The sequence below is a fragment of the Castor canadensis genome, chromosome 10, assembly GCF_047511655.1.
Source record: "Castor canadensis chromosome 10, mCasCan1.hap1v2, whole genome shotgun sequence".
Classification (NCBI taxonomy): Eukaryota; Metazoa; Chordata; class Mammalia; order Rodentia; family Castoridae; genus Castor; species Castor canadensis.
This window is the reverse complement of record NC_133395.1, coordinates 63,746,009-63,870,142: the sequence shown is the minus strand read 5'-3', so window position 1 is coordinate 63,870,142 and position 124,134 is coordinate 63,746,009. Positions and strand designations below refer to the sequence as shown.

The following is a 124,134-nucleotide window of genomic DNA, read 5'->3' as shown; positions in this document are numbered from 1 at the left end:
ACACACACACACACACACAAATCTGTCTCCATTACATATGAGCTCCATGAAAGTGAGAGCTTAGTCTGTCCCCGCTGTGTCCCAAGTGCTTAGAACCACATCAATGACAATTTGTTGACAATTGACTGACAGATTACAAAAATGAATGAAATGAAAATGCACTGAGCTCTGTAGGAGAACACAAGGCATCCAAATGTGAAGGGTTCAAGGGTGCAGGAGGGAATTCAGGCTGAGGGCATATCACGAACAAAGGGTCTGGGGGGAGAGGACTACATTAGAGGGAGTACAGAGTCATCATTAATCCTTCTTCTTTTTTTTTTTTATGGTGCTGGGGTTGGAACTCAGGGCTTTGCAGTTGCAAAGCAGGAACTCTACCACTTGAGCTACACTTCCAGTCCATTTTACTCTGGTTATTTTGGAGATGGAGGTCTCGAACTATCTGCCCTGGCTAGCTTTGAGCTCTGATTCCCCAGATCTCAGCTTCTAAATGTTAGAATTGACTCAGGATTCAGTCAGCAAAGCAAACTTTTACTTCTGCATAAGGGTGTGCTACCAACATAGGTCTGATAAGCAAGAACAGTGAAAGGGAAGTCACTCAGGTTTTTAACCCTGACATAAAACTGCCCCCTCCTCCTGTTGATAGGAGTCAGGGTTCACAGTCTTTCATGACTGACTATAGATGAGGTCTGTTTTAAAGTGGATTTACCAAGAAAAAGGGCAAGGTTAACATTTAATGTTCCAAGAAGCCACGAGTTAAGCAAGCTTGGCCACAAGTTAAGCAAGCATAATGAGCTGCTACTTTAAAGTGGATTTACCTCCGTTGAGTATATAATTCTATTTCTTTGAAGGAAAGGACAAGTTATCTCCCACAATTTCACTTTTCTTTTTGTACTATTCACTCTTTTCCTCAAATTTGGTTAACATTAGCTGACTTTCTTATTCAAGGGTATCCAGGAGGAGGAGATCATTGTGTTGGTAAGATGCTGTGGCCTGTTTGGTTTGGCCTGTTTGAATTACCCTTTAGACTAGGCCCCAGACACAAGGGATTATACAGCATCCAGCAGCAGTTAGGACCCCTAACACAATAACTAATGAAGTGAGGACTGAGGTCATAACTCCTTTCCATTTCCCAAACCATTTTTCCATCCTTCCTGTCAGCAGGTCATTAACTCCTAAATTCTCAGCCAGCTCATTGGCTAGAGCAGTCTGTCCTTGTACTCTACCTTTTTATGCTGCTAGTAGCATTGAACTGCTCTGCAATTCCCTTCCTGTCATCAAAGGACCCAACTGGTGTCTCTCTTTTAGATTGGGGCATTTGTTGACTGCCCAAGTGGGTGGAGTTATGAAATGCTGGTTATGAGCTTTCAAGTTCCACTCCTGTTACTCATGAGGGTTGCCAGTAATGTTCCCTCTCCACAATACCTCCAGACCTTGGCTAGGCTTAATACAGAGTGATTAGTTTCCACAGACATACGGCCTTGTATACATCCAGACAGATTTCCCACAAAGTTAGTGTTCTGCCCCTGCAATCATGAGAGACAAGAGGTGTAGTTGACACAAGAACTTGAGAATCTGATGTTTTTAGGGGGTCTTTGTCTTTGGAAAGACTCTGGCAAGTTTGATTCCCCCAGGCCATCATCTGGGAACAGAGTGATCATGTATCGCACCACCTTCCCCTGCCCCAGCTTGTCTAAGTTCTGTCCTAGTGGAAAAGGGATCACTTAGGCCTACAGTCCCTTCAGTGCAAGGGTAACAGTTGCTCTTGTTTAATGTGCATACAGAATATTACCCAGGTGTTAGTTCATGTCCTGTACCAACTTTTAGTATTTGTCCTAAATCTGTAATTTTAACTACCTGAACCTTTGTTGGTTCATTAGCCAGATTTGAGGCTTGAGCTCAGAGTAGCATCTTGGCTGGGTCATTAGCTAAATTTGTGGCTTGAGCTCTGAGTAGAGTTCATGGGTAGCCACCCATGCTCCCTTCCCAGGGTTTTGGTCTACAGTCCACCCATTGGCTTCTGTGGTCTACCATACATCATCCTAGGTGCCATAACCATCCTTGTTTTTATATCCCCAACCAGGTTCAGGACAAAGTAATAACATCTTTCCCAAGTTAGACTCCACAGTACATTACATGACAAGAAGCAGCTGCCATGGCTCAGCAACAATATTTGCAGGCAGAAGTAGAAGGGGCAGGAGTTGCCGTAGTAGCAGGCTCATGCCATCTCAAGGTGACTTTTAGGGGATTGTCTGGGTCGGTGATGTCCAATAGTCTTTGATAGGCTCTTAATCCCGGGGTAGTGAGTCCAATCTTTCTTAACTGTGAGTACTGCAGTCTCCGTTGAAGCTTCTCCTCCTTCCAGGTTTTGATTAGGATGTAATCTCCTGGCCTTTAGAATGGACGTTAAACTCAAGAGCAGGAGAGTAGAGTTGCTGAAATAGCCAGTATATAGTTTTTAAGAAATTGATCTTTAGTTTCCTAAATCAGGGAGCCCATAAAGCATCTCGTAAGGGTATAGGAAACACTCATAAGTTCTCAAGGCAATATCACACACGGCTTACAGTCCCCAGTGACTCCCCTTATGAATGAGGGTCACAATTTCTCTCATTGCTTCTGGGTTTCATTTTTAGGTATATTATAGGATCTGGGAGGAAATGGGCATGAGTGGTTTTTTGGTATGAAGCAACAATATGAAAATAATTTAATTTGAACCAGCAAAAGTTTTAGTGAAAAAAATTTAATTATTACCACATGGAAGAATAGTGGAAACATTTAGACTGGGCATTCAGAAATAAGTTACAATATAGCTAATATTCCATAGGATTATACTTTAGGATTCCAAAAAATAACAATATCACAGGAACACACTAAATTAAACTGGAAATGGACTGTTTTCATCATCTGTTTTAGATACACACACATGCTTATGTACAAATGAATGCACACACACACATCTTGGCAGTAATATTATCTTTAAAAATGTCATATCCATGGTAGCCAGTCTGGTGGTTTCCATGTTTTATGTAAGGTTTAACTCATCTACTATTAAAGACCCACCTGCAGCTCAGTAGAGCAGAATCTTTGTTGTGTTGAGAGGTGGTGTAATTAAAACACATGAAATTTTGACTACAGTCAAAATTATTAGAGTATATCTAGATGATACTTCTTGGAAAAAAGTTATTTGGAAATAATTCTAGTAAAAAGAGAAAACATTTTATATGGCAGAGAAAGAGTCATATATTCTCTTTGGCTCTATTTACATCAGAGGCAACAAAAGGCAATGCAAAGAACATGACACTAGTTTTCAGGCCACTAAGTATCTTGTTTGAAATCTCTGCCATCTTACCTCACCAGGCAAGAGACCAATGTCCTTAAGCAATGTCGTTTGTGGCTTTATAGTTTTGATCTTTGGCTTCCTTGCCTGTCTTTAGAGGGTTGGTGTCAAGGGCTTTGTGTCCCTCAGGGCTCCAGCAGTCCAGGCAAGCATGTAGTTAAGTTGTAATCCCAGCAGCCTGGCTCAACTTCCCTTTGCCTATAAATGTTACTGTACCATATGTTATGATTATCTAAATTTCTCAAAAACCCAAGCCCTGAATATCTTCTTCTTTGAAACTTAAAGTTCTGATTTTGCTGACTGGAAAAAGCTGATTTCTCTCAGGCTGTCCTCTTACTCTCCTTAGACATATCTCACCTCAATTCTATACAAATGCAGCCAGTCCCAACCTCCAGTGTCAATGACCTCTGCTCAAAAGTCATATGTGAAAATGGTGGCATCTGCACTGTTTAAAATGACAAAGCTGACTGCAGGTATTTTATTGTTCTAATCTAGGATTAAAAGATAATTGTTCATATGGATGAAATTAGTTGTCATCTTATAGCCACTCATCGAATATTTATTTTTTGCACTCCATTTGGGACTTTGGATGGCTTATAAAGACAATAGAATTATTTATGAAATATAACTCACTACATTCTAATAGCCTGAAATAGTCCTCACAAGTTACCTATCTTATTAAATTTTCACAATAGCCCTGTCCTTTTGAGTACAGCTGTCCCCTTTTTCTATACCAAGATGCTGAAATTGTGAGAAGACCTTAGTCAAAGAATAAAGTTGGTGGTGGAGATCTAAATTTTCTCTTGTTACTTTATCTTGGAGCTTCTGTTTTAATATCAGATTAGGAATACTAGTTTCCTTTTTCTTTTGCATTGCCCCTGCCTGATCCCTGGTGTCACTCTGACATCTCCCTCCAGTCCAGAGTAAGTGAAATTGTTCCATATGTCAATGACTTATTGGTGATCAGAAACACCAGTGGTGATCACCTATGATGGAAAAGATATGCAGAGTTAAATGCCAATGCATAACTCCAGTGCATTTCCCAGGTATAGGCATCCCACAGGGAAAGACTGGTGGTACATGGGAGAAAGGTGTGAGAAGAGAGGCTCAACCTAAGACGCCATTGTCATTGCTGCTTCTTCCACTGCCATGGTGTTTGGCCTGATGCTAGAAGAAATATTGTAAAAAAGACAAGTTCAAATATAGCAAATATGACTATGGAAAACCTAAGTTGAGTCTGCTATCTGGTTACTCAAAACTTATTGATGAGACCATATGGAGAAGAATTAGGATATTTTATATACTTTTTTTAATCTTGTTTTGTTTCCTATGTGAGGACAACTGATTTGAGACTGAGTCCCTATTACCCTCACTATAAATTAATGGTTCTGAAATTTGGAGTCCAAAGTTTCTTGGGGAAGCTCATTATGAGCCTGGAATTTTATCTAAATTATATTTGTTTGTGCATTTTGGTGGGATGTGGGTGGTCTGTGACCCTCCTGATAGGCACAACTGGCTTTGCCTACACATTCTCACCTTCCTGGTAAAGAGGAGAGGTGGCTTGCAAATGTTTTCTTTCGGAAAGCCTTGTAGTAGTGACTAAGCTCAAGCCTGTAGGGTGTGCTTGAGGAATCTTCTCCATGAAAGAAGGTTCTGGCCAATTCTGGTTTCATATGAAGTAACTAGCTCTAAGGCAAGATTTTTAGGTAGAGGGTTTAAAGTTTGCTTCAGGAAATCTCTAAATGGCAATAGGCTCTTAAAACCACCCAATGTCAGGTCAGGTTCCTTAGGTGCATATTTGGGGGTAGGCAGTTTATTGGGAGGTACTCTTTGGAGCACAGCTAGGTCTCAGCCCATCCTCTAGGAGCCAGGGAAGCTCCTTAGTCACATTCTGACTTGAGGGAAGGGAACCAGGCCTTTGTACTCACCAAAGCTATTGCACTGGGATGCCTCCAAATAAGGGGCATAAAACTTGGCAAGATGGGGGTCCTTTGCTTTGAAGATAGGACTGAGCAATGCAGTCTAGGATCCAGTAGATACCCCACAGTAGAGAGCAGGGTGCCAAAGTCAGAGTCATACTGACAGAAGAGCACAAAGAAAATGGCATCCTACCTAAATAGGTAGGATAAGTTTAAAATTTCTGTTTCATTCAAATTATAGTTCCTAAAAATTGTTGGAAAAGTAAATGAAAAAAAGTATGTCTTATTAGAATATCTCTGAAAATAAAAATACTGCAGTTAGCTCAAGCAAGAGTTCATTTTTTAAAGAAAAACTATCCTTCAAGGCTATTATATATTTTGAATTTAGGATTTTTTTAAGTGGACAACAAGCTGGTATTAAGACACTAATTTTTTAAATCAGTCCAAAGATGACCAAGGATACTGAGCAGAAAGCAAATAATACATTCTCATTTACTATTGTCCTATTTCTTCAACATCAGGAAGATATTTAAAGCTAACCATCAGGCAATAGACTGAATACTTTACAAATTTAGAAAAGTACACATTGGAAGGAATTAAAGAAAAACAATCAAAAACAAAGAGGAGAGCGAGAAAGGAGAAGTAGGCTAAGTCAGTAGAGTAGGGAAACTATCAGGAACACAGTAGAGATATTAAGTGAAAACACATACACACACACTCCAGAAACTTAAAAAAGGAGGGGGGAAGAGGGAAGGCAGTTAAAGAACATTATCATAAAGGGATGAATTTTATCAAAGTACGTTATACACCTATTATAAATATAATGAAATGCCTTTGCACAATTAATTTGTGCTAATAAAATTTTTAAATAAAAAAATGACTGTGGACAACAAGCTTTGTCTGTCCTAGGAAAACCTGTAAGTGTGATCACCCTAATAAAAGGAAGTTACAAGTCATCTTAGCAATATAAGAAAAAAATGTTTCCCACAAGTCACTGTTTAAGAGCACAGACTCTGGAGTCATATAACCTGGGTTCGAATCCCAACATACTCTTACTAGTTGTGTGAATTTGGATGTTACTTAATCTCTTTCTGCCTTAATTTTCTCATCTCCATAATGAGAAGCAAAAATATTTACCTTGTAATGTTGTTGCCAGAATTAAATTTCCCAGTATGTGTAAGGTGCCTGGAACAGTAAACTGCTGGTGCTAGAAGAGAAAATATAAAGAATGAGCCATGGAGAGGGTAAGAAAGCAGAAGGAGGATTGTAGATGAATACATGATTCTCAGTGAACTGGGGGAAGGGGAGAGGGGTGAATTAAAAGTAGTTTATAAATAAGAGTCAGTTAGCAAAAGCAATTGCATATGTGCTTTTCCTTACAATACATGGTATTGGCAGCTTACAATAAAAATCTTGTTAAGAAAATTCAGCCCTGTGGAGGCTGATCTCACATTGTTTTCTGCTCAGAGTCAGGAGCATTTGTGCCACTGCCCTAGGGATATACCTAAAGGAATGCAACACAGGTTACTCCAGAGACACCTGCACACCCATGTTTATTGCAGCACTATTCACAATAGCCAAGTTATGGAAACAAAACAAAAAAAAGGAAAAGCCCTCCAATTTCTTGTATGTGAATGTAATCATGTTAAGAATGTATCACAAGGACAAAGGAATGAGCATATGTAAACACACACTGTAGCAAAATGACATTCATTAATATCATGTAGCCACGTTGGGTCTACATTTTTATCATCTGTTAGTTTCAGACTTTAAGCTTTTCTTTTTGGTTTATTTATTCATTTATTCATATGTGCATACATTATTTGGGCCATCTCTCCCCCTTGCCCTCCCTTTCCCCTCCCCTCCCCACTACCTCCCTCACTTCCAGGCAGAACCTATTCTGCACTCTTCTCCAATTTTGTTGAAGAGAAAACATTAGCAATAATAAGCAAGGCAATGTGTTTTTGCTAGTTGAGATAAGGATAGCTATACAGAGAGATTCCTAGATTTGCTTCTATGCAAATGTGTATTGCAACTGAATTGATTCATCTCTACCAAACCTCTTCACTACTTCCCATTCACCTTCCCATACTGGCCTCTGTCAGTTTAAGATTACGTTATTAGCTCCCCTACAGTGGGCACATCAAAACTTTCAAGTTTTGGGTTTTCTACTTTTCCCTATTCCTTCTGTATGTGTTCTCCCTTTAGCATGTGACCCATGTACAATAATATTACTACATTTGTTTTTGGTCTAAAGTCTGCATTTGAGGGAGAACATAGGATATTTGGCCTTCTGAGCCTGGCTAACTTTGCTTAAGATGATGTTCTTCAGTTCTATCCACTTACTTCCGAATGACAAGATTTCATTCTTCTTCACGGCTGAGTAAAATTCCATTGTGTATAAATACCACATTTTCTTAATCCTTTCATCAGTAGTGGTGCATCTTGGTTGTTTCCATAACTTAGCTATTGTGAATAGTGCTGCAATAAACATGGGTGTGCAGGTGGCTCTGGAATAACCTGTGTTGCATTCCTTTGGGTATATCCCTAGGAGTGGGATTGCTGGATCATATGGCAGATATATGTTTAGTTTTTTAAGAAGCCTCCATATTGTTTTCCAAAGTGGTTGCACTAGCTTACATTCCCACAAGCAGTATATGAGGTTTCCTTTTTCCCCACATCCTCACCAACACCTGTTGGTAGTGGTGTTTTTGATTATGGCTATTCTAACTGGGGTGAGGTGGAATCTTAGTGTGGTTTTGATTTGCATTTTCTTTATGACCAGAGATGGTGAACATGTTTTCATGTGTTTTTTGGCCATTTGAATTTCTTCCTTTGAAAAAGTTCAGTTTAGTTCAATTGCCCATTTCTTTATTGGCTCATTGATTTGGGGGGAGTTTAGTTTTTTGAGCTCCCTGTATATTCTGGTTATTAGTCCTTTGTCTGATGTATAACCAATGAATACTTTCTTCCACTCTGTGGGTGGTCTGTTCAGTTTAGAGACAATTTCTATTGTTGCGCAGAAGCTTTTTTAATTTCATGTCGTCCATTTGTCCATCCTTTCTCTTAGTTGCTGGGCTGCTGGGGTTCTATTGAGGAAGTCCTTGCCTATACCTATTGTTTCCAGAGTATTCCCTGCATTTTTCTGTACTAGCTTCAGAGTTTAGGGTCTGATACTAATGTCCTTGATCCATTTTGAGTTGATACCAGTACAGGGTGATAGACATGAGTCAAGTTTCAGTTTTCAGCAGGCCAATAACCACTTTTCCCAGCAACATTTGTTGAAGAGACTGTTTATTTTCTATCGTATGTTTTTGGTGCCTTTGTCAAAAACAAGTTGGGTATAGCTGTGTGGATTCATGTCCGGGTCCTCTATTCTGTTCCACTGGTCTTCATGTCTGTTTTTGTGCCAGTACCATGCTGTTTTTATTGCTATTGCTTTGTAATATAGTTTGAAGTTGGGTATTGTGATACCTCCAGCATTGCTCTTTTTGCTGAGTATTGCCTTGGCTATTTGTGATCACTTGTGTTTCCAAATAAACTTTAGGGTAGATTTTTCAATCTCTGTCATGAATGTCATTGGGATTTTGATGGGAATTGCATTGAACATGTAGATTACTTTTGGTAATATAGCCATTTTTACTATGTTGAGTCTACCAATCCATGAGCATGGGAGATCTTTCCATCTCTTATAGTCTTCCTCAATCTCTTTCTTCAGAGGTTTGTAGTTCTCCTTGTAGAGGTCATTCACATCCTTTGATAAGTTTACTTCTAGGTATTTGATTTTTTTTTTTGAGGCTGTTGTGAATGGAATTGTTTGCATATATTCTTTCTCAATTTGTTCGTTGTTGGTGTATAGAAAAGCTAACGATTTTTGTAAGTTGATTTTGTATCCTGCCACCTTGCTATGGCTGTTTATGGTGACTAGGAGTTTTTGGGTAGAGTTTTTTGGGTCTTTGAGTTATAAGATCATGTCATCTGCAAATAGGGATATTTTGACAGATTTGTTACCAATTTGTATTCCTTTATATTTCTTTTTCTCACCTTATTGCTCTGGCTAGGAATTCCAGGACTATGTTGAATAGGAGTAGGAAGAGTAGGTGTCCTTGTCTAGTTCCTGATTTTAGGAGAAGTGGTTTCAGTTTTTCACTGTTAATTATGATGTTGGTTGTAGGTTTGTCATATATAGCCTTTAAAATGTTGAGGTACATTCATTCTATTCCCAGTTTTCTTAGAGCTTTTATCATGAAGTGGTGTTGGATCTCATCAAAGGCTTTTTCTGCATCTATTGAGATGATCAAGTGGTTTTTGCCATTGCTTCTATTAATGTGCTGTATTACATTTATAGATTTGCATATGTTGAACCATCCCTGCATCCATGGGATGAAGCTGACTTGGTCATGGTGTATGATCTTTTTGATATGTTGTTGGATTCAGTTTGCTATTATTTTATTGAGGATTTTTGCATCGATGTTCATTAAGGAGATTGGCCTATTGTTCTCATCTTTGTTTGGTTTGGGGATGAGTGTAATACTGACTTCTTAGAATGAGTTAGGCAGTATTCCTTCCTTTTCTAATTTGTGGATAAGTTTAAGGAGAGTTGGTATTAGTTCTTCTTTGATGATCTGATAGAATTCACCAGAGAATCTGTGAGGTCCTGGACTTTTCTTTTTTGGGAGATTCTTTATTGCTGCTTCAATTTCATTTCATATTATAGATCTATTTAGGTGGTTGATATCCTCTTGGTTCAGTTTTGGATGGTCATAAGTATCTAGAAATTTGTCCATTTCTTCAAGATTTTCCAATTTATTAGAATATAGCTTCTCAAAGTAGTCTCTGATGATTCCCTGAATTTCCATGGTGTTTGTTGTTATCTCCCCTTTTGCATTTCTGATTTTACTGAGTTGGATTTTTTCCCTCCTCATTTTAGTCAGGTTTGCCAGGGGGCTCTCAATCTTGTTTATTTTTTCAAACAAACAGCTTTTTGTTTCATTGATTATTTGAATGGTTTTTTTTTTTTGGTCTCTATTTCATTAATTTTGGCCCTTATTTTTATTATTTCTTTCCTTCTGCTTGTTTTGGGTTTTGCTTGTTCTTGTTTTTCTAGGAATTTGAGATGTAGCATTAGGTCATTGATTTGAGTTTTTTCTGTCCTTTTAATATATGCACTCATGGCTATAAACTTTCCTCTTAGGGACTGCCTTTGCTGTCCCATAGGTTCTGGTAGGTCTTGTTTTCATTTTCATTAACTTCCAGTAAACTTATAGTTTCCTCTTTTATTTCATCGATGACCCACTGATCATTGAGCACTGTGTTGTTCAGCTTCCAATTGTTTGTGTATTTTTTGCTGTTGTTTTTGTTGTTGAGTTCTAGTTTTAATGCCTTGTGATCAGATAGAACGCAGGGGATTATTTCTATTTTCTTATATTTGCTGAGGCTTGCTTTGTGCCCTAAGGTATGATCAATTTTGGAGAAAGTTCCATGGGCTCCTGAGAAGAAAGTATATTGTGCAGATGTTGGATGAAATATTCTGTAGACATCAGCTAGGTCCATTTGATCTATGATGTGATTTATTTCTAGAATTTCTTTATTGATTTTTTGTTTGGATGACCTATCTGTTGGTGATGGGGGATACTAAAGCCTCCAACTACCACTGTATTGGAGTCTATATGTGCTTTTAAGTTCTTTAAAGTATGTTTGATGAAATTAGGTACACTGAGATTGGGTGCATATAGGTTGATAATTGTTATTTCCTTTTGATGTGTTTCCCCTTTTATTAGTATGAAGTGTCCTTCTTTATCTTGTTTGATCAATGTAGGTTTGAAGTCTACTTTGTCTAAAATAAGTATTGCTACTCCTGCCTGTTTTCAGGGGCCATTGGCTTGGTAAATCTTCTTCCAGCCTTTCACTTTAAGCCAGTGCTTGTTTCTGTCAATGAAATGGGTCTCCTGTAAACAACAGATTGTTGGATCTTCCTTTTTAATCCAGTTTGCCAAATGGTGTCTTTTGATGAGGGAGTTGAATCCATTGACATTCAGTGTTAATACTGATAAGTATGTGGTGATTCCTTTCATTTAGTTGTTTTTGTTGTTTAAGGGTTTGATTGTGTGCAGTTGAATCAATGTTACTCTTCAATTCCTTAACTTTTCCTCTCCTGTGGTTTGATACTGCCTGTCCTCTTGTGGTTTTGTTTGCTTTCATTTTCTGTGTGCAGAACTCATTGAAGAATCTTTTGTAGTGGTGACTTGTGGTCATATATTATTTTAATTTCTGCTTATCGTGGAAGATTTTTATTGTTCATCTATTTTGAATGATAGTGTTGCTGGGTAGAATATCCTAGGGTTGAAGTTATTTTCATTCTTTGCCCAGAGTACTTCACTCAATGCCCTTCTTGCTTTTAAGGTTTCTGTTGAGAAATCTGCTGTGATTTTGATGGGTTTAGCTTTGTATGTTATTTGTTTTTTCTCTCTTACTGGCTTCAGTATTCTTTCTCTAGTCTCTGTGCTTGTTGTTTTAATGATAATATGTTGTGGGGAAGTTCTATTTTGGTGAAGTCTGTTTGGTTCCCTGGAGGCTTCCTGTACCTGAATTGGCATAAGTTTCTCTAGATTTGGGAAATTTTCTGTTATTATTTTATTGAATATATTATAGATCCCTTTTGCTTGGATCTCTTCTCTTTCTTCAATGCCCATGATTCTCAGGTTTGGTCTTTTGATGGAGTCAGTGAGTTCTTGCATATTCCTTTCGCAGGTCTTGAGTTGTTTGACCAACAGTTCTCCAAGTTTTTCCTTTAATCTCTATTTCATCTTTGAGTTCTGAGATTCTCTCTTCCACTTGTTCTAGTCTGCTAGAGTGGCCTTCCACTCTGTTTTGTGTTTTTGTTTGATTCTTTTTTCTGAGGTTTCCCATATCATAGGTCATAGGTCACTTCCTCTTTAATATTTTCTATTTTCATCTTTAATTTTCTCTCTATTTATAGTGTTCTCTGTTTCACTTTGGTGTTTATTTAGGGCTCTTATGAGTTCATTTATTTGTTTCTGTGTCTTCTCCTATTCTCTATTTTTGGTGCCTTGAAATTTCTTGAGTGCTTCTTGTACATTTTGGTTAACCATATCTAGTATCATCTCCATGAAATTCTCAGTGATTACTTAAAGGATTTCTTCTTTGAGGGTGCTTTCATGGGCAACACTGGGTTCCTTGGTGTCATTTGTCTTTGTTTTGTTGCAGTCAGGAAGTGGGTATCCATTTTCTTCATTTCCCTCTGAATCCTGAATTAAATGATTTTTTGGGGGAGAGTGGTTTTCATCCCTTTTTATTCTTCCCATCACTCCACTTGGTACTGTGCAACTATGCTCTTGATAGGCTAGTTGGTGGTTTTAGTCACCTGTTTTCTTTTCCTTGATTTAATTTTTGTTTTGTGAGTATCTTGAGTTTTTAGCTACGTTGGTGTGCTATTTCTGTCCCTGGTCTGGGTGTAATTTAGTAATAACTAATTCACAGATTTAATACCCAATCAGTAGTTTATATGTTATATAGAAGACCCCTTGGTAGTAATATCTATAAGCAGTGGGAGTTGGGAGAGTTGCTGTTTGTAAGGCTAGCTATAGAAATTTGGAGAGTTGGATAGGGTGGCACTAAAGGCGGAGGCGGGAAGTGGGGTGGGTGAGGGGAAGCATTGTGGAGGTTGCTGGTTTTTGTGGTCCTTGTGTGTATTTGAGTGTATTTCTGTTGTTGCAGTGGAGGGTTCTTGTGTTGGGAATTGCAGGGGTTTGGGGTTGTGTAAAGTTGGTATAGTAGGTTGGTCAGCAGGTGATGAGTGTGTAGGAGGGAGGGGTAGTCTGGTGATAGGTTGGGGGAGAATGGGAGGGGGAGGTGAAGACAGGGGGAGAGAGTGGGTGAGAAGGGGCAGAACAAGTTGTTGGGGAGGAGAGCAATGGATTTTAGCACAGGAGAAGGAGGGAGAATGAAGGGGGTGAGAGTAGGGATGAGAAGATTGTGATGGTAAAGTTGATAGTATAGAAAGAAAAAAGATAATGGGAATAGAAATAGAAATAGGAAACCCACAATAACAAAGCAAACAAAAAAAATAGGAAAAAATGAACAAACAAAAAACCAAAGCCAAACAAACAAACAAAAAAAGGAAAACCCACCAGGTTCAGGAACAATAGAATTTCAGTCTTAGTTTAAGTTCTGGAATTACTCCTCTGGCATCCAGTCCTGGTATTGTCATATAAGCAGAAGCTCAGATCTGGTCTCACCAGGTGATTGGCTTGTGAGTAGTGTTTTGTTCTTCTGTCTACCAGTTAAATTGAAATTGTGAGGTGAGGTAGATTTGCCAGATCATGCAGGGTGGTCAGAGCTATTGAGTTCCCCAGCTGATAGCTGTGTTACAGTTCAGCTGCAGCTGTTTGGTCAGCTCCTCCCCCAGCAAGGTGGGGGCAGTTCAAGTTTGAATGCTGCCCTCAGGTTCAGGAGATCAGCTATGCAGTCCACTACCTGCCCTGCTTTGGAGGTGGCTTTTTGCTGTGCTTGTTTACTGGGATTTCTGCACTGGGGGGTTCTTTCTTTGCCCCACCCCCTTTCTCTGGGCCAGGTTCAGTGTTCCATTGGCCCCCTCTGCTGTCAGTATGTTATGATGGTTCACTGTTTGTTTTTCAGTTTTGCAGGGCAATTTGGCTTTGGGTGTTGCTCACTGGCTCAGGAGATGATCTCTGTGCTCTGCTACCTGCCCTGCTTTGGGGAGTGGCTTATTGCCCACCTGCTCTCTGCCTTTCTGCCTTTCCAGTTTTTGTTAACTAATAGTTCATGCTGAGATTAGCTCCTTGCTCCTCCCCCTTTCTCTGGTGCACTTTCAGCATTCCCACCCCCTCTGTTGTTGTGCTAGATTACAGTTTGCTGTTTGTTATTCAGTTTCTTTTTGTGGAGTGTCAGTCTGCCCAAGGACTGTGCTAGTTTATCCTTGGGGTGGCTTGGAGAATTCCACATGATGTATGGTGCTCAGCTGTTTGTTCTGTCAAATGTCTTGCAGGCAGTGGTGGTGGTAGCAGCCCCACCTTGCTGGCTGTGCAGCAGGTCGTAGTTGTTAGGTGCAATTAAAGGCTGATTTTTGGGTCAGTCTTTGAATTTTTTCCTGCACCTAGTGTGATGGCGGTTATTTTTTTTTTTTTTTTTGGTTAGAGGCAGTCAGAGTTACCCAGGCATGACTCCAACTTCTCAGGGAGGTTTTGGAGTCACGGAGGTTAGGCTTTCTGCTTCTGCCATCTTGGATTTCCTCCAACTTTAAGCTCTTTTGTTTTTGGTGGAACTGGGATTTGAACTCAGGGTTTCACACTTGCAAATAGGTGCTCTTTCACTTGAGCCACACTTCCAGCCCATTTTGCTCTGATTATTATTATTGTTTTGGAGAGAGGGTCTCACGAACTATTGCATCAGGCAGGCCTCAAACCTTGATCCTCCCCATTTTAGCCTCCCAAATAGCTGGGATTACAGGTGTGAGCCACTTATGTCAAGCTTAGACTTTAAGCTTTTGAATAGTGTATGGGAATTTTGTTTTGTAGTTATTTTGAAGGTTATGACTTGAGCATATAACAGTTTACTTAGCATTATAATATTCTTAGCAAATGATTTCTCTTTTTCCATTACAGAAGAACTCCAATCCCATATCATCACTCTTAAAGTGAGAGAGGAAGGGGACCCATCTCAGCTTGTCATGACCCAGTGCCTGCTGTGCTACCTGCACCAGGAGCCTTCCTTTGGTTCTTTTTCCATGGTCCTGTGATTATTTAAGACACATGTCCCAGGCAGTAATTAACTGGTGTGTGGAATTCAAGAGTTGTCAGTGTCCTTTCATAGAGAGACAAGGTTCCTTCAGTGGGATGTCTTGACCCCAGTGAATGAGGGGCCTGGCAGGGTCTTCCCATACCAGCTGTGGTTCCATGCCCCCCAAGGCAGTGAGGTGTCAAGCTAAACTTGTGAGGCCTATCGTGGTAACTTTGTGTTGCTGTATGTTTCTTCCAGTTTTGACTGACAAGGAACAAAGGGTATTCCTGGAATCCAGCTAAAGTGGTACCAGATTACGGTTACAGTAGAACCACAGTTTTCAATTCATATGGATGAATGGCTTCAAAATGATGAGATTGTTGAAGAACTTTAAATGTTAGATTTTCACAGCATTTAAGACATTTTACATTCAGACTTCATTAATGTATTTAATACTGTGTGGTTTCAAAGTTAAAATTTCACATTTTACATAGGATTTAATGATACCACATTTCATAGGCAAAATCATTCCCAAATACTTAGGTACCCATGGAAGCACATGTACACTTCCATTCCCTCTTTTGAGTCAATTGTTATCTGTGGAAATTGAGTTAATATGCTTTCTTGAGTATTAGGGAGAGATTGATGATTATTTAACCTAAGGGCTCAAAATGACCATAAGTTCCTGCATTTCTTCTAATGACATAATGACCCTGCAGGCCCTGGAAAGAATAGGGCTACATTTAGATTGTCCTGCGTGTCACTAATCATATTTAAATAAGAACATGGACCAAAAGAAAGACGCCTATCCTTTAGCATCTGGAATCTTATCATAAAATCAAATTTTACCACTAAAGTCAAGTCTGACTGCTAAAGTCATTAGACTGGACCCTTTCTATGACATATTTTCTATGACATGAACCCTAGTGTGGAAAGAGGGTGGGGGTGGGGGTGGGAAGAGGACACAGTACTCAAGTTGAGGCTTTATGTAAGGTAGTTTTCATGTGTCTTACTTAATCCCCTTTATCATTTTGAGGTAAGTGGTATTGTTTGCTCTTTCTCTTCTACCACATGTATGTGGTGTCCCAGGAGGGGTGGGTGAGCTCACTGAGGGCCAGTCATGTCTCAGGAGTGGGAAATGGGACCACTTACCTACTCTTTGGGTAGAACTTGTACAGAGTCTATATGGAGATCTTTACAGTGGTAAATGATCAAGCAGAACCAAATCAAACCTGTATTTTTAGAATGAACAGAAAGGAAATGATGCTGGTAGATATGGGAACAGTGGTGAATGTCTGGCTGTTTGAGCCTACAAAAGAGTTCCCCACACTGAACAATTTGCTTGGTTATGGGACTTATTCATTCTGTCAATCTCAGGACTAGTCTGTGGACCTGGGGTCCTCCTCAGCTCTAGTTCTAATTGTCTTTGACCTCCCTAAGACCTAAGGCCAGGACTCAGGCTCCAAAATCCTGTAAGCCTTTGTCCCACAGCTAATGGCCACAGAAATTTCCAAAAGAATATCTTTAGGTCCTTTCTGTTACTTGTCCACAAACACATGTGTACACACAGAATCCCAGGGGGCTTAGGAAAGTCATGGACAGGAGAAAGAGAAAGGAGGAGGAGGGACAATGTTTTCCTTTTAAATTTTTTAAGTGACTGTGGTTTAAAACATATTTTCCAAAAACTACAATTAGGTTATCTAATCCTTGAGGGGAATTTTTTTTGGTAGGACTCAGGGCTTCTCAGTTGCAAAGAAGGTGCTCTGTTGCTTGAGCCAAATCTCCAGTCCATTTTGCTCTGGTTATTTTTGAGATGGGGTCTTGTGAACTATTTGCCTGGACTGGCCTCAAGCCTCGACCCTCCTGATCTCAGCCTCCCAAGTGGCTAGGATTATAGGCATGAGCACCTGATTCTATGAGGTAAATTTGTTTGAAAGGGGTCTCAAACAAAAATCATCCCAGGACCTTAACAAATAACCTTTACTTAAGCCCAAGGTGTCTCCTATCTGAGAAATGACTCAGGTATCATAAACCTTAATGACAGTGATTTGGTAAGTCCTGGTACAGCTATGATTGTGAAACATTTCATCTTAGATGCAGCTCTGGAAAACTCATGTGTAAAAAACACACAGCATTGTCAGGGACCATCCTGACACTATGTCCTGACAAGGCAGCCCCTCGCTCCCAGCCACTGACAGCCTTCCCTTATCCGTAAACCTTACCATGGTACCACTCAGCTCACCAGGGAGTTCTTGGTTTCCACAGTTTGGCAGAATGGCATGAGTTAATTATCATCATCTCCTCTGAAGGCTCCTAGGCCAATTTTAGGGTAAACATAAATAGGAACTTAATTACCAGAAAAGAATAGAACACATTTCTCTCCTTGAAAGCTTTAAGAGTCTGGAGAAACATTCATTTTCTACTCAATCCCTCTCCAAGTTGTCTTCTTTTGGCTGATGGCTGCTTCTGTGTTATTCTACCTTTGGGTTTTAGGTTCTTGAATTATTTTGTAATGGAACAGGGAAGGAAGAAAATGCTGAAGAATTATGGCCCTGACACAGTGGAAATATTTTCTTGAGCTAATGTTCTGTCAGTCCTGACTAGTGACATTTATAAACTGCATGATATGCCAACCTAAAAGCAGCCCTACTCCATAGGATCCATTTATACAGGCCACTCTCTCCAGGTGTCACACTAGGGTTTTATCTTCCAGCTACAGTGCTCAGGCTGGGATTTGACAGAGGCCTTCTGACTCCAGTGTCTATTCATTTAGCCACTGATACCCAGCAAGTCTATGAGAAATGAGAAATTGTAGCTGACAGGGACAGTGCAATCACCACTGATTAGTTAGAGCTAATCCAATGCAATCCAGAAAGGTGAGAAAGAATGTAGAAACTGTTGAGTTAAAACTTGACTCTTGGGAGGGGGTAGGGGCAGGGGGGAGAAATAACCCACGCATTGTATGCACATATGAATAATAAAACAATAAAAATTAAAAAAAAGCTTGACTCTTGGTTATAAATTCCGGACTCTTCGGACTATAGGGAGAGAATTTACAAGTTTGCTTAGGCAGATGGAGACTTTACTGGCTGTAAATCTGAACTTTGGCAAGGCTGGGGCTCAAATTGGCTCCAGGAATGACAGGAATCAAATTCATGCACATCACCAGGACTTCCTCTTGTCCTTTGCTCTCCCATCCCACCTTCTCTGTGTGTGGCTTTGTTCTATCTAACCAACTCCCTCTGTGGCAGGGCATGTGGCTGCTGGTGGGGCCAGACTGAGGTCCTAACAGCTCTGCCACAGATAGGATGTGGTTCTTCAGATAGGATGTGGTGCTCCATTTTGAAGCATGGTAGGGAAAGATTTTGATTGTCCAAGCTTAGGTTATGCACGTGTTTCCTGTGGCCAAGGTGAAGTGTTGTGATTGGTCCAGTTTGGCTCAGGTGTGCACCTCTGTGGCCAAGAAGGGAGATGGAAACAAGGCCCTCAGAAACCTTGTGAATTTAGTGGATGCTCAGTTTGTGTCTGCTGCAAAGAACTGATGCTGGACTTTTTATTTTTTTGGCAGGCTTTGGGGTTTGACCTCAGGGCCTTCTGCTTGTTAGACAAGCACTCTATCACTTGAACCATGTTCTCAGCCCTTTTTGATTTAGTTTGTTTTCAGATAAGTTCTACTATTTTGCTCCAGGTGGGCCTCTGACTGAAATCCTTGTCCCTCCACCTCCCATGTTGCTGAGATTACAAGCATGCACCCCCACTCCTGGCCCTGGAATTTTTTGAATGATTTTTTATAAATAATGATTTTTAAAAAGATGTGATGGTGTTTTTCAAGCAGTTATGCTACAAGCCAGATTCCGTTTCTTAACCAGCTGACCATGGAACTGTGAAAAACTCACAGGCACTGGAGTTGGAGTTGGGAAGGTGACAAATCAGCCATGACCATATACTCCCTCCCCTCCCCTCCCCTGACTTCCCCCCAACCTATCACTCAGAGGCTGCATTTTTCTTAAAGACTTTAGTAAAGAGAAAGCAAGTATGGCCCCCAAAAGTTGGAACCTGAGTGTTCCCCTTTCTTCTTTAGAGATGTTTTTGTAATTCATTAAAAGGAATGAAGGACTAGTCTATTTAGCTTTTGAATTTCTTTTATTTATGCTAAATCCATTTATTGCAAAAGCAAAAGAAAATAAACAGAAGTTGTATCACTAGGGTGCTACATCCTCCTCCCTGCCTCCTCCTTCTGTCTTATGCTACCAGTAAGTTTCTCAGCCCCAAATTATTATATTTCCCCACTACTTTCCAGCCTCAACCTCCACTATAATCAAGGTCATCCCTGGCTAGAATATGCAAAATGTTACACAGGTGCAATATGTCCCTGCACCCTGTCCCTGCCATTCCTGTCCCTGCCACCCTGTCCTCAACTCCCTGTCCCTGCAAGGGATAGGGATGGCAGGGACAGGGGTGGGGCAGGGCTCCAGTCCCCCCTTATGTCTTTTTAGGTAACTGTGATCTCCATCTCACCATTTTGTGGGTCCCATAGAAGAAGGGGAAGCAAGGGTTGTTGCCTGCATATTTCTGAGTATCACACAATGCTGCATAACGAGGTTCTTCGGGACAAATTTGCCCCATCCTCTTCTGCATGCAGACTCATCTCTCGAAGACCATCCTGCTCGTTGGTAACTTCAAGTTCCTGGGAGTCTGAGGGATATGAGGTAGACTAAGTGGCTGCCAGGAGTGTTCCTTCTCCCTCATTACAGTCACCCTCAAGCTGGATGAAGCTCCTGTGGCTCCACTAGCTTCACTTTCATGTCTTCCCTGTCTTGGGCCAGCTGGCTGAGGTACTCCTCCTTCTCTTGGCAGTACCTTCCAGCACTGTGCTCTGGGTTTGATAAAGGGCAGTGTCATCTCCAATAGTGTCTGTCTCCCTGGAACATTGAACACATGATGTTCTAATTCTTGAGCAAGCTTCTTTAGCTCCACTTTTTCCCGAATGACTTCCAGGAAGTGGTTCTGCAGCTTCTCCAAGGCCATCAGTATGGTCCGGTAGCTTTCCATAGAAAAACAGTTATCCCCTGCTCCTGGGGGCTAAGGGTCTAGCTAGGTCCTGTGAGATGGTTAGATGGGACCTAGGAGCTTCCTTATCATTTTCCTCCTCCTTTGCTTCATTTTCTTTTCCAGATGGAGCCAGGAGGCTCAGCTGGGCCTCAAGCTGCTGATTTTGCTGGTTGGTGACTTCCAGTCATTCCTGGGTTCCTTCAACTCTTGGTGGGCCATCTAGCTTTGCACTGCCTTGTACTGGAGATGCTCCAGGAGCTGGTCTGTTCCAGAAGCTGCAGGTGCAGTGCCTCTTTGTCTGATGTCAGGTGTTGGTAGGCAGCAAGGTGCTGCTGATATGTGGCCATATACAGCTGCAGGTGGGCCAGGCACTGGTCTCACTGCTTTTCGTGACTGTGAGCCTTTTGGCTCTTCCTCTCCATGGTATCTCAGATCTCCAAGCATCTCCTGCAGCTGGCCCACCTTCTTAGCCAGCTAGATCTTCATACATTGCTCCTAGTGCAGGACACTGGTGAGCTCAGTGTTGTTGGCAGTGAGTCTGATGAATCTGTTCTGCAACTTGACCAGCTGCTCCTTAAGCTAGTGGTTCTGCAGGAGTGTGCGACTAATGGTGATCCTCCGGTCACTGTCTATGGTTTCAAGAATCTTTCGCTCTTCAGCCTGTTTGTTCCAAATCTCAGTCGTCCACTCCAGCGCCAGCAGCCACTCCCCTTGTTCCTGATTCAGGTGACTTAGGCACTTGTTACTGACACCTGGGCCTGCAGCTGTGCTGCTAGGTCCTTCAGCTCTTTCTGCAACTGCTGGGCCTCTGCCTGCAGCAGCTGTTCAGCCTCCGATGGTCCTGCTGGGGGCTGTGGAGGTAGTGACTTCCCCAATTGGTTCTTCATTTCTGCCAGGTTGGTCTCCAACACTTGCACTTGATTGACATTGTTCTTTTCTTCTTTCACAGTGAGCATCTGGTCCAATACTTGTTCCATCTTCTGCTTCCATCTTGCATTATCTTCTTTAGATTTTTCCTGTTCTGGGTTTCTCTATTTCCAGTTTTTTCAGTAATTCCATCAGTTGTCCATCATCTCTCAAGCTCTGCCCATTTCTTCAGGGCTTGTTGCAACTGCTTATTAGCATCAGGGGGTTCAGAGTGGTTAGAAAACGGTAGCTGCAGCAGTTCAAATATTTCCAATTTTCTCTGCAGCTCCTCTAGTCCCAGCTGCATTGCTGCCTTCTCATTTAGTAGAACTTGAACCCTTTCTTTTAGTTCTGTGTTTAGCTCTTCCATTCTTCATAGAGCTTATTGGACTTCCATAGCTCCAATTTAAGAGCATCTCTCTTCTTGGTTAGTTCTTTACTATACTTCTCTGCCTCCTCCTATACAGTGCATATTGCACAGTGATGGTAGATAGGGTCCACTCCAGTTCTGCATGCACTGTCCAGAAAATCACAGGCAACGGGTAAGACATTCAGACTCACTTCTTTCTTCTGCACCAACTGCTGCACATGGTTCAGGGCTGTTTGCAAATCAGCCTTTGCAGATACTAGGATTTCTGTGGTCCAAACATGGACCTGCAGCTGTTCCTTTAGAGTTCTTCATTCTTCCTCCAGTGCCTGCTGGCATTCCTTCTTCTCCTTCTCTAGGTGATTCAGAGTATCTTGATGTTGCGGTTTCAATTCCTCTAGCTCTTTCCTGAGTTGGTCATTTGTTAAGTAGCTGGAGTTCAGGGCGACTACTAGCTGTTGATATCGGCTTTCCAGATTCTTCACATCAAAGGCAGATGTGAGGCTCTCCCTGTTGGTCGAGGACATAGATGCTGACCTGCAACCTTTGAGTTGTTGAGAAAGATGTTGTAGGTTCTCAGTTGTTGAAGTCTTTGTTTCATCTACAATGTCAGGGCCATTGTTATCATGGTTCTGAGATGTCATGCTAGCCATGATATAGCATCAGGTGACAGGACACTGGTAGGTGACACAGTGTCATCTGCAGATGGTGGTACAGAAGTCACATGGTCTTTGGGCATCTTCCACTTGTTCAATGGGGAAAGCGCTGCCTCATTGGTATGAGTAAGGTCACGGGCCTTGTTGATTGGTGTTTCTTTCTTGGATCACAGTTTGAATTTCAAGGAAGTGGGAACATTTTGTGTTGCTTGGACATTATTTCCTCATTCCAGCATTTCAGACCTGGCTTCCTCATCCCACTGGGCTGCTGTATGTCATTCCCACCACACTCCTTAAGGAACAGGAGGGTTTTCCTCTGCATTCTCCCCTGACAGAACAACAAAATCAATCCTAGTTTTAGTGGGGTGAATATCTCATCTTCTTGACTGCTTCTTCAACTGGGCAGGGTCATAGAGATAAAGAAATAAGTATTTTACTTTTTGCTGGTTTTATGAGCCTATCACTGGAAAATTCAAAGACTATATCAAAAATTACAAGAGGAACTGGAGGTTCCTATCTACTTGGATTGGGAGGATCACTTTTAGACCAGCCCAGGCAAAAAGTTAGTGAGACCCCCCATCTCAACCAATAAAGCTGGGCATGGTGGTGAGGCTGGCTAGAACTAGGGAAAGTTAGGGACTCATATGTAGGTTGCCTAGGGACAGCCCAGACGGCCCTTGCCTGGCCAGGAACTGCCCAGGCCGCTCCCCACTCATTAGTTATTGGATGGAATTCACCTGTTCCTCCCTTCACATAGATTAGCATAAGTTTTAAAAGTACCTAACATGAGAAGCTCTCTCTGCTGGCAGACTCCACATGGGCCCCACCATGCTCCCTTTTGTATTTCCCTTTCCCTAACATTTAATAAAACCTATTTACACCCACGTGTTCTGCTTGGATTCTTCCACACCAGAACACAAGATCTTCTGGAAACACCTTTTGCCCTTAACATCTGGCTAGTCAGCCAGGAGTTAAGGGGGAGGCCTCCCGATGTTATTTCTACTACTTTCTTTTAAGTCTAACCCACTCATTTCTGTCCTCTCATCCTGTGCCTCTCCACCTGATATTTCAGAACCAAACACCACCCATGGCTTGGATCATGTGGGACCCCCACTCTGAGACATCCACAGATGTGCGGGACTTGCCCCGAGCCCCTTGAGTGGCATGCTGGGGTAGCGCCTTGGCAGCCGAGATGCAGCACTGTCAGTCAGTGTGACTCATGAGCTTCCACAATCACCCCAAGGCACACGGTTTGCATTGCCTGGTCCCACCCTAGGAAACTGAGGTGCCCTTTCACAGTCACGTGCATGGCCTGAGGACAACCACCCACTGCCCTGGTATTGGGGAACTCAAACTGTATTCCTACCCCCCCTCCCATCTTTTTCTCCCCTAACCGTCTGGCAAGGTTCTAGAGTGTGAATGGGAGACACTTACACCTCAGCGCAACTGCCCGGGCTGCGGGAGGAGGGTACGGGACAAAGGAGCATCTCCACTGCCACCAGTGGGCCTAGGGGACTGAGGCACCAAGGAAAGCCCTCCAACCTTGCCCCTCTGGCTAACATGCGGAGTGGGCCGAGGCCCGTCCTCTCAGCACGAGCTGTCAGCACAGTCACCTCTCAGTGTCAGTCGGAAGCCTTGTGTAGCCAGTCACACAGCAATGGTGCGTGGTGCTGCGTGTTTCCTGGTGGGTGCAGCATGACAGTGAGCCGCAGCTCTGGCTGGAAAGCTTGCAATGCCCATCCAGCTGGACCAGGGAGCAGTGCAAAAGCTCCACCACTCCACCTCCACTGTCAGTGGGAAGACCAGGGAGGCTTGGGCACTGGAGGCAAGAGGGGCGATGGCCTGGGAGCCCACTGCAGCATGTGCGCTCTCCCCAGCCAGCCCTGTGCAGCTCCCCAGCTCCAAGGCAGCAGCCGGGAACTGCAGGACCCAAGACCCAGTTGCTGTCTTTAAATGTTAAAGGTACTTAAATTCTCTTAGTATGTTTTCTAAAATTAAAAGCAGTGCCATTTAATTAAGGATTTGACATTGGTCACCCATAAAGTATATCTGTATTAAGAAACATATTAACTTATTTAAAAGTCATTTACTATAAAGGCAAAATTAAGAAGAGGAATTGATTCTATTAATAAGATGTCATTTTTTGCACTAGAATACGAGTTTTAAATTTGTACTTGAGATAAGGAGAATTTAATGGTACTAACTAATGCTGGACATCATAAGTTTTATCCTAAAATGCCATATACAATAAAAATTGTTTTGTCCAATTGCTAAACATTTAAGACAAAACATTCTAACAATAACTGTTCTAAGTTTTTGTCAGCTGCACTCTGGATCCTTCTCTAAGACTTTTATAATCAAGCTCCTAGAAAACACTTCTAACAAATATCTCTTTCTCAAAGAGTTGTCTTTTTAAATTATTTGCTACCCTTGGTTTTGTTTTGTATATTCTTATAAAACTTTAACTGATATCTGTTGATAAAATTAGGCTTACTTATAGCCAAAAGGTTAAAAAGAATGGATCCTTATGTTTGGGAATTTTGAATAGGCAATTTAATTAGAGGTTCTATTCTTGGCAATTAAATCTATTCCATCATGATATCTCAATTATTAATTATTATTATTTTTTGTTGTATTTTTTGTGAGGGATAACACTAACTCTAATGCTGGAAATTAATGAAACTTTGTTCTCTATAGCTCAGTGTAGTATGTCAGATTCTGAACTTGTGTAAGGTCCTTTCCAAACTGTGGATCTGTAAGTGACTGGGTTGTATATGATTTTGGTTCTTGGCTTTCTAGGTAATAACAAAGCCCCATTTTGAAGCAACCCAGGATCTAATTATAAATACCTCGAGTAAACTGGACAACAAAAAACCGTCTCAAAGCTTAAAGGTTTACTGCCATTTGACCGAGCCCTAGTAGTCCTAAATTTAGATAAGCTTTTAAAACTACAAACCAGGACATTATATTCAAAGAGGAAAAAGTTCTACAACCTATGGCTAATCTCCAAAACTATCAAGTGATGTCACAACCAAGGAGACTAACAAAACTTTTAAATCTCACCTTAGTTTGTTTCAATTATTTGGCCTTTTCATTAGGATGACTAACTCATATGGACACCTGTCTCTCAGGTGGAAATGTCTTTTATTCCTATAACAGATTGCTATTTTGAGCCTGTATGTTGTATGTAACATCTCTTTGTGCTCCATTTGAGAGACCCTTTGGAGAGATCATGTGGTCACAGGAAATGTTGCCACCATGATGTGCAATGTTATCTTGCCACTCCCTAGGGATAGGAAGCCATCTTGCCGTCCTCTAGGAAAATTATAACTAATTTGTGATTAAAACTCTCTAAGTTACTATAGTTTCTATATATGTTGTTTTTAATACATTAATCTGTTAAGGATTGGACAAAGAATAGAGTATTTGTGTTAAAGATCTGTTAAAAACAACTTAGAAATTTAGCTGACTTCTCTACTAAAGATAATAACAAAAATTAATTTGTTTAAGAGTGCAATCTGAATTGATGTGACTGTTTTGTGTGTCATTGTGTGCTTTCCGTGTATGTCTTTGTTTGTCTCCTACCTATGTATTTGTGGCCACTAAATTTTTGAGTTTATATGTGTGCTTATATTTGATATTTTTCGGCATGCCTAGATCAAAACATCTGTCTGTTCGCGCATGTGTGTAGATGTCTTTAGGAAAGTTTTTAAGCTACTTTTATAAAGTTAATAGGTAAAACTGTTATTTAAAAAGTTATCTAAAATTCTAGTATCAACCAGGCCTAATAATCCTCTGCTTTAGGATTAAAGAAAATTTATGGACAATAATCTCAATCTGTTTCATGTATCATGAGTGTAATTTACATTTAACTCTTTTATAATTAGGTTTATTAACCCATGTGTTCTTGTGGATTACTATTATGAATTTAATTTTCTTCCCAAGTCTTTTAAGATATAAGATTGCTAAGAGTTTTATCAAAAACAGTATTATCTGAATTTGGGTTTTTACAAAGGTTATGCCAAAGATAAGGTGTTAGAGCTTATAAGTTTATATATATGTGTGATTGGGTTGACTATAATTTAAAGTTTTCCTAAAAGATTTTTCTAGGGTCAAAATTTAAGGTCTTAATATGTATTTAAAAATGGGTTTCTATTTTTATCAAAATAAGCAGTAGGGACTGTTAGTGCTATAGGCTATGCAAAATTTTACCAAAACCAAACAAAAGTTCACCCTCCAGATGAGACGATGAAACTAAGTTTTTAGGAGTCTATGAAAACTTAATTAATCCTAAAATACTAAATTATGCATGTCATTAATTCTCAATGACTGAGCCTGTTAATTTTGGGCTACAGAGGCTACATGCAGGTCAACAACAACCCTGCTGTGTGTCCCAAGTCATTCTGTTAATTAACATCACAGTGTAGGATGTAATTTTTTAACAATATCCAATGGCTGTCAGGAATTGGGTTTTCTAACTTTATGCTTACTCCCTTATCTCTGTTTCTGTATCTAATCATTTGAGACATTAATCTTACTGGTTTGTTATTAAAAATTATCCTTGTTCCCCCATTATTCTCGAGTTTACAAGCTGACTACGACTCCATGACCTGATGTGAAAACTGACCACGAGTGATGGGTTTCTATCAGCCAAGCTTACCTCAGTGCCATCTGGATTTGATTCAGATGTTTCTTTGTGACACTCAACAAATTGTCTTCCTTTATATTTCTATCTCTTCATTTTACTTGTTGTTTTTGGTATCAGTCTCTTTTCCCAGTGTATCCTTTAACCATTGGGTCAACATTCAGGATCAGTATGCCATTTAGGAGTCCTCATGCAGGGGTGGGAAGATGGATAACTTTGGGAGGATGGACGATGTGAAGTCAGTGCACCCTTCCACTTGATTGCTCCAGAGACGTCTGACAGAAGCAGGTCGAATGGACTTGTGTTGGAGGCTTCCTTGATACAAGCCGGATAACTCACAGACCTTGGAAGCTCTTGTTTTCTCCCAAAGGGCAAAGACCCCACTTTACCTTTTTCTCTCTCTCTCCACTAGCATAGGAGAAGCTGAAATATTCACCACTTGGCCATATCCTTAAGTACTGGGCATGATTTGATCCTGCTAACCAAAAAAAAAAAAAAAGCAAAAAACAACAGAAAGAGACTAGTTCTCTTCACAGCCCATTTAAAATTATTTACTATTCTTTTTTGCATCCTACCTAAAATAGTCTCTTACCAGACACAAAAACCCTAAGGTATTTTTCTGGTAACACTAAGAAAACTAAGTTTAAACTAAGTAAAAATTCTTTTAAATGGTTCTAATACCACTAGTGCTTTATATGTGTATCTGAATATTATAAATCATTTATAGAGTTAAAAATGTATACATGTAAGCAGCTATAGTTCTTTTATCTAAGATACATTCTATCTAATAAGGTCTTTGATGTTTCTGATATTTATGACAAATACTAAAAGTTCTGCAATTTAGGCCTGACATCGGTCTATCAGAAAACATGGTTTTATATATATGATATGCAACAGAGCATTAAAACAGGGGCTATTGGAATTACTAACATTGCCTTCTCCTAACCATTGGAAAATTTAGGATTTTTAATTGTTAGTACTGTATTGATAGTTTGGACAACCACTAACTTGTTACTTTACCTAACCAAAATTCAAGGTTTAAACTGTGATGCTGCTACTGGCTCCTTTATATGTTAAATGTCTTTGTCTTCTACAAGTTTATAAGCCTTCTAAAATAGTGATAAAAAGGCACTATACCAAGCTTGTGTCTTAATGCCTTTTTTGTGTATGTGTTCAAAAAGTTTGTGCATATGCTCCCAATTGTAATAAGAGAGGTTTAGTAATACTATACTATGCTAATTGCTAAACTATTAACCACAGTCACTTTAAGTTTAGTCATCGAAGTTCTAATCCTACTAGGACATTTACAGACAAACCCATGAAAAATGTCTCTGACAAGTACTTATCTGTCAATCAGGACATTCTTAAGTATTGGGGTTGTTTTACATTTTCCTTGTAAAGCTTTGTAATTGTTGTCTGTTGACACTTTACAACATTTTAAAGGTGTTGGTACATCCCCTATGGGACTGACAATTAGCTTAATTAAGCCCACCCTAAGAGCCATTTTTAAATAAATTTCTTTGTTTTATTAATTTGAACAGAAATGTTGCATTGATACTGACTTCTGATCTGTTTTGTGTGTTACTCCCCCTCCTCTGTGGGACAAGATCTGGCTTTCTAGAAGAAGCTATGACTTTCTGGGAGAAGCTACTCCTGCTCCAAGGAACAAAACTGCCAAATTGGCAGAATCTTCAGAGATGACTATTCAGAGAAACAGTTTAAGAGGATGTGATCCCTGAGTGGTTGGTGACCCCAACTTCTTAGAGGAACAAGTGGCATTCAGCCACCCAAGACAGTTCAAAAGGACAACACAAATGAGTGGATTTCACCAGATCCAGATGAAGTCAACTATGCCAGATCTCTAAAAGTAGCCAAAGCCAAGAGATTTTAAAAGGGGACTCTTATGCACATGCTCTAATATTTAAGCCTTCTAGGTGTCTGGCAACAGACAGACTCATGTCTTTGGCCAAGGCCTTCTGTTTAAACAAAGCTATATAGCTTTCCATTGTATGTAAATTCTGCTTAGGGACACTGTGAGTCTCCTTTCTGTGCAGAACCGACTCATTGATGTTCACCCTTTGATTGGACTTTCACCTGCCTCCTGGTACACCTGGCCCCTCATGTGGCTCCTTCCCCAAACAATCAGTCCTTAACTGTCCATTACAGTTGCAGCCCAAAACAGAGGGCCATCCAAAGGTTAAAAATAGCTACAGGTATAAACACCTATAAAAAGTAATAGCCATAAGACTCTCTGTCACTTTTCAAAATAAAAAGTTAGAGTCCCTGTCCTTCCTGCTACACCTGGCAGTGTCCCTTCTGATGCTCCTATCACTGTTAATGTTCAGGTCATGTTTCTAAACCAGATTTATCTCTTCCAGGATAAAAGCCTTTAGGACCCAAATCATGAGACAACTGGGCTATTGATCTCCACAAACAAACAAGATCTCCACAAGCAACCCAGATCTCTATGAAAAAACCTTAATTGTAATGGACAATAATTTAGACACCATGTATCCAGTTGAGCCCCAAATGAAAGAATAGGAGAGACAACTGCCCTTGTAAGCAGTGTCTGCTGCCCCTTGTCAGCTCGAAGCAGATACTAAAGATGGACCACCCCCCTTCAGCAATCCCCCCCCAAAATTTTTTTTGAATATCGTCTCTCAGGGAATTTAAGGTGCTAAGTGTGCTTGGGTGCTAAGTGTACTCAGGACCTGCCAAGTCTCCTTCTTTTCTGTACAAACATCTAAATGTGCAGGTCCTTGTGTTGCTGTGTGTTGCATCTGGTCAGAGAATGGTGTTATCGGAGGACTTGGGTGCAGGTTTTTGGTCACATAGGGGCTGCAGAAATAAACTGACAATAGGTCAACAGGAGAAAAAGCATACAGATTATTAATGTGGGGTTTCAAGGGATCTACATAAAATATTAAATGCAAAGGGTCAGGTGGTTGAGGCTTTGATACTGTCTGCATAGGGAAGATGGAAGTAAGGACTGTGGATACTTTTAGAATGGTAGTTAATGATTTTTAGGGTAAATACATGAGCTCAAAGACCATACAAAAGCCTCTGGGCTACAGGTGTGGTATTTGAGGTTCAGTCCCTTCTCAGATGGTTAATCCTTTCTGTTAATGACATTTCACAGCATTTGCCTTCCTTCTGGGAAGAAAATTTGTGTAGTAAGATGAGGGGTCTTCAGGAGAGAAAGAATCAAAGGTGACACAGACTAGGGATGGGGGAAAGTCCCAGAGATGCTGGTTCCCACACTGTTTCTCCAGCTCAGCATGTCAAAGCACCACACTTCGGGGGTATTGTCTTCTGAACACCCACAGTGGGAAGGCCCCAGATGCACGCTTCATCACAGGGCTACACATGGATTACTGTGCTCTACCTCAGTTCTATCAGTGGTATTTTCTAATTTGTTTTTTCTTGTAGCAAAGTTCTTGGTAGTCTCAGGCAGAAGGTGTGGATGGATATGGTTCACAGATTTTGATTCAAAAATTTGTGTTTTCTTACAATAAAGGACTCATATATCAAGTCAATACTTTTTCTTTTTTTGAGGTATTAAGGTTTGAACTTAATGCCTTACACTTGTTAGGCAGCCCTTTTTGTTTTCATTATTTTTGAGATAGGGTCTCATGTTTTTACCCAGGTCAGCATGGACTGCAATATCTTCCTTTTTTAAGTGGGACTGAGGTGCAAACTTAGGGCTTCACACCACTCCACCAGCCCTTTTCTGGGTTATGTATTTTTGACATAGGGTCTTGTGGACTATTTTTCTGGGATGCCTTTGACCCATGATCCTCCTGAGTAGCTAGGACTATAAGCATTAGCCACCAGTGCCCAGCCACAATCCTCATTCTTATGCCTTCTGCATAGCTGGGATTACAGCTGAGTGCCACCAGATCCCTGGGTTATTTTGTTGGCATGGGCTCCTGCTAACTTTTTGCCCAGGGTAGCCTTGAGCTGTGATTCTCTTGATCTCTGCTTCACAAGTAGCTGGAATTGCAGGCATGAGTCATCATACCATACCTGGCCCTAGATTTATATTTACTCTATGTACTGCAATGAGTTTGACACTGTTCAGAGAGTTAAACATGTAAAGCTATGTGAAGAACTAGAGGCAAACAGTCACATATGAAACATGTTTCCTTGATAGTAACAATATTTTTATTATTCAGAGTAATAAAATAATATTTTTCAGTCCCTTGGCTCTATTGGTGGGACTTTCCACCACTCACAAGGCCTCCACAAAAGTTTCTGGGAGTTTCCAGGGGTTTTCCTCATAGGGCTCAAAACTGTGTCCTTGCAGTTAAATGTAGTGTCTCTCATTCCTCCTCCCCCTGCCCCAGCTCCCACAAGTCTCTTTCCTCTCTCATGAGTTGAACTGTGGGGGGTAGCAGAGTCTGCCACCCAAAATGTGCCACTTTGTCAAGAGGATCATTTTGAGCTGAAGGCACTGAGGAGAAGCAGGTACATGGCAAGCTCTCTGCCTGTCCCATATTTGCCTAAAAGCAGGACATAAATGTATGAAGGTAGTTGTCCTACTTCCCTTCTCCACCTGGAAGGACAAAGATTAGTTACTGGAGACAACTTTATTTATTATTTATTTTTTAAAAGACATTTTATTAGTATATGATAGGTATTCAGGGGATTTCATTGTGACATTTTCATATATATATATATTATACCCTGGTTTTTTCCCTCTTCTCCATTATTTTTTATTTATTTTTTGTTTTTGTGGTACTGGGTTTGAACTCAGGACACTGACTTTGCTAGGCAAGCACTTTACCACTTGAACCATACCTCCATTTTTTAGCATTTTTATTAATATATGATGGTTATACAGAAGGTCTCATTGTGACATTTCCTTAATACATATATTATACCCCAGTCTGGCTCACTCCCTCTATTATTCTCCCTCCTCCCCCATTCCCCTTGTTAAAATGACTTTGACAGGGTTCAGTGTGCCGTATTCATACATATGTAGAAAATACATCAACCATATTCACCCTCCTTTACTTTCTTCACTCACCTTCCTGCTCCCACTCTGTCCCTTCCCTTAACATGACCTGTTTTACTTTCCTATCTTCATTGTTTACATGTCTGTTCATTGTTCAGTGTTGTTTTGCCTTGGTATTTTACCTATAAATATATCGTACTTTAATCTGTCTAACCCCCTCTATTACTCTTCTTCTCCTTTCCCACTACCCTGTATTGTTCAATACTTTTCAGTGCATTTTGGTGTGTCTTATTCCTACAAAAATGTGATGTATTTCAATATATTATTCACTCTCTATCATTCTTTTCTTCTTTTTCTCCTCCCGTAGTCTCCTCTAACAGTTCCACTTTTGGAACTATGTTATACAAATTTATATGTATAATATATATGGTTATACATAGACCATATATATTATATATGATTATATATATCTTATATATAAGATATGTTTAATATATATGGCTGTATCATATATATATGTGTATATATATTCATATTTTTGCCTTCCCACCTGTCCTTAGAGATTCAAAACCTTTATTCTTTGTTGAAGATGGTATACAAGCTGGGGCTTTAAGTCACCTTTTATAGGGATTTTTTTTTCTTTTTTTTGATGGTACTGGGGTTTGAACTCAGGGCCTCACACTTGCTAGGCAGGCACTTTACCACTTGAGCCACTCCACCAGCCCCCTAAGTCACCTTCTGGAGAGTTATTCATTTCCCTGAGTTTTTCCCATGTAAGTAAGACATATATAGTTGATGAACTGATAGTTTTTCTCTTGTTAAGAGGTTGTTTTTCTCTTGTCTTTCATTACAGGGGTCCTGGTTGGGAACTCAGGAAGGTAGAATTATTTTCTCCCCTTCCATTCAGATTCTGAAATCTTAATCCCCAGTTCCTCAGAATGTTACCTTATTTGTGTAGGACCATTGTAAATGCAGTTAGTACTGGGGTCACACAGGGTGAGGGTGGGCCCAATCCAACTTGACTGTGTCCTTATAAGAAGGGGGAATTTGGGCACAGATAGGAGAACACGGGGAACACCATGTAAAGATGAAGGCAGTGATCAGTGGTGCTTCCATATGTCACAGAATGACAAAGACTGCAGCAAACCCTGTGTGTGAGGATCTTCCACCCCTTAGGCAGTGCTCTCTCAGCAGGCTCCTCAGTGCCCCCACCACTGGATGACTCCTGATTGGCTGATCCCACCCACCCTTTAGAATTGCTATTATTTCCAATTCCCCAGGTGAAGACAGACACCCTAAGTGAGGGTGTGGTCTCAACTCACATGTAAGCCCCAGGGCTTCCTCGTATGACCTCATTGCTGTGAAACTTATGTTTACCATGTCATTAGGAGATTACTTTCAGCATCCACTGCTAAATGGAAATGCACAATCCATTTCATTCATTCTACAAACAGTTTCATTCATATGCTCATTCAAGAAATAGTTTCAATTTATATTCATTCAGTACATAGTTTCATTTGTACATTCATTCAGCAAATAGCTTCAAAATGAAAAGTTTCAGTATTTCAAATGGTATGACTCATCTCCTTGATAGTTCTTTTCCAAATGTCAGGGAATGAATACTTCTCTCTCTTTTTTAATGTCAACATACTTGATGTAGGTTGTTAATTGACTACTTTCGATGGTCTGTATTTGGGTTTAGAATCTTACATCATGTCTACATATGTAATGCAACATATGAAACAAGGCAATAATTTCTGAAATATAGGGACAACACCTGGCATTCTCACCCAGGTGGTTCTCATCTATATCATGTACCAGTAGCTCTAGCCTTTCTTTTTTCAATAGGAAACTAAAAGAGGACTTAGAAATCTTTCAAAATGAAGAGTGTATCTGTAAAAATATAGTTTATTGCTGTCTTTTTAAAAAAGTAATCTAAAAACTCCATTTTCCTCCTTCAGTTTCAATTCAATTGTCCATGTGGTTTGCATCCCCTGGCATTCCTGTGACTTCCTTCACACCTTTTCCTGGGCTTGTCATTCAGTCATCTGTCCTTCCAAATCATCGGCATTGCTGTCTAATTTAACAGCTAAATGACTGGCTGTTCCTCTAGTTTCATGTGGCTAATGTGAGCAGTATGCAGCCCTCTGGTTAGTTGATTTTAATTTCCAGCTTTCTGTGGACCTTATCTCCTACAGCAGCATAGCACATTTTTGGGAGCTCAGTGCAACAGATTCTCTGCTCATTTTCCCATGGACAACCAAACTCGCAAACTCCAACTACAGAAGTTTTGGAGCCTGGGGGTACCTATGCCAGATGGTAGGGGCCAACACTGGGGACCAGTGCTTCTGCTACTGTAATGAAGCTTCTCTGACTTCATTCATACTTTGAATATTGGGAAACACACAGTGAAGACAGGCGTGGTCCTTCTAAATGAAGGAGAGGACTGCGGGTGTGGTTTAGTGGTGAGCACTTGCCTCCTAGAGAAAGTACTAAGTTTTAGTTATCTTGAGGTTCTTATTGATCATTACATCCCTAACTCCTTCTAACCCCAGGTGCCTCCTCTTGCCTGCCCTTGCCAGCTACCCCAATGCCTGGGAACACAGTAAATATGTATCGAATTGAATTGACTAATTATCATAAAGTCATGGTAAAAAAGAAAAACACATTTCAATGAATTATTTTTTTAAAGAATCTTTAAATCACAGACAATATCTCATTTGTGTTATTAATTATTATTAGTCAGACCTAAACAATATTCAGAGGACTCTGTTTACTTGCCTAACAGATTTAATTGTACCATTTTCCTTCTTCTTAGAATGGTAGTTGTCTGCTTGACATAAAATGTTGGGAAATGAGTCAAATACACCACTCCATCTTCAAAATTCTTATGAAAATTGCAACAATTCCAGCAATAAGACAACACTTCTAAAATCCAGAACTCATTTTCTTGTACAGCTTATGTTAGATAGGTGGGGAGATGGCTCAAACTCTAGCACAAGGTTTATTCTGGAGGAGAAGCCCTGAGAAGGGGTTCCCCAGCAAGAGAGATGGAGCTCACAGTTGCTTACAGACTTGGAATAGATATAGGAGGTGGGTGGAGAAGTCCCAGGAAGGTCACTGGTTGGGAAAATCCTCAATGGCCCTCTAACCCTCCCGAGATAATGGCTTAAGAGCAGGTCATTTCTTCTAGGCCAAGTGGGGAGTTTCTAGTAAATGGCTAAAGGTAGATGTTTATTCTTCTTTAGGGGTGGATGGAGAGGGTCCAGTAAGTCACCTTCAAGGGAAAGGGGGTCCAGTTCTAACATGGCTTCCTTTTGTTCACCCCAACATGATTTGAGCAGACTTAGGTTGAGTTTTGTTAGAACTAAGACTCAGGGGTTACTCAGTAATGCAAAAAGTTTTACTTCTGCAGAAGGGTGTGCCACCAACATAGGTCTGATAAGCAAGCACTGCCCCCTTCTCCAATTGGTAGGAGTCAGGGTTCACAGTCTTCCTTGATTGACTATAGATGAGGTCTGTTTTAAAGTGGATTTATTTGGGAAAAGGCAAGGTTAACATTTAACATTCAGGAAGCTGAGATTTAAGCAACATAACAAGCTGCTACTTTTAAGTGGATGTACCTCAGTTGAGTATATAATTATTTCTTTGAAGGAAAAGAAAGTTACTTAAAGGGGGAATGGGCTGGTGGCAGCTGCAGGAACCAAGCCCAAGCAGAGGCAGCTGTGGAGTGCTGACCTGGCCGCGCCCTTAGGCAGGTCCTGGGGGTGGGGAACCACATGGAGGAACTGGAAACTTTTCCAGCAGGTAACTCCGCTAACCAGACCTCCGTGCATTCTGAAGCAGGGCCAGCTGTTGGGGTGCAGAATTGGAGGACAGAGTCCCAGTGAAAGGGGAACTGCTGGAGCCACTAGAGGAATTGTCTTCTTCCAGAAGACACTGAGAGGATGAGAGGACACAGGTGTTCCTCCCTCACAGACCTCTTCACCACTTCCATGTTGGTGGTCAATAAGTGAAATCAATCAACAGGAGACAGCCTCTCAAACTCCTAAGGTGTGGGGGACCAATCCAGACACTACACGCCCTGAGTGGATGAAATGGAATCCAATCAGAAATGAAGAAGAGGCGGGACTAGTGGGGAATAAAAAAGAAAGCGCCCACGTTTTCCAGGTCCCCTTCTCCCTACCAGAAATCTGTACTTTTGCGTTCAATACACCATGCTTTGCATGTTATTTCTTTGTTTCCTGCCTTTTAATTTTTTTAATTGGTACAGAAAAAGAACCCTCCTCAGCCTTGAGATGGTATCATCTTCTCCCACAATTTCCCCGCTTTCTTTTGGTACTATTTGCTCTTTTCCTCAAATTTGATTAACATTAGCTGACTTTCTTGTTCAGTGGTATCCAGGAGAAGGAGGGAATTCTGTTGGTAAGATGCTGTGGCCTGTTTGGTTTGGCCTGTTTCAATTAACCTTTAGATTAGGCCCTAAACACAAGGGATTATACAGCATCCAGCAGCAGTTAGGACCCCTAACACAATAACTAATGAAGTGAGGACTAAGGTCTTAACTCCTTTCCATTTCCCAAACCATTTTTCCATCCTTCCTGTCAGCAGGTCATTAAACCCTGAATTCTCAGCCAGCTCATTGGCTAGAGCAGTCTGTCCTTGTACTCCACCTTTTTATGCTGCTAGTAGCATTGAACTGCTCTGCAATTCCCTTCCTGTCATCAAAGGACCCAGCTGGTGTCTCTCTTTTAGATTGGGGCAAGTGGGTGGAGTTATGAAATGCAAGGATAAAAGGGATTACCAATTGCATGAGTGTACAAGTTCCCTCCAGTTACTCAGCAGGGTTGCCAGTAATAGTTCTTCTCTGCAATACCACCAGACCTTGGCTAGGGGTAGGCTTGATGTTTTCACAGACATGGACTTAATACATCCAGAGATTTCCCAAAAAGTTATTGAACTGCTCCACCCATTGTGAGAGATAGGAGGTGTAGTTGACACCAAAACTTGGGAATCTGATGTTTTTAGGAGGACCTTTTCCATTGGAAAGACTCTGGCAAGTTTGATTTCACCAGGCCATCATCTGGGGACAGAATGATCATGCATTATACCCCCAGCTATCTCAGTTTTGTCCTAGTGGAAGAGGGATCACTTGGGCCTCGGGTTGTCCTGCAGCACGAGGGTAACAGTTGCTTTTGTTTAATGCGCATGCAGAATATTTTATCCATTCTACCCAGGCATTAGTTTCTCCATATCCTGTCTCAACTTCTAGGGTTTGTCTTAAATCTGTAATTTTAATTACTGAATCTTGGCTGGGTCATTAGATAAATTTGTGGCTTGAGCTCTGAGTAGAGTTCATGGGTAGCCACCCATGCTCCCTTCCCAGGGTTTTGGTCTACAGTCCACCCATTGGCTTCTGTGGTCTACCATACATCATCCTAGGTGCCATAACCATCCTTGTTTTTATATCCCCAACCAGGTTCAGGACAGAGTAATAACATCTTTCCCAAGTTAGACTCCACAGTACATTACATGACAAGAAGCAGCTGCCATGGCTCAGCAACAGTATTTGCAGGCAGAAGTAGAAGGGGCAGGAGTTGTAGCAGTAGCAGGCTCATGCCATCTCAAGGTGACTTTTAGGGAACTGTCCAGATCAGTGGTGGTCCAGTAGTCCTTTAGTAGGCTCTTAACCCTGGTGTAGTGAGTTCAACCTTTCTCAGCTGTGCATACTACAGCCTTGGAGGTTGTGGGGCACTTGGCAAATTCCTTCCTAGGTCAGCTGCCTGGCTTGTAGGGATGGATGTTCACTAAGAAGTAGAATATCTTCCACCCAATTTGTTAAATGATAATGGTTCAAGTACTGGAGATCTTCTGCCTAACAGTTATTTTTTAAGGACTTGTTTGCTAACCTTTTTACAAATAATACAGTTTTCACAGACTTTTTAGCAACATATTATACCTATACATCCATAAATTCTCAAGACGACATCACAAATGGCTTGTGGTTCCCAGTGACTCCCCTTATGAAGGAGGGCCATCTGTCTCATCGGCCATTCAGTTGCTGCAAATTTCTAGGTTCCCCCCCTTTTGGTGTCCAGACACCTACATAGTTGCAATCTCTTCTCCGTGTTCTTGAGTTAAGACTCCTAAGGTTGTTCCCTGATCCTCAGTGAGAAATAAGTCGAAGGGTTTTTCCAAGGAGGGGAAAGACAACACAGGAGCAGTGATGAGGTCTTGTTTTAAAGTATCATTCTACTTCTTTTTATTTCCAAAGGAGGGGATCAGGTCTTCCTCCAGGAGCTTAGAGTATATATATCCTTTTTTTTTTTTTTGAGGAATATGACCCAATCCATAACTTAGAATATCCAATTAGTCCTGGAAATTTTCTAAGACCCTGCTTAGTTTTGGTAATGGCATGTTTATTGTGACAGATAACCCCTTTGCGTTAAGTCTTCTTTTTCCCTCGTTGATTACAGGTAACCTCAGCGACCTCATCTTTCTATGTTCCTGATAATAGCAAGTCATCTACATATTAGAGTAATTTAACCTGGGTGGTACCTCAAACTTTTCTAAGATCTGTTCAAGGACTTTTCCAAATAAGTTGGGTGATTTCATAAATCCCCGTGGGAGCACTGTTCTGGGTTCTCCCATCCAAAGGCTGCTACTTTTAATCCAGGGGCAGGCCCAAAAAGCATCCTTTAGGTCTACTATGCTAAACCACCAGTGTTCATGAGGTATTTTGCTTAATAAGGTATATGGGTTGGGGACAACTGGATGCCTACTCTGGACAATTTGGTTAATTATTTGGAGGTCTTGTACTAATCTGCAACACCATCTGGTTTCTTAATAGGGTGTATAGGGGAATTGTAAGGGGACGACATGGAGGCGTCAAGTAGGCCATCCGTAATTAATCCCTCAATTACTGGTTGTAGTCCCTGTCTGCCTTCTTTAGGAATAGGGTACCCCTCCTACTGACTATGTCACTTTTATTTTTAAGTTCAATATGAATTAGGGAAATTCTTAGTCTTTCTCTTAGTTTCCCTCTTTGACCCATATTTTTGGAATAATTTGTTTTTCTTCCTTTTCAAAGAGAAAATTTATTGTGACTTGTAACCCTTTTTGATTAAACTTCAACCCAATTTTTAATTTGATCATAAGATCTCATCCCAGCAAGTTTGTTCCTGCCTCAGGTACAAAGAAAAAGATGGTCTCCATATTTTTTTCTTTGTATTTAACCAATGTTTTCTTCAACACAGGAGTAGTGAATCCTTCTTCCTTTATTACTGAAACTAGTAACTTTGAATCAGATAGCTGAGTGCCAGTGGGGACATCGCTCAAAGATGAACAATTTGCACCTGAATCTACCAAAAAGGTTATTTTGGTTTTGGTTGGGTTCCACCTCCAAAGTTATCAAGGGCTCCTGATAGGACTCACAGAAGACCCCCTGACTCCACTGGTCTTCATCAAAAGACATAAGTGGAATAACCTTTTCTTGCCTTTTGCAGTTAGGACATTCTTTCTTCAAGTGTCCTGTGTTACCACATTTATAGCACTCTCTTCTAGTTTCAGGCTGGATTTGAGGGCTCAGAGCCTTAAATTTACATTGGTATGCTTGTCACTTGCTGTGAGAGTGGAGGCCTACCTTTTTATCCACTATCCTCTATACTGTAGTCACCATTAATTTCATCTTTGTTTTTGCTTTTCTTTGTCTCTTTTTACATAAGCCTTCTGAGCTTCCCTTAATAGTTCCTCCAAACACCTCTGGTTCCAATTTTCTGGTTTTTATAATTTCTTTGAAATATTGAGCCGGCTGCTGGTGATAAAATGTACTTTCAAGAGTCCCTGGCCCAGGGTGTTCTTAGGGTCCAACTCTGAATACTTTCTCATTTGCTCCTTCAACCTGGTTAGGAATTCTGAATGACCTTCCTATTTTCCTTGGTGGATATTAAGCATCTTATTTAGGTTCTGAGATTGAGGGACTGCTTTCCTCATTCCTTTGATTATTAATTCCCTAAGTTTTCTCACAATAATAATAATAATAATAAGCTGCATTATTATTGTCTCAATTTGGTTCCTGATTAGGAAACTTTATATCAGCTGGGGGAACTCTGGGTCCAACAGGGTGTTCTCTTTCCCATATAGTCATAGTGGTCCTACTAATCATTCCCCTTTCTTCCCCAGAGAATAGGACACCTAAAATAGATGTTAAATTGGTCCATGTATACAATTGAGGTCCTAAGAATTGATCTAGTTGATCTGCCAGACCCTGGGGATCATCCAGAAATTATTTTAACCCTCTTTTAAAATCTCGACTTCTGAACTTCTGAGCAGCTCAGCTCACAAGTGACTTGTAACCCTTTTTATAAACCTTATTCTGCCTCCTCCTAAGGGGACTTCCCATGAAGGATATAATCCCTCAGGGGAAAGTTTCATAGGAGGAAAGGGGAAATTACAGACATCCTTTTTACATTGTTCTAATTCCTTCCTGAGCGTTGGTAAGGTTGGAGACAAGGGTTCTTGCAGGTCTGTGGCTCTTGCTCTTGTATCTGTCCCAAGATCATCCTAGGGTTAGTTTCTTCCTGAGGGACCATTGCCTGAGGGTCTTCCCCATGGGGTGGGTTCTCAGCACCAGGTGCATATGGAGGGGAAGGCAGACAGTAAAAGGGGTCCCATTTTTCTTTTTCTTTTGATGTCACTTTTCTTTTACCCTTTACTTTCAACAGGTAGATGGTGACTGGTCCCTGTCTCCAACAGAGGGCACAATCAATTTCCTCCTGAGTGACTAGACTCTTATCATTTACGTATACTAATAGTAACCGACAGACCTGTTCTTCATTGGGCCCATACTTTGGCCAAAATACTGCTGGCCATTGGGTCCAGATAAAACAGCAGTATTTTGTCATCGTTTATTTCTTCATGCCCTTGGTCTGGGGGTTTTCTTCCCAGAACATTAACGTGATTCCCATGGGCTGTCTGAGGGAATTTCATCTTTGCCCAACTTTCCCTTATTCTAAGGTTTCTCAGTAATTGATTTTACTTCCAATTCTTAGATATGCCTGTGTACCTTTTTATCCCTTTGTATGCTCAACCTTCCTTTTTTTGAGATTTGTCACATATAATCTGAGATGGCTTTCTCAGCTGGGTCCCTCACGGGAAACTGAAACCTCACATAGGGGGTCCACACCTTGCTTCACATCTTGAAAAGCATTTCAGACAAATACATAACCAACCTTCAAGACTATCCCAACCACCAAGGAAGTACTAAACTTTTTTCCTGCCTTGGTGTGTGCAGTTTCATAGTCACCGTGGTGATTGCTAGCACCCTTTCCTGTGTTGCTGTAAACTCCTCCCTTAACATCTTGGGTCTTTAAACGATTAGCCCAATCCTGGGGCTGCCACTAACCAGAGGCAGAATGTCTCTCTCCCAAGATTGGGCTTGAACCTCTTGTGGTAATGAACATACCCCGATGAGTCCCCAGGTTGTTAGAAATAAGATTTAGGAGTCAGTCAGCAAGGCAAAAAGTTTTATTTCTGCAGAAGGGTGTACCACTGACAGGTCTGATAAGCAAGCACAACAAGCAGAAGTCTGCTGGGTTTTTATCCCTTGTGTAACACTGTCCCCTTTTCCTATTTGTAGGAGTCAGGGTTCAGTCTTCTCAATTGACTATAGATGAGGTCTATTTTAAAGTAGATTTACCTGGGGAAGGACAGCTTAACATTTAACATGCTGGGAAGCTGTGAATTAAGCAAGCATAATGAGCTGCTGCTTTAAAGTGGATTTACTTGGGTTGCTATTTCTTTGAATGAAAAGACAAGTTATCCCCCACACCATATGCTAGGATTATAGGGGTGACCACTTACACCTGACATTAATTCATTCTTAAGATGTATTGAGCATTTACATCTGCCAAGCATTGTTTCAGGCCCTGAGGGCAGAACAGTAAGACAAGATTTCTACTTCTGAGTTTTTAAATATGAGGAGAAGGACATATGGTTACAAGCAGGCAGCCTCAGGGGCACCCTAAGGATGAAGAAAGAAATGTGATTTATTTCATTTAGATAGATGATTTTGACTGTTTGGGTGGGAATTTAACTTTGGGGGCAGAAAGGAAGGTTGGAAGACCAGCTGGGCAGCTCTACAATGGTCCAGACAAGAAATGGTAGTGCCTGTGGCCAGGGAAGGAGAAATAAAGTAACTAAAGCTGGTTGAATTTGGGATCCACTTGGAGTAGAACTTACTGGTATTTGGGTTGGCTGTGAATTAGAGGTGGAGATATGGGGTTTGGGCCTGAGAAACTAGTGACAGAGATTCCATTTATTGAGCTAGGTAAGGGAGGGGCTGATTAGCCAGGGGTGTGTGTTAGGGTCATGTGTGTTACTCAGCATTCCATCACTATTCCAAAATGTCTGAGACAATTAACTTATAAAGAGGAAAAAAGTTGATGTTGGCTTACAGTTTGGAAGGTCCCAGTGCAAGATGAGTGAACCCATTGCTTTGGACTTCTGGTGGGCTTGATGGATGATGATAACAGGTGGTGTGTCGGGAAGCAGAAGAGGGAGAAGAAGGATTGGGGGTCCAGTAGTCCCCTTTGGGAGCATACCTTAAAGACCTTAGGCTTTCCATAAGCCTCTTCTAAATGTCTACAGCACCTTCCAATAGCACCACCCTGGGACTAAGCCTTTAGCATATAGACTTGTTTGTTTTTAGAGTTTAAACTTAGGGCCTTGCATTTTTTAGGCAAAAATTCTATTTCTTGAGTGATATGTCCAGTTCTAACACATGGACTTTCGGGGGAAGATTTGACTTCCAAACTATAGTAGATAGGTGGAGAGGGAGGGGAGTGGAGTTCTGTAGACTTCCAAGTAGAGTTATCAAATGGGAAACTGCACACCTACACGTGGAACGTGGGGAGTGGCTGCTCTGGAGGAATTGTCCTGGAGCCATCAGCATGGAGATGTCATCTGAAGCCACAGGGAGACGAGGTCACCAAGATACTGAGTGAGAACTAAGGGGGAATGGTGGATGGCTGAGGCGGAGGGCACCTGACATTTAGAGGCTAGGCAGAGAAGGAGCAGGAGCAGGTGAGGGGCAAGAAGTCAGCCAAGGAGGTGGAGAAAGTCTCTAAGGTTGGGAGGACAGAGCACAAAGGGAGGTTGTGCAGGGACCTGCAGGGCTGGTGGGGCACACTCCCAGCCAGGTGAAGAAAGAAGTCTCAATTTTGACTCAAAAATAGAATCTTCCTCACTCATGAGACCCAGGTCCAGAAGATTTGGCTGTTTCTTTCCTTTTTGTTTGTTTATTTATTTATTTATTTGCAGTACAGGGAATTAGACCCAGGGTGTCATGTATGGTAAGCAAGTGTTCTCCAGTTGAGCCATGTATCCAGCCCTTTTGTTTCACATTTTGTCTTTGAGATTGGGTCTGGCTACCCTTGCCCTGGCTGGCCTCAAAGCTGACTTCCTCCTGAGGAAAAGGTTTTGAAGAAGACAGCACTGTATCAACTCGTGATGAAGAGCCCAGCCTATCATCACAGGTCTGCCTGTCATCCCACTTATTTTGGCCTATTGTCAGATGGCTTTGGATATGCTGCTCAACTGCTCCAGCCCCTTGCACCCTAACTGTAAAATGGACATAATATGAATGTCCTCTTCACAGACTTCTACTATAGACCTGAGTCCTCAAGGGATAATACCTGTAAAACTCTCGGTTCAGTGGCTGACACACAGGCAGCACCATCAGTATTGTAGTTAATATTACCAGGGCTCTCAAAAAGCATCAATATATGAGTTCCAGGCAGTGATCACAATGTGACAATCCTGTGTACCTCCTTCCATGTGGTATCCAGATTACCTGATTGATTTATTTGTGGCTTTCTTTTGATCAAACAGAAGCATAGAGTAGGTTGGATTTGAAGGTGGCTGGATTTCTTCCTCAGTGTGCTGACTTCTCACCTCTGGTCCTGCCTGAGTTCTGTATGCAATGCCTACATGTGTATTCTCATTGCCATCACAGGTGGTCATGCCTGGGGAAGATCAAGTGCCATCTTACGTCGAGGGGAACTGCCATGCAGGACCGTGTTCCTGACTAACCCAGACCTGAGTGCTCTGAACCTGGTCTTCTACCTGGTCAGCACCTGCAAGCCTTCAAAGCCAGCCAAGAGAAATTAACCACACTGCAGCCTGTTGTTATGTGGGGCTTTGGCCACACGGTGGCGCTTCACACCCAACAATCCCACTGGTCCTCTGCATCTCATTGAAAATTTTAAATCCAAACTGAAAGGGAAAGGGCCAGGACCTCTTCTACTTAGAGTAAGTAGATGTCACTGTCAGTGAGCTGTTAGCCGCCAGGAGGCGAGCTGAGTTCACAAGCAGGTTACCACACTGTGGAAAAACCTTAGATGTCATTTGGGTTCTTGAGTTCTAGGGGGAAGGCTCGGATTATTTTCACAGCTGGTGTGATAAGAGTACCAAAACCAGTTACTATGAACATTTAGGAAACTAAACCACCCAGTCTTCTGGAATTTTTTTTCCCTGAAGATTCTTACTGATATGTCATTCCTTGTTTCTGCACACTAAAATTCCAAATATGAAAATATGTCTGAGAGAAATCTGACGTCTTTTTTTTTTCTTTTTTGAGATGATCTGTCTGTGTGTTGCCCAGGCTGGTCTGGAACTCCTGGGTTCAAGCAATCCTCCTGCCTCAACTTCCCAAGAAACGGACCACAGGTGTGCCATGTGCCCACCTCAAAGATCTGGCTCATTACCACAAGCTCTACCTTTAGCCAAATCACCCCATTGAGACCACCTTTCCATGGGGTGTTAGTCCCACCAGGGGAGGAAATCAAGGCTAACATTTGCACATGAGGAAAGCCAGACTTTTTCATCCTTGTCCCTCACTGCCCCTGGGCAATGGAGGCCTTCTTCCCCCTACTGAATGTGCCTCTCAGGGCTCTCTATGCCTTCGCCTGATATGGAAATTTATCTTTCTGTCTGTCTGATGCACAAAGTATATCTTAGGCGACCACTAGCTAGTCTGATTAGTTAAAGGAAGAGATAACATGAGCTCAAAGTTAAGAAGACAACACAGTAGAGAGCATACTGTAAGATTCAGAGTTCAAGAGTAATCAGAGCAGAGGTAGCTGGCTGGGGAGGGCTCAAGGGAACTTTCTGTGATGATGTTGATGCCCTATATTGTTATTGGGGTGTGAGTTGAACGGATATATACGTTTGTCAGAGCTCATGGAACTGTTCACTTGAGACTTAAAAATGTCCTTCAAAACACTGATTACAGCACGGGCAGGAAGGCCCATGATGTCATGCAAGAGACAAGGACATTTCCATGTAGCGGTAGTTCTTCCCTGGCTGTTTGGGCAATTGAAAAAAAACGTATGAGACATCTGCCAATTTTCCAGACAGCTTCAAAACCCAGTGCTGTTTTTTTTATACACACCCCCTGTCTATGTCTTTTCAAATGTTTACAGAGTATTTACAAAAAGTAGTCCTTTGGGTAGCAGATGTAATTAGGGAAACTGGCAGTGAAAATTAACACATAGCATAGAAGAGGGATAATTGTTCCACTGCCATATACAATATTATTATCAAATGGTATTCACCCAGGAATCCAATTGGTTCATACACACTAGACCTCGTTGTTGCAGGAGAGACCTCCTTCCTCCTTAACCTGAGCACGAAGCTGCGGCGTTCCACTGCTGATGGGGCATATGGTACTTAACATCAGAATCAGAATGAGCTTGTGCCTTTTGTGTGAGATGCTGAAATTTATTAGAAGATCAGAAAGCCTAATTTCCACCAAGTTCCTGAGACCTGCCATCTGCTGCATGAAAAAGAAAATGGAGAGTTTTTTAAAAGACCATTTACTTATTGTGAAATGTGAGCAAGCTAGTGTATTTGTTTGAAAAAGCAGGGTGGGGGTGGGGGACTGTAAGAGAGAGCCAGAGCGAGCCCACTTGGCAGGGCAGAAAGAACTGGCAGCTGAATGGTGGCGAAGGCTTGGGAAGCAATAATTATGGAAATTATGTATTTCGGAGACTTTTTTCTCTCCTCCGGACCACATGGTCTTTCCACATGTGATCAGCACACAGAGTTTATCTTTTGCAAGGAAGCCACATTTCCTGTTTCAGAAAGAAGCACTTAACCAAATCCTTGTCTCTCCGCAGTGGTGTGAATTAAGTCAGTAGCTTGACCAACAAGACTCAATGGCAGAGGTGCCTAGAACTCCTTCTTCATGGAGCTTCAGGAAAAGGGGGGCAGGAGGGTGCTGGTTGGGAGAGGGATCTGAACAGGGGAGAGCTTTCACCAGGCTGGGGATGCTGGGATAAAGATGCTGACTGGCTTTCAGGAGGGCACCCAATGTCTTTCTTTCCTTTTGGGACAGTTTCAGTATTGGGTATTGTCAAGTTCATGAGATGTGCACATGCAAATAGCAATCCTGTTCCTATGTACTACAGACTGGAGGGCTTGAGTTTATTGTGTTTGTTTATTTTTACTCCTGTTTTTATATCAAAGCTGGAAGGTCTGTTGGAACTACTTGCCACTGGCCCCATGGCTGGGTTTCTCACCTCTGACCACAAGTAGTTTTCGTGAAATAGACCTCTGGTATCAGCCTACCTGAGCCTGAAATGCAACAGTGGTGGGGCTGGGGTCTTAGGGTCAAGTGCTGGCTGAGGCAGGCCTTTCTTAAATGATATCCAAAGTGGGTTAAGTACAGGCTCCTCAATAGACATTTCATGTATGAGACAGCCTTCTGAAGGAGCCTAGAGGTATTTCCAAGATCAAGTTCAGGGTTCTGGGAATGCTTTTATGAGAGTGACCATTTGGGAGCATAGGCAAACCCTCAGTCCCTACCATCCTCAGATGCTCATGAGGGCGACATCACACAGATAGGCAACCAACAATGATCTGTTGAATGCAACCATAAGTGACTTTGCAAAACTCCCCTCTCAAAGTCAATCTCAGAAAGAATCAGACACCAGCCCACCCCTCTGTGGAGGAATCCAGAGGGAGAGCGGATAAAGTGAGTTTCTGAATTTGCAAATGGATTTAGTGGGAAGAGAGGATAAGCCCAAGGGTCTAGCAGAATGAGGATGTGCTCCTCCTCCAAACATCCTCCTGCACAGGTGGCAAATACAGGGCCCACCTCCCCATGCCCTGTGGTCTCTGCAGTGCCAGGCTCAGATCTGTGCTGGCAGGAGTGACGCTGCTATTGTGTTGGCACCTAGGGGAGGCACTTCAGGTCTCAGGCTGAACTTCTGAGAGTTTAACATCAAAGGTGTGCCCCTTGGGGGTACCAGGCAGCAGGTCCCACTTGCTCATGGCAGGGGCCACCTGACTTTTTATTCCCTAGGCAACTGCGGGATCAGTAGTTTGTTCCTTGCCAGGAGGCCAGTGAGAAGTTCCTAATTTCCCTGTGGATCGCCCAGACCACTTCAAGATCAGCCTCTGGAAGTACTGCGGATCTAACCGAACCACGAGGTCAGGGGAGCTTGGGGATCCACCGCATTCTTGGGGTTGAAGACAAGCCACTGGCACCATGGTAAGCAGCTCTCATACTCTGTGTCCTGACTCCCCCAATCCCACCTACTGGTGAAAATGTATATTCTGTAAGAAGCGTGGCTATGATCTTTCCAGCACTTACAGGTGCTACGTATTTACACCTTTATGTCATTTAGCCCTAGGAGGAAGATACCATTTCAACCCATTTTCCAGATGAAGTAACTGAAGGTGGGTGAGATTTGGTGAAGGACCAGTGTGAAACAGCAAGTAAGACTTGAGATCAGCAATCAACCCTCTTGGTCTGACCCTAGAACCATTATTCTATAACCCCATAACAGTTTTCCAACAGTCGTTAGAACAATTATTTCCAGTTTAGCTCATGAGTAGACTGCGTTCAAAGAGGTTGAACGCTTTAAGGCACAGAGACAGAAACCATTTGGCCCAAATCCAAGCCCTTTCCTCTCAGCTGCACCCCTCCCTGGGTTCGCGGAGGTGATGTTACAACATAGAGCCCCCCTGACCCCCAGCCAGCAGATGGAGTGTGGAAAGTCATCTTTCCAGGAGAAAGATTTAGCTAATCCTTAACATTTTCAGACGATTTCATATTTCTTTGGGCCACTGACATTTCTCAGGTATGCCATAAGGAGGACCCAGGTAGCTCCAGAAAGATTCAGGTGCCACCAGCTAATGAGAGTCCCAGCCAGCTTGCTGATCTAGCTTGTTAACAGTGATAGTTCCAGAATGTGAGAGAATGTCAGCCCTGCTTGTGATCCTTACCCATGTCAACCAGGCCTTCAGCTGCATGAGGCAGGTTGGCTTCCTGAGAATTCCATGCCAGCTGGGCACTAAAGTCTCTGGAAAAGCCTCAGCACATTAGTTATGTGGGACCAGTCTGTCATTTGCTTCATTTTGCAACTGACAAAGTGCTCTGATTTCAGTGGGCAGGAGAACCTCACTTTTATAATTACATTATAATATGTATAATATTTATGCTACTTATGAATGGGCTTCTTCATGACCTATAAGCTTGAGACCTTCAATGTTTAGCTCTGCCACCGACTTCAGGGAACACTGAATACCAAAGACAAGCAGATTACATGTCTCACTGACCCCAAATTCATCAAACCGAGGTATGCCATCTGAAGCAGTTATGACCCAGAAGCAGATGATAGGGTTACAACCCAGTAGCAGACTGCTTGACTACCCTGTGCCTCAGTTTCCTTTGCTGTACACCAGGAGGGTGTCCTGCTCTCTGGGGACTTAGACGGTGGGCATGGTGTTTTCATTTGATATGACACTCTTGCAAAAGTTACTGGGATAAACAATTACAATCCCTATTAGTGTTGAATTGAAATATCTGGAGATATTTAAAGATTTTCATGTGTTCAGACTTCAATTGAGTACTTAATTATTCAGTAAGTATTTATTAAATACCTACTATGTACCAAGCATTGTCTTGAACCTTTATTTAAAATGTAGATAAATGGAAATTACTTCCTGACCCTAAGGAGTTTGTATTTCAGCAAAGAAAAGAGGAGAGAACCTTGTCCATTGCAAAAGTGCTACCTGAGTTTGGGGAGAGTGGCAGGGGGGTAAGGTCTGGGCAGCGGGAGTAGGTGCTCAACTGAAGCATAAATGAAGACAGCTCTAGAGTAGGTATTGAATGCCAGGCTAGAGTGGGGCCCATCTGGAGCAGGGAGAGATAGAAAAACAAGGAGTAAGGGCTGAAGATGACATTGTGGTGGAAAATTGGCAATACAGCCAAGCCACACACTCCTGGTTCTAGAATAGAGCTGGCATGCTTAGTACCCCTCTGTTCTACTGACATCAGGTTCTTTCTCTTTAAATCCCTATCCATGAAAACCCAAATGTATGTCTGATATTTGTGGGACAAAAGTATTCTTTACTTTAGGAAGAACTCTTTAGAAAGAAACTGGACTTGCTTGGCTTTCACATATAATTTAGTGGAGGGTTAAGAGCTGAGGTTAGGAGCTGGGATTCGAGGGACTCCCTGCCTCTCCCTAAGCAGAGGCACTTATGGGCCTCCATCTTGTTCTGATGGAGAAATAGGAACAAGCACAGATGAATGAGAGAACCCAGAGAAAGTTTATTTGGTTAAATCTGTATTATTTGGTGGGTGGGTGGTAGGGATGAAATCCAGGACCTCACACATGCTAGTGAATCATTCTACATCCATAGCCCTATCCTTCTTCAATGCTGCTTCCCCACTATTTTCTCCCACTCTACTTCCTGCATGTACACATCAGAGTAGATTCATTTTTATAAAGAAAAACATTGTCCTTTCACTGCTATTTTGGAACTGACACCAACTGTGTTCCCTGGTCTCCTCCATGTCTAAACGCCCCCTCCCCTTTGCCATGGTGCCTTTGAATTCTTGGTTCTAACCAACCAGTTCTGTATTCTAGAGTGATTATAATGGGCAACAAACACCTTCTTTAATCTCCTCTGAAAATAATTCTGGTTGGAAATTTAGCCATATGTTTTTTCTATGGAAACACCACCAGTGGTGGGCTGTGAGGGTCTCCCTACCTAGGGAATGAGCACAGATATTAAGCAAACAAAGTCAAGAGAACCAAGGAAGGTATAATTCACTTTCTGGAGGAAGCCATTGTACATTTCCTAAAAGACACCATTATGAGGCCTGTGAAGAGTTCACACTTCATAATATGTATTTTTCCTCATGTTTTGTATTCTAGTATGGATTCATCAACACCTGTCTACAATCTCTTGTGGTAGAAAAATTTGGTGAAGAGACATGGGAAAAATTGAAGTAAGTGTGTTAAAGGAACGATGGAGCAACCTGGAAGCCTCCAGGTTTTCTGATGGTTACAGCATTTTACTGACCTATTAAGGCAGCTAGCTGAAGAGACTCATTGTAATACTATAATTACAGTTCCTAAAGAGATTCAGTTACTAGGAAGATTAACTTAAGCATCTTATATACCAACTAGATCCAGAAAAAACCTTATTAAACCATATTTGTCTTTAAGGAAATTATCAGTCTCCATTCCTAAAACCACCCTTAAAACATGGTTCCAATTAAATAATCCTTATGAATGTCACTGAAAGAACTATTTGCTGTTTTTTTTTTGTTTCTGTTTTTGCTTTGTAGCACCAGGGTTTGAACTCAGGGCCTTGTGCACTCTACCACTTGAGTCTTGCTTCCCTGTCCTTTTTGCTTTAGGTATTTTTCAGATAGGGTCTCCTGCTTCTGCCCAGGGTTGGCCTCAGGTTGTGGTCCTACCTCTGCTTCCCTTGTAGCTGGGATAACAGACATGCATAACATGTCTGGCTTGGTTTTTAAGATAGTGTTTTGCTAACTTTTTTGCTCTGACTGGCTGTGACTCTTGTTCCTCGCATCTCTGCCTCCATTAAATAACTGAGATTACAGATGTGAGTCACTGTGCCTGGCCCCCATTTGTTCTTTTTTAATTGGAGAAGAGAAAGCAACTACGTTATTTTCATTACACCTAAATGGAGCTTCTGGTCAGAGGTGACAACCCTTCTAAATTTGGCCAGAATCGGTCCTTAGAAATTCCCCAGTTAATTCTTAGTTTTCTCTCCCTGCTTTCATCCAGTAACCCATCTCTAATGATGCTCCTGTCTCCTATAATCTTGTGCTATCCAGCTGCTTTCTTGAAGACTCCCAGCCTTTAAACGTTACTGGTTGGGGCTCAAAGGGACTCATAAATCAGCTGGTCCTATGAAGAGAGAGGATACAAAAATATGGAAAAATGATTGGCTTCTTCAGTAATCAATGACATGCAAATTAAAGCAATTAGGTTCTGCTTTGCATATTATATCTCCAAAAAATTTAAATGATAATAACCAATTCTGGTTAAGTTGCAGCAAAATGGGTAATTGCTGACGCATTGTAAATCAGGGCAGTTCCTTGGAAAGGCATTTGACAGCATGTACCAGAAACTGAAAATGATCAAATTCTTTGAAGTTGTGAGTCTATTCTTGAGAATCTGAGAATCTATTCTGTTACACACATGTGTGCATTTATGTATAAAAAGATAAAATGTAGCCTTATATTTATATATAAAAAAGAAAAATTAAGTCTTCAGTGGTCAAAAACAAACAGACAAACAACAAATGGAATGACTGAAGAAACACCATCATTGTCTGTGAGGACTACAAAGACCATTAAGTGACCTGTCAAATTTCATGACACTATTATGTTATGAAGCCTAAAGAAACAAATAGCAAACAAACATGTACATAGCTACTAGGTAAATCACACAAATGAAAAATGACTAAGAGAAAGACCAAAATAACAATAGTACTTGAATTTCATTTTTGCCAAGTCTCTGGGTGAAATACAGGGGTTCTCTCTCTAAACATTCATTTTTTGAGCTCCTATAGTATGCCTGGTGCTGTGGAAAGCATTGGAGGATATAGAATCACGTAAGTCATGTACACAGGTGGTTTTAAATCTGCAGAAATGTAGATATACCTGGAATGCAAGGACCAGGGTGCTGAAGGTGCGTGTCCCATGGGACACTGGGACCATTTTCTCTGCCATAAACTGGACAGGGGCAGGTGAGCTAGAGCCTTACGCCTCCTGTCTGCCACAGGATCAGTTGTCCCTGCCGCTGGGGTGGTCAGTCCTAGGAGGATGAGTAAGATGGACTGTGGGGTAGACACTGCAGGGGAGGGTGAAGAGCCACCTTGGGGAACAGGATCTGCGTTTTTAGAAACCACTGGACATGGTTGCAAGTCCCTAGGAAGCCATAGTTGGATTTAGCAGGGGCTCTGAGGCTAAAGTGGTGGGGGTCAAAGCCTAGAAGCATAGCCTACAGTCTGTATGACCCAGAACTCACTATTTAACCACTCTGTGACCCAGGTAGTTCATCATAAAAGAATGATAACCCCTCATAGGGGTTGTTGCAAGTGTTAAATGAGAAAGTACAAACCATGCGCTTGGAACAAATGCCTGACCTCATCTGAGTACTCAGTAAATTTCAGCTGCTGTTGTAGAAATTAGCTTATCTTCAAGATGTGGGTTCTCAGTGAGTTGGATGAGATGTGGAGGGACCACAGAGTGTGCATCCTGCTGGACCAGATTTGAGCCTAGGCTCTGATGCTCAAAACTGTGCTCTTGGGCAGGTTCTTCACCTCTCTAAATCTTGGGATAAAGAGGGGAATAGTGTACCTATCTTCTAGGGTTGAGTGGAACAATTTGCCCCCAAGGACCTAATAAGAACACAGCGGGCACCAGTCTCTCCCTCCTCCAATATACAGGAACACCACGAGGAGCAGACTGTACTTGACATAAATAGAAACCATTTTTCTGCTGATCAGATAGCTGTGACTTGCCCCTCAGAAAGCAGATGTGCTCCAAAGGCCCCCTCCACGCCCAGAGACCTGGCTTCCCAAGGTTAGTGTGATTTGACAGATGGCGTTATCTTTGCTCCTGTTTTTAGACTGGTCTCCCTGACTCCCCAGTGCCAGACACCATTTAGCCCTTTCTTGAGGGACTAGTGATCAGCCTATGAGGGGAGGGACTGATTTTGGACTCATAAATTTTGTTCCATCTGATTTCCTGGTTAGGAGCTTTACCCAAAGTTCAGCTGCTGCTCATCAGAGTCAGTCCTGCCTAGGAAAAAGGCTAGGGCTCTGGAAGTAGTTGGAAATAACCGGAAATAGCCAGAGCACAGAGTTAAAACAGAAGTGGACTCATCTTTGCCTATAACCAGCAACTGAGATGTGCTAGCTATTTAAAGAAAGCCTCTTGCCCTCTTCTGTATCACTGAACAGTTGTGTTATGACCAGCTACTAGAACTCCATCCAATTTTAAGAAAAAAAACCAAAATCACATTTCCATGTGTAAATCTATGGAAGAGACTTTTTCCTTCTTGGATCCTTGGTGTGACCTCACTGATAGGATGACGCCATCTTCCCATCTTAGAGGAAACTGAACAAGCAGGAAGCCTTGGACTCCTCATGAACTCCAGGGGATCCAAGCGTGGAGGGAACCAGGGGAACACAACAGGGAGCAGAGAACCCAGCAGAGTGTCATCCTGAGTGAGTCTATGTCCCTAGGTTTTATCTCTTCTGTTTCAAAGTATTTGCTTAATTGAGTCTCAGAGGATATGTTCGCAATTTGAGCATGAGGTACTTAACAATTGCATTGGAAATGCATCTTTAAGCCAAAAGTCAAGCCTAGCTAACAGATCCAATCAACTATGAAAATTGCACCATATTAGAGCTTGTTATTTTAAAAAACCCTGTAGTACAGAAAACTCAACTATAAAACACAAATTAAGGCAAGATTATTTGCTGTGCAAAAGGATTTGCTTCAGGCTACATTTAAATAACAAATTCCCTAGTGCTTTTAAAATAGATTTTTTTGCTGAAAAAGGAAAAACCCATCAATTCCTATGCAAATTTTAAGAAGAAATGATTGGGTAAAATGAACTATGTCTCCAGACCTTATGACATAGATTTTATTTTATATGAAATAATCAGAAGCAGATGTTTCTTCCCCTTTGCCTGCCTTGTTGATTTCCCTCTCATATAGTCTAGATTTGTAGATTTCTAATTATGAACCACTCTTTTATAACCTCTTGGCTAAAACCTCTAACAAAACTTAACAACAAGAGGCAACTAATAGACTGGGAAGGGCTTTTGGAATCAGATTGGTTTTACATTTTGCCTGGATCACTTACTTGCTATTTGACTTGGGCAAGTGTGTTCACTAAACAAGTGCTTAGCTCCTACCATGGGCAGAGCAGAGTTCCTGGCGCTGGGAATTGTGGTATGTGAACAGGTAAGGGCTTGCCTCTGGGAATGGATTCCAATGTGGAGACAGAAAGTGAACAAGTAAGTGAACAAATAAACAAAAACCCTTCAAATTGTGCAAAGTGCTATAAAACTAGAGTTTGGTAGCGATTAAGAAGAGGTCAGTTTCCGAAGGTGGTCAGAAAAGGTCTCTCTGCAAAGGAAATGCCTGAACTGAGAGGAAGGAATGGGTCCAGGAAGTATGTGTGTTCCAAGCACAGAATGGCAAGTGCAAAGGTCTTGAAGTGGGGCTGAACTTGGTGAATCTGAAATAATCCAATGTGACTAGAATATCATGCATGAAGTGTCTGATAGGAGATGAAAATGGAGATTGTGTTGGGGAGCTGAGTATCTACATGTGTAGATGAAGGGAAGGGGTTGGATTCATTCTATTTGCCATAGGTTACTGAAGTCTCTGGATGTCTCACTTGTAAATGGAGATAGGAATGGTGCTCACTCTACTCACTTGTCAAGAGTTGAGGTGGCTAACAGGTGAGGTGATTAACATCTTGGCACTTTGGTTAGGGAACTGAGTCCAGGTATCAGCATCACACTATGTAAGCTACAGTCGAAGGGAGTTAGTGTAAGGATTCTGAGGACCCTCATGGAGCTCAGCTCCAGGAAATGCAGAAAAACCTCAGAGGAAATGGAAGGCAGCAAGCTCTCTTCTCTCTCACTCCTCTCTTCTTTCTCACTCCTCATGTTTATTCTGTCTTTCCGGCTCTCTCTGCAAGTCTCCTAATTTCTGTTGCTTCCAAACTTTTCTAGTGCCTTTTAGATTCAAGAGCTCACCATCAAGAGCTCGCCATCATCTGACTGGTTCTGTATCTCAGGGTCTGTGGTCCAGATACCTTCTGAGACAGAATGTTTGATGGGCTGACTTTGATCAGATGTCCGTACCCCGGCCCCATCAAGGTCCTAAGAAGAGGTTGTGGATACTGCATCAGGACTGGCATATGTTCCCCACTGTACAGATGGATGCATGGAGAAGGGGTGAATAGTGGGGGGATCAGGTGTTCATGAGTGGAAGATGAATAAATGAATGAGAGATGGGTGAATGACTAGAGAGCCCAAACCCATCCATTTGAGGAGGTGAGGAAGATTACATAACTTTTCTCTGTCTCGGGAGCTCTTATAGCAGGGGTTCATAGATGGGCTAGAGAGGGCCCAGGAAATCTCTGAAATCACCTATGAAAATGCCACATACATGTGTCTATGTGTAGTTTCTGAGACTAGGGTCTAGAGTATTCATTCGAATCCTTAAGAACTATATTTCCTAAAATTCCAGAACCACTGCCTGTGCATTCTTGGACTTTTGTTCTTGCAGAATAGGAAGCCCTTTGGATATTCTGACATCTTGAAAGCATCTTTTCAAGTACAGAGAGTCCCCAACTTATGAGGGGACCATCATGATATCATGATTTTTTTTACATGTGTTCAGTAGAAACTGTACTTCATCTGTAGAAATTGAGTCTTTTCCTGGGCTAGCAACAACCAGTATGATCCTGTCCCATGATGCTGGATGGTGACAGCAAGCTGCCATGAAATCATGCAGGGTAAGTGAAGGATGCTGTAGTCTGCAGTGTACTATATTCAGTAAATTACAGGAGGCATTCAGCACTTCATGATAAAATGGACTTTGTGTTACACTGTATTACCCAACAGCAGGCTGATGTAAATATTCTGAAGTATGTTCAAGGTCCACTAGACTAAAATATGATGTTCAGTAGGTTAATGTAGTAAATGAGGAAATGCATTTTTGATTTAATGATATTTTCAGTATGTCACCCCATAGTAAATCTGCCTTGAAAAACTATCTGAGCTAGAAAAAATCAGAAGGGCTCCATTCCTCCCCTTTTCTGCTATACCTGCTTTGTCCCATCCACCCACCAAAACTCTGAACCCTTCCTTTGAGACTGAAAACTCCCTTTCTCCATGTCTTCTAGTTTTCCTGGAAGTAAAGTCTGCTTCAAAAGAAGTTGAAAGCAGAGAGCTGATTTTTTTTTTAACTTTTATCACTCACTACCAAACTCTATAGTTTTATAGCACTTTGCACAATTTGAAGGGTTTTTGTTTATTTGTTCACTTACTTGTTCACTTTCTGTCTCCACATTGGAATCCATTCCCAGAGGCAAGCCCTTACCTGTTCACATACCACAATTCCCAGCGCCAGGAACTCTGCTCTGCCCATGGTAGGAGCTAAGCACTTGTTTAGTGAACACACTTGCCCAAGTCAAATAGCAAGTAAGTGATCCAGGCAAAATGTAAAACCAATCTGATTCCAAAAGCCCTTCCCAGTCTATTAGTTGCCTCTTGTTGTTAAGTTTTGTTAGAGGTTTTAGCCAGGAGGTTATAAAATAGTGGTTCATAGTTAGAAATCTATAAATCTAGACTATATGAGAGGGAAATCAACAAGGCAGGCAAAGGGGAAGAAACAGTGCTCCCTGTCTTTCCTTTTGCTCTGTTCCTGGCTATAAACATGATGGCTGACTTACCTTACTGCCTCAAACCACAGGCCATCAGAAGGGCCCTTAGAAATCCACATGGCCAGAGTATCTCCCCTTGAGACCCAGCTTCTAAAAGATCACAGTGATGCTGGGTGCTGGTGGGTCATGCCTGTAATCCTAGCTACTCTGGACGCAGAGATTAGGAAAGTCACAGTTCAAAGTCAGCCTGGACAAATAGTTCATGAGACTCTATCTCGAAAAAAAACCTTCACAAAAATAATGCTGGTGGAGTGGCTCAAGGTGTAGGCCCTGAGCTCAAACCTCAGTACCACAAAGCAAAACAAAACAAAAAAAAGATCACAGTGAAACATCAAGGATGCAGGAAATTTAAAAATATAATTCATTTTATAAATGCTATATTTATAAAGTAGAAATGTTTCTTTTCTAATAAAAATTATGAAAGATAACTATTGAGAAATACTTTTGTTTAGTGGGATTATATGGGAAATACAGGAGTAGTAACAGATATTTTGAGGTCTGAAAGCTTATATAATTCAGAGACCTTTGTTTTTTTTGCAGTAGTGGGGTTTGAACTCAGGGCCTTGAGCTTACTAGCCAGGCATTCTATCACTTGAGCTAAACCCCTTTGAAAATAATATAAAATTACAAATAGAAATTTACCTACAAAAGTGAGTACTAGAATAAGGGGAAAAAATAAAGGTGACAGCTAACATGAACACTAACACCTCAAAGACAACAGATTTTTATTCTATCTTTTGTCAACTAACTCATCTGACTTGACGTTTCTTTGCATCTTTGGCTGCATTTGGTTTCCTGATCAAATGAGAATGATTTTATTTCACTTTATTTTTGCACTACCAGGGTTTGAACTTAGGGCCTACACCTTGAGGCATTCTACCAGCCATTTTTTGTGAAGGGTTTTTCCAGGTAGGGTCTCGTAAACTATTTGCCCAGGCTGGCTTCGAACCATGATCCTTCTGATCTCTGCCTCCTAAATAGGTGCGATCCACCAGACCCTGGCTTGAGAATGATTTTATATTGGTTTCTGTAAGGAGAGTAAAATGCATATTCATTTAACATGACTAACAGGGCATTGTTTTTATTGTATGTTATTTTTATTGGTAGTTTAGACACATTTCTTTGTACATACCCAAAGTGTTCTCAGAAGTTTCTTTTCTTTCTTTTTTTGGCAGTACTGGGGCTTGAACTCAGGACCTATGCTTGCTAGGTAGGCAGGCACTCTACCACTTGAGCCACTCTGCCAGCCCTGTTTTTGTGTTGGGCTTTTTTGAGATAGGGTCTTATGAACTATTTGCCTGGGCTGACTTCAAACCGCAGTTCTCCTGGTAACTGCCTCCTGAGTAGTTAGGATTACAGGCATGAGCCACTGGTGCCCAGCTCTCAGAATTTTCTTGCAGAGGCATATTTATTCCTGGGTGGCAATGCCGAAGAACCTCAGGCCATGATGTCCCTCTACCTGTCCTACCCTCTCCCCCACCTGGAGGACAAATCCCCTGGCATCAGGTGGTCCCCACAGTAATGTGTAACTTCTCCTTTGAAAGTTTTTAGTGATGGTCACATTAGGGTCTGGCTTCTGTTGAGTCATCAGGAATAGGTGGTGCTGGGTCTGGGTGGCTTGAAGCCACAGGCACTCAGGATCACCATAAGGGCTTATAAGGAGAGCCCTAGAGGCCTTAGAGGAGGCTGGGTAGCACTGCTTCCTCCCTGTCCTGGAGGAAGCTACCAAAGCAAACCTGCCTCATTCTTGGTTTAAATGGGAAATTCTCAAATATGGTCATCTTAGGGTATATCTCTTTTTTTTTTTTTGGCACTGTTGGGGTTTGAACTCAGGACCTTGTGCTTTCTAGACAAATGTTCTACCACTTGGGCCATATCCCCAACCCCCTACTGATCTTAGGATGCCTTTATGCTCATCAAAATTTTTGAAGAACTCAAAGAGCTTTTACTTATGTATTGTTACTTAAAGTAATGGAAATTCAGACTGAAAAAATTTAAAAAATAATTATTTGCTAATTCATCTAAAATAATAATAAACCTATTATGTCTTACCATAAATAGCATATTTTGATGATAATTATATTACCCAAATAACAAGTTAATGAGAAGAGGGGTGTTGTTTTACATTTTTGCAAATGTCTTTAATGTGTGACTTGGTAGAAAATAGCTGTATTTTATCTCTTGCACTTTACCTGTTGTGACAGGTGGTCTTTGATTGAAATATAAGAAGAAAACATAGAAGGAGCAACTTCAATTCTCTCCTCCAATAATTGTGGCTATTTTCTCTAAGGCTCACTCAAAGCTTAACAAGCAGTAGATACTCAAAGGTCAGTTCCCATGTTGAGCCTGAAACTATCCCTATGACTTTCTTTATTCTGTGAGACTCCTGGTCCATGCTGCATTTGGGAGAAGTCTTTTGCTATCATTTTGTACTGACAGGCTTTAGTCATCAGGAAACAATCAGCACATTGAGTCATGAAGTTCTTTAAACTGTTGATGTGTTTTGTATCCAATACGAGCATCGCGTCTGTCAATAGCAGCGCCACAGTCTCACAGAGAGCCTCTGAGAGTGGGAAGCTCATCAGCTCGCAGCAGTAAGTTTTCCCAAGCTCTCACTTTTATTTGAAAGCTTGAGTTTTAGCACAGGCAACACAGTCTGCTAGTCATTTTCCTTCAAGTGACAGGCTAACTTGGTTCTTTTTTTTTAAGAAAATCTCTGCCAAATATTCAAGTCTGAGTAACCATGGCTCATCGGTCAGTGTTTCTTTCAAGTAGAAGTGATACTCCATGAAAAACATGACTGATTCAGCTCCTAAGTCGATGTTCTAAGTGCTGCTCCTGAAGGTGGCTGTCCACGCTCCTGTAGGCAGAAGAAGTACTTTCTATGTCCCCATACTTACCATTCCATCATACAAAAAGTTCAAAAGATGTGTGCTTAGGGTCAAGGTGTAATAAAATTGATAATTTTTACTGCTTCTACAAGAACAATCTGTAGTGAAATTAGCATTTCTTTTCTGCACATGTGTGGCAGGAAAGAATATGATGACTCTCAAGAACGTAATGAAGAATAATGCAGTTTGACGGCACTGCCTTGATCCATAGTGAGGCAGCAACTACTGCTTTGGCACCATTAACTCAAATATCACTAGTAAGAAAGGCAATGTTTGAATTTTATTCTGTAAATAGTTTTACCTCGTGTATCTCTAAAAACCCCCAAGGATTCCATGGATAATATTTGGAGAGCTGCTGCTTTAAGTGTCAGATATTTTTCCTCACTGAATCAGAGGTCTGGAGGGATACATCAAATGGTAGCTTGGGAGGACTGAATGTCACAACTGCTATGGAAACATTGACCTAGTCTAATACTATCATTATAATGATGAAGAAATGAGATTTGTTCCAGCTAGATTGTTGTAGGACCAGGATAATGGCAGGTGTCTTCCTGTCTTATACACAGTGAGTATGTGAGCCTCTGTCCTGTGAGGTCACTCATCTAAATTCCTAAGCTCTCTTTTAAGTATGATCAGGGTCCTATTGTGTGTTAGAGATGTGAAATCAAATGACATTTTCTTCATCATAGACTTGGTGGTGTAGGAAGCATGCAGACAGATGAATCAAAGGCAACCTGTGTGGTCATTGCTCAGACAGATATGACAGGAGTCACAGAGCTCAGAGGGAGAATGTATAAATGTGCATGAGGCTCAGAACTCTTAAGTCAAGTTGGGAGGGAGGAAAATAGTGAGCCAGAAAGAGGGCATGAGAATCTTTCGGTGGAGTAGGAGCCTGTAGAAGGTGGGGAAGAAAGAACTGTGAGGAGTTGTAGGAATGGAGATACACGAGATGACTGGAGGGTGGGAGGAGGGAGGCCTGGAGGTTACCAAGGAAGCCTGGAGTCTGGTGTGGGAGGTGCAGGTTAGAAAGCCTGGATGGTGCTTTCTCTAACTTCCAGACATCAGGACATAAGGCGAATCTTCCATCCTCCTGGTCTCTTTGTCCCCCAGTTCACATTCTTACACAGCTGCAAGCAGATTTATGGTATGAATTCCTCACCTAGTGGAAGGCAACTCTTGAAGGAACAGTTTCTCATAGCTTAAATTCGTTCTGTTTCCTTGGCCTGAAACTTGCTGGGAAGTGCTTTTCATTTTTCCTATGGGACTCTTAGAAACGATGACATCAGTTTAGTAAGGTTGACAAATGTAAGACCTGCCATTCATAATCTGTTACCTTGCTGGACTGAAACTAGAAAGGGCTCCTGAGCAATGGTTTCCAAATCTGGAGAGTCAAGAGGCAAGTGGTTAAAAAATATAATCTTATAGACACAGCTTCCTAGGGCTCAGGAGTCTGCATGCTTATTTTGCTCCCCAAGTTGTTCTAATACACACAACCTGGCCTTGGTTTCCTGCCTAGTTATTTTGAATATCACTAGTTGGCAACTAACTGAAGAACACATTTAATACCTTGCTGTTTCACTGCATACTGATGGCTCAGTCCCCTGCGTCTGTGGATGTGAGCTCCTGTGACTGGCCTTTCTCATGCTACATGAAATGGTCTCCTCATTGTGCGAGTTGGAAATACTGATCTCTCACTGCATTTCTCACATCTCTCGCTTTTCCAGCTCCCAATTTTCTCTTCTTTCCTTTTTCTTAACAGAACTTTCGCCATCTCATTAGAAAATGTCAGTTTGTTTACTTTTAAAATCAATTCTTGGTGAACATATTGCTTTACCAAAGCAGTTTGAACGATTATATATGCTAGTGTGCACTGGTTGTGAGGAACTGTCTTATGAAAACCCCCATGCAATCCTCACAGTCTGAGTTTGCCTGGCATCCCAGCAATGTGCAATACACATACAAACCCAAATAAATACTTGACACCGAAGTCAAAGTTTAGCCTGCAGAAAGAAGGGCTGCATGACTAGACAGGGTGAGTGGGTGGTCCCAGCAGAGGGCTGGGAAGAGTCACAGAGCGTGTTACATTCCAGAGCGTTCTGGAGAGCACAGCATCCTTTCTGGGGTCTTCAGAACAGATTATCATCGTGTCAAATTTAAATTGGAGTCTTGCCTATTCTGTATTCTGTCTCTATTTTGCTCATTGGCCCCTAGGGAGTGAGTAGAGATGTAACCTAACCTGGTGGGGAGCACCACACTTGAGGAAGCAATGGTGGTGGTTTATGACCCTTATAGTCTCTCCCAGGCTCCACAGAAAGCTTCTCTGAAACAGCTGCATTTAGAGGCTACTGGACAAAAACTGGAAATTGTACAGGTAGAGGGAAATTTGGGGAGCTTCTGGCCCAGTGATTCTCAACTGCAGGCACAAGGGCCCCTAGGCTATGTGAGAATCCCTAGTAATGCGTGTGTCAAACACAGTGCCTGTTGCTAGATTCAAAGCTAAAGGTGAGTCATAATGGCCTTTCTTGAGAGCCTACAAGATTCTCAGTCATATTCTCTATTCTAGGCTCTTGAGGGTGGGCAGCAGTGAATTGCTATAATTTATAGTGCTGGATCAGTGGATCTATTCCTGGACTTGGCTCCAGTTGCTGGGTGTTCATTGCACCTTGGTTCATTTTCCAGAGCTTCTGCAGAAGTGCAAGATGCCTTCATGACCTACACAGTGTATGATGACGCCATTACCATTAAGCTCATCCAAGAGGCCTGCAAGGTTCTGGGTAAGTCTGGAAGGATTTATTTTTGTTTCTTAGGGGTGCCGTGCCAAAATAGTCATGGTAATTATGTTCTATGAAAATGTCATGAACACTGAGTTAGTGAATACTGAATCATTGCTTCTAGGGGAAATACAGGGCTAAGTTTCTGAGAGTCTCTGGTCACAGCATATTTGTCAACTGATCAATATATAATCTTATTTGTCCTTCCATTTAAAGATGTATATGATTCATTGACACTGAACTTATATCCAATCACACTGTAAGTCATGCCTTATCAAAGCTAATCTAACATCCATACTCACTCTATAAGGCACCTACAGATTCTTTGTGTTTAGGGACACTAGTCAGCAATTGGGGGCCATTTTAAACAGCAAAATCACCAACAAAAAGCATAAAAATGTGAACAGTGACACTAAATAGACCACAGCCTATTATGAAAGCTGAAATAAGAATATAGAACATCACCTTATTTGATCTTAGCTAAGAACATATGTGTAGGATGGTGCAGAATTTTCTGTCAGTGCCTACCAGTGACTTCAACAGCTCCTTACTGATTTTAAGGATCCTTATTTTAGCAGGTAGAAAAATGTGCAAATACAGAATCCTCAAACAATAAGGATTAACTGTATCACCAGTTGAATAGCTTAAGCCAACAGAAATTTGTTCTGTCATGGTTTGGAAGCCAGAAGTTCAAAACCAAGTTGCTGACAGGGCCATGTTATCAATGAAGGGACTAGGGGAGAATCTTCCCTCTTCCAACTTCTGGTGGCCCCAGGTGTTTGTGGCCTACAGGGGTATAATTCTAAACTCAGCCTTCACATGACTGTCTCTTCCCTGTGTGCCTGTGTTTCTGGTCTAACTTCCCTTTTCTCACAAAGACACCAGCAGTCATATTGAATTCAGGATCCACCCTAAATGACTTCTTATTAACTTGATTACATATGCAAACCCAGTTTCCAAATAGGTCACATTCACAGGTTCCTGTGAATTTCAGGGACTCTGTTTAACCCAGTACAGGGCTTTGACAGGTGTTGTGATACTGTTGGAATATTTCACTGTTATTACCTCTGGGTGTCAGGAGGAACAACACTGAGATTCCCTATAAGCCAGCCACACTCATGTTTACCTGGAAATGAACATGGTGTGCTGTGCAGGGTGCTGGGGACAAAGATCTTCTGTGCTTTGGCTTATCTTGTCCATCTGCCAGGACATTAAAGTGCTGCTGATAGATTCACAATGAGGGGACCACATACGGACCCTCCCACTTACAACACACATGTGGTACTCCCAGGATGACTTCTCCCATGGGGGTATTAGCAAGGGATCATTTTTTCTATTAACTTGAGGTAAGAGCTATTGAGGGGGAAGAGGTACAGACAAAAGAGTTTTCACTTTGCCTCTTTCTAGTTTATGACCCAAGACAAGTTACTTAAGCAGTCACAGCGTCCCCATTGATCAAATGAAAATAGTGGTAACTTCAGAGTTGCTTGGAGGAATAAGTGAGATAATGTATGTGAAAATATCTGGTACATAGGAGGCTCTCAAAAAATATCCGCTTCTTTCCTGTCCTTTGCCCATTTCTCACACAGTGAGTCCCTATGAGAATATGGGATGGCCTTTAAGTATTATCTTAGGTGGACACTACACCCACAGCCATAATGGCATCTGACAGCCTGGACAGAATCGCTGCAAGTGTCAGGTTAGGCCCTGTCCCTCGGGGCCTTCAAGCTGCTTCCTGTGCAGCCCACAAAGGATCAGGCAGCAGGGGCTGTGGTTTTGAGCTGGTTTGAGCATGGTGCTTCCGGGGGCCCAGAAAATTGGCTACCATCCTCAGGAGCAGTTTGTGAGGTGTTACAGGTTAAAGCCAGTCCCAAGCACCACAGTATGCAGCCCCGTAGGTGCACAAAGAACCCACCTGGGAAGAAGCTACTGCTGGGCCTGCAGAGACAGGTGGCTTCTTCAGAATGCAACTGTGATGAGTAATGTGCCTGTGTTGGGTGAGGCATTGAACTTGTTGCCCTGCCCTTTGAATTTCAGAAAAATTCTGATTGAAAGTATTAGATCAGCTTTAACCCATGCATCTGGAACTGATAGAATGGAGGGTTTTCCCCTTGATTTTCACATTGCAGTTTGGCTAGCTTTGCGTCTACTCTCATGTTCACAGTCATCTCCTGGATGCAGAAGACCTTCCAGGAATCTGCATCTAGGAGAGGTGTAAAGACTCTTCCAAGCCAGGAGGGAGATGTCTTTGAGGCCTCAGAAGCTGGGTGTGTGTAATACTCATAGTCCTCTGCAGTGCAGTCCCCTGCCAGCTCTGTGTCACCTCCTGTGCTATCTTATCAAGTTGCTGTGGTCTGTCTTGGAGCCACAGAGACATGCAGGAGTCAAAGGTGCCAAAAGCCTGGCAAGATGATGGTGTTTGGAGCTGGGTGGAATCTGGGCACCAACTGGTCATTAAAATAACTTCCAACCAGACATGTGGCAGTCCCCAGTCACCTGTCACCAGCACCTCTTGCTAGACAAGGTTGGGCCCGAGTCTGGAAAGACAGCACAGGAGTGAAATGGGTCTTTGCTTCTTCTCCTCCTGGAACTCAGACTCTAAGAACAGCAACTCTTCTGGGACTCTTCTAAAGTCAGTGCCCTGCTTCCACCCATAGTGCTGGGCTCCTTTGCTCCCAGAAATCATAGCTGGGCACCTTACGCCACAAACGTGAATCCCATTCCAGAGAAACTTCCAGAGAGAGATTCTAGGAAATGATATGCTGGAACCTCCAGGGTGTGTGCAGCACCTGCAACCCCATTCCTTCCCTGTCCAGTCTGGTTCTTTTGGGGAGGGGTCTCCTAGGTTCCTTGGTGTCCCCACAGACCATAGCAGGGGCAGTTTGTAAGGGGTGCATGCTACCTACAAGGGATCAGCAGGCTTTCATTGAAGAGTCCAAAGCCCAGAGTGTGTGCTCTTTATGGCACTGCATTGCCCCTGCTGGGCTGGAAGCCTAGGGACCTGGGTTCTAATCTCAGCTCTGAGTTGTCCAACACATAGTAGCAGAGTTTCTGTTTTATTTTCTTAAATATTGCTTTTTTAAAAATTTAAAATACATGATTGTGATGTCAAATATGCCTTTGTAAGTCACTCAGGCAGACCCCTTCTTGGTCTTAATATGTACCACCACTCCACATAGGAAAGGCCCAGATGTTGCTCCTCTGGGGACAATTCAGCAGGTCTGTGATTCCATGTGAGGACTGGTGGCCCACAAGCAATCTGATCATATACCACTGCATCCTCTCTTCTAGCTAAGAGGAGGAGCAACTAGTTATTTTCTCTACACAGAAAGAATGCAGTGGGTGAGAACTCTGTTAAGAGGGGTGATTATTTCCTAGCAGAAAAGTTGGACTTTTGACAGAACTTAGAAGATAAAAGAGCAAAAATGCTGAGACTGAATGGTGCAATTAAACCCATCTCTAGTCTTCCCTGGGTCTTATTTCAGGGGATCTCAGGTCAGCAGGTTGTAGTGCCTGCATCATACAGCCTCAGCTTGGTTCCTAGCTCTCTGCTAAGTGGCATCTTGTTATTCTAGAAGAAGCAAGAGGGGTCAGTTCTGCTCTGTCATACCAACTGTGACTTTGACTAGAATTTCCTTGAGAGTGATCTCCTTGAAAAGGAATAATACCTCTCAGGCTTGTGGCAAAGAATAAATTAGATAACAAGTGTAAACCAAGTAGCAATATGCAGGGCATCTAGTGGGGGTTCAGTAAATGTGAGCTGAATGTTGAACCTAAAAGGAAGGCAGGGATGTTTCTATATTTTGTACCTCTGAATGTTGCTCTTCACTTCAAATGACTGTGATTTAAAAAAATAATGTTCTGAGCCCTTTGATCAATAGTCAGTGAAATACCTACAACTATGAGCCAAATCTGGGCCCCTTCCTGTTTTTGTAAATAAAATTTCATTGAAACACAACCATACGCCTTTGTTTACAAATGTTTAGACCTCTTTTGTGGTATAATACTAGAGCTGAGTTATCAGAACAAGACCATACGAACTACAAAGCTTAAAATAGTCACTAATTACCCTTTATAGAAAAAGTGTGTCATCTCATATTTTATGGAATGGATCTTAAACACATTTTTAAGGCTTAAAAATCCTTTTTTACATAAAGCCTGCTATAGACTGAACTTTGTCCCTGCAAAATTTATATGTTAAGGCATTAACCTCCAGTGAGATGGTCTTTGGAGATGGGGCCTTTGGGTGATCATTAGGTTTAGATGAGGTCATAAAATACTGTCCCTATGCTGTGATTAATGCCCTTATGAGAAGGTGTCAGAGGGTGTGACCTGTTTTTTTCTGCTATACAAGGACATAGCAAGAAAGCAGCAAGAAGTCAGGTAGAAAATCAACTGTGTCAGCAACTTGATTTTGGAGTTCTACCTTTCACAACTGTGAGAAAATAAATTTCCTTTGTTGAAGCCACCCGATCTATTATATTTTCTTATGGGAGTCCTAGAGGACTAATGTTGTGGGAAATTACAAGCTGAGATACTGAGGCAGTTTAGCAGGAAGCAACATTTTATTGTGCCAACATAGACCCAGCGGATTTGTGTCCAAAGGTTGAGCCCCAAGAACAAAGGGGTCTCACCTTATACACCCTTGGAAGCAGGTTACAGAAGCAAAAAGGAAGGTCTAACCCATATATGGTTATATTCAATTCTATAGGCTACTTTACCCTAGTGCTTTGTGACTTTTTCCCCTCCACAGAGTTACATGACCTTCCTCACATTCAAATTTCTCAGGTTTTATCTCTCTGCCATGCCATCCCTACCTCCCTGCTACTTTATCAGGACTCAGGTCTAGTCTGTTTTCTTTTGATCCTCCTCCCTGCTACACTAATACAAGAACTCTAATAAGTTTTTAGATCTTGAGAAATAAATACTTGAAACATCTCATATTACCCCAGCCTGTTTTATACCAGTGCACTTGTGAACACTTTAGTGTAGCAGCTTCTTTAGCAGAGAGATGCCGTTGCTTACTTGTCCAACTGGTCATATTTCCAACCAACCAAATACATTTAGAGGTGGCAACAAGCTTGCAGACCCATGTGTAGGCTCAGCTGCATCACTTTCCTATCCAAAGCCAAAGTATATCACTGTGGTTTTGTTACTGGTGGGTGGTCTCAGAAGACCCTGATAGAGAAGATCTCAAGTCCTTGGTGTCCTGAACCAAGAATTGAGTGGAGATTGCACACAGATTGCAAAACAGCAGCAAAATTTTATTGAAAGTGGTGGAAGTAGGAAAGTACACACCCCAAGGAAGGGTGAGAGTGTGCTCTGGCGAAGTGGCTCAAGAGCAGCACCTGTGACCGAAGAGCACCGGCACCTTGGTTCAGATGGGTACTTATGCACTAAGGAGTGGATTTTGGTGATTGACAGATTGATTGATGGGTACTGCTCATGTGGATTCATTTGGTTATAATGAGATACAGTCCATATTCATTAGGCCATAATTAGGGGCCTTTGTGTGCATGCCCCAGTTTAGATAAGTCCCTTGTGGTCAACCAGCCTGCTCACTCAGGATACTGTGGTTAGTTGTTACTGTAGCTTTTACCACAAAGGGGGAATTTTGAAGGTGATTCTGGGTGGAGTTAGACCACCTGTTCCCACAAGATGCTCTTTAAGGAAGCTATCTGTTTCCCATGACCTGGTTCCTGCCTCAGTTTCTTTCTTCCTTGTTTTAAGTGTCAGAATCATTTTGTATTCTTGTTACTTATTCCCATAACATCTAAGATGGTGGGCCAGCATGGCAAGTACAGTTTTCAAATAAAAAGATGGAATGCAAAATCCAGGAAACACACACATCAGATTTGGAAGCCTGGGCCATGCGGTCTTTGTGTGTATCCAACAGTCATGAGTCCAAGAGAGAGAAGCCCTGCCAAGGGAAGGCCACAAGAAGGGCATTTTACCACTTAATAAAATATACTGGTCAGTGGAGACCAGCTCCTCCCTTTGACAAAGAGAGAAACAGGCTTAGTCACCACCAGCCAATGCTTTGCTTTCCAAGTGGGCTCCAGAATGCAATTTCCCTACCTTGAAGCAATTATTGGGACTTTTCCAGACCCCTCTGCCACTGCACAGCCCTGCACTTTCTAATTAGCCTAATTCAAGATGGGACCAGATGGCAGGTTGAGCACTGCATAAGGAATTGTTCTGTATGTGAATAAGTGCCTACTTAGTGTGTAAGTGGGTTATTAGTGATCTGAAGTGACAAAATTCAAAACAACACCCAACAGCCATTTGGCACAGCTGTGTCTGTCTAGACTTTGCCTGTTAAGAAAACCAGAGTAAAATGCATTTCAACAGTTAGCCCTTAGCAAATGTCAAAGCCCTTTTCTGTACTTCTTCAAAAATAAGAGTAACGGCATAAAATTTACAAATCTAAAATGCCTGGCTTTAGGCATTATAACATTGGCTCTTAACTCTATCCCTCTGAGGGTGGGACAAGTGACAGAGCTGTGCAACCAAGGAAAGTGGAGACCTGAACTTGAGTCTCCTGACTCTAAGGTCAGTGTGAATCCTACAGGCTGGAGGTGACACTGACAATGTGTCTGACTGTGGCTTTGGAATCAGACACTCATGGGTGGGGCTCCTAGCTCTATGGTCTCCTAAAAATGCAACTGGGTGCAAATTTGCTTTTGGTAAACAGCAGTAATACTTGTGTCACCTACCCCAGAAGTTATCCTAGAGATGAAATCAAATGACAGGACCAAACACAGAGTGGGCCTTCAGCAGAGTGCCTCACTCTGGCTCTCTCTCCCCCATATCACCCCATGCCACCCCCCACCCCCACTGCTTTGACTCCTGTTTGGGCTGACAACTCTGTTCCAACAGCTGATGCAAAACAGGCAGCTGCTTACCACCAGGCTCAAATGGAGTGCTTGGCTGACCCCCGCAGAAGACTGCCCACCTGAGCTAGCTGCCTTCATCTGTCTCCCAGCTGCTTTTTTTCTCAGTGCTTGAGTAAACTTCCTGCTACATCTGCAACTCAAATCTCCCAATTGAGCCTGCTTCCTCCTGCAAAGAACAGTCTCAGCCTGTGTGGCTGTGTCTCCCCTTCCTTAAGCTCCTCTTTCTCCTACTCACAAAATACTCCCCTCACTTGAGCCCACTCCTGACCTAAGTGATACCATTTGAGGAGAGAATGCTCAATGAATGACTCCAGATAGCTAAAGCTTTAAAGCTTTCCAGATACTAAAGCATTGGAAAAATAAAATTACCCATTTTGAATGGAAAACTCTGTAAGATGTAGAACATACATTACCCTGTCTGGTGGAATAGCATATGCTTCTCTGGGTAACCCCATGAAGAATAGGTCTTGGTGCCTATATTTGGATAATGGGAGGTGGCTTGATAGCAGGTGAACAGGGGTCATGAGGAGTCCAGTCCTGAGTGGGTCCTTTGCCCAGGAGGTCCAGCGTAAGTGGCAGTGGCTTTGCTCCAACTGTCTACCTGCCAGTGCTTGCTGGGGCTTCATCAGGTGTCCTCCTGCCCAGGACAGCCCATCTCTGCTGTTTGCAGTCCCTGGAGCTATAACCCAGCAAGTAGTAAACATTTCCTGGCAGCACAGAACAGCCAAGCTTGTTAAGTCAGAAAGTTCAAGTTCATACATCATTCCAATTTAAAAGCCTGTTAGAAGGCTCCACACCTCTCCTGGGAAGCCAAGCATAGATGCTTTGTAGCAGTTATTTTCCTGCTAACAAAAAGATCTTTTCATTTAGGCAAAATAAAATCACTTTTTAATAAAGCCTTTAAAGCATACACAAAACTTGTATACTGAAGTCTATGCAACCTTTACCTAGTTTCACTAATTGTCAGTATTTTGCCAATCTTATTTCATGTATCTGGTCCCCCCACTGTTTTTCTGTTTTTATTTTTGCTGGAATGTCTTAAAGCAAATCTCAGGTTTCCTATAATTTCACTCATAAATATTTCAGTATGAGTCTCTAACAAGATAAAGACACTTTAAAATATAATGATAATGTCCTGATTATGCCCAACAAAATTCATAATGTCACCGAGGTGGAGGTTCCAGCTGTGTTGCAGCTGGCCATGGATAAGTGGTCTTTGTGGTCTTATTATATAAGATTTCCTAAGGTCTTTTCAGGGCAATCAGCAAAACCTTTTGGCTTTGACATAAATTCAAACCCACAAAGGACTTGTAAGAAAAGTTCAAAGAATTTCCATATACTTGTCATCCATGCTTCCCAAATATTAACATTTTTAACCATATCAGCTCCATCCTTCTCTCTGTACCTGTATCTGTATTTTGCCCTTGAACTGTTAGCGTGTTCCAGATAAGATACCTCTTTTCGCTAAAAATTCTCTTGCATAACTATAGTACAATGCTCAAACTGGGAAAATGAGAATTAATATAGTGCAATTATCTAGCCTACAGACTTTTTTCTTTTCTACATTTATTTTATCATTTTTACATTTACTTACATGTTTTTACATTGTTTGTGCCACCTATCCCTCTCCCCTCCCTTCCAGGCAGAACCTGTTTCTCCCTCTTCTCTGATTTTGTTGAAGAGAAAACATAAGAGATAATAAGAAAGACGTAGCATTTTTTGCTAGTTTGAAATAAAGATAGTTATACAGAGAGATTCCTAGCATTACTTCCATGCGCATGTGTGTTACAACCCACATTGGTTCGTTTCTACCAGACCTCTTCACTGCTTCCTAATCCCCTTCCCATAGTGGCCTCTACCGGTTTAAGATTGCTTTATTTTCTCCTCAACAGGGAGCACATCAACCACATTCACGTTATAGGTTTCCTGTCCTTTCCCTATTCCTCCCGTGAGTGTTCTCCCCTTACTGTGTGACCCATGTCCAATAATACTACTGCATGTGTTTTGGGTCTATAATACGCATATGAGGGAGAACATGAGATTTTTGAACATCTGAGCCTTAGCCTACAGACTTTATGGAGGTTTTTCCAAGTGGCCTATTATATCCTTATAACAAAAGAAAACTCTGGATCATGTCACTTGTCATGCTTCTTCAGTTTCCTTTAGTTTGGAAGAGGTTCTGAATCTTTTTATGTTTCATAACATTGATACCTATAGAGAGTTGTGTTCAGTTATTTGGTAGAATGTTCCTCAATTTAGGATCATTTACTAGTTCCTTATGACAGAATTTCAGGTTATGCTTTCTTGGCAGGAAGTGCACAGAAGTCATCTTTAGTCCTTCCTAGTTTACCACATCAGGAGGTATAAGATGTCAAGTTACCCCATTCTTGGTGATGTTAACTTTGATCATTTGGTTAATGTGAGATCTGCCAGGTTTCTCCACTCTAAAGTTATGACTTTTCCCTCTGAAATTAAATCTTTGAGGAGATACTTTCAGATTATGCAAATATCTCATTGCTTCTCAGACTCCCTCTTCCATGATTTTACCATTGATTTATATTAAATCATTGTGATTCTTGTCCAAACAGATACTTAAGATGGCAATTTTATAAGTATGTTATTTCTTTTAAATTTGCTACTTGGAGTTCTAAAAGAAGAATTTTCTGTCTTTCTTGTTCATTTATTTCTATCACTGTGGATACTTGATTGTTATTTTTTTTAAATAAATTGTAATCCTTTACTTTCATTATTTGCTTTGATGGTCAAATTCTCCAAGATCTATCCAGTACAATTCCTCTCCAAACTGGCCCTGGGCCCTTCTGACATATCCTTCATGTGTACCATGACAAAATGGTGCAGGTTTATCTGATGTTTTCTCTGTCTCAGCCCTGAAATCTTCCACTTATCCTAGGAGCGCTGCTTCCTTTTAATGGAGGATGGCGTTTACAAACCAAGATCTGGACAGTAGGTGAGCTCATTGCTAGTGGGGAGTCACTACTGCTAAGCCCTCCAGCTAGAAAATAGATAATACACACGTGTGCACACACATACACACATCTATCTATCATCTATCTATTCATCCACCCATCTACATACTTATCTATGTGTCCCATGGTAGGTTTTGTGGTTAGATTTTCCTAATCCAACACTACAGAATTCGTTTTATTCTTCCTCTTTCCCTAATTGCAACCTCATTCTCAATAGTGGGAAACCTGGCTCCTACTATCTACAATACATTTATTTGTATGCTCAATTTTGCAATGTTCAGAATTCATGACTCTGATTTGAACTGTTTCAGTTCATGACTCTGAATTCTGAACTGTTTTCAGAATTCATAACTCACACTGATGTAAAGGAAGCCTTCTAACTACCATTAAATATTTGTCCAAAGTTCTTTTGTCTTTAGACAAACAAGTTGAAGCACTATGTTCAAATGTTACTGGGTTAATTTTTTTCCTGGGTGTTATTCAAAACTGTGTTGTTGAAATGTTCTGTTATTTTTGTTGGTATTCCACCTTAGGAGTCTCCTTTTTAATTTTGTTTATTTTAAGGATATAAAACATGAACATGATTAACCAGAACTGTACAAAAAATTTTCAGAAGGGTGCCAAGCCCCCACTCCTCACAAGTTTTCTAGTCTTTCCACCCCATTCTCACCAAGGACCTGTAGGTAACCAATCACAGTGGTCCCTGATTTATCCTGCTGGTACTTAATTTTGTACAAATAAGCAGATAGATGCATAGTTCCTTATTTCTCCACAAAAACTAGAATAATATACATACAATAGATTTTTCTTTGCACTCTCAAGTAACAGTTAAAAGCAGTGAAGATTTCTATTTGGTTTGCTCTTGTATTTTCTTACTGTTTTCTATACATCTGTAGACTCCTGTGATTTAGAGAGGTCTTAGAATCCTCAATTCACTGAGGCGAAAGTGTGTTTAAAAAGTAAGACAGGTGTTGATTTTGAAAAAAGCCCTTTGTCCCCTGTTAGGCAAGCATTCTGAACCAAGAATCCTAGAAGCAGCCCAAGCCCAGCACAGATGGAAACCACCACACCCAAGTCCAAGATTGAAGTTTAAGAAACAGTCTCTCAACCAGATGTTCTTTTCTGTTGATGGAGCCTGGCGCCCACAAACAAAATAACCGGGTCTGGAATGGGCAACCTCATGGATTTTTGTCAGTTTTCGGATTTGAAAGAAAAGTCAGGCAGTTTTTCTATACAAGTCTGCCACTATCGCTCAACTCTAACTGCCTGGCTTATAGACAGCCTAGTCCTCCTGGGAAAAGTCCCTGGCAGAAGGAAGACTTTGGGGATCTGTGCTTCTCCTGGCAGGTAACAGGATGCACCTGCACAGAGCTCCAGCCTGCAGGCTGCACAGCACAGCTGGTTTTTCTCAGCCTGAATTTGCTACATTTAGAGAGAAGGGAGGGATGGAAGGAGAGAGGAAGGAGCAACTCCACACCTGTCCATTTACTTTCTCAGGAGTCCTCCAAGGAACTCATAGGTAACAAAAAGGATCTGAGTAGAATTTGCTGTAGCTCACGTTGGAGCAAGTGGTTCCTGCTGACAGGTATGGACCAACTTGCCTGCATCCAGCTAGGATGGACCTGCATACAAAAAACCCAAAGGAGGCAATGAACACAGGTGATTGTTACCTCCTGTACTACCACTTTGTTTAGATTCAGAAGACCTGACTAACACATTTTTTGGAAATATGAATAACTTATTTCTCACAAGACCAGTGCAACTCACTGGGATTATGTTCTGCTCAGATTACAAAACAATTATCTGCCCAAAGGTCTTGGCTGAGGACAGTGTGCTATAGGGAATCTACTATTCAGATCATCTTAGGAAACAAGTAGAGGCTGGAAATTGCTAAGACCTCCTTGCATCCCTGCCACTCTGTGAGACAGAGTCCAGGAGAGTCCTCACTGTGAGTACCAGATCTAGCTGGAGTATCATAAACTCCTTCAAGTCAAGGAATCATGAATCCTGCAGGTCTCCAACTAAGCTGAGCATTCTGGACCTTCTCCCAACCTTGAGGACTCAATGGAGTAATGACTGCACCATAAATAAGAGAATGTTCTCACTGGAGCTGCAGGCCAGCAGCATGAATGGATGCCCTGTCCCGTTTGTCAAGGATGACAGTCCAACCTTGGGGAGACCCTTGTTTGTCTAAGTGCAGAGGTTACAGTATGTGGAGTAGAGAGGCTAAAAGTCTCTGCAGCAAATTTAGTCTGCCACTCTGTGCGATTGGGATCAATTCACAAAGATGACTTGGAGTCAGTGAGCTCATTTGGAAAAATGGGGACATGGTAATATGGTCATCTACCTTCCAAGATTTTGACAACCAAGGGTAAAATAATTTTAAGAGTGTTGAGAGAACTCCAAATATCTTTTAAAAAACATTTCCTTTCCCAACAGCACAGATGGAGAATGAAGAGATTAGGGCGCTAGCCCCCACCCACTGCTGCAAATCTACCCCCAGAAGTTCACCAAGCACCTACTTTGTGTCTAGCTCAGAAAACATGTAAACCAAGGCTACTGCCCACCAGAATAACCCTACAGTTAGGAAGAAAAAAATGGAACTTAGGAAGAGCAAATTGAGTGCAACCTGGGATATTCAGAGAAATCTCCAAGGAGAACATGATGCAAAAACTGAACTTCAAAGGGAGACCAGGATCTGGTGAGGCTGAGAGAGAAAGAGAAATTACTGCAGACATTTTTCTCATCTTTTGGGTGAATCAGGAGGACATAACCTTGAAGGAATCACTTTTGCATTGTGGTATTAGTTGTTTCTCAGAGGTAGCCTTTGACCTCACTTTAGGCTGTGGAATTTGAAGATGTGTGAAGTGGTAGGAGAGATTGCAGAGGGCCTCACTCTGCCCTGCCCAGAGTGACTCTTGATCTGGACACTGGAAAAGAGGTGAAGGCGGCACAACAGCTCCATGCTCCATCCTGGACTGTGGGGAAGTATTTGCCATGGATGCACAGGAAAGATCAGGGTTGGCTTGGGAGGAACTCATGGTTAATGAGCAGCTATCAGGTGCCAGGGCTGTCCTGACCCTGTGACATTGAGGTTATCAGTGACATTTCATGGATTAGGGAAAGTGAAGCCTTAGACAGTAGCTCAGTAAGTATGGCACAAGAGGATTTGGATATTGGAAATAAATGAAGACTGCCCATGGGAAAACAAACACCTCGCAGGGGATCTTATTGGTGACTGTGCTCTGGATTCCACAGATGTGTCCATGGAAGCCATTCTGAAGCTCTTTGGAGAATACTTCTTCAACTTCTGTAAGATGTCTGGCTATGACAGGATGCTGCGGACACTAGGAGGAAACCTCACAGAGTTTATTGAAAACCTAGATGCCCTTCACAGTTACCTGGCACTCTCTTATCAGGTAAGGCCATTTGGCTCTGATCTTGATGGTCCTGAAAGGTAGCAAATGCTTAGTGGTTCTGGGTCATCTCCCACCTCCTCCAAGAGAGGATCGGGTGCAGGGGGATGTGCTTCCCTATATCACACTGCAGAAACCTTGTTCTCCAGTACTGAGGGACCCAGGGGTTCTCTTGGGAAAGAAAAGGAAGATAAATACCTGTTGGCTACCTTTATAAAGTGACTGACAAAAAAAACAAAGAGAGGTCCAGCTTTGTGGACACCTTTCACAGGGTTGGCAAGGATTTGGAACTAAACCTAGGAGGTTGGTCACAATGGGAACAAAGACTGGAAAACAGTCAAGTTTCAGGGGATTTGCAAAATCTCTCCTAAGGTTTTCTGGCCTGGATGGAGCTGATAAATAGCTTATGCAGCCAGATTCATGTTATTCAAGTATCAGAAGGAAAGAGTTGACAGGGCCAAGAGCCAAATCCGGAAACCATCCAATTCTGATTAACCACCAGGGTGACTGACTGAGGTGTTAAGAAACTAATTTCCCTACTGGGATGTGTCCTTCTGGAGTTCATGCCTTGGTTTTCTTCTTTGTAGAGATGTTAGGGATTTAAATACCTAGATTCCCTTTTCTTTTTCAGATAAGAAAATGCTTTGTTGAAAAAACAAAGTGGCATTTATACATATCATAATATTAGGTAGCTTATTCTTTTATGTAAAATGGTCTATCTTTATATTTAGGGCCATTTGTAGTTTATCAAGCTCTTTCTTGACTATTCCTGTATTTAGTGTTCATAGCACCATTCAGGGTTGTCAGAGGATAGTAAGATTGTGTTTTAGCTATTATGTGACCTCATACACTTAAAATGGGAAATGTATTCTTTCCTCCACTTTTCAGATAAAGAATCAGAGTCTTAGAAGCCTTAATCAACCTCAGACAGAATGAGTTTTGGGGCCTGTTCTGTTATCACATGAACTCCTTGAGGAGGGAGGGGATGGAAAGGGCCATGGCTCTAGGATCAGATGGTACCCACTGCTGCCTTAGCACCTTGAGATTTGCCAGCTGGTCACCCTGGACAAGTTATTTTTCTACTCGCTTAGTTCATACATATTTATTGAGGGCCAGGCATGGCGACACACACCTGTATTCCCAGATATGTGGGAGGCAGAAGTAGGAGGATCAAGATCTGAGCTTGTCCCTACGCAAAAGGTATAAGATCCTACTTGAAAAATAAACTAGGGCTAGAGGTGTGGCTCGAGGGGTAGAGCACTTCCCTAACAAGTGCAAGATGCTGAGCTCAAACCACAGTACTGCAAAAAAAGTTATTTAATTTTTACTGTGTACTGAACACTTATTAAGGCACAGAGACAAAAGGAACAAGTAGAAATAAAATAACCTACCTCGTAGTGATTGTGTATTAAAAGAGATAATAAAAGTCTTTTCATAAATAACTTCCTTTCTTCCCCAGCCCTCCCCCTTGCTTTTTGTTGGGGCTGAACTCAAGGCCTTGTGCTTGCTATTACTTGAGCCACACTGCCAGGCCCTTTGCTTTGATTATTTTTTTGATAGGGTCTTACTTTAAGCCCAGGCCAGCCTGGCATGCTTCCCTGCAAACCTGGGATGACTGGCACAGGCCACTGTGCCCAGCCATTGGCTGAAATGGAGTCTTGTAAACTTTTAGCCCAGGTTGTCCTTGACCTGCAATCCTCCCAGTCTTCAGACCTTGAACTGTGATACTCCCTATCTCCTTCCTTTTCACTCTGTTCAATATGTCCAGTTTTAAAATGATAAGAACTTGCTTGGCAACTTCCTGTCAAAATTCTTAACTAAACCATAATAATTAGGATATAAAAAATATAGTGAGGCCCTTTCTATGAACTCCTGTAATATTTTTAATATCACATCTTTCATTTCAAATTTGAATAATATATTGAGTCACAGTTCCAGAGAAAGTATTAATATTCCCTTATTTATTCATTAAGTAAAAAAACATTATGGAATGTCTTTTGTGCACCAGATCTTGGTTGCATAGCATTACTGTCACCCTCACGAATAAAAGTAAAAAGAATGGAGGTTTCCCAAATCTATTCTTTTTATGTCCAATCCTGTTACCCTTCTTCCAAGTCCCAAACCGTAGTCATGTGTCAAACCACATTTTAAGAAGCAATATGAGAACCTCTCTTTGGATATGTGAGGACATTTTGCATATAATGAGACAAAATATTTAAATGTTATAGTGTACAAGTTGGGATAAAAACACATGCCATGATAGCTGTTATGAAGTGCTTTACTCTAGACAAAGTATTACAGACTATCTTTTTAGCAAAAATAAATAAAGATAATGTTGATTTTCCTTAAAGCACGTATTCCTGGTTATACATATGCCTTTTCTTGTTATTTTTTAACCAACTATCATTGACTGCTAATTTTGAGGCAGGTGTTGTGCTAAGTAATTTATAAACATTGACTTATGCTCTTAACACCCTTAAGTTTAGATTTAGACAAGATATAAACACACATGCATGCAAACATACATGGTTTTATTTATGTGCATACATTTGGAAATACAAGTATTTGAAAAATGAGGAACCCATTTTAACTAGCAGCCATGCACCATGCAAGAATTTTGGAACGCACATTCTCAACCTCCTCCCTCTCTCAGACCAAAAGCTGTGTGTCTAGGGAGCTGAACTGCCTGTGAATCAACCAAGGGAGAAGCTGTTTCTCACAGAGAATTCCCCAATATTTATCCTTCTTACCAACCAACATCTCACTTAGTGAGTGATGAACTTGAATTTCAACAGTAGTTCCTGGAGAAAGAGGATTTCTTCTGATGCATTCTTAAGGGTTTTCTTTTTCCAAATGTGGAACTTGATACCACAGGTGGTATGGTCCTTCCAGAACAAGAAATGAATTCATTCAGTCCACTTGTAAATTCCCCTGGGTGTGTCCTCAGTAACATGGTCACAGGCCAAGCATGGCTGAGACTCACTTAGGCTTACCCGTACCTTCCAATCAGTTGTCCCTTGGAGTATGGACAGAAGCAGCATGACATGGTAGAAAGTCTCATTTGAGGGATGGAGTGGGATCAACCATTGTTTACCATTAATCTAGCTTTAACTTCCCTGAGCCTCAGTCTGCTCCTCTTTAAAATAGAGATAATACTTACCATGGAGTTGATGGGGGTGGGGGATGAGGTACATGTAAATTTCCTGACACATAGGAGCTGAAACCTTGTCAGATACTATGTGACTGGAGAACACTGGGGACATAGTTCTATGTGCTGCTGTAGATAAGTACTTTTGTTTCAAGGGGACTTAAAATCATCACTCAGACAATTTGCATTTCCTGGGGGAAAATGTGCTGTGTGTTCTGATTAGGAGATGAATGCGCCATCATTTCGTGTGGAGAGAGGAGCGGATGGGGAAATGCTTCTCCATTACTACTCAGATAGAAGTGGACTGTGTCACATTGTACCAGGTATGAAATGGTACCTGGTCTCAGACACCTGAGACCTCTGGAGTGAGGACACCAGCCAGCTGTGGGGAAGGAGCTCTTTTAGTGTCTGACTCCTTAGCATCATTATCCAAAATCCATGAGCTTTGAAAATAAGCTTATTTTGAAAATAAGGAATAATTTTTATTTTTAGCATTTTAATTATGCATGTAATTACATAGTTATGATAATTCTATAAATATTTTGTGTCAGTCCTTTTTTGTTTTTAGCATTGTAGAAAAAGCATGCTTCTATGTCTTTATATAGTCTTTAAAATCTTATCTTAGGATGATATTTAAGCTATGGTTTTTTTTTTGTTTGTTTGTTAATTTTGTTTTGTTTGGGTGCTAGGGATTGAACCCAAGGCTTCATTCATACTGGACCTTAGGTCTACCACTGAGCTTCACCTCCAGCCCCTAAAACTATATATTAGGTGGATGAACAGTTCATATAATTATCTTAACTACTCCCCTATTGTTGCATTTCTAGTTGATACTAATCTTTTGCTATTGTATGCAATACTGTAAAAAACATCTTCACACATGCTTTTTCTACATGTTGTATTTTAACTCTGGGATACATTCCCAGAGGAACATTTTTGAAAACATGATCCTTGGTGCTTTTACAGCTGAATTCAGGCATGAGTGTGGTGAACCCTGGGAAGTTCATCAGAGGTTGTACAACTTGATTTTTTCCCATGCATTGCCTTCTGCCATCCTTCACCAATAGATGTCCTTCTGTTGTAGGTATCATTGAGGCTGTGGCTAAGGATTTCTTTGACATTGATGTGGCCATGGATATCCTTGACATGAATGAAGAAGTGGGGAGGACAGGAAAAAAAGAGCATGTTGTATTTCTGATTGTGCAGAATGCTCACAGGAAAATAAGAAGGGCAAAGCCAAGATTACAAGACAATGAGGACACCCAGAGAGACCAAGAGGTACTGAGTTTGCTACGTCTCCAGAAAGCGCGGTCCCCCACCCCTCTAGAAGAGCTGCCTGTCTTGGAACACTGCATGCAAACAATGACTGGAACTTCTCATAGTGGAGAGTTAAGGCAGGGCTTTCTAATCCTGGCTCTATTGACCTGTGGACCAGAAAATTCTTTGTCGTGATGGGCTGCTCACTAAATGCTACTAGAACCTTGCCTCCTTAGTTGTAGCAATCAAAAATGTCTTCTGTCATTGCCAATGTCCTCAGGGTAGGAGGTAAGGAGTAAAACCACTCATAGTTGGGAACTGCTGAGTTAAGTTGATCTGGACATGCATTGGAGAATTTCTGGAATACTCCTTAATCTGGAAAATGTTCACCTATAAAAATATCAGAGTAAAGGGCTTGAAATCTAGACTTGGTGATTTATTTTCACAATTTCCCTTAAGTAACTTGACCTTTCAGGTCCCCAATGCCCACTTTGCAGCTGAAGCCAGTCACTGAAGTCTACTGAAGATCCTGTGCTCAGTTATGTCAGCTGCAACTCGTAGGATGACCATTGCTGGGTTAGGTACCACATATGCTAGGTGAACAGCTCTCTTTGTCTACACAACCTGTACAGATATCCTGACAGGTCTGTGATCCCTAGAGCACAAGTTTCTTTCTTCGAGCTTGCAAAGCTAAGTCACAGGCTGTTCACTGAAGAATCTTCGACCACAAGCAATAGAAGAGGTTCATGTGTGATTTTCCAGCCAGACGCTACCCTACCTCCCTCTTGAGATTTTTGTAATAAGTTCTTACTGTTCTTGATAGAGAAATAGGCATGAGGATTAACTAGATCAAAAATCTTGGGCGATACAAGCTCTTGGTAGAATTGATTTCACAAGCCCTCACACTGACCCCTGGTTGTAGACAATATTCCACATGTGAAAACAGACCCACTTACAGCAGTGGGTTCCTGCATTTCCATTCATGTGACCAGATACTGTTCTTCTCTTCCTACCATCTGCAGGATCTCAGGGTAGCTTTCCTGAAGATGAAGGAAAAATATTTGAATGTCTCTGTTTGTCCTGGGGAGAAGTCCCACTGGGATGTTGTGAGGAGTATGGTCATGTTTGGAAAAGGTAAGGGAGCTGTTCTCCCAGCCTGGGCACTTTGCTCAGCAAGATTGCCTGGTTGGCAGAGAAGCAACTCTTGTGCTCAGATGGACAGAATCCTTTGTAATTGTGATGCCCTGCTTTTTACAGAGCTTGGATTTGGCAGCCATGTTTTTTAACTGTAAGATATCACGCTCTAACTTGCCTTCTGTTGGCCCATTTGTGTGCACTGGGTAAGATGGAGACACAGTCTCCACTATACTCAGGGAAATCCACTGGAGAGAGGGTTGGAATCCATTCTAGGTGGTGAGTGTTTAAGAGAAGGAAAGTGGGCACTGACATATTACCAAGAACAATGAATTTCCCACAGCTCCTCTTCTGGATCCAGGACTTCTTGATTGGGATGCATTTGGGGACCAGAAATCTATGGAATGCAATGTAAAGGGCAGTGGATCAAGAGTCAAGAAAGCAGATTTCTGGCTCTGTCCCTGAGGATCTATGTGACCTTGGACAAGGTCCTCTGCCTTGTCCAAGTGAAGACAGTAAACTCTCTATGGTGCCTCTGTGGGCACTGACCTAGTCTAATAGCTCACACCTAACAACCAAGTCAGAATAAGGGTTCCCATCCACTGGAGAAGAGGGCTAGACTCTCCTTGTCATGGCCCCATGGGTCAGATGACATGCATCTGGGAGAAGGTCTGCAGGGCTCAGAGGGCTGCCTTTTGAGTCCTTCAGGCTGTGGCAAACGAGTCAAACACACAATTGACATCCTTTGTCTAGGAGATTTTCATATCAAAAAGGCTCCATTTCGAATCTCTACCCCCTGCCAAATAGGACTGTTGGTTAAATTTTCATGTGCCACCCAAAACTGTCAGTCTAAAAAGCTCCATGGCAAATGTCCCTGATGCTGGACCCAGCGCACACGCTCTGCTCTGCTAGCTCATTGTCTGCCTGTCACCATTTCAATGCAGACTCTGTTTTCATGGTGAGATGTACTCAATTGGCCCAGAAACTCTTCAGCGGCAGGCAGAAACTTGGCAGGGGGCAGGAGGCCTTCTCAACCTGGTAGCAAGTTTTCTGTTTGTTTTAATTTGGAAGAAGAATTGCCTTGGCCATCTGGAGACGCTGAGGGAGCCTGCGCTAAACAGTGGGGATTGTACTTTGCTGTGAAACACTTAAGATTCTATCCCTCTCTCCTGCAAGGCTCTGTGCAAGGGCCACAGAGGGAGCTGCCTCTCATTAGGACCTTTCTCTTTCTATGTCCAGGACATCTCAGGGACACATTCAAGCCCATCTACCCTGAGAGACTCTGGATTGAAGAGAAGACCTTCTGCAATGCTTTTCCTTTCCACATTGTCTTTGATGAAGCAGTAAGAGATTGTTTTCCAATGGTGTTTGGAGTAGGGAGTAAGCCAGGGATTTATAATGATTTTAGGGCTGGTAAGGACTTTGAAGTCACTGAGAAGTTCCCAGGGCTTGAGAGACTAGGCTTTACCCTAACAGGATCGTTGATTTCATTTCATGTTGTGGAATCCTCTGGAAACCATAATGCAGTATCTTTTTGGTAGGCACAGAAAGGAAGGTTTGAACCAGTGAATAAATGAGAAAGTTTATCATCAAAAAAAAAGGCAAAATGAAATTACACTAAAATTCATTTCATAAAGGCACACCCAAACATCGTTGCAAGCAATGTTTAGGTGGATTCTAAATGTGACCTCCCACCATCCTTGTGACCATCATGAATGGCTCATTACCACTGTGACTCATTTCCTGCATCTTGAAGATAGGAGAGAGGTTTCTGCTGACCTCCTGGTGCATTCTGTTGTGTTGTGAACATGGCCTTTTATGTTTGATTGTTATCCATGTCAACTGAGTCGATTATGAACTCATTTTTGAAGGACAGATAAGTGAAATTGATTTGATAAAAAAAATCAATTAAAATGACTTCAGCCATTATAATTTTCTCTGATATTCACAGGGACTCTTAGACATATTAAATAATTACCTACCAGTTGAGTGCTGTATACATATTCTGTGAATTTCACTCATTTGAGTGGTGTCTCTGCCCACAAAGAAATTATCATCTGACTGAGGTAAAAAACACTGCTATATGAAATGAGAGAATTGTCAAACAATTATTCTTATTATTATTACTGCCACTATTAATATTTTAAAATCTAATCTATTTTTAAAATTCTCCTCCTTTTCAAATTTTGGGCATTGAGTAACAGAAAAGTTAATAAAATGTATGTCCAAAGGTAAGGCTGATATTTATAGCCTAACAGAATCCCCAAGTAAGTTAGTGTTCATGACAATGGGCATTTTATGCAAAAGGCACCTATTTTCTATCTTTCTTCTGTGTATTCCCTGGACTCAGCAGAGGAGCGTCTCCCCACCCCCTTAGAGGATGCCTTCACCCAGGCCTGGTGTCAGATCCAGTGCTGCAGAATGTACCGATTTCTTTGTGAGAGAAAGAAAGAGAGAGCGAGACAGAGACAGAGAGACAGAGAGACACACACACACACACACACACACAGAGAGAGAGAGAGAGAGAGAGAGAGAGAGAGAGAGAAGAGAGAGAAAGAGAGATTACAAAGCTTTAATGTGTTTTTCTTGCTAGTCAGGAATATGCTTCTAAGTACTGTTACTATTAGTTGCAGATTTAATTTTCTAAAAAATGATTCCTTCCATGATGTTTATTCCATTACTGACCCCCCTTCCTCCCTGGTGAGTCACAAAGCATGGCCCAAGTGGTATTTCTAAATGGAAGTTTATAGTGAGGATGCTTTCTGTTCACCAGTCTGATATCTGTCTTCTGTGCATAGCTGAGGGTCAAGCAAGCTGGAGTGAAAATTTAGAAGTATGTCCCAGGACTCCAAACCCAGAAGATTCAATTAGACGAGTATTTCTCCATCATTCATCCTCAAGTTACCTTCAACATTTCCAGCATCTGCAAATTTATCAACAGCCAATTTGTTCTAAAGACACGAAAAGAAATGATGCCTGAAGCATGGAAAAGTCAGCCCACACTCAAACTCCAAGGTAATAACTCACTGCTTTTCATTTGCTTCCTGCCTGATGGGAGATCAGTCAAAAGGGGAAGAGGGTTTCCCAGGTTCCTAAAAACTGGGACAAGGGCTGATCCAGGCATAAAAGTGAGACCCTATTGAAAAATAACTTGAAAGCAAAAAGGGCTTGAAGTGTGCCCCTGCCTGGCGAGCACAAGGCCCTGTGTTCAAACCTCAGTACTACCAAAAACAAAACAAAGCAAAAGCTTGGAGCAGGGAGTACACTGAGAACCAGTGTTTCTGTTCTGTTTTTTTTTTGACACTTCTACTTGTCGTGATCTGTAAACGAAAAGTTTTATTTCCTGAACCATTTTTGTTTTAGACACAAATGGACTATACATATACACACAAACATAGTAAAACGCTATATACTATAGTTAATCTACATGTAATATACATGTAGCTACAATTATAAAACTCTATAAGTTATGTAATTGTTAAAATTTCAGAATTCATTGGGTAGTATTGGTATGTATTAATATATCTGTCCATTACATTGTAACAGAATCATCTGTCCTACTAGAGGGGCACACATTTTCTTTTGCTTCAAATGTAGTAAAATTTACATGTCATAAAATTCACCATTTGAACCATACTTAAGTTGCACAGATCATTGGTAGTAAGTACATTCATAACCATCATCACCATCCATTGCAAAACTTTTCTGCCTTTGCCAAATTGAAACTCTGTGCCCATTAAACAGTAACTCCCCATTCCTCTTTTCTCCATTTCCTGGCCACCACCATTCTACTTTCTGTCTCAGCAATTTTGACTACTGTCAGTGCTTCATATAAGTGCAATCATACAGTGTTTAGGTATGACTTTGTGACTTTGTGACTGGCTTATTTCACTCAGCATAAGATCTTTGAGGTTCATCCATGTCGTACCCTATATGAGGATTTCTTTCCCTCTTAAAGCTCAGTAATATTCCTTGTTTGTATATACATCTTATTCATCCATTCATCTGCTGGTGGGCATGTGGGTTACTTCCAACATTTGGCTATTGTGAATATTACTACTGTGAACATGGGTGTGCAAATATCTCTTCGAGTCTTTGCTTTCAATTCTTTTCAGCATATCCAGAAATGGAATTACCAGATTATATGGTAATTCTACTTTTGAGTTACTGAAGAAATGCCATGTGTTTCTCATAACTGCTGAGCAGTTTTCATTCCCATCAGAAATTTCATAAGCAATGCCAGTTTCTCTAATCCTCATGAACACTCACTATTTTCCTTTAAAAAATAACAGCTATCACAATGTGTGCACATGACCGTGCATGGCTTTGATTTGTATTTTCCTGGTGATTAATGTTATTGAGCATCTTTTCATGTGCTTATTGACCACTTATACATATTTTTGGAGAAGTGTCTATTCAACTGTGGGATGTGTGTGTGTACATGTATATGCATGGTTAAATTGTAAGAATTTTTTATATATTCTGGATAGTAATCCCTTACTAGATATATGGTTTGCAAATGTTTTTTTCCATTCTCTGTGTTGGTTGCCTGTTCACTCTGTTGATTGATACACAGCAGTTTTAAATTTTGACATCTAATTTATCTCTTTTTTCTTTCTGTTTGTGCTTTTGATATCATAACCAAGAAATTATTGCATATCCAATGTCATTTTTCTGTTTTTTTCTATGAGAGTTATAGTTTTAGCTCTTATGTCTTCCATTCATTTCAAGCTAATTTTTGTATATGGTGTAAGCGAGACACATTTTGATCGCTCTCTCTATTAGTCTGGTGATTAGGTATGCGAGGCATACATATAGGCAGAGCTGAAGAGCTATCCAAGAGGAAAATTAAAAATTATGTGTTCTGAGAGCCCAAGTTAATTGTAAAATGGACTGGTGAGAGATGAGGCTGGCAAGATGAGGACTTGAACTCTATCAAGCAGTTGGAAACATTTTTCAGGGGGTTCCATGGATCAAATTAATGGTTTAGAATGACTGCTCTGGACACATGTGAAGAATAAATCAAAGTGTAAAGATGATGGAGCCTGGCAAGCCAGGTAGAGGCCACTGTTGTGGAGCAGGTGAGAAGTTTAAGATGCACAATGAATTCAGGAAGTGGCACTGGGATGGCAATCAGAACAGATTCACAAGACAATGAAAGCAGGACATGGTGACTGGATGTGGAGGTTGAAAGAGAGAATAGTTAGAATAATTACTAGTGTCCCTGCTTGAGTAACTGGTAATGAAGGTGTGATTAACTGAGTAAATGCATGATTTGAAATCATGGGAGGGCAAGGGTTTTTGTCAACTTGAGCCACTGCCTAATCCCTCAATGTCTGAACCAGTGTACTTGGCTTAATGGTAGGGACTAAATTCTTATGTGATAAAAGAATTAATGAAAAAAATGTTCAAAGGAGATGGGAGCTCAATGGCAGGCACCCACAAATAAATACCAGATATGGAGCAAAGAAAAATTACTATAAATAATTGTGTATAAATTGTCATAATCATCCTAGAGAGCAATTTGACAATATATATCAAAAGCCTTAACCATGAGCATATTTTTTGTCTAATTCTATGTCTTAAAATATATCCTTTAACAAAACTGCCACAATTATATACAAAGATGTCTCAAGTGTGTTCATTGCAGTGTCATTTATAAATAAATTAGACATAATGTAATAAGTGCTACCTTTTTATGCAAAAATGCAGTGTAATAATATAGCCAGCAAAATTGTGATGTGTATCTACATTGAATTCTATCAAAGAATAACTGTTACGTATTTTTAAGTGAAAAATTCAGATTTCACAAATATGCCAGATAGTCCCATTTTTTGGTGATACAAAGCTATACTCCAAATATTAACATTATCTCAGTGATACGATTACAGGTGATCAGTGTTTTCATTTTTTTCTTTTCTGCAACAAATGAATGCTGGTTTTATGATGAGCTACTCGACATACATTCTTAAAGAAATACACGTCTTGAATATGGAAGCAAGATTTCTCTGGAAATTCAAACTCATTGTCAGCACAGTGTAGGATGCAGTTGTGTAAATGCTAAAAGAAAATAACTAAGACAAAGCCCCAGTGAACGCCAACATTTAAAGGATGGGATTTAAAAAAAAAATCCTAAAGGAAAAAATTCAAAGAAGTAGGGGAAATTTCAAAGAGAAAACAGTGTTAGAAAGCTCCAGGAAGTGAAAGTTCAGGAGGGAAGGTTATGTTAACACCATCAAAAAGAGAAGGGCCAGGTGGAGACTGAGAAACTGGTATGGAGCTGACACTTTGGAAGCCATCTGAAAGCCAGAAAAGCAGCCACAGGGACAGCTGTTGCTGAGGGAGAGGCAGATGGGTAAGTGGAGGCAGAAAGCACCAATAAGTCTTACCACACTTGACCACTTGACTGAAAGGGAGGGAGCAAGCTAGAAGGCATGCTGCCTGGAGGATGCTTGCCTCTCTGGTGGGTTCATCTCCTCTTGTCTTAGTGACATTGTCGCATTTCCCTCCATATGAGAAGGCCAGATGATCTGGATGGAGTCCCTGCGATGCATGATATTCATGTGCTCTCCAAAGCTCCGCAGCCTGCAAGAGCTAGAGGAGCTCAAGATGCATCTGTCAGACATCGCCCCCCATGACACCACCAGGGATCTCATCCTTCTCAACCAGCAACGGCTAGCAGAGATGGAGCTGTCCAACCAGCTGGAGAGGAAGAAGGAGGAGCTGCGCATCCTCTCCAAGCACCTGGCCATTGAAAAGAAGAAGACAGAGACCTTGCTGTATGCCATGCTGCCAGAACACGTGGCCAACCAGCTGAAGGAGGGCAAAAAGGTGGCCGCAGGTAAGGCATCCCTTCCCAGGGACCTCTGTGCAAAGGGCAATATGTCCTCTTAATTAGGGACACGAACTTTGAGCCTGGGCAGATCTGGGGTTGAATTCTGGCTCCATCACTTGTAAGTGGCGCCATCTTGGGCTGTTTGCTGCATCTCCAGTTTCTCTTCTATATATAGAGAAGTGAATGTGGATTCGATAGAGATTGCTTATTAATGATATGCATATATAAGGTTATTGAGAGTTCAGGCTGTGTCCTGGGACTGGCTTCATGACTCAGTGACCAAGATCAAGGTCCTTCCCTATGAGTGGAATTTACATACTCATACCTTAGCTAAATCATTGGGTGCTTCTGAGGAAGAGCTAGCTAATTTTGGAGGGAGGGATGCCATGTTTACTCTAAACTCACTTTCTGTTTGTTCCTGGTGTGTATTCATTCACAGACACTGGCAAATGTAGTGCCAGGGACTATATCAGATCTAAGGGACCCAAAGGAGGACATGGTCTTATGGGTTTGGTAGATAGATACAGAATAATGGTGTGGGACCAGGCGAAAGAAAGGAAATTAATGTGCATTAAGGAGCAATTATTCTGTCAGGAACTGTGCTAGATATTTCGCATATGCCATTTTATTTAATTTTTCAACATTTCTTTTGGCAAGCGCTCTACCACTTAAGCCCCTCTGTCAGCCCTTTTTGCGTTGGTTATTTTTGAGATAAAGTCTTGCTCTATGTCCAGGCCAGCCTGTTGCGAGCTTTCTTGAGCTCTGGTTTTACTGACCTAACTGGGGGTGACTGGAGATGCAGAAAGGACAAACAATGGAAGACAGACATGCACAAAGTTGGGATCAGGTGTGTTGGGTGCTCAGATGGAGACACACAACAGCCTTGTTACTTCTTTTACTTCTCTTCTTTTCTTCTCTATTCTTTAAGGCCTTACTTCTTTACTATTCTTTAAAACCTTGCTTCTTTTCTATTCTTTAAAGTCTCTTTCCTTAGACTTGCACTGTCCTATGTTCCCTTTAATCTCTCTTAAAATCTTGGTCCTCAGACTTGCAGACACACAACAGCCAGCAGCAGCAGCAACAGCGTCATTCTCACAAGCAGCCCACCAATCCAAAACCCCATCCTTCTTCAGAGTCTTTTATATACAATGGTAAACAAGGAGGTGGAGCAACAGTTCTTGGGGAGGGGTGTGACATTGTAACAAGAGAAACTTGCTCTCTACTTCTCTGAATGTAAACAACTCAGGGAAATCAACTGTGCTGCATTTTGCCTTCATCCTCTGCTGCGGCTGGGGCCATGCCAAACTCAGTCTGTAGATTATTCGGCACAGCTATGCTTATGTCATGTTCTCATAGGCTTTTCATAATCTGCTCCCCACATCTTTCTACTTGGGCTTTCCCATGTAGCTGAGATGACAGGTGCATACCATGGTGCCCAGCCATTGTTTGAGATGGGATCTCACAAACTGTTTACCTGAGCTGGCCTCATATTGGGATTCTCCCAATCTCTGCCTCCCAATTAGCTAGGATTACAGGCATAAGCCATCGTGCCTGGCTTTAATATTTCAACATTTATATATAGCTTTGCACATTGACACTCACCTCAGCTTGTGAGCTAGAATTGAATCATGGTAAATCTGACTCTAAAATACATATTCTCTCCACTACATATTCTTTCCAGGGGTTGTGTTAATGTAAAACATTAATAATGAATAGGTGTCAGGAGAGAAAGAGCCAGGGGCAGGGTGAGGCTGCAACACACTTCAGGAAAGTATATGGTAGTTGAGGTGGGCCTTGAGGTTGAATTCCAGCAATCAAAGAAGGAAAAAGCATTTCAGAAGAATAGCATAGCAAGAGCAAAGGTGAGGCAACTTGAAAATAAATTTTGAGACAATGGCAATGCATTGTCCCCAGAACACAGACAAGTGTTCGGTACATGGACAAGTGGTATCTAAGGAGGCTGAGGATGAGGGGTGAGGCTCAGGAGATAGTGATAGATCTGAATTATCACAGAAAAGGAAATTGAGTTTCGTTTGCTAGGCACTAGGGATTCTTTGAAGTTTGTTTTTCTTATAGTGGAAATAACACAATTGGGTTTAGCAATTTTGGCTGTGGTATAGTGATTGCAGCAGAGGAAGGCAGGCTGAGAGGTCACCAGAGTGCAGCTTCATGAGGATCAAGGACAGAGATAAGGCAGTATGAAGCAGAGCCAGGAGGCTTTCATCCTGATGTGGCAGGGAAAGTCAGAGACAGTGTGAAACACATGATGCTCTTCCCAAGATGGAACAGAAAAATGTGCAGGCCTGAGGGGAGGATGATGAGGTCAGTGTAGAATTGTTGGGTTTGAGATGTCTATAGGAATCTCCATGTACCATGGAGGAATCATGGGAAAGCTCAAGGGAACATTCTAGAATGAAGTTATTGGAACTAGTAGTTACCACCCTCTGGGTGACAGCTGATCATTGACCCTATGAATGATGGATACAATCATCTGGAAGATACAAGGTGAGAAGAGAAGAGAGTGGGGGACACCTAATATTTAAGAAAGATGAAAAGTCAATAAAAGATACAAAACAAGATCAGAATGGTGAGAAGAATATGGAGAGAGAATGATAAGCCAGGAGCAAAAGGGAAGAGAAAGTTACATGAAGGAGACATGACTCCCAGAGGTGTAAATACTACAGAAGGCACCCAGCTGTGTTCAAGGAGCCATCAATTTACCTAATCAATAAATATTTACTTAGCATCTACCATGCCAGGTGCTAGGGATGCAGCAGAGATCAAAACAGATACTCTCCTGCCTTGAGGAGTTTATTATTCCAATGGAGGAGGTAGACAATAGATAAATAATTCCATACAAATATCATGCCACATAAGTCTTGTGAAGTGGGAAGCAGGCAATCAGGCTAAGTGGATGGAGAATTTAGGGACTCTTATTTTAGAAGAGCTAGCAAGAAAGTTCTTGCTAACTTGGTTACACTCTGTCAGGGGCAGAGCCCTGTGGATATTTCAGAAGTGAAAATAGGCAGGTGCAAAGGCCCTAAGGTGGTAGGCACTTAACACGCTGGGGGAAAACCCAAAGTGTCCAGTGTGGCCAGAGTAGAGTAAGCTAGAGGGACAGTGCTGTGACATGAGGTCAAGGAGGCATCAGGAACAGCCATTTGTAGGCCATTGTAAGGATTTGAGGTTTGATTTCAAGTGTTGTGGAAGTATTGGAAGTTTCAAAGTAGAAGAGAGGGGATCAAACTTGACAGCACTTTTGGCTGTCATGTGGAAATTAGCATTAGTGGGAGCCAGAGTAGATGCTGGGGCAGAGTTAGGAGAACATTTAAGCCATGCCCCTGTAAAAATACAAGGGGACACACCACATCACGGTGACCAGTTTCTTCCAGCCTGACCTTGGACCTCCTGTAGTTCAGGCTCTGCCTGGCCCACTTTCTAGGGGCCATTTCTGTCAACCCGCAGCACTTGTCACATCTCATTGAGAGCTCTTGCTTACTCTTATACCTTCTTCACTAGACTGGAAGCAGGGCCTTCACTGCTCATTCATATGACATGATTCTCTTCTCATGATGGTTGATTTGCAGTGGGAACTCAGTAGATGTGCTCATGAGATCTGTTGAGTGACTTGTGAGTTGGCAAGTGACATCTGGCTACACTTCCCTAAGGAACAGGCAGCTTTTATCCTCAAACAGCACTTGAATCCAGAATTCATAGTCTTATTATTATTCTGTATCCTTGGCTATCACCGACACCTATTTCTGTTGCAGGAGAATTTGAAATCTGCACAATCCTTTTTAGTGATGTGGTGACATTTACTAACATCTGTGCTGCCTGTGAACCTATCCAGATAGTGAATATGCTGAATTCAATGTACTCCAAGTTTGACAGACTCACCAGTGTGCATGAGGTCTACAAAGTGAGTGTGTGTGCAGTGTGGCATGGTTCAGGGCTCAGGCCTGGCAGACACTTGATTCTAAGTCTTCCTTTGCCTCCATCTGCATTAGTCTGGGATTGAGTGTGGATGGGAGTAGGGTGAAGAGGAAAAGCTAAGAGGGAATTGAAAGTATTTTAGGAATCTTAGTTTTATTTTGTTTTTTCCTTACTGTGGATTGAATCCCACATGCTAGGCAAGGGCTCTACCTCTTAAACCATACCCCCAGTCTTGGAATTTTAGCTTCTTAGGAAACTTTTTTACAATACCCTGTGCTAATATCATGCTTTGGTGCTCTTTGGGGGAGTCTTTTGCTCCTAAATTCAGCAAGAAGTCTCATCCAAATAAGGTATCACTTAACACACAGCATCATATGACTACCCAGGAGCTTCATCTTCTCTGGGATTTGTATCTACCAAAAACAAAAAGGAAGCTGGGGATGTAGCTTAGTGGTAGAGCATTTGCCTAGTATGCATGAGACCCTGGGTTCCATCCACAGCAACTCAAGAAAGAGCCATGTTCCTTCTCACCTTCTCCACACGCTCTTCATGTATTTTTAATACGGTTCTTGTGTCAATATATGAAAAATACTAGGCATATTTAATGGGATGTGTAGGGCATTAAGGAAACCCTCTGAATACCTTTTTTCCCCTAACAGGTGGAAACAATAGGTGATGCTTACATGGTGGTAGGTGGTGTGCCAGTGCCTATCGAAAGCCATGCTCAAAGAGTGGCTAACTTTGCCTTGGGGATGAGAATTTCTGCAAAGGAAGTGATGAATCCTGTCACTGGAGAACCCATCCAGGTAGAGAACAACTGAGTGCTTTGCTTAATACCAAACATCTTACAAGCAAAAGTGGAATTCTATTTTTTGGGGGGTGGTTTGGTTTTAACTCAGGACTTTGTGCTTGCTAGGCAGGTGCTCTACCACTTGAGCTACTTCACCAGCTCCCAAAATGGAATTCTAGTTTGCTTAGGCAGCTAGTGGGTATGTTGCAGAATTTAAAATGGGTAACTTCTCCAAAGCTTTTATGTTCTAAGGAAAAGAAATGTTTGTAAGGGTGTTATAGTCTCAATTTCTCTCAAATTTTAGAGGAGGTTGTGATGAGAATTTTCCCATGATTCACTGCAACTTTCCTTTGTCTGTAACTTAGGATGGTGCTGACCATGTCTCTTTATTTACCTAGCAAGGCTCAATCCATCTCGAGAGCCAGCTCATTTATAATTCCTGCTTTTTGGTTGAGGCATTTCAACAGGTGGCTCAGGTTTACTGAACAGCCGGCCAACTTTTCCTGTTGGGGGAAATTACATATCCAACATGCTGTCTGACAGTTCGGAGCTCAGGCTGAGGTGTGAAGTTGCCTCCAGTCAGCAGCCCAGGCACCACAGTGCCATAAGATATTCAGAACGGCTTTCCTTCCACCATGCAGCCGTTAGCAAGACATCTGCTTGCCTTTCTCTCCGGAAGCTACTCTTCCTAGTAGGGAAGTTTACTCACATGATAAAAGTTGGACAGTTTTAGAGATGAGAATTACATGTTCTTTTCTGCCAGTTCAGCAGATCCTAATCCCTCTGAGATGGCTTAGAGCCATGGCTCTCTGCCTTTTAACATCTAGATTCCTGCCCTGCTCATGCCAGTAAAAAATCCAAGATGAGCTGAATAGTCAATGGAACAATTATAACATGGAAAATTATTTTTCCAAATTATTACTTCTTTTCAGATGGTTCTGAAAATATGCTCTACTCCCCCACACTACAGTGATTTGGAGGCTGAGAAACAGCGCAGGTTCTGCCTACAGTGTCCCTAGAGTCTTCTAAGTAAAAGCTGGCCTTAGGCCATCCCAAAACAAAATGTCCACAAAATGTGACTCATTGGAAGCCCATAATATGCATCTGTTGAATAAAAACTCTGATGCATAAATTAAAATTAGGATGGGAGGTAATGAGGGAGTAGAGATAAGAAGGTCAGGTAAGAGCAGTTCTTCCACTAAAGGGCACTAATATAAGCCACTGACAAAAAAAATAGTTGAAAATATAAACTTGTGTCAATAGAAAAAAGGAAAGTGTGGGGGGAGGAGAGTAGCAACAAATGAAAATAATGCTTCACCAACAGGAATGAAATAAAATGGTGAATTCCTGGAAACTCTCAAGGTGGATTCACCAAAACCAAAACCAAACAATATTAGGGATATTAGCAATTCTAAGATAAGAACAGGAACACTGTTAGGAGCATCATGAAATGGCCACCAGAAATAGCATATCAAGGAGGTAGAAGAAAGACTATAAACATTTTCTCTCTTTAGAGAACTGCACCACTATTTCTATACTATGCATTGAGATCTTCTCTTCTTTTATTCATACATTCTCTAATACACATTTAATATACACAATGAGGTCCTCATATGCATGAGATGTATTAGTAGGTGTGTTGAAGGATTCAGAGATATATCGACAGGTCCTTTTCCTAGAAGAATTTATAATCTTATTTAAGGAGAAAAAAATCTAATATAAATACAAGAAGGTCTAGTTATGATATAGAAAGTTGCCAAAGATGTTGTTTCTATTCTAGCATTTAAAAAAATCCCATCAGAGAGCAAAGAAAATAACTGCAGTAAATTCCAGAAAGTGACACTTCTTTTCAAAGAGGAGGCAGCCATAATTACACTCATGCCTGATCATACAGGAGTTAGAATGATAGATTAGAGTCCTTGACCTTAGCTCCATAGGTTAGAATCACAAAGAGCCCCAGCCAGAGTTTGTACATATCCACACTTCTTTCTTATATGATTTCACTGAATGCATGGGGTTATTTTGTCAAAGGCTAGAGCCACAGGAGGAGAGCTGGGAACTCCAGTCCTTGAGGTGTAAGGGGTCCTCTTCAAATGCAAAGCAGTGTCTTATGAGAGCTAGTGTTAGAGAACTAAGAGAAACTCTTGCGAGGCATTCTTTGCCTTTACCAAGTACATGGCAATGACCCTTCAAGGTCTGGGGCAAGGAGCAATGGCAGAGAGAAATCTCTCTGGGTGCAGAGAGCCAGGATGGGACTGAAGAACAGAGAGACTCCAGAGATTCCATAGGGTATGTTGCAGAGAGAGCGATCTCCCACAAGTCAGAACATTGTTGGCTTAGTGGTAGAGCATCAGGAGGTGCTCAGAGCCTTGCTGGTACTCAGATTCCCAGTCTGGATGGAGTAAAAGTCCTGATCCAGTTTTAAAATATTTTAATAAAGTCTGCATAGAATCTGGCAATATCAGTGGAAAAATCCCAGGGTCAACTCATTTATAGAATAATTGCACTTTGTCTCCACTCTAGCAGGCTCACAAAAGAAAGGGTATGACCTTTTCTGAGGGGTAAATATTATCTACTTTGGCCTCTACTGTATTCTCACATGATGCATACAATTTAAAAATCTCAAATACATGGTGCAAGAAGAAACAAGAAAATAGTAATGCGACATACAGCCACTAGAAGAAATAGTTAAGAAAAGCAGGTCAAGAGTTGACATAGATGTTAGAACTATCAGGCAGAGTCTTTACAATAAATGTTTGTATGATTTACTATTAAAGGGGAAAACACATGTGAATAAGCAGGAAATAAACACATACCTCATCTATTTATATCTATTAATCTATCTATGTATACATTGAATGGAGATAAACAATCATATCAGAAATCAGAGGGAAAGAATTCATTTTATGGGTTCAGTGGAGACTGGGGTTGATAGAGGAAAAGATCAGGGAATTTGAAAACAGAGAAACAGAAATTATCCAAACTGAAAGACAAAGAAGAAATCAGTGAAGAAAAAATGAACCAGAATATTCTAGACCTTTGCATCAAATGAACTCCCAGATACGGAGCTAGAGTCCTAGAATAGAATAAGAATGGGTCAGATGAAATATTTGAAGAGACAATGGTTGAGAATTTCCAACACTGATGAAGGATATCAGCTCACATATTAATGAGCTTAGTAAACTCCAAGTGAGCTAAAAAAAAACCAACAATCACCTCAAAGCCCTACCCACTGCTTATAATAAGGCCAGGAAAATAAGTATAAGAACCAAAGACTGGAAAGGAAGAAGTAATACTATCATTGTTCACACACCAAATAATAGTGCCTCTAGATCATAGATAATCTACAGAAAACAGCAAGCTCTAATAAATGAGTTTAGCAAAGTCACAAGATAAAAGGACAACACACAAAAATTAATTGAATTTCTATATACTAAGGAGAGAAAATTAGAAAATGAAATGAAAAGAGTTAAACTATTTAGATTCCTAAAAACAAACCTAACAAAGGGTATACATAGCCTCTTTGCTGAAAATTACAAAATATTTCTTACAGAAAAATAAAGATGACCTAATTAAATGAAGAGATAAGCCATATTCATGACTGAAAACTCACTAAATTAATGTGTACATTTAGCAGAATACCAGTCAAAAGCCTTTTCTTTGAAAATATTTACAAGTTGATTCTAAAAATGTATATGGAAATGTAAAGAATCCATAATAGCTCAGTCTTAAAAATGCCAAAATTGGAGGGTTTGTATTACCAAATTTCAAAACTTATTCTAATGTAGAGTGGAATTGGAAGAGGGACAGACAAACAGATCACTGAAGCCATAGAGAGAGTCCTGACAGACTACACATTCTACACATCTAAGCTCAATTGATTTATACCCAAGGCACCACCACATCAATTCAGTAGGGAAAGCAGCCTTCTTGAAGAAAATGATTCTGTATGGTTCATGTCTTTGCCATAAACAAGGATTTCTTAGTGCACAGAAGCACTAAATAGGAAAGGATGAAATGAAACACTTTATTGTTATGGACAAATTTGTGTCCCCCCAAAATTCGTGTGTCAAAGTCCTAGACCTCAGTACCTGAGAAGATGGACTGTGTTTAGAGATAGGGCCTTCAAAGAGTTGACTAAGTTAAAATGAGACCTTAAGGATGAATCCTACTCCAATCTGACTGACGTCCTTATAAGAAGAGGGTATTAGGACACATAAAGAAATATTAGGGATGTCCCCACACAGTGGAAATGTCATGGGAGGACAGAGAAGAAAGGTGGTCATTTTCAGGCTGCAGAGAGGGACCTCAGGAGACACCAAATTTGCCCACACCTTGACTCAGACTTCAGCCTCCAGAACTGTGAGAAAATAAATTTTAGTCAGTTAAACCCCCAGTCTGTGATAGCTAATTATGATGGTCAAGCAAACTAATATATTTAACAAAGTTAAAAATTTCTGTTTACTAAAGAAAATGAATACAAACCCATAGACTAAGAAAAATATAATATATACATAGCTCACATATCCAAGTATGCTTAGAATTCATATACATTAACAATAAGAGATGAACAGTCCAATTTTTTCATTTTTATTATGATATATTCATTGTACTTGGGAGATTCATTGTTACAATTCTGAACAGGCTGGTATTGTACATTGGTTATATATATATATATATATATTTTTTTTTTTTTTCTTAATCCATTCATCAGTCGTAGGGCATCTGGGTTGTTTCCATAGCTTGGCTATTCTGAACAGTGATAAATATCAACAAGCCAATTTTTTTAAATGGGCAAAAAACTTGTACAGACTTTCCACAGAAGAAGATGCATGAATGGATAATATATGCATCATTGTCCACCAGGGGAATGCAAATTAAAACCACAGTGCAAGGTCACACCCACTGGAAAGCCAAATGGTGCTAAAATTTGGAGCACCTGAAAGTGCACCCTTACTGATAGGAATAGAAAACAGAGAGTTGAAAAATGAGCTTTGGAGAATTGTTGAGAAATTTGTTCTGTTCTGGTAAAATTTGAAATGCATCTACCTTGTGACCCAGAAGTGAAATTTTCCCTTCCAGGTATTTACCTAAGAGGAATGAATGCCTGTGTCCACAAAAATATCTGTACAGAAATGTTCATACCAGCCTTTATAACAATAGTTCCAAACTACTCATGAAGAAGAGAATGGATAAATGAGTCATGGTGTACTCTTGTTGTTCATGAATGAAAATAATGAACTACTGGTACACATAGCAATGAATGACTCTCAAGAACACTATGTTGAGTCAGTGAAGTCCGACAGTAAACAACGTATACCGTTATTTCATTATTATTTTATTTATGTGAGGTTCTGGAGCATGTAAATTAATCTTTGGTTAAAAGATACAAGAAAGTGGTTATCTGTCGGGAGTTGGGTAAGGGGAGTTTAAATGGAAAGGGGTAACATTTTTTAACAGAATTATTCTACATTTCATTTTGATGATAGTTACAGGGATACATGCACTGGTCAAAACTCATGGGGATAAACTCTTTTAATATGTGTGGGTTTTACTTTGTAAATTATGCAGAAAAAGCAAAAGGATTAGATGGTTTGTTTTCAGTGAGGCTCTCTTTGTACAGATCAGAGTGGGGATTCATACTGGACCAGTGTTAGTAGGTGTTGTGGGAGATAAGATGCCACGGTACTGCTTGTTTGGTGACACTGTGAATACAGCCTCTAGGATGGAAAGTCACGGGTTTCCCAACAAAGTACATCTCAGTCCCACAGCCTACAGGTAGCCATTCATTTATTCATGCCTTCCTTTGTCCCTCCCTCCTTTCAGAACTTCCTTTCCCATGGGATGGGGGTAGTAGAGAATACTCATAGTTTTTCTCCCATGCTTCACTGGCTTACAGAAGGCATTGTGCCAGACAATAAATACTGTGGAACCTCTACTATAACATACTTTTTGCTCTCAATGAGCATTTTGTTTAGTGCAGAGTACAGAAAACTATAAACCACAAGCCAAATCCAATCTGCTACTTATTTTTGTAAGTAAAGTTTTATTGGAACACAGCCATGCTCTTTTGTTTACATATTTTCTATGGCTTAGATTATATGATATAATAGCAGAGTTGAGTAATTGTGACAGAGATTATATGGCCTGTAAAGCCTGAAGTATTTACTATCTGGTGTTGTATTGAAAAAGTTTGCTTATCCTTGGTCTAGACGAGGAAGAAAGAAAATTCAGTTATTTTTTTTTTTTTTTTGGTAGAAATGGAGTTTTGTCCTCATGCTTGCTAGGCAAGTGCTCTACCATTTGAACCACCCCCACCTCCAGCCCTTGTTTGCTTTAGTTATATTTCAGATAGGGTCTCATGCTTTTGCCTAGTGTAGCTGGGACTACAGGTGCCCTGTGGTACCCAGCCTCATAGTTAATTACTTTTAAAGTGAGATAAATACAATGATAAAGATACGTATAGGCCTGGCACAGTGACTCAGGCTTGTAATCCTAGCTACATGGGTGGCACAGATTGACAGAACTGCAGTTTGAAGCCAGTTGGGGCAAAATATTCACAAGAACCCGTCTCAGCCAATGGCTGGGTATGGTGGCATGCACCTATTACTCCAGCTATGTGGGAAGCATAAATAGGAGGGTTGTAGTCCAGGCCAGCCTGGGCATAAAGTAACATCCTAGCTCAAAAAAAGCATAAAGGAGTGGCAGGTACCTCACCTGGTAGAGGGTCTGAGCTTAAACCTCAGTAATGGAAAAAAAAAAAAAAGGATTCCTACAGTTTCTTAGGCACTTATAATGGGTCTCATTGAATTCTAAATTTCTCAACTACTTGATCCACTCTGTCAGCCCAGATTCTAATTCCTGTGTCTATATTGATTCATTTGCTATTGAACAACTCCATGAGATGTCTGCCATTATCCCTATTTACAGATGAGAAAAAGTAAGGTCAAAAAAGTTAACGACTTACCTCATGTCCAGGTAGGCCAGGAAGGAGAAGAGCCTAAAAGCAAGCAGGGTTCAGAGCTCAGACTCCCTGATATTTAATTACTCTATTTTTCCTATGGAAGTTAGAGTGTGTGCCTGGGATCCCAGGGGAAGAAGCCTGCCCCACAGAGGAAGGTTTTATGGAAATGCATGAACTTAATCTTGAGCAGGTGTCCAGGGTAGGACTTAGACAAAACTGGTACTGCTGGTGAACACAGCAGTGCAGTAAAAATGGGGGCTTCATTTGTGAGGGATGTGTTGGAGGGAGGATCACTGGGATAGGATCACGGGGATTGGTAATTCCTCTGTGCCCTCTCTTGGCCTTGGGTACCCTGCTCAGTGTGCCCTAACTTCATTCTTCCTTCCTTCCCTACCTTCCTCACTGCCTTTGTACCCTCCTCAGACTCTAACTGATGTCCTGGTCCTCCCTCCTCTTCTGCTGTCTGTCCTAGATCCCAGACTTCTTGCATCACCGTCTCTTGGGTCTTTGATAGCTGGTGCATTGTTTTTCTCTATGCAGAGCCCTGAAAAATCAAGGGTTTGAAATCATGGAGAGGGGTGAAATTGAAGTAAAAGGTAAAGGGAAAATGACCACATACTTTTTGATTCAGAACTTGAACGCCACAGAGGACAAGATCATGGGGAGACCTAAAACTCGACTTGATCACAAGGGTAAGCAAATACGGGTAGTCTTGCCATCAGCACTGATGATTTTCCCATGAAGCACTCTAGGTGTGTCCAGTGGTCCTTGCGTCTACAGAGTCATCAGGTAGCATCCTACTCACCACCTTCTGGGTGGTAGAAGCTCCCAAGGATCAGTTCACTTCTTGCATTCTGGAGAATCTGATGCCCCTTGAACTGGGCTGACAGGCTTAACTAGCCTCAAAGGTCTCACATGCATTAGTTTTCATGGCTCTTTTCTATCTGAGAGATTTTCCCTTAAGTGCTTCAGGGGTAGGGAATGGTTTCAGAGCGCTCCCCTTTGTCCTTTGCCCTAGAGAAGTTTCCCAAGCAGGCTTTCCTCACACAGTAACACCTTCCACTTTCCTCATTTTCTTCTGACTTCCAAAACTGTGAACAGGGACAAAATTTTAACTCACCAGTTCCAGCAATGACAAGATGATGAGAGGTTAGGGTAAAACAACCCAGTGTTTAATTGGTTTGGGGATCACTGTTTGGCTCATGGTACCCAAAAAAGAAGCCAGAGTTCAACGAAAAGGTCTCCAGCTGCAAGTTAGATCCAGTCCATCCCATACTCCCATGTCCTGTAGCGACTATCCTGTTTCAGAGAGAAACACAGACCTGAGGGGAAACCCAGCAACAGGAGGAAAACCTTTCCATCCTCTGAGGAGGAGAAGGAAATGGATTCATTCTGACAGCTGCTAATCTTCAGCTGCTCCAGGGGTCCCTAGAGGAAAACTTCTCAGTCCAGGGTCCCTTATTTGCATAGCTAATATATGCAGAAAGTCTGTCGGAGACACGTGAATTGTAGTCACTCTATTTGAAAGTGGAGCTGTCTCAACAAAGACATGGGTACTTGCAGAACTTTAAAAATGGTGTTTATAGGCCAAGCCCTGGTGACTCACGTCTACAGTCCCAACTACTTTAAGGTTGAGATGGGGGGAGGATTGCAGTTTGAGGCCAGTCCTGGCAAAATGATAAGGAGACTCCATCTCAACCAATAACTGGGCATGCTGATGCATGCCTGGCATTCTGGCAATGGTGAGATGCTTCAAGTAGGAAGATCATGGTCCAAGCTGGCCTGGGCAAAAAAGCAAAATAACCACAAAATAATCACAGCCAAAAGCACTGGAGGCATGGTTCAAGTGGTAGAGTGCCTGCCTACCAAGCACAAAGCCCTGAGTTCAAACCTAGAGACCACAAGAGAAAAAAAAAAAAAGAAAGAAAAAGAAAAGAAAAGGTGTCCACAGTGGTTTCGCTCTAGTATCAGCTCACCTGAGTATTCCTGGTAACTGAGATTGGTTTTGCCCACATTTTACAGATGGAGACACTGAGACAGAAGGGTCTAAATGAAAAATTAGAAACAATTTTGGCTCTTAAAGACAAGCAGCAATGCTCACTAGTGACCCTCATTGGAGATTCTGGGCTCCTTACCCACTGACATCATCCCCTCTCCCCACCACATGCTATCCTCACTGTGTAGAAGTTTCCTAGAGAGGGGAAATATTTTTTTCCCTTTTCTTTGTTGTCAGAAATAGACAAAGGCAAAGGGAGAGGGACGTTTTGGCATGTGATGGTGGGAGAGAGGAGGGCAGGGCTGGAAGCTATAGCACCAGGAGAGGGTATAGTGGTTCCAGAAGGTGTGCCCAGCTCAAACCCTGCACTGTTCTGTGCATTCACCTGCAGGAGGTTCCCACACTGGCAGTTTGAGAAGCAGCAACTGGAACATGGTCTTGGTCAATAGAATCTAATCCACTTCCAGTTCTGAACTGGGAGAAGCAATCAGAGTGGAAAATGAATGTCTTCCCACTAAAAGACTTTAATAGAGAGCCTGAGAAAGAGGAGGGAGAGAGGTACGGAAAGAGGGGAGGGCTAACCAGCCCCTAGACTCCAAACAATGTCTCTATGCACATAGGGAAAGGGCCCTCCTTTGGAAGCTGCAGGCTAGATAGTCCCTAAATATAGCTTATAATAGGGAAAAAAGGTGCCCTCTCTCTAAGACCAGCCTCTACCCTGACCTCCTTGGCTGAGTAGCTGCATACAGAGAAAGTGCACAGCCCAGTATTTGGTCTCAAAAGAGAGGATCTGGTCTTTTTCTTTCCCCAGCCCTTTCTACAACAGTTGTGAGCCTCAGCCCTTAGGCTGTGGGCCAGGTGTGTCTGTCTCTTAGGCTGCCCTGTGGTCCCTGGAGCACAGTGCTGGTGCCTTAGTAACCTCTGGGGGCCTGGAACATTTCCTCCAGTAACGATTACCATCTCCACACAGCTGGGTGGGGTTTCTCAAGACCAGTAATGGAAGAGGGACATGAGAACACTGCCACATAGACTACTAACCTTCCTAAGCTGGCCTCTATCCTGACAGGGTCTTCCCATGGGACACACACCCTGGCTTTTTTGGATGATCTGGGGAAGAGTGGAGGGATGAACTTCAGGTGGCTCTAAAGAGAAGTTGGTGTCAAGAAGTGGGTCTTAAACCAAAGCAGTGCAGAGGGCACCTGTGCCCTCCACACAGATGACAGCCCCACCCTTACCCTGGCATGAATAGAACCTAAAGGAAGCAGGAGCAAGAAAGAGCACCACCTGTGAGCCCTTATCAGGCTGCCTGTCTGTGTGCTGCTCTCAGAAGCAGGCACACCCCCATCTACTAGGGGCTGAGTACATTAAATACATCAAATGTCCTTCCCCAGCGTGGCATTTCACCATTGGAACTGCTGTCCTGCCTTGCAACAGCAGCTGAAGGAAACATCTAGGGGCCGCTGATGTTCAGAGGCATCCTGATGCCTCCCTGGGGGACTGTTGTCATTGCTCCTTCCTGTATGCCTTTTTGCAGAACCCAGTGCTCAGGGAAACCAAGACACGAAAACCATGGCCACCATGGGATTCAGCGATGGTCGGCACCTGCTCCCCAACAATGAGGAGGTAGATGGTGAGTACAGGGTCTGGCTTTAATCCTCATCCCACCAGCCCTACATTGCCCATAAAGACCATTGGTGAGGTCAGGGGTACACATTATGGGGGGTGGGAAAGAGGCTAGAAAGGGCCCGCGGCACAGGTGGAGTTTGGGGCCCTAGAACAAGACGTGTCTGACATTCTGCTCACTGTATTTTGAATCAGATTTTGTTTTGAGCTTCCCCTACCCGATGTGCCCTTATTCTAAAAAGGTCTCTTTATCCCTCCACCAAAAGAATCTCAGAAAAATGTATTGATCTGCTGGCACCTACCCACAAAAGGAAGTTTCTCAGAACACATGTCCTTAGTAGCATGCTTCCTCTTACTTCGGAGTGCTGAGACCTCCTTCTGTCACCTCCCTCTGATGGCTGTTTATACAGAACTCAGGGTATTGGCCTGCTCTACTCACTCACTGCTACTTGGGGAGTCATTCACTCTCTTCAGAGTCATTATCAAACTGACACAATTTTGCTTTCAGTATGGGGTCGCAAATGAAGACCCAGGGATGGGACTGAAGAGTGCCCACCACTGCTACCCTCTCCCTTTCTGGAAATCCCATGCCAGGCGATCTACATGGATCCCTCTGGAGATCCATGTAGTTCTGGAGTTCCCAAGGCAAGGCCTCAGTGTATTTCTGTCACAGGGAATCATGCCATGCCTTTTTCAAAAACCAAACCTGGTCACTGAGCCAGTTTTTCAAGACAAATGAGACAATCCAAGTGAAGAGTCAGAACAATTCAATGGCTAAATCATCCAGGTAAGAGCTCAGCTGATGTCATTTTTATTAGACAATGTTTCCTGAGTGTCACTTGAGCCTGGGCATTGGGTACCATGTCAGGGCCTGAAGACCTCCCTCTGGTTTGATCTCAGAATCTGAGACTGAGAGATGACCTGCACTCTTCTGTTGAATTCCGGTGAGAAGCACAGAGAAAAACTTCCATTCTGGGGACCCATGGGTGGTGGCATTTGTGATTCTATGTCCTGAGGAGCTCAGAGCAGACTTTCTCCTGTGATCCAGGGGCATTTCCATCCCTCCTATGTCCCAGAATTTCATGTTTCTGGTTGTGTCTAAGCCTGGATAGTTGTTCAAACAGTAACAGGATAAGATTATGATAATCATGGATATGCCCAACAATGCTGCTCCCAGAATAGAGATCAGGCCAGGAGCCATCCTGGGATCTGCCAGTGATTGCCTAAGTGTTAGGGTCCCTCCCTTCACACAGCTTGGGTTTTCATAGAGAAAATCAGAATACTTCACATGAAACAAAATAAATCAGATCACTTCAGATAGACATGAGTACTAAGGAGAAAGTAAAACTGCGTATTGGAGACGAGGGGAATGAAGCCTTCCTTGAGCAGCAGCATTTAAACTGAAACTAGGGTACAGGGAAAATGCTGCCATGTGACTGTTTGGGTGGGGGCTTCCAGGCAGCACTGTCTCCTAGGACAGACACAGTCTTGGTGACAGGAAGACAGGAGACAGAAAGGTCAGTATTTCTAGATAGGGCTGGGAAAGGAATAGAGTGGTGGGGGATAGGGTCAAAGAGGTATCCAGGAGCCTCCATCAGTCTTGGCCTTAGCTTCCATAACCACGTGCAGAACATATGACCATGTAGTCTGGGGTAAGGTGTGGAGCTTCTGGGGCTCCATGGACCCTTCAACAGGAGCAGGTCTCTGCCATTGGGATTCCTAAGAGGTTGCTCCATAAGCCACTCAGAACAGTGGGTCTAAGAATTCCTCAGACTCCAGGAAGGTGCACAAATATATTTTTCAGACTCTTGCTGTATTTGGTCCTTCAACAGGGGACCAACAGGACTGGGCATTTTGCTCAGAGGCAGGAGTCAGTTGGGCCCCTGGCTCAGCACCTTGTCTAACTGTTGCTTTCCTGCACAAAAACTAACACTGACTTTGAGAGAAGGAGAAACTGAGGTCACCTCTTTTTTTTGGTGAAAGCTGGTGGGGTGGAGAACTGGCATTTGTTGAACAACTTCATCCTAACATTTCACTCCCATTGTCTCATTTTATACCCAATAGTCACATTACTGCTTCCACAACAGAGGCGAGAAACTTGCTCAGGTTGCTATAAGGTCCCATGGCAGTATACGGAAGGAGGAGGGTCTCATCTTCCGGCTTCATTGTCTTGGTGGACCACATCCATGTGAGTCCACTTTCAGAGATGGATCACAACAATGTCACAGTTTCCCCAAGTGGTTAGCTGCTCCACTTGGACTTCTTGGCTTTCCAGTGGTCCAGCCATGTTTGTCTGATTCCTGTGGACCCCACCTGAGCACATTCTAATTACTGGCTGTGGTTAGCAGATGTGTTCATGACAAATTGTTCATACATTGTGGGTGAATGACTACCACAGATTCAGAGAAATGAGCACACAGCCAGCTGGGCTAGGGGCTTCAAATCTACCCAAACCCACATTTTTTCACACCTTTCCTGGTAGTGTGAGTTGAGTACCCCATGGTATGTTCATGGATGGCAGCGGACATAGCATTTCACCTCCCAGAATGCACGTCTTCTGCTCACAGGGCCCTCTTTTCTGGTTTTGGTGCCAGCTCTTGTGGATTTGTAGGCCCAGCTTAGCTCTGAGGTAGCAGAGGCTGCTAGAGGGCCCCTGCAGAAGTCCTTCAACCCTTCCCACCACATTGACCCTTTTGTGGGCATCTTGATAGGGAAGCATTCCCATTAGTAGCCAAAGCCCGTTGGTTTCTGAAGTTAGGTGGTGAGATCTCAATTCCTCTAGACCAATCTGCTTTCTAAGATCTAGAGAATTGGGTGAACTTTCAGGACTTACCTCATAAATCACATCTGCCACCCATACAGAGAGGCTCTTCAATTACGTGCCTTCTATCAACTTGGCTCTCGGGTATGAGACTCAGGCGATTCCCTGTCTCCTTCCTGCTCTGTGGGTGACACAGAGTATCTCAGAGGCCTGCAGGAACACCATATAAATGCTTCCCTTGGGGCCAGCTGAGGCCTAATGCTCACCCTTCACCCTCTTTAAAGGGGCCTCATTGAACCCCTGTGAACCCTGGCCACCTTCTGTTATGGCAGTAGGAAGCACTGGCAGGACCCAGGCCTGCAGGTAACACCCATAACCTCTTTTGTTTTTAATAACACACTTTTCTTTCACTTCCTTATAGATTTGGGGAGACTTCCAAGTTCAATCAAATAATTAAATGGGAGTACAGAGTCACAGAGAAATCAGAATCCTGTTGACTCAGGATATTTAAGCAGCCACTTTCAGTATTGACTAAAAATTGTCCCTGCTGGCAGGCACTTCTGGCATCTCATCAGGCTCCTGTTAATGTGTTTTGCAAATTTCAGCTTGCTTCACCTTGTCTCTTAACTGATTCTCTATGCTTTTAGTAATGGTTTCCAGACTGACCTGCACAGAGTGCTTCGGCAAGGAGCCCAGGGTCCTCTCTGGAGGTGACCCTTCCTTAGAAACCACAGTCAGTGGTGTCTGCTTGCTGGGTTTGTGGCAGTTTAAGTCAATTTGGAGGACTTCTTAAACCAGCTCCTAATTGTTCCTCTGGAGAACATTAGTGTGAGGGCCTCTTTCCTGACCGAGTTTAAGGTTTAGTGGGTGGCCTGCTGGGGGTTGTGGTAGCTTCCAACTATGACTCTTCCAAACTGGAAGAACCTTCCCAGCATTTGCAGTCCCCATGATGGGTGCTCCTTAGCTTGGTTTGTGGTCACTTAATTGCCAGGGTTCTTGCCCCTTTCTTTACAGAGTCCCACCAATATGAGCATCTTTCCAGACATGCCTACTTAGCTAGGCTCTAGCTGGTTTGAAGCCAGCTATTCAGGAAGATCCCCATTCTCAGCTCAGAAGTCTTTCAGCTACCTTTTAAGCCTTCCTAAACATGGCCATCAAACCTTCCTGACCTTCCTACCTGGGGTTCACGAACAGCATGGCTATTCTTAACCTTGTTTGGGCTTGAAGGCTATAGGACAGCAGAAACATCTTTGAGGCAACTTGTGGACAGTAAAGATTGGCAAAATTCACCGCAAGGGTGACTCAGGAGGTCCAGAGTAGAATTCATGACTTTGGTTTGTTAAGCAGCTTTACAGGCAACTTTGACCAGCCACTAGTCTTGGGAACCACTGCTGTGACAGAAAGAATTAGACTGAAGTCAGAATTCCTAGGGCTGTGTCCAGGGCAGGGGCAAGACCTCCTCCTTCATTTTTCTCACCCTGGAAGTGGTGATGAAAGAGGGCCTTCTTTCCAGGGTTGCTCTGAGGAATATATAAGATCGAAAGTATTGCCTGAAACTACAGAGTGCTGAAGACAGACATGCCAACCGCGTAACCACTGGGGACTGTATTATTGGGAGTTCATTCAGAAATAAATATGTGGTCTTAGCACAGAACTGTAATAGGTCTTACAGGGACTTTTTTTAAAAAAAAGTCTGCTGTATGCAGGAGCTCTAGATGAGCAGGTTAGAAGGATCTGCAGGCTGACATCAGAATCCCAGGCTTCAATACTGTGTCCAGCATCAACAGTGAGCCTGAGTGATGCTGGATACCACCGAGGACTCAGAGAACCTCTTAGAGGTGGTTGAGTGATGGCAAGCATCTGCTCTGATCCCTGGATAATTTGGAAGCTTCTGCAATCTGGACATTTACTTCCTCCATGGGATGGCCTCTTTTACTGGTAGATAGAAACAGGAGGCATCTGGAGGCAATTTGAGAATGGCAACCACTATACACATCCTGGAGACTACTGCACCTTTTGTGTCACTAGCATAGATTTCTCTTATTAGTGGAGCTCCCCTCTCCAAATTCATTTCTTGAATTCAAGGCTCCTTTCTCTGTTTATACTTCTGAAGCCAATCTACCCTTCCACTAGTGAATACCTTGGAATTTAACTGATATGGAAACAAGTAAGTGGGCAAAAAGTGGAGCCAACATAGAACAAAGACCAAGCCAGGGCAGGGTAGAGGTTCAGGGGCCCACCACATAAGGCCCTAAGCTGCCAAGTATCAGAATAGGCAAAGGATCTGATGGGGTCAGCTGAAGAGGGTCAAGGCCTTGAGGACAATGGACAAGACCTGGTGGAGTCTGACTTCAGGCTCAGACCAAACATTCTGCTCAAGTCATGAGTAATCCATGTTAAAAACCAAGATGTGGTCTTCCATATCTTATTATCTATCTAGGAGGTTGGAAACAGATGTAGGAATAAAAAAAAAGGTTGATTTTAATTCGCAAATGTTAGAATCTTTCTTGTAAACACAGCTCATATCCTATATGATGCACAGAGCCCTGCCTGAAATGGCAGGCAATGATCCAAGTCCCATCTCCATTCCCCAAGGCAATAACATTTCCCCAAATTTCATGTTGCTGTCACTGCAAACACTATAGCACTTGACCCCAAGATCATAACTGACAGTGCAACTCATGTAATGGAGGTTTTTCCAAATGGGGAGTGTTTTCTGAACCCATTCTTTTCATTTAACCTGTTCTTAATCTATTTTGAGATGAGTTCTTGTGCTGCTTTTAATATTGGGCTTTGTGATTTGTCCAGCTAAAGATTTTTATATTAGAGAAGGAAACCTTGATTATTATTATTGTTCCTTTAAACTAGAAAGTACAGATAAACCAAAAGAAGAAAACAAATTCACCTGTAATTCCATCACCCACAAGACTATTATTAAAATTTGGGTGCTTATCTTCCCAGACTTGTGTGCATAAGAGTGTGTGTGTACACATGTGTATAATACATATTTATATATCTGTAGATATATAAATTTCATATATTATATATACATATATCTTGGCAGGTCATGATTTTTTTTCCTTCGAACACTTAAACATATTTATAACAGAGTAGGTAAGTTTATAAAAAGACAATGTGACTTGTCCTGTACCATATACAAATCCCCACTTCTGTGTCATAAAATTAAAATCTCAATTATCTTGTACATCTATAATACATCTGATATTCCCTAAGTTATGATGTTTCCTCTGGAATTTCCAAGAAAGACTAAACTCATTCAATTTACTTTAGTGTTTAGATTATCCCAGGAGTCTAGATGTCAGTAATCCGCAGAATATATACCTTGTAATTCTCATTTAGAAAATGTAGTTAACCAGAAGGCTACATTTCCCAACTGTGCACAGTAATGAACATTAAACCATAGCAAAATGATGGTACCAATAGGCAGTCTTGGGGTTGTAAGCAATGGTCTTGTGGGTGTGAATGATGACAGATAAGAATTCATCTCATGTAAACAAGGAAATTCTTTTACCATCTGGATTGTGGAATTGGATTGGGGTAAAATGTCAAAAATATATGGAATTTCCAAAAGACTTGCAACTCTGTGCTAGCCAAATCTCATTTGAATTGTCAGGCAGCATTGAGGCAAATTGATGAAATGGTTTGGTTCATCCAGCTTCCAGCATGTGGGTTCAGTTCTTTTCCCCAACACAGTCTCAGCCAGTTGTCTTTTTATTGTTATCAGGAAATTTTTCTTCAGGAGAGAAATAAAATGGAGGAAAATGAGTTTAAGGGAAATGAAGGTAGAAATGGAGGTGACAGAAGAAAAACAAAGAACATGAAAAATGGACAGGTTAGAATAGAGAAAAATGTGGAAAAGGCAAGAGAGATGAATGAATGATGAAATGCTAAGTTAAAAATTTTTTAAGAAGAGAAATCAGAAAGAAAAAATTAAAAAGTGTTGAAGAAAAGGGGGAGTAAGAATTCTATGAAATGCTATATGCTAGCACTGAGTGTCTTTCCAAAATCCTTTGTGAGAGATTAAGCCAGGAAATTGATTATTCACGTGGTTACAAAGAACTCACGGTGCTGTCTGGAAGCAGGAGAACATCTTGAGCAGAGCCTGACTGTTGATTGGGAATAATTTTTTTTGCTGAATTCCTTCACATTTTAGCAACTCCAACCCTTTCTAGGTCTATTTTCATTTGTATTCGGATAACCCTCGCTTTTGGAACAGTTACAAAGACACCAAACAAATTCTGTAACCACAATTCTGTTCCATGGAGATTTTTCTCTCACAGATTCTTATGACATGTCTATGACTTGAGTGGGTGGTAGATGTGTTGTTGAGTATCCTTTTATATCGGGAGAAACTGAGGCATGAAGGGATGTTGGATAGGAAGAATTCAATTGCTTTTTTAACATTGATGGGTGGTGATAATTTTGGAGACAGATAGCCAAGCGTTCTCAACAGAAAAACCTCAACTTCTTGCTGTAATCAACTCTATTTTTCTGTATTTGCTATGATACCAAACCAAAACTGAACCAAATCCTTTCCAACAGATGGTCCTTATAATTAACCTGCATGCTTCCATATTTGAGAAATTTAATGCCTTTTAAAATTGTAGTAATGATAACATTTCAAAGAAATGTAATACTGCAATAAGTTCCATAATTCAAAATGAAATAATAAAAAAATTAATAGAGAATTAGCCAAAAAGCAAAACTAAAAAAAAACCTCATAACAATTTCCAAAGAACATAAAAGATTACTGAACATGATTCAGTGTGTGTGTGTGTGTGTGTGTGTGAGAGAGAGAGAGAGAGAGAGAGAGGAGAGGATATGCTATAGTTATCAAATGAACCTGTAACGATTGATATCTGCACTTTGCTAACTCTGTCTTGACCACACCCTATAAAAACGCCACACTTGAGAGATCCATGAATCTTTATTCCTTGTCGGCTTAGCTTGCATGTATGCATGAGCTAAACACTCCATTTGATTCGTCTGCCATTGTTGCCCCAGGAACGCGGCTCTACTTGTCTCAGGCTTTCCTCTTCTCCTTCTTTGCTCCAGAGCCCTCTCCCCAGTTTTCATTTCCTCTGGGTCTGAGGCTTAGGTGAGTCTGGAGATGGGTCCAATAGCCCAAAATTCTCTGTGCTTATGTCCTCACTTATATTCATTAATGGTCAGCACACTAGCAAATGGAACTTGTGTCAGTGTAATTGTTTGTACAGAAAACTGCCTATTGATCTTATGATCTTAAAGCAAAACTGATTATTGAACCAGGTCCAGGAAGAAGCCTGAGGGGCGAACAGGTGCTCATGGTGACTAGAGCCCACTCATTGATGTAGGAATGGAAGCAGAAGATAGAAGCCCTCTTGATTGCTTGCTTTCTGGAACGTCAGATGTACATGAGCCTCACATCTAATGCAAGAGCCTCTCTGAACTTGAGTGACTCTGGAACAATGATTAGTGTAAAGATGGAAATGGGGATGATAAATGACTTTAAAACCTCAGACCGCATATGAGCTGAGGGGATAGAGACAGAGTTCTGCAGTTAGCCTTTTGTCACCATTTTCACTGACCCTGTTCCCTCCCTCCTGCCTTGGCTCACATCTCAGAAGTGGCTCTTTCCCTGGGCTCCCAGACATACTTAGAAAGGCTAATTGGCATCTTAGAGTTTGTACTCTGTGTGGGGCATTGTGTTAATCAGTTGATATAAGTCCTTTAGTTATTTCTTCCCCATTTTACAGATCAGGAAAGATGAGGTCCCAAAAGGTTGAGTGACTTGTTGACAGTGACAAAGTAAGCAGTAGCTTACCACTAGTTCATGACACGAGGCCTATACCTCAGCCTTTGTGACAATGCTGCTCAGAACTCATAGACAGTTATAGGCCTGCAAGAATGAAGACAGTGCTATTATGTGAGTCATGTGGAAGTGAGGATTTGAAATGTGACAACAAGATGGCACAGTGTAGTACAAAATAAGTTATAGAGCCACAGGCAGTGATGGGTGGGGATCATTGTGCATGCATTGCTGAGGTAGGACAGGCAACCCAGAACATCCACACTGTGTTCCTAGGGAACTGGCTCAGTTGTAGTGCTGTAAGTGGGGAGGTCAGCCTGAGGCTTGATTCACTTATCCCTCTCTCTTGTTCTAGCTTCCAGGAGTCCAGTGTCAGGGCAGGACTCCGTGAAGGCAGCTGACCACCAGCCACATTCAGATCAGAGGAAGACAAGTCCCTTTCCTAATGACCCTATGCCATCTGCTTTCTGCATTTTGGTGTAACACAGAGAAAAATGAGTCCCTGGGCTTCGTTTCTATCATTTAGCTCTATGGCCATGAAGAAAAGTAATTTCATTTCCTGGTTCAAAACTTCTTATGCTGTGCCTCTTCCTCATTGCCCCTTTGAGAATCGAAGTCTGGAAATGAAACGCAAGCCTGAAAAGTTTGGAAAATCTACTATGACATTCATGGATCAAAGCCAGCTCTCAACCTTGAGCATGGAGTGTTTGTTCTCATAGTTGGTGAGTTCAGCTGTGGGGCTGTTTCTGTTTGCTTCTGATGGGAATGGATGGCTTTATGCTCTCATCACTGTGGCTTCCAGAACCTAGGCCTCCGAACCTAGGGAATGACTTCCAGGACACCCTGACCTCGGACTCCTGTGTGCTGCAGATTCCCAAAAGTGGTAGTGGAGGGAGGGAGGAAGAGGAGGAGCCACTGGAGGAAGGAGTTCCAGACCCTATAGTTTACAAATCACCCTCTAACACAGATGAGATGTGAAAGGAAACAATTTTCATTCCCAGCTCTGGGAATTACATGGAGCAACAGAACAAAATCTGCATTCCCAAGAGAGTCTCTGAAGGCAAAATGGTGATGTGAAAAATCACAGAAAGGGTAGTTGGAAAAGAAATGAAAACAAGGCCAAGGGCAGCAGACACCCAGGTCCCTTATCCAGGGGCTCCCCCTCCACTTCTAGCTGTAGTTGTAGGACCACTGACTGCAAAAGAAGGCATGAGTATGTTCTCCATGTTCCCCTCACCTGGTGATCAGGAGTGGGGGGGACAGAGGTCCTCTGTGGGCCATGTGTGTGAATTGATGATGACAAGAACATAAACACTCTTCCTGGACCCAGATAATAAAGACAGTCTTAAAGGTGCAATGAGCTTGTGACTCTTCCTTGCTAGTACCTTACTTACACTAGGAGGGAATGGGTAAGACCTGGCTCTGTCCCCAGGCAATGACAGGGGTGTGACATGAATGGAAGATGACAGTTGTTGAAATCTTTGCTCTAATCTTTCTAAACAGCAACTGTGTCTTGTGTCCAGCAGAGGATAGCTGGGCAGAGTGAGCCCAGGTTAGACCAAATGCAAAGGCAGCATCAAAAGATGTGGGCCCTGGTTCAGAACCTGCTTCTTCATGTCTTGTATTTCTATTTTACTAGCTAAAAAATAAAGCAAGCAACAGCCACTTTGGTTACCTCACAGGTTTTTTTTTGTGAAGATTCAGAGGAAAAAAAGACCCCAAAGATGACAAAGATAGCAATACTCATACTAGTAGTCACTGATAATGTTTATTGAGCATCAACTCATGCCTGGCACTGACCCTGTGTGTGCTTCATGTTAGATGTTACTTCAGCCCCTGGCAGCAACTATAAGACAGCTTATCTGGTTCCACCTTGGTGGATGAGGAAATGGGAAGATTGGGTAGCCTGAGATCACCCTGTTGGTGAAGAGCCAGAGCAAACAACTAATGCTTGGTTATCACACCATTGAGAGAAGTAGGACAGCTTGGATGTATAGATCCAGGAGACAGAGCGATGTTTGCATCCTGGCTCTGCCACTTACCAGCTGTCAGCTGTGTGACTCTGGCAAAGTTGCTTCATATCTCTGCCTTGGCATCCCTTTTGCCACAGGTATAATAAGAACTGACTCTTAAGGATATCATGAAGATTGCATGAAATATTCACAAAGTGCTTAAAGGCATTATTGACACTTTGTAAGCCTTGCCTAATCCTAGCATCTTTTATATTTTAAATGCCTCTATTTATTTTTTCCATTTAAAAAATGTATTGTTGTGTTGGGTGTAGTACATTGTGGAATTTACAAAAGTTCTTACAATATATCAAATATGTGGTACTTGAATTCGCCCCTTCCACTGTTCTCCTTTATCCATCCTCCACTGCTCCCCATTCCCGGAGTAGTTTCAACAGGTATCATTTTTACATTTGCATACATGTGTGCACAATATTTGCATCATATTCATCCTCCTATACCCTTTCCCTGCAACCTCCACCCCTGGAGGGGTTGCTCCCACTAGTAGCAACCCCCTCTCCCAGAAGGACCTGTTCCACCCTCCTGTTCTATTTTGTAGACGAGAAAAGAAAAAAATATGACATTTTTGCTTGTTTAAGATAACTACACAGGGAGTTTCATTGTGACATTTCCATGTAAATGTGTATTATAACCTGAATTGATTCATCTCTTCTATTTTTCATCATTCTACCTTAGTCCCTTTCTTATGGTGGTTTCAACCAGTTTAAAAATTCTATATTCATTCTTGTATAGAAAGTACATCAACCATATTCACCTTTTTAATTTCCTTCTTTTACTTTACCCCTCTTAGAATGACCTGTTTTTCATAATATTGCTGTATCTGCATTAGGACTGTATTCCACATATGAGAGAGCATGTGGCTTTTGGCCTTCTCAGCCTGGCTAACTTCACTTAAGATGATGTTCTCCAGTTCCATCCATTTACCTGTGAATGACAAGATTTCCTTCTTCTTTGTGGCTGAATAAAATTCCATAGTATAAAAGTACCACATTTTCTTATTCCATTCATCAATAGTGGGACATCTTGGCTGTTTCCATAGCTTAGCTATTGTGAATAGTGCTGCAATAAGCATGATGTTCAGATGCCTTTGTTGTAACCTGACTCTCATTTCTTTGGATATATTCCTAAGAGTGGTATGGCTGGATCCTATGGCAATCCTATTTTTAGTGTTGAGAGGAGCCTCCATACTGTTTTCTATAATGGTTGTACTAATTCACATTCCCACCAGCAGTGTATGAGGGTTCCTTTTCCCCCACATTCTTGCCAACATATGTTGTATGTGTTCTTGATGGTAGCCATTCTAACAGGACTGAGGTAGAATTTTAATGTGGTTTTGATTTGCGTTTCCTTTATGGCCAGGGATGGTGAGCCTTTTTTCATGTGGTTTTTTTTTTTTTTTTTTTTAGCCATTTGGACTTCTTCCTCTGAAAAAGCCTGTTTAGTTCATTTGCCCATTTCTTCATTGGGTCATTGATTTTTGGGGAGTTTAGTTTTTTGAGCTCCATGTATATTCTGGTTATCAATCCTGTGTCAGATGTATAGCTGGCAAAGATTTTCTCCCATTCTGTGGGCAGCCTCTTCAATTTAGAAACCATTTCTTTTGTTGTGAAGAAGCTTTTTAATTTCATGTTGTCCCACTTGTCAATACTTCTCTTAGTTGCTGAGCCATTTCAGTTCTACTAAGGAACTCACTTCTATGCCTATTGCTTCCAGTGTATTCCCTTCTCTTTCCTGCCCTAGCCTCAAAGTTTCAGGTCTTATATTAAGGTCCTTAATCCACTTTAAGTTGATATTTGTACAGGGTAAAAGACATAAATCTAGTTTCAGTTTTCTGCTGGCAGTTATCCAGTTTTCTCAGTAACATTTGTTGAAGAGGCTGTCTTTTCTCCATCATATGTTTTTGGTGCCTTTGTGGTGCCAAAACTGTTGAGTTCTAGTTTTATTGTGTTGTGGTCAGATAATATGCAGGGGGTTATTTCAATTTTCTTATATTTGTTGAGACTTGCTTTGTGACCTAAGATATGGTATACTTTGGAGAAAGTTCCATGGGCTGTGAGAAGAATGTATATTGTGCTGTTGTAGGATGGAATACTCTGTAGACATCTGTCAGATTCATTAGATCTATGGTATCATTCAATTGTAGAATTTCTTTGTTGATTTTTGTCTGGATGACTATCTATTAGTGAGAGAGGAGTATTAAAGTCTCCCACCATTCCTGTGTTGTGGTCTTTCTGTGTTTTAAAGTCCACTAGTATATGTTTAAAGAAGTTGGGTGCTACAACATTGGGTGCATATAAGTTAATAGTTGTTATTTTCTCTGGATGCTCCTTTTATTAGCATCCTTTTTGTCTCTTCTGACTAATTTAGGTTTGAAGTCCACTTTATCTGATATAAGTATTGTTACTCCTGCTTATTTTGGGGGGCTATTAGCTTGGTAAATCTTATTCCACCCTTTCACCCTAAATCAATATTTATTTCTGTCTATAAGGTGGGTTTCTTGTAAACAACAGATTGTCAAGTCTTCCATTTTAATCCAGTTTGCCAATCAGTGTCTTTTGATGGAGGAATTGAGTCCATTAACATACAGTGAGAGGTATGTGGTGATTCCTGCCATTTAGTTGTTTCTGTTGTTAAAGGATTTGTGTGTGTGCAGCTAATTCTGTGCTACTCTCTGATTACTTGTCTTTTCTTCTCTTGAGGTTTATTTCCCATCCTTTCATTGTTGTGTTTGTTTTCATCTTCTCTTTATAAGATTCATTTCAGAATCTTCTGTAATGGTTGTTTGGTGGTCATATATTGTAGTTTCCATTTATCATGGAAGGCTTTTATTTCTCCATCAATTTTGAATGATAGCTTTGCTGAGTAGAGTATCCTAGACTGAATTTGTTTTCATTCAGTGCTCAAAATACCTCACTCCATGCCCTTCTTGTTTTTAAATTTTCTGTTGAGAAATCTGCTGTTATTTTCATGGGTTTGCCTTTATATGTTATTTGATTTTTCTCTTTTATAGCTTTCAATATTCTTTCCTTATTCTCTGTGCTACTTGTTTTAAGTTTAAGATGCCGTAGAGAGGTTCTATTTTGGTCATGTCAGTTTGGTATCCTAGAGAATTCCTGTATCTGAGTGGGCATCTCTTTCTTGAGATTTGGGAAATTTTCTGCTACTACTTTGTTGAATATATTACATATACCTTTGACTTGGACCTCTTCTCCTTCTTCAATGCCCATAATTCACAGATTTAGTCTTTTGATGTAATTGCAGAGTTCATGTATATTCCTTTCACAGCTCTTGAGTCTTTTGACTAAGAATTCTTCTGCTTTTTTCTTTAATATTTATTTTGTTTTAGAGCTCTGAAATTCTGTCTTCCACTTGTTCTAGTCTACTGGAATGGCTTTCAACTGTGTCTTTTATTTGATTTAACAAACTTTTTATGTTCAGGATTTCTGTTTCTTTTTTTTTTCTCAGCTCTTTCATGTCTCTGTTAAACTCCTCTTTGATATCTTTTGCTTTCTTCTTTATTTCATCTCTCTCTTTCTCTCCTGCTCTCTCTCTCTCTCTCTCTTTCCTTTTTATAATCTCCTTAGTTTCATTTTGGAGCTTGTTTGAGTTCATTTAATTGTTTCTGTATCTTCTCGGGTTTGTTTGGTTTTTTTTTTTTTTTAATTTGTCTTGGTATTCTTTGAGTTGTTTTTTTATGTTCTCTTTAAGTTCCTTTTAAAGTTCCTCTTTGAGTTCCTTTTTTATCTCTTCTTTAAGTTCTTTAAGCTCATTGGACATTCTTATTATCATTCTACTGTGCCAGCAACTGCAGATTCATTTCCTTCACTTTCCACTAAATCCTCTACTAAATTATTGTTAGTCTTTTGAGAGGTTGTATTCCCCTGACTTCTTTTCTGCATGTTTCTATTTTGTGCTTTGCTCCTGTGTTGTTGATTAGCTAGTTGGGTGTTTTAATTACCTGTTATCTTTCCCTTGACTTAGTTTCTATGCTGTGACTGGCTCGGCTGTTAGCTCGGCCATTGTACTATTTCTGTTCCATGATCTGGAGATATAATTTAGCAATAATGAATTCACAAATTCACTGCCACACCACTTATTTACATAATATATAGAAACTCCCTGGTGACATTGTCTATAAATGCTGAGTATCAAGGCATAACAGTTGTTTGGATATAGAGAAATACTTAGGTAATTAAAAAGATGATGCTAGAGGAGGAGGCAGAAAGGAGGGATGGAGCGAGGAGGGGAAGGAGTGTGAAGTGTGGGGGCTATAGGATAATAAGGCCTGAATGTATATTAAGGTGTAGTTCAGTTGTTGTGAGAGAGGGTGCTTTTGTCAGGGATTGCAGAAGGATAGGATGGGGATATTGTGGAGGAAGTAGGGGCATTAGGGTAAAAGTTAGGGGGAGGAGAAAAGGGGAAGACAAAGAAAAGAAAAGAGCAGAAAAAAATAGTTGGGAGAGAGAAAGGAAAGTGGAGCAGAAGAGGGCTAAACAGATTGATATTTGGATAGAATGGAAGAAAGAGGTGACAAAAAGGAAAGAAAATGAAGAAAGTAAAAATAGAGATAAGAAAATAATAGTAATAACAATAAAAATGGTAATGCTGAAAGTTCTGGACTTTTTCCTCTGACTTCAACTCCAGATGCTGGCACTGTTGACAGGGGCTTTCTCAGTGTCTGTCCCTTCTCAAGGTTGGTATGCTGGGCTATGTGGCAATGGATGTTGCCCCTCCTTATCAGACAGCTTTGGGGGGAGTAAGCTCAGGGTATTTAAGCCCAGGTTTTCCTTGGTGTGACTGGCTGTCTGGAGTAGGCAGATTCTCTGATGTGGTCCCACCAGGAGAATGGTTTGTGAGCAGTTGTGGGTTCCTTGCCCACAGGGCAAACTGCAATTTAGCTTTTTGATTGCTCACTTTTCAGCTCACTACCAGATTCTCCAAGGTGGTCAAATATGTTGCTGATTTCACCCTGTGGCAACTCTGTCACTCCAACACTGTTTAGGCTCTGTCAGCTTAGCCCCTCCCCCAACAAGCTAAGACAACTCAGCGGTTGGGAGTTAAGCTCAGTGTTCTGCCCTGCCCATACCAGGAAAAGAAGAATTATGTTCTCTGTTTATGGTGACCAGTTTTTTCTTTTGGGGGGGAGGTGCAATCTGCCCACCAACTCCACTGACTATGTGTTTCCCTCGAAGATGGGTGATCTTGACAGATGGGTGGAGTTGCAGATTGACTTGGTGGAGTTAGGTCAGGTCTGGCAGGGTACAGATAGACTGTCCACAGGTAGGCTGTGTCTGCATAGTACAGGTCCAGAACTTTGCAGAATCTAGCTTTCCCCTGAGCAGACTGGTGGCAGTGCCAGCCTCAGCTGGCTCCAGGACTTCCCCAACTGTTATGTGCAATTAAAAGCTATTTTAAGGGTCAGTTGCTGAACTTTATATGCACCCTATGTGTTGGTGGTAATTTCGTTGGCTAAAAAAATCAGAATTATGTGAATTCTAGCTACCATGACTCTGGAGTACTTTTCTGATATGGTGGAGCTCAGGGTTTCTGCATCCCTCAGCTATCCACCATCTTGGACTTCTCTCGCTAAATATTCCTATTAAGTGATGGATCTTCCTGTTTAAGTGAAGGGAAGGAAAGATGAGGGAGTTCACACTCTTGTTACTTTCCCTATGTGCTCCCCTTCAAAATCCCTAGCTCAGTTGTGAGTAGGAACCCCTCCCAGAATGATGAACAATGTTAGGAAGTGTTGTCTGGGAGACCAAGAGCAAAGCAGTTATTTGGTGGGGTGGTGGCTTTCAGTTTTATGTTTGGAAGGAGAAGAGCCGGAACATGTGGTCTACTACTTATTCTGGCCTATCATTTATTCTGTTGAGTAACTATGCTTAAGACAACCTGCAGTGCCTGAGAAACCTAGCCAGGCTAACAAAGTGCTCCCTAAGTCCCCAGCACCTCAAGTACACCTTCATTCATTCTTGTATCTGCTTTTTTGGGTCAAGAACTCTGAAGATCCTCAAACCCAGATGGTGTCTGTGAGCATCCAGTCCAAGGGTCAATTAGATGGTAGAAGACATACACCTTGGCAACATCTGCCCACGCTGTGCCCTCACACCAGCATCTGGTGGTCTGCCTGATGCCCACCAGCAAACAGGACATCACTTGAGATAACAGATCTGCTAATGGTTAGCAAATGCTTTATTCAGCAGGGTGAACTGTGTGACTCCAGGCAAAGCTCCTCCAAACCTCAGAACCCTTAACAAGGGGAGCCCTGCACACCTACAACCTGGCAGGTTCATTTTACCCCAGACTCCCTCTTACTCTACCCTTCTCAAGCTCTCTCTGCTTCAGGGCACCAACCCAGGCAGGGCATATATGTAGCAAAGCAAATGGCTCATCCGCAGGCCAAGGACTAGCAAATTCACTGGCTTTCAGCCAATGGAGGGAAATAACAGTTTCAAGAAGGAAGGTGCAAACACTGTCCACTGTCTCTCCCCAACAGAGCACAAAACTGAATCCCGTACCTTCTACAGACAGTGTCTGTCCTTCCTCCTGATATCTTGCACATAAAGCCTGCTAAGCAACTTTGGACCTTGGAGGTAAAGTTCATGGAGCAGGTGGAGAAGGTAACAATATCCTGACTCCACTTCTGCTGCCTTTTCTTTCCACATGGCTCTCTCCTTGGTGGACAGCTGAAACCAGTTCCCCAAGGCTCCCAGGAGCCTTGAGTCCCACCCCTCTGTGGGGCTAAATCTTTCTCATCATAAACCTATATTCCCCTGCCCCATCTTTTCACCTTTTCTCTCTTTTCCATCTTTCCTTTAGCTCAAGTTGTGTGTGAGAAAAAGAGGATGAACCATTGCCTGGCTGAGTTGTGAGATCTTTGCTCTGCTGGCAGGGTGACGCAAGAAAGCAGGGAACTCGCTCTCTGTAGAAGGCCATCTGTCCCCCACAGACTTATGCTGATGCTAATCTGTCACTTTCTTTTTCTTTATTCTTTTCTGTCTGTTCCCGAGAAGCACTTCATCTGCAGCTGTAAATTCAGACCTGGTGCCTGTGAAGACGAGCGTTCATTTGGCATACATGTTTATTCCTGCATTATGCGCCCCCTGCCCTGGGTCCCCTTGTAGGTGTCAGGAAGCCATTGTTATCATTGGTGGGTCTATGTGGCTTTTAATGTCAGGGCTGTACTTTCAAATGGAAATCAGGCAATTATGCTGCACGTGGAGAAATCTGACAGATGCAGAGGTTTTACACCACTGGCCCTGTCTTAGGGACAAAGGGACCCGGTGCTCCCAAGGGATCGTTGAATAAATAGAATATGTTTCAAGAGCACAGAAAAATTCAGGAATAATTAACTGTGTGATGAGAGTTCATAGGTCCCGTGGCTGTTTAACTTCAAAATGTGATAATGGTATGCCAAACAACCGCTTCACTCATCCTGATAAAGGCAGCATTCGAACCTGATTAGTGTGCACTGAGACAGAGGCAGAGACTGCTCTGTTCATCTGCTACATGGGTTCCAAATGCAGAGTGTCAGAGGACTTTAAATTGTTTGTCTCCCTTTCGCAGGGGGCTCCACTGGGTATGAGTAGAGGACAGAATGGTAGCAACCTGATGTCTACCTGGGGAACCAGCTTCTAGCCTGCATTCAGTGGTGGTGAATGTTAGTGTTCTCTGCAGATCTCACTAGCATCTAAACCATGGCATCTATCCAGGAACCTACATGACCAGAAATATGACAACATAGTGGTGGCCATTGTTGGTTGACACCGGCTATGTACCAAGATCCAGCAAAGTGCTCTCCTCACTGGCCTCCTGCAGTCCAGTGAGTGCAAAGCAGGTGCTGCTGTCATCCCCATTTCATAGAGGAAACTGAGGCACAGAAACTAGTGGAAGAACGGCCTTTCAGACACAGCCTTGCCCCTCTAACCTTAACTTTAAGCACTGGTTTGAGCCCTTGTTAATGTTTGGACAGATGGAGGGAAGAAAGATATCTACTCAAGCACAATCCCTTTGTGAAGCATCTCATGTCAGACACCAAATGGAATGGACTAAACATCGAAACAAAGGCTAAAACTTAATTTTTCTCCCTGGAAATACCCAGCTGTTTAAACAGATGGTTAATTAGGAGCCTGAAACGTGCAGTAAGGTTCATCACTCATGTCCCACACTGACTTTAAATACCCCATTTTACCAAAATCTAAAGTACTGCCAACTACTGGCTATTGCTCCTGTCTGTGATGAAGGAAATACGCAGAAGCAGCTCTTAAACTGATTCTGTAGCGCTTGGATTTCTCCAGTGATTGGCTGCCATGGACTCCACTACAGCTGAGGCCATTTGGAATTGAGAGGAAAAAAAAAACATTTATCAGAAAAAGTAATTTTAAAACTAAGCATGTAATAAATAAGCCAAACAGGTTTACGTAGGAGTCTAATTCCTTCTCAGATCAACAAGGGCCAATGTTCATAAGGTCCTTCCTTCATAGAGAAACTGTATTAACCACACAACATTGGAGGTGAGCCAGGTGTGGTAGCTCACATGTGTAATCCTAGCTACTCAGAAGGTGGAAATCAAGAGGATGGTGGTTCCAAGCTAACCTAGACAAAAAGTTCAAAAACCCCATTTCAAGTAGTAGCTGGGTATAGTGGTGCACACCTGTCATCCCAGCTATGCAGGAGGCATAAATAGGAGGATTGCAGTCCAGGCAGACCCAGGGATAAATGGGAGACCCTATTCAAAAATCCTTTTTAGAGCAAAAAGGATTGGAGGTGTGGCTCAAGTGGTAGAGCACCTTCTTAGCAAGTGTGAGGCCCCGAGTTCAAGCCCCAATACCACCCAAAAGATCAAAACAAAACAAAACAAAAACAAAAAGCCAGGGGTGTCAGGAGACAAGATTAGTGGGAAATAAACATAAGTCACATCCACAACATCCTCCCATCTTGACTTTTTTTTTTTACCTTATCAAAAGGGAGAGAAACAAAGAGTTCCAAAACCTTTCACACCATAGTTGTGTCTTTTGTTAGAAAAAAATAAATTTTTTATTTATAGAGTAATTCATTTTACTTTTTCAATAGCTATTGAACACATTGGTTTGAAATATTAATATAATAAGCTCACACTGAAAAATTTAAAGTATTATTAATTTAATACTATTAAAGTCATATTAGGGCTCAGAAAATAACTTCTTCAAAATATGGCACCTTGATGTGCTCATTATTTTAAATTAAAAGCACTTAGGGATCAGTAGATGCCACACCTTTCATCTGAAGTGGCCTTATCTTCTTTTTTTTTTTTTTAGTGGCTACCTTTTTCTTTTATTATTCATATGTGCATACAAGGCTTGGTTCATTTCTCCCCCCTGCCCCCACCCCCTCCCTTACCACCCACTCCACCCCCTCCCGCTCCCCCCCCCTCAATACCCAGCAGAAACTATTTTCCCTTATCTCTAATTTTGTTGTAGAGAGAATATAAGCATTAATAGGAAGGAACAAGGGGTTTTGCTGGTTGAGATAAGGATAGCTATACAGGGCATTGACTCACATTGATTTCCTGTGTATGGGTGTTACCTTCTAGGTTAATTCTTTTTGATCTAACCTTTTCTCTAGTACCTGTTCCCCTTTTCCTATTGGCCTCATTTGCTTTTAAGGTATCTGCTTTAGTTTCTCTGCATTAAGGGCAACAAATGCTAGCTAGTTTTTTAGGTGTCTTATACCTATCCTCACCCCTCCCTTGTGTGCTCTCGCGTTTATCAGTGGGGGAACACAGTTACCTTCAGTCTTCTTACTGAAATTTCTTATTACTATGATATATCATGGAAGAAGAGAGAAAATCAAACACCACACCTAGACCACAGAGGAACTTTAGTTCATTGTTTATCATTTGGGCACATTGTCTCTCCTGAAAATCATTTACTACCCTTCCAAAATTGTCTATAGTGCTCCACTTCCCTGTGCCCTGTGAAGAGGGAATTTAAGGCTCAACTACCTGGTTCTCCTTTGAGTTTTGTATCTGTGCATGCTAATAAATTTGTGTCTGTTTTCCTGTTCATATGTCTGTTGCTAGCTGATTTCACCAGACTCATTTGTTGATTCTTCATAGGGAAAGAAGTAAACACCTTAATTAAAAAGGATTGACAAGCACAATAGAGACCAAAGTCACATCTCACTCAAGAATGGATCTCTCAGGAGCTGGAGAAGTAACAGAAATATCATCATGAGGAAGGCTACCCACAGTCTTGGCCAGACTGAACCATTTTTGTTCCACAGAGACTCAATGCCAAAGAATGAAGAGGAAACACATTGCAGAGAAGAAAATAGGAAAACCAATTTTTTAAAAATCAGTATGTAAATGAGCATTTAAAATCAGGAAGAACTAAAATTGAGGTTAATAGCCCTCAAATTATATGTCATAACTATTGTCATTCAATTGGTCCATATCCATGATCAGTTATTAGTATAACATCCTCATTGTAAGTTCTTTAGACATCAAAAA

At 41.7% G+C, this 124,134-nt stretch overlaps 1 protein-coding gene across 1 annotated transcript; it reads left to right on the top strand.

The window, feature by feature from the left end:
• The first annotated feature begins 61,993 nt into the window (after window positions 1-61,993).
• Window positions 61,994-112,095, top strand: LOC109681095 (guanylate cyclase soluble subunit beta-2-like). Its single transcript, XM_020155664.2, is given in 14 exon segments — window positions 61,994-62,066; window positions 75,205-75,365; window positions 78,734-78,833; window positions 79,595-79,788; window positions 80,790-80,901; window positions 82,141-82,244; window positions 83,700-83,916; window positions 87,422-87,742; window positions 91,507-91,655; window positions 92,329-92,475; window positions 98,083-98,237; window positions 99,964-100,115; window positions 102,954-103,049; window positions 111,968-112,095. Coding segments are annotated over 14 exon segments (2,103 nt in total). The 5' UTR covers window positions 61,994-61,999.
• Window positions 112,096-124,134: the final 12,039 nt, after the last annotated feature.